The following is a 144,179-nucleotide window of genomic DNA, read 5'->3' on the forward strand; positions in this document are numbered from 1 at the left end:
GTGTGTGTGTGTGTGTGTGTGTGTGTGTGTGTGTGTGTGTGTGTGTGTGTGTGTGTGTGTGTGTGTGTGTGTGCGTGTGTGTGTGTGTGTGTGTGTGTGTGTGTGTGTGTGTGTGTGTGTGTGTGTGTGTGTCTGGGTTTTGAGAGTGCCTAGCCGGGTGCGCGACGAGTTCGCGTCCTCGCCGGACCTCCAATAAAAGTTATTTCACTCACTCACTCAAGGCCATGACGTCTGCCCGACCGTTCAAGTCAACCGTGCTGTGTAGTGGGCTCCAAACTTTGAAGGTTTAAGCGCGGGACTATGTAGGTTCCCGTGTGCGGAGGCTCCAGATTTTAACGCGAAAGCGTTAAGGGCCACGTGTCCCAGAAAATCCGGCGTCGGCATGCGGCGTCGGCGTGCTATGTCGGCGTCCGTGGCGGAGAAAATCATCCCGAACCACCCCAACCGCGCAGGCCCTCCACAAGGTGCAAAGTTTTTGTGAACAAACATTTTATTTGTCACAGTGAAATCCGTCAGAAAAACAGTAAAGTGCGACTTAACGATAACCTATAGACATGGTGGCGTCGGATTGTAATTTGAATGTACGAAAAAACATAAGAAGAAACTCAAACACAAACCCCTTTTCCAGCACTTCTACCATACCTACAGCTGCGCGCTCGGGTAGTTTACTTGCGAAATGATATCCAGATGGCGCTCGCATCCTCGACAGGTCAAATTGGGACTTCACCTGCCTAATGCGTCTTGGACAGGCGCGCGTGTCGGGACAGTAGCAAACAATAAAATAATTTAAAAAGGTGCTCGGGCCTTCATATTTTAATATAACACGAGATATATTGCCCCTTGAACAACGTCTTCCCAGCAATGCATTTCTGTTTAAAGGTGAAGCCAACTTTAAGGGTTATTGGTGTAAGCTTGCTCTTTGTAAGCTGGCTTTCTTCTTCTTCTTCTTTCTGGCGTTTTACGTGCCAAAACCAGTTCTGATTATGAGGCACGCTGTAGTGGAGGGCTCCGGATTAATTTTGACCACCTGGGGTTCTTTAACGCGCACTACAACGTAAGCACACGGGCGTTTTCGCATTTCGCCTTCCATCGAAATGCGGCCGCCGAGGCTGGGATTCGATCCCGCGACCTCGTGCTCAGCAGCGCAATAAGCTGGCTTTCCAATGTTCTGTGTTGCAGTGGGATGCCAGCTTACAACGGGGCCCGATAACGGGGCTCGAACGGCGCCCGATAACGCGACCGCGTTCCACTCTTAAAGGCGAAGCTCCTCCAATTTTTTAATGACACGACCACATCGCACGAACGTGTGCCTGCTTGTAAACAGCTCCTCTATAAAAAAACTGCATGCGGGGTGGAATGACGCGTAGGGACGGGCCGCGTAAGCAATGCATGGCATTGTAAAATTGCGTGACGAAGTCGGGAGAATCATGGCTGCGGTTCGAAGTTGCAATAAAGAACTAGCCCCAGAGACTTAGCGCGCATCCGTGGACAAGTTACACTGAACAGCAAACGTGTCTGCATATATATATATATATATATATATATATATATATATATATATATATATATATACCTGGAGATGCACACCGTGCAGCTAATTACTTGTGGCACTCCAACTCCGCACACGCGTTCGCCGAAAATCGCACACGCTGCACGCTGAACCGAACCTGTCCTGCACGAAGGCCGGTTTCGCTGCTGCCTCACCACCGCGTATCGACGCCACTAGGCTTCGCGTTTCTGGCCGGAATGTTAATCCTACATTGCGTATCGAAGAGGTCGATGCTACGCTTGATGCTTTTTCTAAGCCTGTGGCGTCATCCGCCCTCAGTAGACACATACCCCACGCAAAACAGACTACACCACTACATGCCTGAGCTCTACAACAAGCCTTATTGCACCAACTGTAATACATCCCTTAACGTCTATCATTTACTCTGGCCGTGCTCGCAAGCTCACATAAACTCCGAACCGGACAAGCGCAAGTTTGAAGAAGCAATCCGGAGCGAAGAACTCGCTCCCCAACTCTGGGCCGTCCAGCAGGTCCACGACGCCGCCAGGAAACTCAACCTCCCGGTTCCGTCGTGGGAGACGCCCGAGAGCCCCAAAGCTCTCGTGGCCTGCAGGACCTTTAATAAAGTTGATTTCCTTCCTTCCTTCCTTCCTACACGCTTCGGCCCCACAAAGCAGAGGCCAGGTCGCTCAGCCGACGACGCGACTCATCCGTGAATCTGAGCCGAATTGCATGAAAGTGAACAGAAGCGGCACATGGGGCCTAGAAGTTTGAAAAGCATTACTATACAATCGATTTTGACGGCTTAAGTCGGAACAGATATGGTGGCCGCATCTGGGACATATCCGATGTGAGCATACAGTATGCCTATATGCTGCAATTTCTTACTGGGCGGCTGAACGCCTGGTACAGCATGTGTCACTTTATTGGCGTCAGACGACAGCAGACGCGACGACATGTCACAAAGGTTCACGTGTGTTTTATTGCCGAGAGCTAAACACGGACCAAAATACCACGCATCCCAGACGATAAATACAAATGTGTATACACCGCTACAGTTTCGCTGCTTCGCACATGGGGCGAAACTGCATGTTTCACTGTAAACGCAAGTTATGAAGCGATCATTCTATTCTCTTCTACTTTATGAACGAAACACATACGTGTACAGATTAAGCGAGGTCAGTGCGGACAGTCGGAGCGTGACAAACACTAAATTTAAGTGCGGCGATGTTGATACGAGCAAAAGGGTGCTAGCTGGCTGTGCACAGCGTGCCTGGTCTGACCACACATTCATTTCAATGGGAAAAAGGGAGGTGTCAAGAAAGCTCATTGCGTCGAACCAATTTAGTTGCAAGATTCTACTTCTCTGCGCCCTTGAACAAACTTGACAACAAGATGATGAGCAATTGCGAAGTATATTTACAGAGACGCAGTAAGAAATATCTACAAAAGCACAATAAGAGTTCGTATGCAACAAACATACGCTTAAGAAAGCAAAGCAGACGAATGCGCATAAGCAAAAAAGAATAATACACCGAACATTGGTAGGTCACAAATGGCCCGCGGGCTCCGATCGTCAGACTATAATCGCGCTCGCCTCGCCGCCTTCCAAACGCGCTAAGGCAGCGGTGTTTAGCGCAATCACCATATATACAAGGCCTTTAAGGCCGCGAACTGTTCGGCAAGACGGGCACAGGCCCGTCTCGTTCCCGATGCGTCGTCGCTTCAACCAGCAGGACGTCCATCGTTCGGGCCGTCGAGGGGGCCGAAGCGTGCCGTGGGGCGAGTACCGCGCTGCCTACGCAGGGCAAACGGAGCAAGTTGAACGCTGCTGCCGCTCCGCAGGACGTTGCACGACATTCCAGGAGCCAGTGCCATGTGATCCGGGGGGCTGCAGTTGAACGCCTCGGAAAACTGACGTACGTGCCGCAGCGGCAGGTTGAGACGAAGCTTTGCCGGCACGCCGCCGCCCTCGGCCGTCTGGATCGGCTCGCAGTTGTCCAGGGCCAGGTAGACGAAGAACAACTTCTGCGCCGTCTCGGCGGGCATTTCGGCGAGCCGGTCGTCAGCCTTCCAGATGCGACGCACGTGCAGAAATTCGTCCAACGCCCTCAAGGTCAACAACAACGCAGAGGTCTGGTCCAGTAGCGGCTTCCCCACAGAAGACCAGCTCCTCTGCGCGGGCGGCGGACTCCACAGGCCCCTGAAGTCGCTAGGACTGCGCTGGGCGTCCGCCACAAAGCAGGAGGCCAGGTCGCTCAGCCGACGACGCGACTCGTCCGTGAATCTGAGCGGGACCTCGCGCTCGAACGGGTTTTCGTAGAGCGCTTGGACCAGTCCCCGGTAGAAGCGGACGGCGACGCGGGCAAGCTGGAAGACGAAGAAGGAGCTGTTGGTGGGCACCGAGAGGTTGAACAGGGCTGCGGGAACGTGCAGCCTGTGCAAAGCGTGGTCGAACGTGACCTCGGTGCGCAGCTCGGATCCCGCGTCGACACCACCGCGCCGGCGCAGAACGGTGCTGTTGGTCAGCAGGCCGCGAAGCCTCCTATCCGGTCGGTGCATAGACACGTTGAGGTAGAATCGTAGCGGGTGGTCGGCTGTCGCGTTTAACGGGATCTCCGGTGCGCAGGCGTCTTGAAAGGAGCCGCCGCCGAATTGTGTCACCGGACGTCGCTTGAAGCGGTAGCGGACCAGAATCGCCGAGAAGTTGGTCATCCAGGCGAAGTCCGCCACGTTCGCGAGGAACACGGATTCTAGATGGCTCAGCCATTGCCGTAGCGCTTGTTGATGCCCCTGCTGCTGTAGCCACTTTTGCGAGACCTTGGAGAAGCAGGCAGGAAGCGAGTGGTCCACCAGCCACAGGCATAGTCGCGCCGTGTCTGCGACGTCGGCAACAGCGTGACCGATGACAATATTGGCGAACAGTGTCCTCAGAGCTTGAAGGCGTTCGGGAAGAAACGGCGCCAAGCGCACTAGAACCAGAAGCCCCATGTAGTTCAGTGCGTCCAGAGGAGGAATCGAGAGCAGCGCATTCTGTAGATCGGTGGTGACGTACTTCGGCGATTTTGCGGTCACTTTCGTCAAGCTGCCAATCGCGCCACCTGGCACATTGGCAAGGAGCGTTTCGATGAAGTGCCGGACGCCTTGGCCCAGTTCTCTAATATGAATTACAGCGAAGTCTCCCTCTGCCGCAGATTGAAAGGTGGCCGATCTGAGGACGCCCGACACATTCACTAGGCGGTCTGTGAAGTCGTCGAGGTTTACCGTACTCGTGGTGTTAATAAGCGATGTCATGGCTTCCCGGATGGCGGTCCTATAAATTTCAGCCGCGTGCTCGAATTCTCTGTCATTGTCACTAAACAGCAACCGGAGTGAGTCCAACTCCAGTATCGTCGCTCCCACATCGTTAGGATCGACGCCCACCGTGACCAAAAAGAGAGTCGCAAGGTCTAAGTCACGAGAAAGCTCCGCAGCAAAGCGCCAGACACTAATGTTCGACAGATTTTCGCGGTCAGTACGCGGCCATGAGCGGATTTCCCAACGTTGGAACATGGTCTTCAGGGCCACCTTGTCCTCGGAGGTCAGGTTGTCGCGTCTGCCAACAGCGCAGGATGAGTACAACTTCGCCGCGGTCCGCAAATCTGGCTCAGTCGAGTCCTGCACCAAAGAGAGCAGCTGACGCGCAAGAGAACTCTGCAGGACGGTGTCTCGCGATGGCGGTGACTCGGCACCCGAGAGGCGGTTGTTCTGCTGGCTTAGCCACTTGTCACAGACGTGCTCGTAAAAGTTGACGCACGGTCCCTGGCCCGACCTGACGACCGACTCTAGGTAGCGTGCTTCTTGAGAGCAGAAGGCCGTGTCGCAGTAATGTATTATACGCGTCACCTCCGGGTCTAGCGATGTGTAGCCAGTCTGCCGCGTCGATAACGTGTAAGTCATCGTTTCAGTTTCGCCGTGCTGCAAGGGTTGTGGCGGTGGCGGGCTGTGTGACAATGCGTAGTATAGCACCATAAAGCCAAGAAGCATTAGAAACGTCAAGGAAGCGCCCGCAAAAAGGAAACAGCACAAATATCCTTGCGGCCGCTCAAGGTAAGTTCTCGCGATCTGATCAATGCTCCGAACTTTCACCTCTGGCCGGTCGCGTCCACCTCCGGCGCCTCCTTGACGTGGGGGACTAGCAGCCTGCTCTCGCCTCTCGCCCCTTCGATGCGTGTCCCCACCTTGTCTGCGTTTGGTTTTGAGCCGTCTCTGCCGCCTTTTCCTGGACGACGGACGTCGGCGGCTAGATGAAGTGGCGCGGCTGTCTGACTTAGTGGCAGACATCTTGCTCTCCCGACTCGTGCTCGCTGACATCGTAGCTTCGGACTTGAGCTCGGACGATGTCCCTTTCGACTTGTCGGTTCTGGACGCGCTGCTGGGCTCTGCCACCGTTCCGCCATTGCTCGTGGGCTCTGAAGACCCGGTTTTGGAAGGCTGGCTTGTTGCCACATCTGTATCGCATCGTCCGGTTCCAGAAACGTATCGACTGCTTGCAGATTTCAGTGTCTTAGTTTGCTCGCTTTCCGATGTTTCCCTCGTGTCATTAGTGGTGGAGGGGCTCCCGCTACCTTGCCTTCCGTTGCTTTTGTTGCCTGGCGTTTTGTACTCCGGTGTTTTGATTTCTGGACTTCCGCTTTTCCGGCCATAGTCCCTCACATCCTTAGTTCCCTGGATCTTGCTCGCCTGGTTCCGGCTGCTCTGCGTCTTGTTTCTCCGGCCTTTGCGCGTCCAACTGCCTCTTGCGCGACTTTCATTGACATCGCTGCCGATTTCCAAGCTTTTGTTCCCCGGATTTCTGTTGCCAGGAGCGCTTGCATCAGGAACTAACAAATTGGTGCTTCTAGCTTCGGGGCTTCCCATTTTTATCGCGTTCTTACCAGGGTCCTTTGGTTCAGGACTGGGATTACCTCGCCCATTCTGTTCGGATTGTATGTTTCCAAGCTGCCTTCCTTTCGAACGCTGTTCTTTGCGACTGCTGTATTTCCCGGACTTCTCGTTGTCCTTGTCACGTCCCGACCTATTCCGAGATTTCCCGTCATGTTTTCGTGTCACACCTGCCTTCTCTCGACCCACTTCGGATCGCGAATCTGGAGGCGATCCGCTGGAGTTTTCTTCATTCTTTCCATTTTCATATCCCGTGCTAGGAGGGGAGACTGTTTCATCTAGGTTTGGTTCAGCGGCGGTCGTGGGGACAGATTCCGCAAACAAATTCGTCGTCTCTGCCTCAGTGCTGGACTCGATGGGAGTTGGTTCTTCCAGGCTTCTCGTTTCGGGTTTAGTCGTGGTGAGAAAATCCGCGAAGCAAACCGTCATGTGTGCTACGGCGCTGTCATCGGTGGGAGAACCTGTTTCCTTGACTGGTGACTCAGGTGACACTGAACTGACCGTGAACGTTGTTGAATCCAGAGGCGCCGCAGGTGGACGTGCCTTTTGTTTCAAGAGCGCTCTCTCTATCTCTTTCTTCCCTTCAACGCGGGGTTCATCGCCGCCTTCTTTGCCCAATATATCGACGTTGGACTTGGCCAACCCCGTAGGCAGCGATGCCTTGCGCAGGGGACTGACGTCGGTCTTGGTGCTGGCAACGGTGATTTGCGTTTCGGTGCCGGAACCGAGCAGCTTCGATTCGTCGTCGACACTGGTGGCACGTGTCGCCTTGCTGGTCCACGAAAACACGCGAGACGACAGCTGCTCCGCCTGGGAGCTGGGCAATTCGTTTCGCGCTTTCGCCGTGCTCGAGGTAAGGTGAACTACTGCACTCGGTGTGCCGGTCGGGCGCCACCGAAAGAGAAACGGCACCGAAGACGCGTTCTTGGGCGCGCGCTTGCCTTTCCGCTTTGTCTCGGACTTGCGACCTTTTCTCTTACGCGATCGCTTGTCCTGCTTCTTCTGCGGCGGTTTGTTGGGCGTTTTTTTACTTTCGGTTGTCGCGACAACCTTAGGGCTATCCAGCGCTGGCGCTGCTGACGGACCGGGTGCGTCCAACGGCGGCGCAAGCCTGGCACTCACGTCTCCTTTACTTACGTCGGCAGCGCTGGCCTTGGGAGGAGGAAGACTTTCTCCCCGCGCGTCCTGTCCGAGCGACTCGTTGCGCGCCATGGCGCCGCGCACGACTCTGTCTAGGCCAACGGTGAAGCGAAAGTCGCAGAAGCCCCGGTCTCCGCTCTCCAGCATGGCGACCGGAGTCTCTGGCTCGGAAACAAGGAACGAAGTCTGTGTATCTGCAGTCTTTTTCTCCACTTCCTTCTTTTTCTTGTGCTTCTTTTCTGTGGACTTGCGCTTGCTCTTGTCAGCTTTGCGACGTTTTGTGAGATCACCCTCTTGTGACGACTTCCTCTCCTTGATCTCTTTCATCAACTCCTGCATAGTCATCACATTGCCTGACCCCTTTAGGCTGGAACGCGACCTTTTCAGCACCCCTTTCCTTTTCTTATGCGACCGCTTCCTCTTCGGAGATGACCCGTCGCTCGTCTTTAGAGGGCCCCCCCGCGCGGCCGGAGAGCTGTCGCCTGGCGAGCGCATTCCAGGCGCGTCGCCTTGGTCAGGCGGAACCACCGTGGGTCCGTCACGCACTGGCTCACTCTTTTGTTTCTGTTTCTTCTGTTCCGGGGTCGCATACGATAGCGCGCTAGAGGCTGGACTTGCCAGCCGAGGTGGGCTTGCTCCTTTGGGCGTGCTACCACCAGATTCAGCATCAAAAATGGGCGTGTGCAGCACCGGAGTCTCTTCCGTCTGCGGAACGTCGGTGGACAGCTTGATGCGTGAGAACTTTATCTTTTCGGGGGCAATTCCTTTGGACGCCGAGTCACCGACGGCATACGGACCTTTACGCGCGCGCCTGCGACGACGTGGCATGCGTCCTCGCATGTCCATCGTGCCAATAGGTGGCATCGACCCTACCGGCATGCCACCAGGCGCACTGCCAGGTCCCAAAAACCTCGGCATCGCACTTCCCATTGGAGGCGAAAGGTTGCCCATTTGAAAAGTCTGAGGCACGGGCCCGCCTTTGGTGTCCTGCGACGCAGCAACAGCGCGTGTCGATCCTCCATCAAGCCAGCCCTCTGGGCTTCCCGGGAGGTGGTCCATCCGCGTTCGTTCCGTCGGAGCGACCCTCCTTGGGTTCGCGACGCTCCTCCGTCGGAGCGACGCGGGATCCTTCAGTTCGGGTACCTTAACGGGTGACAGGCCGTGCTTTCCTAACTGCAGCACCGTCGGCTCGCCTTCGGTGACCGGTCTCTGTCCTTTGTTCTTCTTCTGCATAATTCGGTGAACAGCAATGGAGTCCTTCCGCTGCATCATCGCTTGTCGCCACGCCCCATCATCTTCGTCGTCGTCGTCCCGGGGAACTTCAGCGCCCTGCGCCAACACTGCTGCTGCCTCAGCCTTTTCCAGACAAAATTCCAGCACATTCTCCGGGCCAGCTGGTGCCGTACTTTTCCCCAAGTGGTCGGTCGCTATGCCCCCTTCGGCCGTTTGGCCCTTTGCGTTCTTTAGGCCGCCCTTCTTAAGGCCGCCCTTCTTTAGGCCGCCCTTCTTTGTAGCCTTCTTTTCGAGTCCATCGGCTTCTTCGACGCCCTGCGTCAGCGCTGCTACTGCTGCAGCTGCTGTTTTCTCTTCCTTTGCCAGGCTGCCTTTTAGCGGGATCTCCGGGCCGTTAGTAATACTTTTCTCTAAATCTTCTGTATTTTTGTCCCCTTCGGCCGTGTGGTGCTTCGGTTTAGCCTTGCCCCTCTTCTTCGAGGCCTTCTTTTGGGGGCCTCCCTTCGAACTCTTCCTCCTTCCTTTCAGTCGCGAACCTTCGGTTTCCGTGAGTTTTTCACGCTCGGCGGTCTTGCTTGGAGCCGGAAGTTCCGCGGGTATCTTACTCCCTTTCCGCTTGCCCTCCAACGGTACGTCGGACGTGAGAGCCATTTCTGTCGTTTCCCTTTGATCGCCGCTAATGACCGGAGCCCCTTTTTCCTTCTTTTCCTGCGCTGTACGTGCGGTCTCCGCAGCCGCATCCTCCCTCACCTCTTCTCCCTTTGCCTCAAGCTCGCCAGTCGCGTCTTTGTGCTGCTCACCTTGATCGAGAGCTTGTGGCACCCGAAGTGTATCTGCTTCACGAGATGCGGCAGCTGCCCCAGCGTCGCCAGTGTCGACGTCTTCTGGCGACTTCTGCTCCACTTTCACGGATGTAGCCTTGGCATCCTCGTTGCGACCCTGGTGAGCAGTCTCCTCGTCGATGTTCTTGACACCATCGTCCGGGTTTCGAGCGGCTTCCCCGTCATCGCAAAGCCCTTTCTTTTTACCCTCTTTCGCCGGTGTTTCTTCAGCCTTCAGATGACTGTCGGCGCTTTTTGTATCAGCCTGACTCCTCTTGCGGTGGGATGGCTTAGTCTCCTTCGCTTTGCGGGAACCTCCGCGTGTCGTGGTGAACTCGCTCTCCGATCGAGAATGACTGGCGGTCTTCTCAGTCGCAATATCGGTCTTGTCTTCGGGTGCCGACTTCCGCCTTTTCCGGGAGCTCTTGTCGCGTATATTTTTGTGGAGCTTGTCTTTAACACCTTTGTGGACAGATATCTTACTGCCGCCCTCCGTGAAAGCTTTCGTCTTGTCTTCGGGAGGGGAGACCGCTTGCGCCTCTTCGGCAGGTGTTTTCGATGTCCGAGATTTCTCACCGCGTTCCTCTCCTTTGCCGACGCCTGCCTCCTCTGTCTCAACTTTGGTGTCCCCCGCATGAGTCCTTTCTCCGTGTAATGGAGACTCCTTTTCTTCATCCTTGGCAGGTTCCTTTACAGGTCCACCTTTCCCCTCTACGTTGGCACATTCCACAGTTGTTTCTGTCTTTTCCGCGCGAAAAGATGATTTCCTTCTCTTCTTCCTTCGTTCCTTGTCCTGTTTCACTTCGCTTCCTTTCTTTGCAGGTCCACCTTTCACCTCGGTGCTGGTACGTTCCACAGTTGTTTCCGTCTTTTCCACGCGAAAAGATGATTTCCTTCTCTTCTTCATTCGTTCCTTGTCCTGTTTCACTTCGCTTTTCTTTGCAGGTCCACCTTTCACCTCGGTGCTGGTACGTTCCACAGTTGTTTCCGTCTTTTCCACGCGAAAAGATGATTTCCTTCTCTTCTTCCTTCGTTCCGTGTCCTGTTTCACTTCGCTTCCTTTCGTCGACGTTTCAGCTTTAATTTCCGTGGCCACACCCTTTGTCGCGTCCACCTTGTCCGTGAGCGCTTCTTCCGCTGGCTCGGGAGATGTGAGAGATATAGGAACGACACTTCCCTTTCTTAATTCTTTCTGCTTGTCCTCGGTGGTTGCTTTCGTTGATACCTTTTCTGTTGCTTCTGGAGATGTGGGAGATGTAGCAACGACGCTTTCCTTCCTTAATTTTTTCTCTATGTCTTCCGTGGCTTCTTTCGCGCCTTCTTTCGTTAATACTTGTTCTGCTGCTTCTGGTAATGGGGGAGATGTAGGTGCGACGCTTTGCTTCCTTGACATTGTTTTGCCTTTCTTGGCCTTTTTTCTTGATATTTTCGTCGACAGCTCTTCAGCTGCTTCTGAAGAGACGGAAGCTCCGCTTTTTCTCCTGGAAGCTTTTTTTCTGCTCGACACCTTTTCCTCGGCTTCTTTAGGTGGCGATTCTTTCTCCGCTTCTGGTGACGTCGGAGACGCAGGAGATATAGGCGATGTAAGGGCCACACTTTCCTTTCTTAAAGCCTGCTTGTCCTCTTTGGCCTTTTTCTTGGCTTTTTCGGTTGGCACTCCTTCCGCTCCTTCTGGAGGAGATGTAGGTGCGACGCTTTGCTTCCTTGACATTGTTTTGCCTTTCTTGGCCTTTTTTCTTGATATTTTCGTCGACAGCTCTTCAGCTGCTTCTGAAGAGACGGAAGCTCCGCTTTTTCTCCTGGAAGCTTTTTTTCTGCTCGTGACCTTTTCCTCGGCTTCTTTAGGTGGCGATTCTTTCTCCGCTTCTGGTGACGTCGGAGACGCAGGAGATATAGGCGATGTAAGGGCCACACTTTCCTTTCTTAAAGCCTGCTTGTCCTCTTTGGCCTTTTTCTTGGCTTTTTCGGTTGGCACTCCTTCCGCTCCTTCTGGAGGAGATGTAGGTGCGACGCTTTGCTTCCTTGACATTGTTTTGCCTTTCTTGGCCTTTTTTCTTGATATTTTCGTCGACAGCTCTTCAGCTGCTTCTGAAGAGACGGAAGCTCCGCTTTTTCTCCTGGAAGCTTTTTTTCTGCTCGTGACCTTTTCCTCGGCTTCTTTAGGTGGCGATTCTTTCTCCGCTTCTGGTGACGTCGGAGACGCAGGAGATATAGGCGATGTAAGGGCCACACTTTCCTTTCTTAAAGCCTGCTTGTCCTCTTTGGCCTTTTTCTTGGCTTTTTCGGTTGGCACTCCTTCCGCTCCTTCTGGAGGAGATGTAGGTGCGACGCTTTGCTTCCTTGACATTGTTTTGCCTTTCTTGGCCTTTTTTCTTGATATTTTCGTCGACAGCTCTTCAGCTGCTTCTGAAGAGACGGAAGCTCCGCTTTTTCTCCTCGAAGCTTTTTTTCTGCTCGTGACCTTTTTCTCGGCTTCTTCAGGTGGCGATTCTTTCTCCGCTTCTGGTGACGTCGGAGACGCAGGAGATATAGGCGATGTAAGGGCCACACTTTCCTTTCTTAAAGCCTGCTTGTCCTCTTTGGCCTTTTTCTTGGCTTTTTCGGTTGGCACTCCTTCCGCTCCTTCTGGAGGAGACGTGGGAGAGATGCTTCTTCTGCCTATGTCGGCATTTCTCTCCGCATCGCTCTTCAGCATGTCGCTTCCTTTGGAGTACTCGTACAGAACTTTGGCAATATGTTCTATTGAGGACGCCCTTTTCAACGAACTCCTTGGCGGCCCCTTCATCGCACTCGGGTGCGTATCCTTTACGTCCAGTTCGTTGAAGTGCACATCCTCGCGCTTTTGTGTGCCCTTCGCAGTTTCCTTCGATTCGGTCTCGCTCTCCTTCACAGTGACAGATGGAGCTCTTCTCGCTACCCTTTCCTTCGCTCCGCGGAACGCTTCCTCCTCTGGTGGCGACACAGGCGACAGAACTTTTGCCGCTGAAGAACGACGCCTCGCGGCTGCAGCGGTGGCTTCGCGAGATTCTTTCTTCACCGACGTCTTGCGCACCGACGAACGGCGTCGTTGCCCGGGCGTCTCCCACGCCCACGGCGCTTCCGCCAGTTTTTCAACGGGAGCCCACTCCGACGGGCGCCTCATCCCGCGACGTCCCGTCTCGAACATGTCCTCGTCCTTCATTCTCCTCCGAGAGCGTTTGCGAGCGGACTTGACGGTCACGACGTGCGTCAGGGACAAGGTCTTGGAAGCCCTTGACGTAACCTCCCCAGTTTTGGACAAGGCGGCGTCGCTATCCTGCATGGTTGGCGGCGCGGTAGTAGAGGGAACCGAAGCGGCCGATGCCGGCGGTGGACGCACGTTTGGGCGCGCCCTTGGGCTCAGTTCTATATCCACGAATATCTCGCGTGGATTTCGTCCGCGCATGGTGGACCCCGTCTCTCCGGTACCTGTCGACGGTGCTTGGCGGCGGCCCGAGCCCCTTCCGAAAAGCCGGCTCACGATGGTTCCGACTGTCGTCGAGATGCTCCTGAGAACGGACGAGTCCCGTCGGTGTTGAACGCCGCTGCCACCTTCCACCCCAGCACGTGTTGCAGAAGAAAGCTCGTGGACACCTACACACGTTGCGGTCGTCGCTGGAGGCATCCTGGCGGTTGGTACAGGAGGGACAGTCGGCAACGACGCATCTTGAACGGCTCCTTTTCTAACGCTCAGATCATGCACTGGTCTGCCAATGTTCTTCGGTAACTCAATGACAATGTCCAATTCCTTCTTGGGGCCGCCCTTCGAAGGTTGCTTTGATCTAACGGGAATTTGCAGGCCTGCCCGTGATTGACGCCTAGAGGTCCTGTCCATGGTTTCGACGGCGACGTAAGTCGAGTCTCCCATAGCCTTCTGCATGTGGCCTGGAGGGCTAAGATATCCTTTGTTCGTGGACGGGCTGACCGCAGCACCGGAACAAACTCGCTGCCTAGGGACAGGGGAGCTTCCGCTACGTGGACGGTCGTCGGCTTCCAGTTCGGCACACGCTGAACTGTCACGACGACGCGATGAGGCACACGGGTGTTCGGCCACGTCGTCAGACACCGGCGTACCGAAGGGAGCCGTCCGGTTCAGCCAGCGTGGCGCGGCCTGCGGTGTCGCCGCGCTCCGTGTCGGAAGTCGCGGAGGCGGACTCGGTGTCTTCGACCGGAGGCCGGAGCTGAGGCCTAGTTCGGCATCGTACGAATCCATCGGGAGGGCCGTGAGTAAGCGGTACCACGGGAGACGTCAGCGAAACCAGCATAAGAGGTTTCGGCCTTCGATGGCACGCGGAGGGCGTGCGCTCGAACTCTCCGGTTCGTCGTCCACTACTTCTTCTCACTCGTACGTACTGGCAATACACGGGTACGCCCCGCATTTTAGACGGTGAAGAATAATTCATTCAACTTCTTGACATTCAACGGAAATAAGTGAAAAATCTTATTGCTAGCTAGAATTGTGATATCGTTTTAAGCGAAGCTTTATAGGCTCATTTGTGTCGGGGTCGGTGTATGCGGTGTACGCGGTATCATCATCAGCATTGGCTCGAGCGTCATCTTCTTCCGCAGCTGGCTCGTTGGCGCCAAGGAGGCTGGCGCCCCTCGGGTTGCGCTCGTGCTCGGCACGCGCTTGTGCCACTGCTCCCGCATTCGTCGTCGTCGTCGTTCTGCCACAGCTGGCGCCGTTGCCATTCATCATTCCAATGTTAACTTCTCTTCTGTTGTCGTAATGGGGAGGCCGCGTTTATGGGGGTATGAGCCATTGCTTAAGGGCGTGTGAGCCATTCATTGTCTTACGTGACGGACAGATTTAATATTGAAGCAATTTAATTTCGAAGAAACGCATGCGGCAATGGCGGACGAATTCATCTAACCACGCCGCCGAGCAAACTCGAGACATCTAACGCAAGCGACAACCGCGCCGAGCAGAGAATCGTACAACGCAACGGAAGGAAAAGTTGTATGAAAGGGAAGGAAAAGTAGATGCAAAGGGAAGTACAAGTAGTACGAAAGGGGAGGAAAAGTAGTAGGAAAGGGAAGGAAAAGTACTAAGTCAGGTACACACACGACAAGCTTCGCTTACCCCCATTTTCTCGACAGGGGAAGGGCTGGTGATTTTTTTTTTTCATTGCCGAGTAAGAGCTCTAAACTTTATAGTTTCGTTTTCCAAAATGTTGCAATTTTCAACAAATATTACTTAAAACTTGGATTGCCTAAATAAAAAATTGCTTGTTACAGATACTAGATTTGAAGTTTTTCATGCAATAAACCTCGTCCAATTCGGTGTAGCGGTTGTCGAGGAAAGCGATTACTCCGTTACTACGCATTTAAATAGGAGCCCCCGTGCTAAAGCTTCCTCTTAACCATGCGCACGTGTGTTTGGCTACCCGCCGCGGTGGTTCAGTTAGCTAAGGCGTTGCGCTGCTGAGCACGATGTCGCGGCATCGAATCCCGGCCGCAGCGGCCGTATTTTTATGGAGGCGAAATGCAAAAACGCCCGTGTGCTTGCGTTGTAGTGCACGTTAACGAACCTCAGGTGGTGAAAATTAATCCGGAGTCCTCCACTACGGCGTGCCTCATAATCAGAACTGGTTTTGGCACGTAAAACCCCAGAAAGAAGAAGAAAGAAGAAAAGAACGTGTGTTTGGCTACCCTGCACTGGGAGAGAGAGGATACAGAGACGGAAAAAAAGAGGGGGAGAGAAAGAGCACTACTTGCGCGCCCGCGTGAAGATGTGCAGCTAGTCGGTAGACGGTCGCACAGCTTTGCAGACTTGAGGTCTTGCAGGGATGTTCTCGTCGCTTTCTGCGCCAGCGACGCGCACGGCTATGGTTCAAGGATTTTCGTTTACGAAACGCCACGATGACTACTGAAGGCATGCAAGTACTTGATACAGGGCGTCTAATGCTAATTGTAAGGCACTTTACGCTAACGTTGTCCACTGCTTGGTAAAAATCATGCGAACAGCATCGACCAGCGATTGCAGCATTCACGTAAGATGACGGTTATTGTCAGCGGACAACATATAGGAGTGTGCGAATAGTGATTTCTGAGATCGAATCGAATACGAATGGAATGCTGCCAAAAGCGATTCAAATATGATACGTTTCGTCATAAAAAACAACTAATCACCTGCACAAGTTAATTATTGGTAGCAAGCTGTACTAGAAAGAAAAAAATTGCCCGCCAATCCACCCTGTGAAGGTGGTTGGAAAGCGAAGCTTTTTACGCCACCCTCACGGTGACTGCGGCGCACTTGATATTGTTCTTTCCGCCGAGCCTTATATTCACGCTCTTCTTCTGCCGTCTTTACTTTCCGTGGTCTACCCATAGTGGGGTAGTCTAGAAAATGAACCGAAGCAGTTACTAGGCTGGAAGGGTTTCAAATGACGTCAACCCTCTTTCAAGCAGCTGCATAAGCTTTGCAACAGCTGCAATCTAATCTTACGGACCGCGCCGAGCCTGTTTCCGTTGTTTGCCCGCAGCCCTTATCATCCATCATGTTGGCTCATCACTTTGAAGCTTGTTTTTGTGGTTTTTCTTGCGAAAACGAGTGCTTAGTTGTACGCTGAATGCCTGAATTCAAGTAAGCTATACTGCTATACCTGCAATTGTTAGCAGTTCGTCGGGATCGTTTTTTGATTACCACGGACACGACAGAACCCTTGGCTGGTAGCGGTACAAAGCTTCGCTTTAAAAAAATATTTTGCAATTGCTACAGTTTTACATCTATCTATCCAATTGCTACAGAAACGCCCCACGTCACACCTCCCCTCAGACACTGTACGTAGTGCCTTCTCCAAAGCGATTTTCGGTAGCGAGAGATTTACCTCAGAAGTAAAATGAAGGCACTTGAGGTAACCAGAACGTTTAATTTACCTTAAGATTAAGTCTTCTGGTCTATTCCTTGCCATAACTGCCCATAAATGGCAAAAATAAGTCGCGTGCACAAATGTGTACACCGTGACTGAAGGGAATAAAAATCTACCAATGTAATAAAGTTGTTCAATCAAAAAATCAATGTATGAGCATAAGAGGCATGAAATACGTAGCAAAAACCAGTACTTGCACTTGAGCATAAAGAAACAAGTACAAAGCAGCTCTAAAAGTAGCACAGGTAAATCGCATGGGATGTAAAGCTAGTTTGTACCTTATAAATAAATAACTGGAAAAAAAGTACACTGCCACACAACAGTAGCACTGTGTCCACCAGTAGCGCACCCAGGATCTCTGCCAGGGGGGGGGGGGGGGGGGGGGGTTGACAGTTTGCCAATACCGTCTAAACAGCACTAATTTCGATTTCTTCACGGGAAATTGTCAAAAAATGGGCTTTTTGCGAGTGTGCAGACGATTGCACGTCTTACATCTTAGTTGCAGCACTCAAATGCGTAAGGAAAGAAAAAGGGTTGAACAAAAGGGGGAGTTAAGTCGGCCTCAGGGGGGGGGGGGGGGGGGTTACAACCTCCGAATCCCCCCCCCCCCCCCCCCCCCGTCGGTGCGCCACTGGTGTCCACAGTGATCTGTCCGTCATACTTTATATTCCAGCTAAGTGTCAGTCTAAAGAACAAGTCTTACTTAAAATGTATTCTCTAAACAAGACAAATACGTATTTGAGTGAAATATAACGCATCTGATTAACTAGAGAAATATTGTAATTTGAAGATTGTACGTCCAGGTATAAAATAAATTAAAATGCAAACATAAGATATGGCTATGCACAGCTGGCTACTGAGTCCCACGATCATTGTGGCACTAAACTACACCCACATTTAAGACATCACAGCTAACAACTAAACATCACAACAAAAAGGCGGAAAGCAATACAGTCAACGTCCGATTTTTCCGACTCCCTATAGCCCGCGAAATCGTCCGAAAAAACGGGCAGTCCGAAACAATGCATGCATGCCTTTTACTGTCGCTAAAAGCTCAAATCGCCACAGGCACGTACGAAAAAGAAGGCCTGCCAGCACACTTACGAGGCATATCGGTGCTCGTACTGTGACAGGATACGGCGGTTGCAAGCGTGTGTAATTAAGGAATACATACTGTCCCGCGACAATTGCCCCTTCCCACTTTTGTTATGCTTCACCGCAATACTTTGCGTATGCTTCACCGCGTAACACTACTGTATTGAGGCGAAGCTGACTTTTGGAAACCGGCACTATACAACGCGTCGTACTTTCCGAGCTGCGAAGCCAATCGCGAGGATTACAAAGGCAGAGTCGGTGCCATTGCTGACAGCGGCGAATCATTTCAATGAAAAGCCCGGCACCGAACGGCAACAAGCTTAATAGCGAACGTCGAAGCAGCTAGGCTTAGCGTTGCCGCAGAGGTGGCTACGGCTGCCTGCGGATCTGCGTGCGACAGCGCTAGGGTGCCTCGATGCCAGCGCCGCCGTTCGATTAATGCCGTTTCGGACCTGCGGTCAGTGCACTAAGTCCAGAAAATCGGACGGCGAAGTGTTCTTGCGTGCGAAATTTGAGACGTTCTTATTCTCTATGGGATACGTGGTGGTGCCGCGAAGCCGTCCGAATTATCGGGCATGTTGGACATGGAGGCACCGCTTAGGAGCAGTTTCGCGCAATGCGTTCTGGAGCAGGATGGCGCAGGAAGAGCGGATTGGCGCAGCGTGGCGCAAATGGCGCAGCACTGTTTTGAGCCCTCCGCGCACCTAGATTCTGCACTCATGCAGTTCGCATGCAAGATAGGGCCCGCGCGGCCACGCCGTATGCAGCCATTTAGCTCCGGGGTCCGAGCGCACCCCGTCCTCGGAAGAATTGAAACTTTCCGCCTATGCAGTCAACCACGCCTTCCTCGATTATAAATACCTGCTATCGTGTTGTGCTGATATACACAAGGTCTCAGGTTCGACTTCTGGCCACATTTCAATGCGAACGAAATGCAAGGACATTCATGTACTTAGATTTAGGTGCATATTAAATAACGCCAGGTGGACAAAATAGATTTGTAGCCCCTGGATTAATTAATTAAAGCAATCCAGAGTCCCCCCACTACAGCTTGCCTCATAATCGGATTGCGGTTATGGCACGTAAAATTCCAGAATTGAATATTTTTTTACCAACAAATAGGAGGAGAAAGATGTGACCCATAAATGGAGCACATTTCGTGCGAAAGCTTGCACGCTTCGCGCTTTTAGCTTCGTCCGACATACCAATTGGCTCAGTTTTGTACTCGTCCATGTTTCAAGTCAACATTAAACACCTAACTCGAGATCACTGTGCCAATGGAAAGATCGTTACTTGCAATGACAAGAACAAGCACAATTTTCTCCCTTTAATACAGGATTAATTTTTATATTGACACTGAAACTCGCGCAAAAATGACGCAGGGCAACTTTCTACGGTGAAATGTGTCATTAGGCCTTGAAAATTGTGGCCAATTCTAAATAAATGTATAAGCCTCAGTTCGTTTCAATTGCTATATCTATAAATTCACAAATATGTTTATTTCCTAATATTGAAAATGTCTATTTACCTATTTCTTTGCAACATGCAAATAGCTTTATCGAAAAGTGACACTGCCTGCAGGCAAGGATGTGGAGCCATTCATTCATGAAGCATCGCTACAGTGTACTAGAATAGGGGTAGTGGGCTCAGTGGCGCCGGCCGCTTGATGCCGCCGATGTCACCTTCGAAACGGAACCGCGTGGTGGCGCCGCTTGCGAATGCAAGAAGGCCATAGAGAAACGTCAGAAAGCATCCAGGAGCGCTGAGCCGTGCTCCCTCAAGGGCTGCAGAAGATAGCGCCAACCTTTCCTTTTCCAAATGAACCACTTAGTAACACAGATATTCAAAGCGGAGGGGTGAACCAGAAGCTGATGTAGGCAGAAAATGGAATAACTTAAACTGTAGAAGGGAAGCGTCCCATTTGATCAATGAGAAGATTAGAAGAAAGGGGACCCAATGGTTGTCAGAAGTAAACAAAAAGGATAGAAAAGCAGCTGAAGAAATTTTGGAAACATCTCAACTCCTTGAGTAATAAGACTAGCCTAGAGCAGAGGTTTATAGTTACAGCTCAAGGTGTTCGCTAGAAGGAGATGAGGCAATGGAACATATAAGAACAATGATGACAGAAAAACTTAAAGAACTGAAACATAGCATGTGCTCAATCAGGTGAGGATAGACTAGTTAGTGCAGTGGCCCACCGAGTCCCACTTGCACAAAGCGAGTGGGAAAGGGCAGAGAAGAGGGTTCCTAGTAGCACGTCGACAGGTCCTGATGGCATCCCAATTATTTTAATAAAGACATTGGGCCCAAAATCTAAGAAAGCATTAAGAGAGGCAGTGAGCAAAATGATAATGGACGGTAATGCCCCCGACGGGTGGAGACTGAGCAGGATGAGCATGATATATAAGGGAAAGGGGGACAAAGCCGACATAAACAACTACCGTCCCATAACAGTGACGTCAGTGGTTTACAGGGCAGTGATGCAGAATATAAAGGACAGACTGCAGTCATGGGTGGGGAGTGAGGAGGTGCTGGGGGAACTACAAGATGAGTTCCGGAAGCAAAGAAGGTTAGAAGATAATCTGTTCTCATTGACACAGTGTATTGAAATAGCAGAAAAGGAACACAGGCCCCTATGGCTCGCATTTCTGGATATCAAGGGAGCCTATGACAGTGTAATCTACTGGGCACTCTAGATGTGGAAGATGGAGTTAGTAATCTTTTAAAAGATATCTATAAAAGTAACAAGGTGCTCATAAAATGGAAAAACAAGGTATCTGGGCCTATAGAGATACAGCAGGGGCTTAGGCAGGGGTGCCCTCTGTCACCTCTGTTGTTCATGCTGTATTTACAAGGATTAGAGAAAAAATTAGAGAGGAGCGGACTTGGCTTCAACCTTTCCTTTTTCAAGCAAGGAGAATGGATTAAACAGTCATTACCAGGACTGATGTACGCGGATGACATTGTACTTATGGCTGACAGCAAGGAAGACTTGCAGAGATTAATGGACATCTGTGGTAAAGAGGGGGATAGCTTAGGTTTGAAGTTTAGTAAAGAAAAATCGGCAGTCATAATTTTTAATGATAATCTGGGCAGCGAGCATAGGATACAGGAGGTTACGCTGGAGGTGGTGGATAAGTACAAATATCTTGGAGTGTGGATAAACAATGGGGCTGAGTACCTAACGGAACATGAAAACTATGTAACAGCTAAAGGTAGCAGAAATGCAGCTGTGATGAAAAATAGGGCACTGCAGAATTACAATAGGCACGAAGTGGTGAGTGGGATTTGGAAAGGGGTGATGGTCCCTAGTTTGACTTTCGGCAATGCGGTCCTGTGCATGAGATCAGAGGTTCGAGCAAGGTTGGAAGTTAAGCAGCGAGGGGTAGGTAGGTTTGCTCTGGGAGCACACGGAAATACACCAAATCAGGGGGTACAGGGTGACATGGGACGGACGTCATTTGAGGGCAGGGAAGCCAGCAGCAAGATAGAATTTGAGCAATTGAGAGAAATGGCAGAAAAGCGGTGGGCAAGGAGAGTTTTCAGTTACTTGTACATGAGGAATGTTGACACAAAATGGAGGAAGCTTACCAGAAAATTGTAAATCAAATATTTGGACTGCAGGAGGGGTGCAAACCAGGAAACAGCGGTTAAGAAAAAGGTTAAAGAAACAGAGAGGGGTTTGTGGAAAACAGGGATGCAGACGAAATCAGCACTGGGAACATACAGAACTTTCAAGCAAGAAATTGCGAAAGAAAATATCTATGATAATTCTAGGGGAAGCTCTTTGTTGTTTGAAGCCAGGACGGGAGTATTACAGACCAAGATGTACCGAGTCAAGTACCAAGGTATAGACACGTTGTGCGGTGCGTGTGGAGAAGAGGGAACGGCTGAACACCTCATACTTTTCTGTAAAGGGCTTAACCCTACAGTGCAAAGCAATGGGGCTGATTTTTTCAGAGCATTGGGGTTTAGGGACAGTGAAGGCAAAATATACTTTAAGCGGGTAGAAATAACCACATGGAGGTTATCTGATTGGTGGCTAAAATCAAGGCAGGGGTGAAATTTCACCCACCACAAAGTACAAAATATGTTAATAGTCATGGCTAGGTGGCGTATGCCACCGCCCAATGTAAAGGGTTCAGCCTCATCCATCCATCCATCCATGGAACGGGGTAGAACGGGGGAACGGCTGGGTACAACGCTACATTGGTCTCGACGGTCGCTGACGACTGGTGAGCCATAGTGAAAGCACCCGTCGTTGACATTGGCAGCTTCACCTCTCCCGGTTGCCGCTGCGCGCAGTGAGCGCAGTATGCCTACTTTAGTACACTGTAGTATCGCCGCAGTTGCCCCTCCTCCCCCTCTCAGTAATGTAAACAGATCTCGAAGGCAAAGCTTTTGCTCTCTACATGATGCAACAAAATCGCACATGCGGAAACACGTCATGGCTGCCATGTTTTCGAGCACTTTTATTTCACCAGCAGGATGTTTTGCGAAACAGAAAAACATCCATGACATTTATACATTAATAAAAAGTTGTTGCGGCTATTTTTATGGCCGCAATCACAGCGTTTAATAAAGCAGCCATTCTGCCCCCTAACCTGCACATTTCTGTGGCATGCCTTCACCATCGATATCAGTTATCACTGTTGCTGGCACCCATACACAGTAAGCAGAAAATATTTTGCAGATCAAAAAGTTACACCTTAAAAATTTTCAGACATTTCCCGAATGAATTGATGCGAGTGTAAGTACTGCAGATAACATATTTTCCATCACAAAAAAAAATGTAGTAGTACTTGAAAATTGGTTGCCAATTCCTTTAAGTAGAGCTTCAAGTTGGGCTAGTTGGTTGAATTGAATGAATTATGGGGTTTTACGTGCCAAAACCACGATTTGATTATGAGGCACGCCATAGTGGGGGACTGCGGAAATTTGGACCATCTGGGGTTAATTAATGTGCACCTAAATCCAAATACACGGGTGTTTTCGCATTTCTCCCCCATCGAAATGCGGCCTACCGTGTCCGGGATTCGAACCCGCGACCTCATGCTCAGCAGCCCAACACCATAGCCACTGAGCAACCACGGCGGGTAGGCTAGTTGGTTGACATGCATGGTATACTTTAACTGCGCTAACCCACATGGACAAAGACGAGGCAGGCAGGACGTCTTTTAAGCTTGCTTTGAGTTCCTTTAAGCTTGCTTTTTTTGTTGAAAATGTGGGGAGTTTGACTGTTTCAGCAATTCTCATGGAGATTTGCTCCTGAACCGCCAACAGAGCAAGCTTCCATAAAGCCCTGAATGTTAACATAATTTATTTTTTTGCTTTATTTGTAAAGCACTTTTACACAAATGTCTGATGGAAAAACAGCACGGAGGGAAAGAAGTGATGGTTTGCAAAGGTTGGCTACTGTGTCCCATCAGTGGTGACCTGAAAAGTAGCGGTGAGCAAACACTTCGCGGAAGGTTCAGTCGAGCCCCATGTCTTCGTCGATGTTCTCGTCCTTCTTCGGGGACTTCGTGTCCTTTGCACCCTTCGATGCCTGCAGGGCTTTCACGAATTGAGCCATGTCTGAAATGCACACGGAATAAATATTGTACCTGAGCACAGAAACTAGGCTTGCATTTGCACACAATGAAGCTCGTAAGAATAAAGGCGCTTCAGATATTCGCAAAGAAAAGAAAGCAGCGACAGATGCCATAACATCTCCGGTGCTCACATTTTGTCCCGCATCGCTACTTTTAATCAGAGGGCAACTATTTTCAGCACTCACCATAAAAATACAATTCATCAACCATCTTACCTTGTCCACTTGCTGTTCTTTGGGAAATATCAGTTCGCCCGAAACTCTTAGTTCAAATGAAGTGAGCACAGCAGTAGATGATGCATCTGCCCTTCATACCATGCTTTTTTCTAAGAGCGAAACGACAGTAAGTTGTACCTCGACATAACAAACATAGATATAATGAAGTAAATCTAACGAATATCATACATATCTAAGCTATTTGTGTACCGGATGCCAGTTTGTTAAAGTGAAGTCTAACTATACTAAGTGAAGTCTAACTACCGTATTTACTCGAATCTAGGCCGACTCCGATTCTAAGCCTACCCCCCAAAAGTTCGTAGTCCGAAAAAAAAAAAAAAAAACTTACCTCGAATGTAGGCCGAACGACAAAGCGAGGACAGCATTCGCAAAATGAAACAGCATTTATTAAATTTGAACATGCCGAGCTCATTCTATGTCACCATCGCTGCTAGCCTCGTCGCTATCTTCCTTACTGCTGACATCTTCAAACAGTGCGCTATATTCAGTACCATCCAGCGCATTAGAGATGCTGCATTTTTGGAAGGAGCGCACGTTGCGGCGCACGCAAAAACCATCTCCCGTGGCCCCCTCCAACGACAGACCGATGCCGAAGTTCCGCCCAGCTTGAACGTTTGAGGATGCCTCTATATACGGCTAGCACAACTACAGTATTGACTCGATTCTCACGCTTCCTCGATTGTAACGCGCGCCCGTTTTCCGTGAGGAAAAATTTGGAAAAATAGATTTCCTCCCGATGCACTGATGTTGCGATTAATAAAAAAAGTCGCAGTTTCGCCCGAAAGGCGATGCATCGAGTGCGGTAGCAAATTAGTAGACCGCTATTAACAAGCACGGTGTCACACGCGCTCAAGCAAACATGAACACACCTCGCTCGTTGACCGCGGAAACGAACTGTCAAAACGCTGGAGACGAAGCGCGCCTTCGTGCTAGCATGCCTCTCGCTTCAACACGGCGAAAACACGGCGCGCGGCGGACTTTACCAGTCGCAGATTGCTTTCAAGATAGGGCCAAGCCTGATCGTATCGCCGGAGTGGATCGTCGCAGATTACGTCCTGCTTCGGTCCACTGAAACCGTTCCGCATTGCTTTGCTGGCGAAAATCCTCTCCTTCTGTTATCGCCAGTCCCGCTCGCAAATTTCGGATTCTCCGAACGCCCGTGATGCGGCCCGATTTTCGTCCGTCTCCGCACAGATGATCACTTTCCTTTTAAATGCGGCATCATGATGAACTCGGTACTTCATGCTGATAGATAGAGCAGACGCTGAGAACGTGAAGACAGACGGTAGACTATTGCCTAAGCACGTGTACTGCAGCACACGGAGGAAGCTTCCGCATGCTACAGTAGCTAGGCACGACGCGCGTGCGAGGCGGCCTTTTTGAAATGCCGACACAGATTTAGGGTCGTGTTGAAAGTGCGCGTTAGATTCGAGTAAATACAGTATTCGTTTAGAAAGCGGCACTATAGTGGCATCGCCCATTTGGTGCCATTACGATAACGCCACACCGCGCGCCGATGCTGCACCATACCGATACTACCGATACGACGCAGGTCAAAATGGCGACGTCGCTCGTGTACTTCAGCTGGCTACTGGCGCGGCTAGTAGCGGCTGCGATACTGACTTTCTAGATAGCGCTAACTATGCACCATATTTATCAGTTTCAGTTAAAAACTAGCGCGTTTTTTAAAATCCTCGAATCTAAGCCGACCCTAGAGTTTCGTATGTGATTATTTGAAAAAAACTATCGGCCTAGATTCGAATAAATACGGTATACTATAAATGCCCAAAGCAGGCATAGGACCACTGAGAGGAGCACAGAAAGTGTTACAACAACCTCAGGTCACGTGTGACTGTCGGTCCCATTTTTTCTGTACAACCCACTCTCCTCTAAAATGCCCTCAGAGCCAACAGGGTAACTGCAACAAATAAATAATGCAGCCGACCCTTCCAGCAGCTGTTGTACACACTTTCTACACTAGATTACAAAACACAATGGGACACAGAAAAAGGCACTTGAAACGTGCACCACAACGTCACTGCGACTGAAAACACACACTATGGTGGCAAGCTCACCTCCAGAGTTTGCAGCCGCAACAACACTGTCGTCCATGCCAAACTGCTGCATCAGGGGCCCCAGCTGCCCAGACTGCAGCGCTGTGCTGAACATGCTCAGTGCCTGTGTGGAGGTCAAGAAGATTCACACGTTCAGCTTGGCACAGTATTTGACTGGTCATGATGATGAGGCAACAGCACAGAGAGAAAGGCACCTTGCAAATGCCATTTGCTGATGCGCGATAAGACAGCTCATGCCTTTCCGCACAACAGAGAGCTCCCAGTTGCTACAATGAAGCAGAGCTACAACTGGCAACTTTATAAAAAAATTCAGAGCAGGCATTCAACCCTCACCCCACACTTAGATGACACTCGCAGGAAGTTAGGGGCCCTTGCTCAGGTTTACACCGAAGTTAGAAATGGCAGCAAGAAAAATTGCAGGACTTCTAAGCACAGGTAGGAGTTGATGCTTGCACGGATGAAACATACCAGTATCTCAAAACTGTACTGCCTCTGTGAGCTCACCCTAGTGTTGCAAGATGCTTTATGGTGATCTTCATACTAGTTGGGGAAGGTAACTACAGTAGACTTCCGTTAATTCGACTCCGGTTAGTTTGGGCAGTGTGTCTTGGCATTTTTTGTGCATCTTGCTTGTTTATTTCAACCCACAGGCTGATTCTATCGATTTTGTCGGTGCCGTCAGGGTCGAATTAATGGAAGTCAACTGTATAGGCCCAGAGATGATGCAAAGTTGAAGCAGTCGGCTCATTGCTCGGCATAAAGCAAATAAGAATACAGCCCAGGAATGATAAGCCAAGGGCGGTGGTATCTTCTAGAATTACCATGTTCAGCTTTCTGTTGAACTCGCTCAGCTTTCTGTTGTTCGAAATTTCAGACGTAGCAGTTTTTCTACAAGCAATAAACGGCACAGCTGTTACAAAAGCAGCACCTACGCTAAACAAACCCCACAGCACTTTCGAACAAATAAAATATTGCGTGAGGAAATGAGTAAGCACAACACAGATCTGCAGCAAACATTACTTCAAGGCCTGCCATGTGAGCAAGTTGGACAGTTTCCTTGTGTGAATGTTAAAGCCTAAATGATGGTAAACTATCACAAGCTGCTTGTCTTACATTTTAAAAAGTGAAACCAGAGGTAAGGGCAAAGAGAGATCATAAAGGGCAGGAAAGTAAAACCGTTGGCAAATTACAAGAATGAAGTTAAAACAGAGACTGAGATCAGCTTCACAGGCAGAGATAGATGTGAAACGTTCAAATGCTATTGCACAGAGTACCCCCTAGATAAGAAGCAAGGGGCCATGTATTCTTTTTCTACGTGTCAGTCGCTGGTGGTAGATGCCCAGCCACCAGGTTGCTTGTATACCAGTCACCTGGCATACCAGCCAGTATGCCAGCCACAAGTTTACCAGTAGCTACACTCATGAACAACTTTCTGTAGCAATGAAGGGAAAGCTACATAGGCCCCCAAGCTACTGCACATGTACAGCAGAACCTTATTCATACACTGTGAAAAGAAAAAAATTCGAGAAAAAAACATACTAACTGTGAAAACATACAATACAAAGTCACTAAAAAATTTGGCCGACTCAACTGAAGTTGACATCTACGTTATGCGAAGTGTCACCCGAATCGTTGCAGCAGGAGACGCCAATGCTCACCGAGCTGGTGGGACCCGAGCGGCCAGAGACGCGCATTGTCGTTTTTGTGGCTTCAGCAAGCTTAGGTTTGCTCTCCTCAAATTCAGCCTCGGTCAGCAGCTTCTTCGAGCAAGGCATTCCGGCAGGAAGTTTTGACATGCCCACTCGACACGAATTATTGCGGCACGAGACGAGACGCCGATGCGTGTCGAGCTTGTGGGGCCTGAGCGACCGAGACATGTCATTTTTCTATTGTGTTTTCTATGCTCACTTCGTGCCACCTGCAGCAACGAAAGGTGGCGCGTTCGGGGTATCGCCTATTAAAAGCGTGCAGTACACTTCTAACTGCACTATGCCCCACGCTCTGTGAAACAGATAGATGAAGATGCTTATCACAATAGGACTGGTGGCGAGAGCTATGAATGTGGCATGCGACAACCTGGGAGGAGATTTGCTGGTACTGGAATAGGAAACTGAGTGTGCGCTGGCGTTTTTCAGGAGAGACAGGCGGGTGAGTATTGCGAGGAAGCTGCTGTGGTGGGCAGCTACTGCTCCCAACCGTGCGCACCTCGCACCTTTTGTTGTTTACATTAAATCTAGCGGCCAGGAAACGTATCACACCATCGCAGTGTGGTGATGTACTGAACGTTGGTGTTTTTGGGGAATATGTGAACCGGTAAAAAAGAAGCGTAACTGTGTTGGGTCATTTTCTTGTGTTCTCGATCGTAAACACTACCGCCGGGAAATCGTATGTAACGAGATCGTATGGACAAGGTTTCATTTACTGTATTACAGTGGCAAGTAGTGCAGCCGAGTATGAGAGTGCTTTCCATTTCAGTTTTTCAGAGCAGATACTAAAGCAGCCTAACTTGCTACTTGCAATAGTATCGCATTTGCCAAATACAGAATAGCAAAGCAAAAAAAAAAAAAAATTCAAATTTAGCACTAAGTGTTATATTATGTGCCATTTTAATACAAACACTATAGTAGTAGTAAATAAGATATTTCTGTTTCCGGTTCCCTAGCTGTAAACACAAATGAGACTGTAGGACTTTTTTTCAGGAGTGCCATTACACATGCACTTTGCCTCTGTAGCTTACCCTTCCTTGCCAGAGAAAGTCTATCGCAAGTATATAGACTTGACTAGACTGTCCTCGCACTGCTACTAGAATGCGTCTACGTGAGGTGAATGACCTTATAGACAGGATACATCTAGCCGCCACCCACAAGTTAAAAAGTTCCACGCATTCTCACATATGTGAAGGAAATGCGCTGCCGTGTTACAGTAGTTAGGCAGCACATGCTTGTGCAAGATGGTCTGCTTCCTGATCTCAAGGCCAGCAGGGTGGGAAAGTGGGGTGGAAGGAGGCAAAGGGTGGGAATGCAACATTTCTGAAACATTAACTAGGGGGAAATGAAACACTAGTGCCTGCGGTGTTTCATCAGACAGTGGCACTTGATCCAGCATTGTAATCATAGGAAGTACAGGCACCAGTGCCTATAACATCAGTTATCAGTACATTTGTTCCAAGTGCAAACTACTGTGTCATGTATTACAACAGTGTCATTTACAGAGACATCACGCTTGCGTTTTTGTCGCAGAGACCCCACAGCGAATTTTTAGCGCTGTCAGCGTGTATGCTTATAACAAATATTAGATACTACAAAGGTACAATAAAACGCCGTTAATGCAGTTAACTTGAAGGTGAAAAAAACAGGAATAAGTACAGTAGCCGACCGATTTTCCAGACTTCGCGGGGACTGAAAATAGTCCGAAAATCGAGCAGTCCGAAAAACCGAACAGTCCAAAAAACTCGCCCCCCCCTCCCCCCCCCCCCCAAGAGAAAAAAATGATGAGGCTTAGAGCGGCTTAAGAAAAATGTTGCAGTTTCGCCCAAAAGGCGCAGCATCGATTGCGATAGCAAATTAATAGACAGCGATACGAAATAAGGATGTTAGTTTTATCGGCCATATAAAGTTGTAATATGCGCTTAACTAAGCACGGTGTCACGTGCGCACAGGTTACATGAACACATCTCGCTCTATGACCGCGGGCAAATTGACCTTCGCGCTGTCTATTCTCTCGCTTCAATGCGAACGTCGAAAAAAAATGTAATAAAAAAAAACGGCGCATACGAAGCTACTCGCACTCGGCACACGCCTTTTGTACCCATCGCAGATAGCGGGTGCACACTTCGGCCACATAGCAGATCGCTTTCAAGATACGGTGCCTGCACGGCAGCTCCTTCGGCAGTAGCCGCAAGAGCTGAATGCAACTCCCCACCGTCGCCGCTGCCTTCTCCCCGTGCCCCGCGAGCGAACAAAGTCCGCACGCGCCTCCGGCCGCCTTCCTCTCTATCCTCTCTCGCGTGCGTGATATTAAATTGCAGTTGCCGGCTGACCCTCGCAAGCTTTCACCCGCACACAGCATACGGCGCAACCGAAACTTAAAAAAACAAAAACAAAAAAAAAAACGGATTCCGTTTAAGTGACACGACGGTAGTGCCGAGCTGACCGAACAAAAAAAAAAAAAAAAAAGCAAGTGCCGCTTTTTGGAACGTTTTGTCGGCCAAGGAAGAGCGGGCATGGCCTCGGAGACCAAAGAATAGCGTGCGTCTACTGATCTTTAAGGCTATACAGGGGGGCACTGGAAGCCAAGCCCGGCCAAGCCAGCGAAAAATCTAACATGGCGGCCTCCAAGATCGGGAAGTGTAGCTCGGAGCGAGCGATTTAGTCCGGAAAATCGAACATTGGCACCTAGATTCGTCCGAAAAATCGGTCGCGAAAATGCATTAGCTCTATGGGAATCCTGCCGGTACATCTATGAAGTCCGGAATATCCAAGTCCGAAAAATCCGTCGGCTACTGTATAAAGAAAAGTGAAGTTTTGAGATAAGTGAAATTGCAAAAGTGAATGCTTTATTCATCCCAGTTAGTCGGGGAATGGATTCTAGATAACAAGCTATAAAAAAGTAGCCTGTTAGCCATGCATAGACCAAATGGAGCCTCTCCAAAGTGGGGTGAGTAATGTTTTCAGTTGATCACTTTCGCGATTCAGCACAGGACAGGTCAGCATCTAAGAGCCACAATGTTACTAGCACTGTACCAAGACAGCGTGCCTGGCACTGAATCAGATGATTGATCTTAATGCAAGACTTGAAGCCCATCATCCAAGGAGTCCACAACCCGTTCCGAGCATGCAAAAAGATTACACTGCTAATGTCTGTAGCGTAATGAATTCCGGACAATTTAACTTTGAAAACCGAAACAAAACAGCGGAAAAGCACAACTGCCACACCTTTAGCAGACGCCCCCAAGTGACATGTTGTTTACGCATCACCGTCCTTATCAAGCTGCAATCTTGCTGAAACGCTCGCATGCTCGCCTGCTCACCTGGTTTGGGCACAGCGCGTGTAGACTGATTGCACCGGCTCAAAAGTGACAATTGTCTTGCTTACGATTAATATGCTGTAATTACACTGTTGCATTGCTGACAGCATCCCAAATGTGAGTGGTTAAATAAAAGACAACTATGAGTTCACTGCAACAAAGTGGCAGCAAGCAGGCAACCAAGTGCATGCTAGCAATGATAGACAGAAAATTGAGGAAGAGAAAAAAGTGGCGTATGGCTCAGCCAGCACGATCGCTCATCAGTGCCAGGTGAAAGGAAAGTGCAAGTGACACTGCCCTGTCGCCTACAAGGTGGTACAAGATGTGGGGATTGAGGGAGGCGCTGACGCCATTGCGCGGGTTTCACCTGTTCTGCCGTCCCTCGCCATACCCGCCCGCTCCCAACCGGTTCCAGCGGTGGCGCTCCACATGCGGTGGTTTGCGGTTAGGGCGGGGCGCTGACGTCACTACACGGCTGCGCGTTGGCTGCTAGTTACTGAGCGTGGCTCTCTTATCTCCGGGACCGGCGCAGGGTGCGTACATGCTTTCCTCATGTCCGCCGACACCTTTGTGACTAGGACTTTAGCTCGCGCACAATGCCTTTGCCCATGCGGGGAGGGCGTATTTTGTGCTGATCCTGTCCTGACACTAAGCCGACGAGCGGTGCCTAGTGCTCGCGCGAGGTCGTACCACGCCGAGCCGCACTTGACGAAAGCCCAAGCCGAAGGAGATTGCCCAAGCTCTCGCAAGTTGACCCATTGGTTATCGCCAGAGCAAGTAGCATAGCCGCCGGGACTTTTCCTAGCGGTGTGTCCCAGCTTGAGCCTGTGCTCTCGCAACAACGTGCTATAGGTGCCCGTTTCTGTATTTTCGCCCTGGTGCGGGACCCCTTTGGTTCCCCGCCGCGCAGGCGTTTGTGCAGTGCTGGTGCCGACGAATTCAATAAACGGTTTCCGTTAACTCGGGGCATTACTGTGTTTTTGCGTGCGTCCCTCAGTAGGCCCTTGCGGCCTAAGCTCGCGCGCAGCGGTGCTGGGCCCTGTGACGCGGCCCTGTGGCTCGCTAAGCTCGAACCCGCGGTGGTTGGTCTCCTGTGAGACACTAAGAACCCACAAGACAAACCGCCAACAATCGTAACTGCACTGCAAAATTTGGTGCCATTTCCTCCCCTTGTTCATGGAACAAATAAGTGGTGTCCCAAACAAGCAGCCATGATGTACTTTCAGCTTGAGCAATCACTTCCGGTGCATGCCGCCAGCAAGAGATTGGTGTCTGTCACTCAGAAGGAGCCATCACTGGGCATGGATTTGGACACCACGGTTGGGCACTAGTTGCGACTACGACTTTATCTCTGACACGACTTTGATCAGCTTGGAGCTAAATCCTGAGGTGTGCCCAACTTCGAGTGAGAACAGGCAGGTTAGTTGCCCAATAAGCACCAGTCCAAGATGGTATTTTCAGTCGAGATTTCAAGATACAGTTAAACCTGGATATAACGAAATCGACAAATTCCTAAAGAACTTCGTTATAAAGAGGATTTCGCTATATGCAGGTTCGGCACGAAAATTCGAAAAAGAAACGCTTACCGTATTTACTCGATTTTAACACGCCCTCGATTGTAACGCGCACCTGTTTTCCGTGACCAAAAGAGAGGAAAAAAAATCCTTTACAGTACCACGCACCTCATGCTTTCATACAGAAATACAACTATCGCTCAAGATCTACTCCCAATACACTAAAGTTGTGACGAACAAAAAAGTCCCAGTTTCGCCCGAAAGGCGAAGCATCGATTGGGACAGCAAATTAGCAGACAGCTATACGAAATAAGGATAATAGTTTTATCGGCCGCATAAATTTGTAGACGTTCACTGTCCAAGTAAGTTGGTAGACCAATGCCTAAGCACACGTACTACAGCACATGGTCGAAGCTATGGGAGCTAGGCTCGAACTGCGTAGAAGGCGGCCATATTGAAATGCCGATGGCGATATGGTAGCGCAAATTTGAGGTTGTACTTGATTCTAAAGCGCAGGCAATTTTTGGACCCGTTTTATCAGGTCCTAGTGTCAGGTTAGTGAAGTGAAGCGCAGAGACTTGCGCAGTAACCAAAGAGTGGCGCTGCCAGCGCGTTGAAAAAAAAAAGTTTTTTTTTCATTGGCAACATCAACTTGAAAAGGAGAGTTTCGGCTTGGCGGGCTAGGCCAGCTGCAGCAAGCGGCGGGATCAGGTTTGAATGAAGGGTGGGGGAAAGGTCACTCCCGCGGCTGCAAGATCGCCGGGTCGAGGGATGCAGGCCCGCCTTGCGCACGCTCGCACACACGCACACGTGTGCTCACTCTCGCCTCGCAGTCACCGTGAATTCGAGTGCACCAAGTGCAACGCCGTCACTTCGCATTCAGTCGCGGTGGAGAATGTGCTTCCGGTTGCTGCTCGCGCAAAAATGACAAAATTTGGGACGAAATCTCTAGGTTGTCAGCGGGGAAAACTCGTTATTTTGAGGGAGTCTCCCGCTGCCACTTCGTTACGTAGAGGTCTCGAATACATGTGCTTCTATGGAGTAACGGCAATGAATAGAAAAACTTCGCTATATCCAGAAATTCGTTATATGGAGGTTCGTTATAAGCAGGCTTAACTGTATCTGAATTCCAGCACTTTCAAGATAAGGGGTGAAAAATACATGGAGTTGACACCGCCGAGAGAAAAAGTTTCCACTTTATCGATATTTCGAGATATCAGCGTTCGAGATAACGCATATTAACGGTGTTCGCAAGCCGGAAGTGACTTCAATATAACCAGACAAAAAGAGCCAAGAATAGAGGAGCCGAAACACAAGCCTCAATGTAGGTAGCATGGCACCAAGTAACCAAAGCTGGCAATACTGCATATGAAAGTGTGCAAGTCAACAAATGTCTTTGTAAGGCCTGTACTTCCCACGTCCCCTGTGGTAGGTGAACGATGGCTTCACCACGTTTCTTCCTAGTAAGTTTGTATGAGACCTTCCAGCTAAGGATAAGGAAAGATGTGGTGCAGGTGTGTGCTGAACTGAGGTGGTTAGGGCATGTTCTGAAGGTAATCAAACGACACAAAAGACGGGCGGGCAGACAAAGGCCGTCTACAGACAGCAGACCATTGTCTACACTATGTCCGATCTTTGGCGCTGTTCGACAATCGTCAATGATGGGATGGAGAGGGGGATGCTTGGGGAGGGAAAGGGTTATGCGCAGGGGGTACTCTGCTGTAGTACCTGCTGAAACTGTGGGGATTTGATGGTGTCCTGGAGGTGTTCGCTTACGTCGGGTTGCTTGCCGGACTCGGTGGTCGCGGGCAGCAGCTTCTCGACGCGCGACATCAGCTCCTTGTTGTCCAGCAGAGGCTGCAGCACCTCCATGTTGATGGCCGTCGACAGGTCCACTGCAAACACAGCAAATGAACACATAAGCGCCACCGCAGACATCACATCCACATGTGAAACACTCAAGGTTCGAAGAATCAGCTGAGGGCCACACAAAGTCTCTTTTAAGCCCACTGCAAAGAACAAGTACATTCATTGCAAAAAGCGTGAAGGCTGTCGCACTCACCACCAAAGCATGTTAAATCTTATGTGTACAGTTGAATCTCGATAATTCAAACTCGAAGGAGCCCGAAAATTTGTTTGAATTAAAAGAAGTTCTAATTAAAGGAAGGACATATTTTTGAAGTATTCCACCAGCACCATAGCATGAAGCACGAACGGTGCAAACTGTGAAATATCGCGGCGCGCAAGCGCATAAAGAGCGCAACTGCCCACGCCAGCCAACGTCCCGATGACGGCAGAAAACGAATCTTCGGGGCGGGCGCGCGCGGAGACAGTGGAAATTGAGGGAGGAGGGCGGCAGGGAAGCCGATTTGGCCTCAGCAACTCCGCCGCTTCGGTGACTCCCCTCGCTCTCTCTCCCAACTCTCTCGCAGCTCCCTCATCTTTGATAGTCTCCGCGCGCGCGCTGCCGTGCCGGCGCCGACCCAGCGCCAGCATAGCCCGCTCCCTGAAGTTTCGTTTTCTGCCGTTATCGGGAAGCAAGCGTTTGCCGGACTGCGCCTCCGCCGCTGCACTAAGGGGTCTCTCCAAAGCTTTTGCTGTATGGCGTTTGAATGAAGGGAGGGGGAAAGGTCATGCCCGCAGCGGCAAGATTGCCGGGTCGAGGGATGCAGGCCCGCCTCGCACTCACACGCACGCACACATGCGCTCGCTTCGCATTCCGCCGCGGCGGAGAAGGTGCTCCCGGTTGCTGCTTGCGCAAAAATGAAAAAATTTGGGGCGAAATCTCTAGGTTGTCGGAGGGGAAAATTCGTTATATCGAGGGGGTCTCCTGCTGCCACTTCGTTACATAGAGGTCTCAAATACATGTGCTTCTGGAGTAATGACGGGGAATAGAAAAACTTCGTTATATCCAGGAATTCATTATATGGAGGTTCGTTATAAGCAGGTTTAACTGTATTTCAATCCTAAAATTAACGTTCGCCAGATAATTTCACCTGACTTCAATGGTGACCCCGATGGCAGTCCCTTTAGTGGCAGTGTCTCTCTCAGCAGAGGTTAGACTGACAGCAGTTGAAGCGATGCTCGGGTCTGCGGCCGACCAGCCGGCAACTACCGCAAGCACGCGTGCCAATTCTTCTGTGTGCTTGCATGCGGATAGAAAGCTCCGAACTGCACGAATCTGCGTGGCTGAACATTGAACTCGCATATTCAATGTGATCAGCGTGCCTTCCAGTGGCTAATCAAATCAACCTTCGCACATGCTCTCGAGCTTTTCATATGTGCTGCTGTTGTAGTTCCCTCTGTCAGCATCACATTAGTCGTTTCGATCAGTATCGTCGACCTGGATGAACCTTGTACCGATAGAGAGTGTGTGATGTGGGAAGGATACACGCGTCGTCATCAACCATGGCCGGGTCATTCATGAAGGTACCGATGTCTGAAAAATCAAATGTTAGATATTCGATTTGCTAATTGAACTATTCGAACATTCAATATTCAATCTGAAAACAAATATTCGAGTATTCGCACACCCCTATGTAAAGCTGGTGGGGTTCCATTACAACGGCACGGTGGCAGCATTCGAAAAAATGTCACAGCATATCCACGGGGTGAATGATGATGAGTGGGCGAAGCTCCGGAGGGAATCATCGGATCTCCCGCTTAAGGGGACGCTAGCACAAACGCGTTAGAAACGTGCAGTACTCTCTAGTAAGGGGGAGCGGCCACAGCGTCTTACGCAGCCATTTACACATGCCTGAACGTGCACCGCGTTTGCCGACGCCATCACATGATTGCTGAGAGAATATACCCCCCGTATTCATAAACGCTCCTCGACTTGAACTTGACTTGCCACCGCTTTGGGCAGCGCGTTCGAAACGCGTTGAAGGTAAGGCGGAGAGGCCACAGCGTCTTACACCAGCTTCTTACACGGGCCATAACGCGCTAGCACAAACGCGTTAGAAACGCGCTAGAAACGCGGCCTTTCGTTAATGTTGGGTATTTATTGCCATCGTGGTGCGTGTGTCCATGTCCGCTTCGTGGCGTAGTGGGCTAACGCCGCACGCTCGGAAGCGAGGGGTCCCTGGTTCGATTCCGCGCTACGGACACAACTTCGGAATTTTTTTTCTAATTTTTCTCAGACTGGTTACACCCTACTACTACGACGACGGGGACGAACGGGTGCCGCTATAAGGAGTTTCGCCCCTAAAAAGATATTCTGACGCCTGCGACAACTTGCACCGGCCACATTTCATCACTGAATCTTATGCAACCCTTAGCCTTTATCCCTCATATCTCTGAACACTGATATAAACTGTGGCACTCACCATTGACAGATTGTTCCTTGCTGGCCTCTGCTCCAGCTGACTCAGATGGCGGGACTGCAACACAGTGAAGCAAGACGATTAAAAAATATTTTCCATGGGGAAGAAACACTAAACAAATACAAAGCTGCCGATTCACCGCAATTGCAGGATAGCATTGTTGATGTGGCCCCAGACAATACATTAAAATACTGTCAACTGTGGCGCTCTTTCACTTCACCTTTCATTTCTTGCTAATTTACAAGCTGTCCAGTTGAACGAACTTGGAAATTGTCTCATAAGTATCAAAGAAAATGAGCCATTTTTCTTTTCACCCCCTTTTCTTAACAAGTTTTGTATTACACAGAAAATACTCCATATGTCATTCTATATTTGTATTACAAATCTATCACTCTACATGTTTTGTAGTGAAGTGCCCTTTAATCTACGACATCTACAAAAGAGCTTCTTCCTATACAGTGGAATCTCATTGATACGATCTTCACAGGAACCGCAAACTAAAATGATCATTCGAAAATCGTATTATTCGAAATACCGCATTTACTCGCCTAACGAACCCACATTTTTTTTTTCAGAAATGTTGTCAATATGGGGGGGGGGGGGGGTTCATTACGCAGGAAAGAGAAGAAAAGTTACGACAGATTTATAAGAATTAAAATTCCATATCACGATGTAGATAACAAACTCTCTATTAAAACCTTACCTTTTTAGTAAAAGTGCGTACACAATGCATATGTAACCAATTTTTTTTATTCATGTCACTAACCGACCATTTGTTGGTGCTCCAACTCGCTACTACTGTCGTCACTCTCCTCACGAACGTCGCTTGCTGCTTATTCATCGTCATCGGCCTACAATGCATCATCCTCTGTGCCATCCAGGCTGTTTGAAATTCCAGTCATTTTGAAGCTGCGGATGATCATATCGCTGGGAAATTCGCTCCACGCCTCCAGAATCCATCCGCAGAGCATGTCGATGGACAGCCTCCTAATTTTTCCTGCTGGAGTAAGGTCGTGTTCCCTATCAGCCATCTTCTCTGTGTACAGCCACCACACGTTGTCCATGAAAGGTTTATTGATAGACACATCAAGGGGTTTGCAGCACAGACGCCAGGCCACCCGCGATCACGGCAATGTCTGTGCGCATTTCTTTGATTCCGCGCCGGACCCTCTTCTCCAGATGGCCGCGGAAACTGTCGACGACAAGCAGCGATGGCAGAAGAAGAGCCCCCGGACGCCGTCCCCAAACTGTCTTCAACCAGTCCACCATCAGCTCCGCCGACATTCAGCCCTTCTCCTGAGCACGGACATGGATGCCAATGGGAAGAGAGTTCTTGGGAAGAGTTTTTCTCTAGAAAACGACGAACGGCAGCAGCTTCCTGCCATCAGCTGCTATTGCCAACATCACTGTGCACCATTGTTTTTCGGTGCCTGTTGTCTTCACATGCACACTTCTCACACCTTTCAGTTCTACCATGCTGCCTCGCGGCATGTCGAAGTTGATAGTCGTCTGATTGGTGCTCCTAATCTGAGAGAGAAAGAACTCCTTTTCCTGCCGGATCCAAATGACAAACCAATGGAAATCTTGTATTTCGATTTCACAGTACGCCGGCAGCCATTGGCATAATGTTGTGCGCCTTCTAAGACACAGCCCATTTTGACGCACGAATCTCGTTGCCCAACCGCTGCTGGCTTTAAAATCACAAGAAGGAATGACGTGATTTCTGGCTGTGGCCCGCGCGTGGTTCTGAATCAGCTGGTGGGACACTGCACAGCCATCACTGCAGAGCCTCATCACATAGTCCAGAACTTCGTTCTCCACAAGAGGAAACTTACCTTGTTTTGGCCCTCAAAATTCGCGGCAACCTTTTCTTGTAGCGCGAAGCTCGTCCTCTTGTTTTCACCAGTAGCGTACACGCACCGGATCAACGCTGAAATGCCATACAGCCGGGCCGGTTCCAATGCTCCAACGCATGCTTAACGACCTTGAGTTTAAAACCGGCCGTATAGTTAGCGTACCGGCCCATCATAGCTTACGCAGCAGGTGTCCAAGTTCTCCGCGAAACACAAACCATACACAAACAGAAGCAGCGATGGAATGGCAGCGATTTTACGTTGTTTGTTGCTTTGTTTGCACGCTGCGCGCTTGCATGGCGCTACAAGCAAGGAGGTTTCTTTTGCATTCGACAGATGGCACTCCACCACAAAAAGGTGCGACTTCTAAACTGTGACACGCGTCGTTCACGATCACGTCGCGAGCGACTGTTTAGCATGGTTCTTAGACTTTCTTGCATTGTTGCTTGAGATATAATGGCGTGATTTTGCGTTATTGCGATCGTCTATGGCACCGGCAATCGCACCGAAGTAAAGTGAACAGATATTACACACCAACTTTTGAAGTGGGGTGCTCCCCACACACACAGTATTTCCTCAAGGACAAAAGCGGGTGGTGGGTTCATTATGTGAGTGGGTTCATTACGCGAGTAAATAAGATACATTGCTCCTATAAGACACTGGCTGGGAAATGAACAAAAAACGTACTACCCCAAAAAACGTATTACCGTATTTATTCAAATCTAGGCTGACAGTTTTTTTTTTAAATAATCATATACGAAACTTTGGAATCGGCTTAGATTCGAGGATTTTAATAAACGCACCAGTTTTTAACTGAAACTGATAAATATGGTGCATAGTTAGCGCCATCTAGAAAAAGTCAGTATCGCAGCGGCTACTAGCCGCGCCAGTAGCCAACTGAAGTACACGAGCGACGTCGTCATTTTGACCTGTGTCGCATTGGTATGGTGTAGTATCGGCGCGCGGGGTGGCGTTTTCATAATGGCACCTAACAGGCTATGCCACTATAGTCCCGCTTTCTAACGGATAGTTGTGCTAGCCGTAGAGCCATTGTCAAACGTTCAAGCCGAGCGGGACTCCGGTATCGATAAGGAAAATGTCCGTCGTTGGAGGGGGCCACGGGAAACGCTTTTCGCGTTCGCTGAACGAGGATGGCATTTACCCAGGAACATTGATCGTGTGCTCTTTCAAAAAGTGCAGCATCTCTAATGCGCTTGATGGTACTGAATATAGTGCACTGTTTGAAGATGACAGCGATAAGGAAGGTAGCGACGAGGCTAGCAGCGATGGCGACGTAGAATGAGCTCGGCACGTTCATATTTAATAAATGCTGTTTCATTCTGCGCAGGCTGTCCTCACTTTTTTTGTTCGGCCTACATTCGAGGTAAGGTTGTTGTATTTTTTTTCTGGCTTCGGACTGTTAGGGGTCGGCTTAGAATCGGAGTCTGCCTAGATAGAGTAAATCTGGTACGCAGAATCGTATCAACGAAATTCCACCGTATTACAACTTTAGAGATATGGAGCTAATGCTGTGTCAAATCATGCATTGTTCATAAACACTTTTTTGCTTCCAATATGACATGCAGTGGTGGTACACTATGTGGAAAGAGTGTGCTCGTACAAACACGTTACACCACTCCTTCCATGGTGATTAGGTTCAGATATGTGCCATCTTCTATGTGACAACTACTTCTTCGCTGCTATAAATTCTGAAGTCAATGTTACATCATACAGTAAAACTTCCTTAATTCGACCCTCGTTAATTAGGAAAATCTGATAATTTGGACTAGTCCTCTGGTCGCGGCAGGCATAAGCATTATTTAATGCAATCCAACTCTCATTAATTCAGACGTACTTGGCTGCACATCAATTCATTCGGACAACTCTCGGAGCTCTGCCAATGCAGAGTGCCGCAAACCGGTGACGCAAATAAGCAAAAACTGCGCTAGCATCCAACCAAAATGAAGTGGCAGAGCCCAGATCGCCATGTCAGCAGCAGAAATCGTACGTGAATGACAGCAGCGCCGGAACGCTTCATGTCTATTTCTGCCTTCATACCTGTGTTTACTGCTGCGCACAACACCACGTCAGCCGAGTGCCTTCATAACTGCGTAGTCACCATCCATGATCGCGTCGATAGCGACCACGAATTCACCCGCAGTGGTTGCGGCAAATAGTTTCGTTTTCACACATGCAAAGCTGTCAAGGATGAAGAGCACCAGCTACACCGCGATTTCCGGAACCACATTGGATGGACGATCTGGTGGCGACGAGCTCACCGCGAAAAAATAATTGTGATGTGTGCACGGTAGTGAAAAGCGTGTCACCGATGATGACGTGCGCCGTGGCCGTGCTGCAAAAGAAGTCGCGAAGCCTTTGCCACTGAAAACGTTAATCGGTCACGAGATGAGAACTGAAGCTTCCACACTGCCTTTGTGCCAAATAGAAACTTGATTTGTTGATTCCTTCGGTAAATAAAAGTGTGTTGACATCGTACGCATTTGTTTATTGTTTTCTTGATCCCCTCGATAATGCGACATTCAGCTAATTCGGAAATTTTTTTCAATCCCATGAAATCCAAATTATCGAGGTTTTACTGTACAACGTAACACATTCCCATTTCTTGCTTTTGTGCCCATGCATTCCCACACAAACAGAGCAGCTGCACCAGTTTCCCTCCAGATACCATATGCACTCATGTAAGGGCCACACTCATGTAAGAGTTGCACTCCCAATTTTGCAACCTGAACAAAAAACAAGCTGAAAGGAAAGACAGCGATGCTGCAGTGTGCCTGCTCTCTGAGTGCGTAGTGTACAGTGTCTATGGATATTGTCCCGAAAAGTATTAATGTCACAGGCACTTTAAACCATTGATGGCACAGAGGACGACTGTATCCATGAGTGTGCTGCTAAGTCAATCCTTAGCAGCAGTAACTGTGATAGCTGAATTGACTGGACGGGCACCAAGTGCATGATGTGCACGCGTGAACAAATAAATGCATTGTGAAAGTAATAGCATTGGCTCCTTTGTTACAAAGGGATCACATGGATTGCCCATGGCCGGGAAAATTGAATCGAAATGGCCCACTCCTGTGTAAGGTTTGCACCTCATCAAGGTCACAAACAGGATGCAACCCTTACATGACTGTATACAGTGATTATAAGAAACTGTATGCTTGCCACTCACCCTTGATGCCAGAGAGGATGCTTTGGAGGTCACTCAGCTGAATGGCGGGGCCAGACGCGGCGGCACCACCGCTTGAGTTTCCAGCCGTCGTCGCAGGAGTGGAAGCCGCTGCAGCAGTGGTGTCCGTGGTGGCAGTGGCCGTGGCAGTCGAGCTTGCCGCCGTGCTCTGGGAGGGGGCCGTGACTGTGGATGCCGAGGCGGCCTCAACGGAGGCTGCACCCCCACTGGTTGGTGTGCCACTAGAAGAGAGAAGTGAGAAAGACGCAAGTTAATAGCTTCGCAAGTTACCTTAACGGCCAACCTCAGCAAAATTTCAGTTCAGCTAAATTGGCTTACAGATGAGTAGCATATACTACTGAAGCAACCTTTGCAAATCTGCAGTGCTGATAATGGTCTAATTTTCTTATAAATAGCCTTTAAATAGCACCTAAGCAGACGACGCATGCACCTGGTGGTTAGAGGATACGATGCAAGCCCCAGCACGTCCCCTCCAAGATCTTTCAGTGCACAGGTTAGAGTTGTTTCTTTGCAGTGCTGTTTATTTTGGGCTATGTATATTTTTGTTTGCAGCATGCTATCAGCAGTAGGTGACTGCAGCTGGAAGACTTGCAAGCTTGCTTTTCTAAATCAGCATAATGCACTTGGTTTTTCCATACCGGTGACTCTGGCTAAATGGTGCTTGCATGCCTCAGGCATGTCGGTGAGTCCTGAATGCGAGGATACATCTGGCAAAACAGCTGTCGCTCCACAGCACAATTTCCTGAACTGAGTCACCTACAGGAAAGTAGGCTATATGGCTGCAAACTTCAGTGCCGTCTTCATCACGAAGTTCTCCCTTTCTTTGGGCTGCCTTCTCTGACATCACAGTAGACAACTTTCCTTTTGTCATAACAAAGATAAAAATTTAATTATGGGGCTTAGCATCCCGAAATTGCACAGTGGGTTACGAAGGACACTGCAGTGGGGGCGGTTCCAGCCCAATTTCAATCTTTAATGTGCACCCAGAGCAAAGTAAACACGCACTTGCATTCTGACCCCATCAAAATACAGTAGTGGCAGCAGGGAATCGAACACACGGCCTCGCGCAAAGCAGCAAAATGCCTCAGCCCCTAAGCACGCACGGTGAATGCCAAAACAAAGTGGCATGCAGTATCCTACACCACCTGCACACACCTCTGGCTTCCTCCTGATCGCCCTCCACCCAGCAGAGAAGTCAGGTTGGCCACTCCTCCAACACCTCCAATACCACCTGAAGACAAAACACATTGAGAATAAGTGCATGTCGATCCAACGCAGATGTTGCACGTGAAGCAAAGTTTCTTTCCGTGAAGCAGTGAATTAAATGTCACAAAAGTAAATGCAATTCATAAAAGTTTTTATTGTCATCCTAAGCAATGTGTAATGTTACGTAACGTTTATGTTCACGCACCGTAGAAGACAATTTCTATGTCATGCAATGTTTATGTTAATGCTGGTTACAAGATGTGCCGAAATCCAAGCAGCACTTCGTGTGAATGCACACTGTGAGACGTCAACGCAGTGACGTCATGACAAGATGTTTTATGTTTGTCGAGGAAAGAATGGCGAGGAGAGGCGTTTGCTAAGAGAAGTACGATGAGACAGACAGTAGCGAGGTTGACAAGTGTTCTCCCATTTCATTCCTGCGTATGTGGTCTAATGGAAACTGGCGCATGCAAGTATTGTTGTGCGCATGTGCAGTCTCGCACAAGCCACTACGTTGCAAGACGTACATACCAGTCGTCTCAAAAAGCTACTTGGCATTGGCATGTGAAATTATGCGAGTGTAGCCTAATGGTTAGAACATCGGGTTGTTGTGCTGAGAGACCAACATTCGATCCCACCATCAAAAACGGAATTGTTTAATTTTATTTTATGTGTGAGAGTTATTCAGCAAGACAGCAGAGCAGCCACAGTATGCAAAGCCCGGGAAGGTTCGCTAAGAAAGCTTCACTTTGAAAGAAGACAACAATATGGCTGCTCACCATGGCACATGCGAGCGCGTGTGAATTTTGAGAAATAGCATGCTTAGGACTTTGCAAGAGCAACATAAACATGAAGTGTTGAATGCTTTTGCTCGACATCATAGCAGGCCTTCTTTTGTAAGCATGTCATCACTGTATGTGGCGGAAAAAAGAAATCTTACATTTTTTTTACGGTTAGAAGTTAGTTGTTGCATTTCTGCTATGTGCTGCCTTCATGTTTGTTTGTTTTTTTGTTTGTCTGCTTGTTTGTGTGTATGTGTGTGAAGCTTTTTTAAGCCAAATGGCATGAAAAATTAATTAGCAGACTTTCGCTCAATGACGCGCTTCTGTGAAGTAATATTGACTTAAGATTTCACGATGGTCAATGCTGAGACGCATTTGCCCATCGCACAATCCAATGTGCATTGCATGTCGCCATGTACAGATGTCACATGCAGCCTTGACAGTGTGGTGCCGGCAGTTTAGGCTGTTTTGTGCGAATTCATCTCGGAGCTTTCTGCCTACAAGCAAGCTCACCCTATTCCTGTCCAAGTGCACAAATGATCTCCATAGGTGTTCTCGCGGTAGTTGCCCGTGTGTGTGTCTGGCCTGATCACCAATGAGCCACTCGTACGAACATATTAGTCACAATTTTCCCGTGACAGCTTGCTGTCCGTCACTACACCAACCAGTGCCATATTTTCATGGTGGTCACACTGCTCGACACTGTCCAGGCCATTAGGCCTATCCAGCCCTGGCCCGTCAGGTGTCGGCATCCAAAGTTAAATTTAGGTTCCAAGTTGATCCCAATTAATTTATAGCAACCGAACAACATTCGGAAAGCCTAGAAATGAATCACCAATGAAAGCAATTGCACAAACTTTGTTCACAGCCATCTTGGTGACCTCGTGTGTGCATATGTCCAAAAAAAATGTGGTTGATCCCTCTTATATAGGAATCGGTATAGAACACGAAAGTGAAACGTGTCTTCACAGAAGTAGTGTAATGTTTATTGCACATTGATATATAATGTCTATTGATGTTTTGTGGCTAAAGCGCCCTTAGGCGTTGATGCACCCACGCTCACGCCTGGTGGCACGTCTCCTCCATCACGACTACCAACGTCGATGACCATGAGCAACCGTCGTGCATATGGAAGCTGCACTACGCTGCACACGCTAGCACAACGCGAAAGACGAAGCACGTAACTGACACACTAATACAACGCGCAAGACAAAGCACGTAACTGAATCGTCACCGAGTCAAATCAGCGCGTACAGCGCGTCGTAATTGCAGCCTCCGCGATCAACTTCAGAAACATTTTCAGAGCTAATTGCGGAGGCCACGCTCCGCTGTGCTGAGTACGGTGAACGCCACCTAGGTGGCGTTGGTAGTGCTTCTTGATGCCAGCGTCCCTTCGAATGCTGGCATCGAGGCGTCGTAGTGCTGAGACCACCGAAGCGTTCACTGTCGGTGCGCGTTAGTGTCATAATGCAGTACTTCTCTTTTCTGCTCGTAGGCGGCGGCACCGCCCCGAGCAAGAGCGCGGGTACACGGAGGAGTGTTAGATATATAAGGCGCGTCTGTGTAGCTCTCTGCAAATGCGCTTGTGGCGCAATGGGTTAAACGCTCGGCGATCTATCGTCGCGGACCGAGAGGTCGTGGGTTCGATTTCCAAATTTTGCATGTTTGTGGAACTTTTTCTTCTGGTTTCTTTCTTTGTATTATGTTCGTGTGACGTATTTCCGTGACGGAAATACGTCAGTGAAGTCTTGGTGGACCCCGGCATAAAACACTTTCGTGTTAAAAATTTAGCAAGACACCATATGGGTGTCTAAATTTTCAATCACCTCTATATACTGGTTTTATGGAGCATGTGATGGTGCCGCAAGGAAGTCGGAATAACTGGAGAGGATTGAAAAATCAGGCACCCGAAAAATTTACCCACAATTGTAGTTCATAATCAACACCCTGTCCAGTGTCTTGCATTTTCTTGTCCCATTTCTGCAATGTTTGCCCTGAAAAGGTGCACCCACCAGCTCATTCGGCCATATCACTGCTAAGTGTGCAAGTGCAGACAGCATCCAGATGGCACAGCAACATTATGCTGAAACTCCGGTGTTTTTCATGTAATGCACCACAACGCACCAAGGAGCTGGACAAGCTGGGTCTGACTCATGTTGTTCAGCAGGTTCTGCAGGTCGTCATCTCCAATGTTGGGCAGCTCCGAGTGCAGGTGCGAGCCCGAACCGCCAGTACCACTGGATCCAGTCCCACGGCTAGAGCCTGGCACAGGCGGGTTGTTGAGGTACTCATTCACCTTCCGCACCAGCTCGTCATCCTTGTCCTCCTTCGGTTCCTGAAAGTGCATCAAGACACCTTTCACGAATGACATCAAGTTGCTGTTACACCAGTAGTGCCTTTAAACGCACTAGATAGTTGCAAGATTCTTTATTCATGTTACTAGTGCGATAGAAATGAGATACATAGGAGATGTGACTGCAAATCGCTATGTCTCCACATTGTGTCCCATTTCTACTGCGCTATGCAACATGAATCAAGAACCATTACGCAAACAATGCAACATCGACATCATGCGATTGCAATCACCATCTTTATCATCATATCCTCCCAAGACACACAGGCCACGCAAGGGCACAATCACCTTGCAAATCGGTTCTTATAACTGACTGATATGTTATGAATGTGAAAAATCAATTTTTTTGTTGAAATATCCCTGTTGGATGCTAGAAGCGGGTAAAAACTGCTTTTGTTTGCCTAAAAGATGAAGCTGCAAGACTGCGTGGTTCGTTGCCATATTTGCACTGCATCCTGAATTTTCATGCATTTCACGGTATTCGAAACACACTTCTTGGTTGCTCTCCATCGTCTGTGACGACACAGCGACCTATGTCAAGTTATTGTTAACTTTCTCGAATGCTGGCAGCATGAATGACTAAACCCCTTCTATCAGAGAGTAGAACTAACTGGACCCTTCAGTCACGAGCACTCAGACTTAAGGAAACTTTCTAGCATTGGTCGAGGAAATAATACATGCATAGCTGTTCATCACTAATCGCACACCTCATTATGTACATTTTTGAACTATATTACGTTCTATGTATTCTGATTTCGCACTTGCGTCACAATTGTGCTCCCTTCCTTTTTGCCGACTTAGTTTTGTTATACTTTTACTGTGTTCCAAGTACTTTCATCCTTTATATTGTTACAGTTGACTTGATGAGTAATTATTGTAACACTGTATTGCATTGTGTTTTACATACCTGTCTTATGGATCTTTTACACTGTACTCATGTATGTGCCCTCCCTGCTATGATCTCGTGTGAGATCAGCAGTATTGTTAAATAAATAATAAATAAATAATAAATACACTTCCACAGGCATCTGACTTCATATAGAGTATGAATAGGTTATGTGATAGCTCATGGATTATCCTTGAAAAGGATTCAAGGCAATGTGCAAGATAATGTACGAGGGGTTTCAGGAGGATATCCTCCCAAGACCCATCTTACCACGCATGTAAAAAGGTGACAGTTGACAGTTTCAAGGTTCAAAAACACCTATGAGGCATTTCCATATGACACTATGTTAGTGTCACAAAGCCGGACCTGGTATCGTTGACATTTACATGATGTGATGATACGGAGCGACATTTGATGGCGTCATGTAGTTTTTTAAAAAGGCTAGGCATGATGACATTGCTCATAAAAAAATAAAAACAAGAGGAGCTTCGTGTGCTCTCGTGTGGTAATAATAATTCAAAATTATGGGGTATTACAATCCAAAACCACCATCTCATTATGAAGCACACCTTAGTGGGGGACTCTAAATTATTTTGACCACGTGGGGTTCTTTGACGTGCATCTAAATCTAAGTGCACTAGCGTTCATGCATTTTGCAAAATTCAGCCACCGCAGCCGGCATCTAACTCGCGACCTCGAGCGTAGCAGCACTATGTCATAGCCACTCGGCTACTGCGGCAGCTACCACACATGGTAGCATGGCACAAGAACCAGTCAATCTATCATGACCTTATGATCCCCTCTCCTTGGTATTCCAACTAGTTCATAGGAACAAGTATTATATTAAATTATTAAGGACACTCTGATTCTTGCCAGCATTTATTTAGAGTATAAAGGTTTCGACCTTCAGTTAGCATAAGAAAATAAAATTGAAAATATTACATCAGTATTACTTCAAGGGCAATTTAAAGGGCATTACATAACGGGGAATGGAGAACAAGCAATGATAAAAAAGTAGTGGTGTGTGGATATTCAAAAATTTTGAACACCATCGAATATTATATTTTGAAAATCTGTATTCGATTAGAAAACCACGTATTCAAAGTTTTTTCAAATATTCATTAGGATACGATTACTCAAAACAAATTGAATATATTGCTCACCGTGCAGGAGCTGACACAGTTCTCTGCATTTGTTTATATCTAATCTATGAACACGTGTCTGACGTTGTGCTGATTTTGTGTCGCTGGCAGAATTTAGCACAAAGTAAGCCCAGTCCACCGGACAACTAAGCTTTGTGAAAATGCCAACCCCAGTGGCAAGGGTCGCTGGTTTGTGAACAGTGAGGGGAGCTCATCGAAAGGGCATCAGGGCAATCGCACAAAGGAGTCCAGCTGCAATAAGAATGCGCTTTCCGCTAATATAGGTCCAATAAGTTGATCCACAAGAGCTATGCCAGTCCACACGGCTTCACTTTGCAAACATGCCAGCTGCCAAACGACCACACGGGCGTGCGGTGGGAACCTCAGCATAGTTTTATCACACTACTATTATAACATTTAAACAGAGAGTGAAGGGTAATCCACTACTGCAATTTGCACCCAAGCTGGACCAAAGGCCTGAACAGATTTCGCGTGCGATGGGCATTCTGCGATGGCATTATCATAATGCCTGCACGCATTGGGGCATAATAAAAGGTGCTATTCAAAACGAGTGCGGATACATTACACAGGCTTACTTGGGACTATAATCAAAACATCATTTTTTTACGCCCCCTTCACACCCTACATTATATTTGTGGTTGCATTATATTCTTGTAAATGCAGTACTTGGTCAACAGTGAGTCGGTCGGATGTCTCACACTGAAGGAAAACAATAGAAGGGGGCTTGCCACAAAAGCTGTGCTCATGCTTGCATGTGGCACAAAATATGCAGAAAATACAAGACGCTGTGTTCTTGTGGTTGTTTTCTAAGCAACAGCCATAGCAAACAGTACAGCAACCCTTCATTTTGGTTTGGTGCTAGCGCAGCTTTAGCCCTGCTCATGTTTGCAGCACTAGGCACATTTCTGAGCTGATTGGTTGACAATAAATGCACTGAGTCACAATTGGTGCAGGGCCAAAAACCTTATTTTTGGGGGGGCTTTACGTGCCAAAACCAGTTCTGATTATGAGGCACGCCGTAGTGGAGGGCTCTGGAGGGCCAAATACCTCCGAATTGACGAACAAGAAGAAGGGGAACAGAGGGGCCCAATTTTTGCTAGTCACAATTGAAGCCAACAGTCAATGACACTAAGGAAAGCATAGGGTCAATTGTTTTCATTTAAATGCATAAATAATAAATAAACAATAATGTCAATTCAGCTCCCTCAAGTCCAGCAGTCACAGCAGTTCAGAAAGAACTTGTGCGTTCAATTCGTGGCGCATTGAATAAGTGCACTTGGGAAAAGCCACCCTGCCTCACCTGCATCCAATAAAAGCATCTCCGACTGGACGACTTGAACTTCAGGACGTACACTCGGCCTGTAGTGCACTGGGTCACTTTCTTGAATTCAGCATCGTCAGGGAAGATGATCAAGTCCTGCGGAACACATTTCCACATTATGGAAAGTATACACACCCAAACGCAGGCTTGAGCATAGCAAGTGAACCAGCCCAGCATGTAAGGCACCTTCTCGCGACTTAACCAAAAAAACACAGATCCAACGCAATTAGGAACTAAATGATGCGAAGTTTGTTTGAGTTAGCCAGGTAGCAGCAGTACAGCAAATGACACGAGCGAAGACTTGTTGCCTGTAGCCGTTAGCTGCCTGCATCACGAAAACGAAGGTGACGTACGATGACTGTTCAGGGAAGAATGTTTGTGAGAGGTGTGAGGACAGAGAAGTATGATGCATATATAAATACATTTAAGGCTTCATACCCCTTGTGTCACAGTGGCACATCCATTCTGGGGGATTGGCCAATAGACACACACCAAGTGGCACAAATCCAGTTGCACATAAGCAGTGACCCACGTCGTCTGCTAGGCCCAGACCGCAGTCAGCAGCAAGTTGTCACTCGTCACGGCAGCCGTCAGCACATACCGAATAGCCCAAGCTATCCATGTATACGCACAAATACATCTGGCTAAAGAACGAATATGAACGGCAAACCCTGGGGAAGAGGCAAAGATAGTGGCGCTTAAGAAGTTTAATTGAGGGCTTGAATGTCTCGAAACTGCACAGTGAGTAATGAGGGATTGTCGTAGTGGAGCACTCCCGATTAGCTTTGACCACCTGGGGTCCTTTGAGCACGTAAATCAAAGTGCACAAATGTTTTTGTATTTCGCACCCATCAAAATGTGGCCACCGTGGCCCGAAATAAGTTGACTGATGTAGTGTATTCAACGCCTCAAAGCAACATATAGGCTATCAGAGATGGCATAGTAAAGGGCTCTGGCTTAATTTTGACCCCCTGGGGTTTCTTAATATGCACCCAAAGTACGATACACGAGCGTTTTCACATTGCAAGCACACTGGAACATGGCCAGTGCAGCTGGGAATCATATCCGTGACCTTGTGCTGGGCAGCATGCTGTCGTAGCCACCGAGCTATCATAACAGGTGGCATTCTGTTAAGGCTGAGCGCAGTGAATTTCAACATACAATGCAGCAAGGCCCAGAAGGCAATGCTTGCTCTCCAGTAGCAGTGTTGGCCTCAAAGGACAAAATGCAATGCCAAAACCAGAAGTGAACTGCCATCGGCACTCTGCACAGCCTCACATGCAAACAGCTAAAGGTTGAGACATCCACTGTCCCGAAGTACTGATGCTAAGTACTGGCCAGTGGTGTGGCACGTGGCATTTGACAAATGTCTTATTTTTTTCGCAATGTATGAACATCTGAAATACTGACAAAAGATCACAAATAGCCGAACTAACAATCACTGATTAACACTTTCCAATTTTGCTTATGCTCTGGAAATTTCTGGCCTCCTTTTCTAAGCAAAGATCATAAAAAGTACCATCTGTAAGCATCTCAAATGTCAAGGTTACTGCATAAAAAGTTTAAAGCCAAGCTGTCCTCCCCATTTTATTTTACTATATAGGCTCATAGTATACACCATGTATCAAAATCACTTCTTGCACTAAACGCGGTTAATTTGATAAAGAAAATTTTAGTGTCAGTGGGATTTGAGAAGCTTCATTTCAACGTGAATTCCCTTCTTTCTCCGAAATATGGCATCGCACACATGACACATTTCGTGCAGGCAGGAGGCAAGTTTTGCAGATATGCCACCAGCACAGCTCAGGTACGCTGCGCAGATGTTGGGGCCAACGTGCAACACCACGTTAAAGATATCTTTTCAATGATCTTTTTTAAAATACAAGGTTACAGCTGAGAATAATGTCAGAATACATGACTGGCCAAAGTGTAGAGCTTGTTATTCTTAAAAGCTTTCTTCCAGAACAAAAATTTATCCACAGTGGAACTCCTGTTTTTCTCTTCAAAAACACCATCTGACCTCGATAAGTGGGTTGCCCACATCAAAGGTTTGAGCTATGATTGCTCCCTAAGCGATGAGAGAAAAGGGTGTCACACGGGGAATAGATGAGCCATCTCATTCTGAAGCACAGATGCACAAAATATTGGTTTGTGACAGGCAATTTCCATATTTCAAAAAAACTAAGGGAAAGTGGACACCTTTGTACTCGCACTTTGTATTCGTACTCGCATAGTGACCTCCGAGCTTGACCCCCAACTCCTAAATCTTGACCAGACTATATTTTTACTTCGAGCATAAACTATGACATAAAATTGTAAACTATGAGCAAGAGTTTCTAGCTGGAACAAAGCTTTGCAGGGCAGCCAACTTTAGGAACCTGGACAATAGTCCATTGTGTGTACACTTTTCCACAGCCCAAGTTCAGCAGTTGGGCCACAAGATTAGCTGGCCCTCACCACAGCAAAAAATAATAATAATAATAATAATAAATAAATAAAAAGAAGGCCACAGTTTCCTAGTCTTGCTTTTGATTAACTCCTCTATCAGGTTAAAACGCAGCACGATTGGGACAAGTACAAGTGAAAACACAGGACAAGCGCTTGCAACATGTTCCCTTTTTTTTTTCTTAAATCTTGTCTTCATCCCAGTTGTGCTGTGTTTCAACCAAGCATCTCATTTTCACAGGAAGCAGAAGCACTGAATACAATCATTTCCTCACACAGCTGAAACAGGCTGCACTAAAGCCCATTTCACATGGTGCGATGTTGTAATGCATTTTTCGCAGCTACGATTTCCGCAAATGCGAAATTCGCAATCCTGTTTCACATGGATCCACGGCAGCTGCGTTTTTCGCATACTTGTAGCACAGGGTTTTCAAACTTGTATATTGTTCGGTGTATGTTTTACCAACTTTCTTTTGCTAAAATAACGACTCTGCAATCTTTCTAAACTATATATTTAAACTCTTGAAAGCTTTATTAACATAGTTAATGAAACAAAAAAAAAAATAAACAAAGCGAGCCGCCTCCTATTGGTTGTCTGTTTCCACTGCATCTGCGTTTTCGCAGAGAAGTTCAGCCGCCGAACATCGAAAAATCGCACGCACGATACGTCCGGCGGCCTATTTCCCGTAGCTGCGAATTCGCAGACAAAATCGCACCATGTGAAACGGGCTTAATGAAATGCCACTGATCAAATGTGTCACAAAACAGAACCATTTTCTTCTGATATTGTAATAGCTAGACTGCAAAGCAGAGGCACAAAATCTGCATATGGCTTTTTAGCATTTAGCTGCACCAGGGAAAGATAAATCACTGCTAATGAAACAGATCCAATGAGACCGAGAAAGCACAGTGTTTGCACCCCCCCAGTTTCTGCTTCTTACATTTATTTCAACAAGTGGGTATGTAGTAGTGCTCAGTACTTTTCACGAGGCACAGTTAACATGTGAGTGATATCATGAATGCATGCTACACCGGTTTCGCTAAGCAATTCTGTGCTTGCTCCTGTTATTGTGAAACGACTTTGAGACATTGCACATTTGATGTCTGTGCGGGTCAAGGAATTCTGCACTTTCGTAGTCAAAGCAATAAAGCTTTTTGTCTCAATAACCTGAAAACTCAATGTGCCCCTTTTCTGTCTATGTTCAATGCTGCCCCATCATTCCACACTTAAAACTACGCGACGCGGAATCGAATTAATTTCGCCGTGCTACATCTGGTCACACTGTACTTCCGCGTTGTCTGAAATGATCCTGAAACAGCAAAGCAAGCACTTGGATCACATTCCTGACACCAATCCTACAAATTAAAACATCATATGCTACAATTTAGCTCAAGTTGTTATCACCTGCGAGGCGCACTCAAACATACATGTTCTGTCAGCTTCTTCGTACTTCTTCGAGTTATCAGCTTCTTCGTACAGCTTCTTCGAGTTATTTGCAGACATTGCGATCGGGCATGATTTGGCGGAAACGTTCCGCTAAGAGCACGGGGACCAATTTCGGGAGCAACCGCCGAATAAACAACAAATCGCAAGCGTCATGTTGTCGGGCACGGATCTTGCGCCGCGTCGCTCACTCGACTACGCGTTTCACAAATGCAGATTGCTCGCAGCGCGCAGCTTAGGGACAAGTTCGTTTTACACTACTCAGACATCGTGCAGCGGGAAACGCGGCCCAGTATAATTAGGTACGATAATTTAAAAAAAAAGCTCACATCTTCCACAGATCCCGTGGTGCGGTCTTTCCAGCAAAAATGCATCAGCGAGTCCTCGCTCTGGTGTACGTAGACGGTTCCCTTGCGCTTGTCGGGATGGACCATATTGCCCTTGCGCGTCATCCTGCCAGCCCGAAACTCGACAAGGTACTTGCTGTGGTTCTGATTGCCCGAGGTCGAACCGAAGAGGAGTCCCCTAGTCATGTTGGAGTTTGTTCTTGAGCTACAACTTCGAAACCGGCGACCAAAATGACTCAGCGACTGGCTTGTGTACGGCGAGATTTGTGCCCGAGTGTGTTCTCCGATGCGCACGTTTCGTATAAATGTCTGAACCGCGCGGCTTTTAGAGCTGCAACTTATCTGTTCACGTTTAAGTATATAAAAAAACAAAAACTCTGAAAGGTTTTTTGGCATTTCACAAGTGTAAAAATGGCTTCAGGGATAAAGACAGATACGGCAATACGGGTTCTTGTAAGACGCAATCACGACGAGTACGTTGCCATCGTACTCGTATCCGTCCTTTTAGTTTCTGTTTCTCGCAGCGGTAACATAGGCGGTAATCGCTGCGTGTCTTGTTTTCCATGGCGACAAACGAAAAAGCTCTGAAAAGGGTCGAAAATGTAGGCTTTATAGGCGCGGGAAACATGGCCCAATGCATCATAAAAGGCATCAGGAGCGCAGGTAAGCACGTGAATGGACGTCAGTCGTGCCGTAACCGAAAGAATGCAAGCGGCTCGCCCCTATCTCTTCGTTTGTTTTTCACGCAGGTATAGCGTCCAAGAACATTTGGGTTAGTGCTCCATCTATGAAGAACCTGGAGACCCTAAAGGTTGGTTCCTGACATTTCAAATAATGGATGTCAAGTGCGCTAAGTATGGCCGATTTCGTCGCGTCACGCGCGAGCATCTTCCGTGCTCGCGCGACATCCATCACCCGCACCGTGCAGCGTGCGTTCAGGCGGGAGATTCGAACTTTAAAATGCCGTGCATATTCGACGCCGTGTATATTGGGCCTCCATTTGTGGCTGCAACTGCTGTGCATGTTTCACTAAGCTGTACTAGTTCTGCACCGATTTCGTTGCAGGTCTTTCTTCTGTCATACGTCCTTTCATTTCTCGCCGTCAGTAGATTGGCAAAACGGGAATAAAAAAGGGGGCCTCGACTTCTATTATTTTTTCGTTTACATAGCTGGACGTGCTCGCTCTGCGTGCGCTGTACGCATCACGACACTTAAATCGAAAATGGGGCCTAAAAAAATTACTCGCTCCCGCATAATTGTGTATTCGTATCTTAATATTCCTTTTCTTTATGTGTGAATTACATGCACGCACGTCAAATGATTTTTGATTACATAAAGGTGGTTACATGCATTGGTCAGTAGCATTGCATGGCATTATAAAGTGTACCAATTCTTCCCAGGTATTTAAATATCTAAATACCATTTTGCAGTCGCGGGTGCTAGCTGTGAGAAGTATCCCTATAGCCTTCATAGTGTTGTCCGCTAAGTATAGAATGGAGTACAGTTCAACTTTGTTCTAATGAGACTGGTTATAATGAACCAATGGATATCGCGAAGTAATCCTAATTGCCCTTGAAATTTCCATAGGAACCGATGCACTTAAAGTTAAGGAAGCGGAAACTTCCCATAAATGGATAAAAAACATTTCTATAGTTTACATAAAAGATTTGCTCATCATAGCACATTAGCAAGACTGAAATTTGATGGTGTATTGCATTGCTAATAACTTGTTTGATAAAGCAGTTCAAAACACTTCTGTGAGCTGTCGCACACTAAGGAAATGCTGATAAAACCTGTTGCTTCGTTATTTCTGTGCGCAAGGCAGTTGACTGTGACAATAGATTAGCATTGGAAGCTGCATTCGAGAAAGTCTTCTTGCTGACGATGACGCTGCAGAGTATAATCGGTGGGCCTTCAGCAGTGGACCGCGGGCTTTTGCATTGGCCCTGACCTGCCCCGTGGTCACTCATCACAAAGAATCCCCTTCCCCCAACTCCCTCCCCTAGAGGGCAATGATGGCTGTGAGGACAAATAATAGTCATAATGAAGTTATGGATATGAAGAAGTAATTTCACCTCCGCATTCAACTTCATTTATAGCAAGGTGTATATAGATACGTGCCAGTGATGTTGATTGGTACTGCATGCACGTTACTGATGCCACCTGGTTTCTCAGGAGGAAGGATACAACACGACGCAGCGAAATGGAGATGTGATCAAGAAGTGCAGCATAGTGTTCCTGTGCGTGAAGCCACACCTGATGGACGTCGTGGGTGCCGAGGTACAGCCACAGCTGACAACCAACCACCTTGTCATCAGCGTCGCAGCTGCTGTCAAGATTTCTCACCTAGTCGCTGTATGTGCTCACTAGTTAACCTCCATAAACATTTTTGAAATAAGTGCAAGTAGCACTGAATCGGAACATAAGCAAAGGCAAGGAACATACATCATCGCTAACTTTCTCTTAACATTCACTTGAAAACAGCATAGACTGTATACATAGCGTGTGTAAACCCGCACACATTTGCATGTGCGCATTGTGTGCACTCTTTCCTTGTCTTTGTCTGCTTTAGTGCTGCTTGTATTTATTTTGTCATGTACCAGCATGCCCGAATTATTTTAAAGTGAACCTGCTCAGTTGTAAAAAAGCATCTCACAATGCGCACTCGGAAATTATTTCGATTTCTAAACAAAGTTGTGAGAGGGAAGTGAGACGCCAAATTCTACGGCAGCTCATGCCAAGTTCATTTGCACACGAGAAGCATCAGCATGTCATTTTTATTAATATATGTACGTGGTGTCACAGTATCTCCTTTTGTATATGCACATCTACCAGATGCTCTTGCGATAAGTAACTTTAAATACAGCAGGCTTAGAGGTGTATAAGAGGTTGTGAGTGCACACAGTCTTTTTGTCACTTTAATGTAACTATTTCATATCAAAAATTTCAACTAGTTGGTCTAGCTTATTCAGTTGATTTTATGTAGGTTTTAGACGTTTATAAACTGCGCAAAAAAAAACGAAGACACAAGAAAGAAAACACACACGACACCACGAGCGCTCATGGTGTCGTGTGTGTTTTCTTTCTTGTGTCTTCGTTTTTTTTTTTGCTCAGTTTATAAACGTCTAAAAGCTATGAACCAACTAGCCCGCCAGAACGTCCTACTTTATGTAGGTATTTGCCACTGCATTCTTGAGTTGTCACCAACTACACTCCATTTCATACTTATCAGGCAACTATAATGATATGCCGAGAGCATTCGGTTTTTTGTGGCTTGTTAAGGTTCTAACCGCAATTACAAATACTAGGGGGTTTTGTTATCAAGCCTGTTCGTTAAATCTCATTTAATCAATTTCATGCCTGGTATGAATAGCAAATGTTTTTTGTAGAAATCTTGGTCAAACTTCGTCTAAGTTGGCAATTTACAGCGATGTCAAAGAACACCTAAGAGAATTAACATATTTCTTTCATTGCAGGTGCTTCGCGTGCCATGTCGAGTGGTGCGGTGCATGCCCAATACGTGTGTGACAGTGGGTGCAGGTGTGTGCGCCATCAGCCGCGGTCCTGGTGTGGATGCGGATGATATTGCGCTAGTCACCAGTTTGCTGGGCAGCATTGGTCTCTGCGAGGAGGTCTCAGAAAGCATCATGGATGCTGTCTGTGGACTCAGCGGGTCAGGGCCGGCCTATGTGAGTTTTTGGCACATATCTCACACATTCCGTGCTTACAGGGACTGGATTTTATTGCCAGACATGAAATCAATGGTTTGACGGCATCTCGTCTGGTCAAGTAGTAAATTCATGTCAAACGAAAAAGCAGGATGCCGACGAAAAAGTTTTGGTTGACAAGTATTGTATATTCTGACTGCCATAATTGCCAAGGAAAGAAACTGTATCTCACAGCAGTATGTCAAGTCCCTAGCCGTCCAGACCATGAGAAAAACATTGAATTGCTACAATGTCAATATTTTGCCTGCATACGCAAGTTGCCTAGGTTGGGTTTACCTACCTAAGCTCGCTGTTTCGAGCGGTTTAAATTCTGTAAACAAGCCAAAATGTGTGATACTTAATAACCACACCCGTTTAGTTGCCGTCCTTTTCTTTCTTTTGACATTATTTCCTGACGTGTGTGGATGTAATGTTTGCACTAATATCCCCTCCCCCAGTGTAAGGCAGCAAAACGGATGCAACCTGGATACCCTCCCCGATTTTCTTTTTCTTTCTTTTTCTCTCTCTCATGCATATACAGGTCACTGTAGTCCTAAAAATGTTTTGCCCAGCTTTTCTCATGACTAGCTTCTAAATTTTTGTATGGATGAGAATCATCTGCATTCGAAAATCTCCGTCACCAGTCGTCCTTCAGGTGCGGGAACCTCAGTCATTTGCCACATTGATTGCCGGTTTCTTACTTCGTCACTCGCCTTCCTCTGTAATTGCACCCCGTTTTCTAGTTGTGGAGATCCGGGGTTTCTTTAAAAGCTGAGCAGATGGTAGAATGTGATGATGCGGCCAGCCAATTTTTGGCACATTGGTTGTGGAACATAGTAAGCAGCCACTAATCATGGCGGTCCTGAGACTGGTTCGAGTGTAACCAGCGGATGCCCAGTTGTCAACAAGCTTGAGTCCTCCAAACAGAGGTAAATTGAGCGGATAATGTCGTGTCGCTCTTTATCTGCTGCCTACAGGTATGCCTGGCAATCCAGGGAATGGCAGATGGAGCAGTCAAGATGGGTATGCCAAGGCAGCTAGCGCTGAAGTTTGCTGCACAGACCATCATGGTAAGCCCGCCCACTGGCCTCTCCCATTTCCTTCCCAAATTTCAGTAGTCATACCTCATTATAACAAAGTTGCATCTGAGACACACATGCCTTCGTTATGTCTGATTACAGTGGAACCTCACTGATATGATTCTGCGTAATACATTTTTCGAGATGATTCGTCTTTATTCTTTTCCTGATAATACGATTTAGTTGGATAATACGTTGGATGATATGATTTTCGGATGATACACTTTATTTTCCGGTTCCCGTGAAGATCGTATCAACAAGATTCCAATGTACTCATTATAAGCATATATTACATGCTGATACCAGTGAGAAAATTTCTGTATTCATTATGTCCATGTGTCCTGTGCAGTCTTTGATGCGTTTTGTGCAGATTAATGTACTTTTGTTTCGGTTCTCACAGCGAGTCATTCTCTTTTTTTTTTTCTTTTCTTTTTTCACATATAAGGCCTTTAAAAGTCACATTGAGTGTTAATTCCCTGTCCCCTCTTCTCTCTCTCTCTCTTTTTTTAATGCTTTGATAAAACAGAAACCAGTGTGAATGGGCATTATATTGAATGGGAAACCGACAGTACTGCCTCATTTTGTACTTCAAAGCCAAAAATATTGTCTTGGCCAAACTTTGGTTCGCCTGTAGGGGGTAGTACAAGAAAAATCTGAAGGCCAGTCCGTGAACTTGAAAGTTTGGTGCTGAAACTCTTTTCTAACTAATCATAGTATGGCCTGACTATTAAAGGACGTCGTCTCAGGAATCTCGTGCTGCAAAAATTTTTCAAATCCTTCAACTATAAGTAAAGCTGTCACACCGATACCCAGCTTTCTCTCTTTTCGTCTTCGCTAGCACACTGGAAGCTACGCACCGGAGAAGCGAAGAGGGCAAAGCCCTGCTTAAATGTTTAGTGTCGCAGCAGCAAGAGGGCTCATCCCTGAACCTCGTGGCCGTCACAGTAGAATACGCTACACAGCACATCGCCGCTGTCTCGGAGACCACGCACAGATCAGCAGTGCAGAGATGAAATGAATTTTCTGTCTTTTTGACATCGCAGACATATATATGCTTCCTTTATTTAACTAAAAATTAGCAATTATGTATTACCGAGAATGCTCTCGCAATCACGAAATCAGCCAATAGCATTGGTGGGTCCAGCTACTTGCAATGACGCTGCGTGACGACATCGCGGAGACAAGAGCAAGTGATTTTTCGCTGTTTTTGACACTAGATTGTAAATTCCCTGCTGCATACAGTGCAATGATATTTGGCTCACATGTTCACAGGATCTTCAAGTGCACTTAACAAATACCTGCTCCATAAAAACGGCTAAGCCTAAATACTCGCACATAGTTTTTGTTCTAGATTACTTTTCATTTCATGTATTGAAATTTTTTTTTCTCCACTGTAGGTGTCATTGGTATGCATAACTTATTTTTATTATCATGTATTAGCATTCTGTTATATTGAAGTTGCAGTGTATGTAGCACCATGTTGTAGGTTATGTTAATTGTATTATCATTAATTTTTTCCTATTAGGCATTACCCTATACTGATTCACAGTTCATGTTTTGTTTTCCACGTTTATTTTCTTTCTCAGTAGAAACGGATTTATTGTAAAATTTATTGGGACTTACATATTTTAGTTTAGACCCCCTAACTAACCCCCTAAATAATCTAACCGGTCTTGCCTATTTTTATGTATTGTAATCAAGAACGTGTAATAAAAGAAAGAAAGAGCCTCTTCTACAGATGGCAAAATTTTCTTACCTTGTTCAAAAAGTGTTTCAGGGCCTCCTTTAACCATCCTTTTCTTGCTTGAGTCTGTTAGACTGTAGCAATTGCTGTTACCATATCTTCATGAATGTGCTCACCAAGTAATCTGTAACATTGTTTTGTTCTGTGCTATTGATCTGCCCCGAACTACAAATTGCAAGATACCAGAGTGGTGTACCTGCTGTGTCTGTGGAATGGTGATAGTATGTATAGTAATTTGACTGCAACAGTGAAAGCATTAGTAAAGTTGCGATAATGCTGCTTTCCTGCACTTGAGCTAGTCTGTCTCCATTGTTTCAGATTACCTTGCTTGTCAAGCCGATACACCCCCTCATTTTTGTTACGGCAATATCTCCTTTTCAGGTGTTATTTATTTCCATCCAGTGAATATAACTTAACACATTCCCTGTAGCTTCGGTGCAGTAAAAAACGGATTGCGGTGTTTTGATAGTTTTTTTTTTTTTTTTTTCAGTTGCAAGTGAGGATTGGAGGTGTTTCTATGCCAAATGCACCCCACCTTTGTGCCCCCGCCTGCGCTGTCATAAACCACAGAAATATCAGTCTTCCAGCAGGTTTTATTCTTTTATCTCTCTTTCCTATTTAGTGAACGAGAGGAAAAGGAACCGAGGGGCCCGATTTTTATTAATCATATCATAAGGAGCCTACAAACGATGACACCAAGGACAACATAGGGGAAATCACTTGTACTTACTAATTCAATTAAAGAAAATGATAAATTAACAGAAATTAGAGTGGATGAAAAAACAACTGTCCGCAGGTGGGGAACGAACCCACGTCTTCGCATTACGCGTGCGATGCTCTCACCATTGAGCTACCGCGAAGCCGTTTTCCCATCCACTTTCTGGGGTATTTATGTTTCACAACTAGAACTCACCCTGGGAGTGTTAGCTAGTGCCAGTTTGTGAGTGGTGGCGCTGGCTAACGCTCCCAGGGTGAGTTCTACTTGTAGAACACGTATTTCTCTATATAAATGCGACTATAGCTTGATGACTGGCTTGGTAGAGCTCTCGGGATGGTAGTGTTACAGCACGTGCTGGATCGTGCGAGAAAAATAACCCCGTGCCTTCTACAACACTGCAAGATCGATGGCCACGGGCATGTGTTTATGAAGTGCAGTCACTGGTTTAATCCACTGTGGAGCAAAACAAAACACCATGGAACTAACACGCAGGATGTTTGTTTGCAGCGGTATGTCACCGTGGAATACTACTACCGCTGTGATAAAGGAGCTTTAGCGTAGACGTCTGTGAGCAGCCTGATCTGCTTGCAGGGTCCGGCCACCTGGTGGTGCAGAGCTTAACCAGCCAAACACAGAGCCAATAATGCTGTAACTAAGTGTAAAACATTTTAAACATTTAAACAGACATGTTCACGATTACACTCCTGCCAAAAATTTACACCAGCACAAAGTAGAATACACTTGGTTACTGCTATATTAGCTCTGTGCCACCAGGTGGCTGCACCGTACAGGCTGTTCACATTTGCGCTTCTGCTCATCCTGTAAAACACCCAGTCCATTGGTGCTTGCGTTTACACGAATACGGGACACGCTAAACTCTCTATTGTAGTAGTAATAATTCAGTGTGAAGTGACGGCCACCAGGGAACAAACGCGCAGGACATTTGTTTCCAGCGGTGTGTCGCCGCGGAATCCTCTTTTCAAACGAATCGTAGCGCAGGGTCGCCAATGCTCGCTGCAATCTGTTTTCGCTGGATCACGGCTCAGAACAAACACATGCGGCACAAATGGTGCATCGTAAGCTCGCAATAATATTTTCTGCATGATAGACCACCACAAACAGTTTGGGAATTCACTCTGGCGAGAGGCAGACACACAGCTGACACGACTAGGCCCAATTCGAAGCATGGGCGGCAATATCACCAGCTGTCCGGCTCATTACGTCAGTCTAGAGTGTGCACCCGTTGGTGGAGGCTCGTGTGCATCCGCCTTTGAGGGGCAAATGCTGCTGCCTTCTAAAGTTGTACCTGACTATAGGTTACCTTCACATTTGTGGTGACCTTAAGAGCCGCAGCCTTCTGTACAATGACACATGGCTAAGAAGAGGCTGGACCCACAATTCCACAAATGTTGAGGTCGCCGAGAAGGTGACCACAGCCATATTTATTAAAAAGCGCAGAGTGCCGAAAGCTGCGACCAGCCGAGACAAAGATTGAACGACCCCTCACAGTGGCTGTTCATGTTGCTGTCTTCCTCTTCGCCGGGTGCTCAGCTGATGGTGATGCCACTGCAGATAAAATCCTTAGCATCGCTCACTTTCTTTGTTCTCTCGTGGGTGGCAGGGTGCCGGCAAGATGGCTCTGGACAGTGGCTACCACCCGGAGGAGCTCAAGGACAACGTCTGCTCGCCGGGGGGAACCACAGCCTACGGGCTGTCAGCCCTCGAGAGCCGCTGCGTGCGCGCTGCCTTCGCCGAGGCCGTCGAGGCCGCCACACGTCGTGCTCAGGAGCTGGGGCACAAGGTCGAAAGCAAGGGTACTGCCTCAAACTGACTCCATTTTGGTTCGCTTTTGGATGTGGCACACACAAGTTCCTCTTCAAGCAAGGCCAACACCACCGCAAAGATTTCACTACCGTTACAGCCAGTAATACCAAGCCCTCTCCTTTTGCAGTTGTGTAAATACTGGCCATAGCGCAATGTACCTGCTGGACATTTAACCTCCACCTTGATACACTTTGAAACACTCACCGCCTGCACGCACCTCGTTGAACTGGAAAGTTCAAGGTACAAACTAACAAAAGCGTTTACTTCACAATTGAGATTACAGGGTCTGCACAGTGTTCAGTCCTTTTTTTATGTATTCGTTTCGAACTGTATAGTGAAGATGGTGAATAAAGACGTGTAGATTCATTGATGCAGATTGTCATCCAAAAGTGGGGAACCAAGCAATTCAAGCAGTGCACATTCTTTTTTTGCAAACTTATTACGCTTGCTAAAGGACATACTACAAAAAGTTATATGTGTTGCATACCTGCCAAAGCATGAACTTACTGCACAGACCTACCCATGTCTGTTCTTTAGGCTGGTTATCAGCTGTGCAACCCGTAGTTGCCTATACTTCCCAATGTAGGCAGAGTGCAAGACCAGAATCACTGAAACAGCAAATGAGTCTACAGTGTGCGCGCTGCGGTTGTGAACAGTTCCAGAAGAGTTGCTTTAGAGTGTGTACCGCCGCAGTAAAACTTAACCTGGTAATCTCACTTCAAAGTTTCTGCATTGGCCAAAATCGGTCACAGTACAATGCATCTGTTAAGTTCATTTTTCTGTTTTTAGGTTATTAAGCAAGGTCAGAACTAGCGGAGCCCATCTTTCCGAAGCTGCAGGTTAGAGAGAAAGTGTGCCAATGAAAATGTCCACCTGAATTTCACTCTTGACAGCTGTCACGTTAATCAATCACTGTAGTTGTGTTTGTGCTCAAGAAGAGAAGGCACACAATTTTGAGGCACAAAAAAGCATAATTCACCTTTGGTGTTAGTATGTTACTGCAGTTGGCATTTACACAGCACTCAAGTGGATAAGGATGTCTTTAAAATGTTATACACAATGGAACCTCGTTGATACGATTCTGCATAATGTTTTTCTGGATGATAAATTTTTTTCTTCTTTTCCCGATAGTACATTGGATGATAAGATTTTCAGATGATACACTTTATTTTCTGGTTCCTGTGAAGATCGTATCAGCGTGAGCCCACCATTATAGATGCAGTAAATCCGACTGTGTTCATTTGAGCCAAAAAAGCAGATGGTGCATATCATTGGTCAATTCTTATGATGAATTTAGATTTACCAGAGCATGTGCCTCGGTATCCGTCACTAGCTTTAAGGTACTCGTGTACATTTTTCAGAGTGCAACGAATGCATACTATAATCTGCTTTGGTGCAATGCTTAACATTCCATCACAAGATATTCGAAAGGTGTTCTGAAAGTTTAAACTACAGCAGTGAGCGTATACCATGAGCGTTTTTTGATGTACATGGCTGTTTGGCAAAGCATTCTGCAGAGTATACCAGCCTTGTTTCAACAGTGCAATACAACCAATTCGTGCCATTTTGTATGTTGTCTGGTAAAAAATGAAATAAAGTCACAAACATTGCTATCGATTTCTCCTTGTTGTCTACTTAGAAGAGAGCTTTAGCGCAGAGCCAATTCAGATTTTCCTATTCAAGTGCATGTAAAATGCAGAAATGCTTTAATTAGATAACTGATTTGAATGAAATTTGTTGTTGAGAGAAAGGTAGTCTAGTGAATCTAGGGAGCAGAATGTTGAGTTAGGAGCTGGAATTTCTTTCAAAAATTTCTCAAAGCTTCTGAAAACTTGAAGCACAAATCCGTAACTCTGCATCATAAACAGATATTGCAGTTCTGCAAGTTGCATCTTTTAGAGCATTTAAAATGGACATTTGAAGCGGATTGATATGTGAATTTACAGCTTTGTGAGATGTTTACAGTGTTAACCCCCGGGGCACTTGCAAAAGTCCTCTCACATTAGTGGTATACTACTTCTGTGTGGTGTAAATCAATTTTGTTCACTTTAGATGTAGTTAACAGAATTGCGATAAAGCTTTAGAGTGCAGCTCTCAGGCGCCCGTTCCTGCAGCAAGCGTCGGCGTAACCGAGCAAACGAGCACAGCGAAAGATGACAGCAAATGTGGAGCGCAGCGGGGGATGAAAAAAAAAAATGGACACTTTGTAAATTCCAAAGTGTGTTCGGCGAAAGCCTGTGGCCATTCGACTGACTATGCCATGTCATTTCTTTCTGTCGTCGGTGTGACCAACTGTAACGCTAGTGAACTTTGTAGACCACTGACAAATGCATGTCTGTTCGTAGCATCTTGGTTGAAATCCCCGACAACAACCATCGGCCAATGCCTGACGCTTGTTGGTAGGATGCGATTCACAAAGGCAATGGCTGCTGCTTGTCCAAGGTTTGGGGCCAAGTACACACAGACTACAAAGAGCCCAGTCGACAACCTGACTGCACACGCTTCTCCAGGCCACAGCTAGGCACGGACGGACGGTCGGACGCTGCCGCTGTGCCATCACGTGACTGCCGAGAGAGTGTAAGGGGGAGAGGCCACAGCTGTGGCAGCGCAACTGTCGCTATGTGCCACTGTGCCATCACGTGATTGCTGAGAGAAAGTGAGGGGGAGAGGCCACTGGCTGGCACCGTTTCAGGGCAGACAGTCGGACGCCGCGAGTATGAGCTTTCTCCTTAAAAGCGAAGAGAGGGCGAGGAGGAGGGTGCAGCAGAATCATGCGGTGGAAAGCCGAGGAGGGTCTGCTTGCCAGTCACTAGATCTGAACATTTTCTTTTAAATGCAACAAACATCAAATTCAGTGCAGTGGTTGCTGAGAAAAACAATTTCTCCGTCCCATGTATTTAGATAGGAGGTCCCGACATAAAGGTTCCTCTTAACAATGTGTTTTTTCACAGAAGTAGGCACAGGTGCCACTCTCCCGATTTTCTTACCCTGTCATTCTGCAGCGGAGAAGCAAGCTGTACAAAGTTCCAATAGGTTGAGAAATGCGCGACCACATGGCCAACGGTGGCACCATTTTGTAACCACCACTGACAGGATTAGATTTCAAAGTGCACTAAACATTTGCTTTGGTTGAAACTTTTTCATCTTACAATAACCTGTCGCTCCATTATTTTCTGCACGTTCCCTTTATGTCACACTAACAATATGAGCCTCTTCCCCGTGAAAGCAAACATTTACTCTAGCGCGAAAAATGTGATCGATGTTGCACTTTGACAACAGACCACACAAATAAAGCACAACCGGTACAAAAAGTGTGGATGGCATATTCACAATATATTTCTTTATTTCATATAAAAAGAAGAAAACAATATGATTACACTAATCTGCTTTGTTTTCTTTTAGACAATGAATGCAAGGACTTTTTTTTGCTGAAATTGGCAACACAACTATGCTTTTCAACAACAAAAAGAAAGGCGCATGTACATTTGGGAGGCAACGTGCGAGTCTCGGCTGCGGGAAGAGCGTGGGTATCGTAAAGTAACAGTACAAGCACTGTTGCCTCTGTACTAATTTTTTTTTTCTTCAACCCACCTCTCGGGAATAAGCTCGTCCCAACAATCAAACTCGTCACAATCGGAGTTGGCGGCTGAGAGTCGCACGTTGCCGTGACCAAACCCTTCTTGATATCTGGTGAGTGTGTGTGTGCTTTTTATGAATTATTTACACTGGACTGATCCTGCGTTCAATCGCAACGGAGGTGACGAGCACACATATACCGCACCGCCACTTTCTGAAATGTACAACTGACAGCCAATGAACGCTGCCGCGATGAGTAACGAAGAGTGCCTCGTCTGTTTGGAAATGACCCTCTCACATGTATGCCACGACGATGAGACTTCCCTTCTCGCTGCTTCGAGCCTCAACACATCAAGGTCTGCCTGCTCTCGAAAGTTTTGGCGACACGTTAACACAGGAGCATAATGTCATTTTGATTTTAAAAAAAAAAAAGAAAAGCAAGCACACCTCTCCAGAGTACTGAAAATGTTTCACTACGAGCCAAGTGCTCTGCGGAGCGACAAAAACACCCTCCTTCTTAGGCCGCAGGCGTGACCATACCTTCACAGCATCGTACAATGAAATGAACTTAAGAGAGAAACCCTTCTTGGGGAGCAGGCACTACAATACACTCGCAGTGGCACACAACTGAGCTGAAGAACAAAGCACCATGCACATCTTGGGCTACAGCTTAAAACAATGTTATAAAAAACTAAGAACAGATGTTTTCCAACTAGAAACAGTTGCTCATGAGGGAACAATTTTGCATCTTCTCTTCCTGAATGGGTTGCAGGTTTGTCCAACCACATCCCCGCACTTGCACCCATTTTCAATCCGCTCTTGACTGAAATAATCCGCCAACCAACAAACACACATATCCAGTGAAAAACAGTTTGCTGCTACCACAAAGCCATCTTGGTAGCCATCCCTAATATTTTATACCTGTAATCCCTTTGCCGTTAGCTTTTTTCCTTTGCAAATTTTGGCTGCATTAACGTCACACGCGAAAGTTCCATTGTCTGCAGCATGCAACTTATCATTGTTGCATCCTCCAATATAAAGTGGGGTAAATATTTGCATCTAGGCACCCTAGCTTACATGTTCCAATGCATGTGGAAGAGCCTGACATCAAGCATTGTTTGCAACACATATAGCAACAGGAAATTTTTGTACGCTTAGGGATGGAAATTGTAGACATTGCACTGGCAACTTGCGTCAGTCTACAAGTGCATCAACCCCACTGCAATGATCTCCCCTGCTTCCTGTAGAATGTTCACACTCAACATGCTGTCGTTTGAAAACAGGGGCAATCGATCCAGTGTTCAATCTCAGTGCACATCAGCACTACAAGAGAAATGGTTTCAACAGTTTCTTAAAAAAAAACATCTATCAGCAAATCCTAAACCTGATGCTGAATTGACCATGCAATTACAAAAAGAGCACAATTACTTCAGAATAGAGGTTGGAACAGTGACCAACTTGAAAGGATTCCACCAAATTGAGGTACAACGCTCAATGAAAATCCAGACACACACACACATACAACCTTCTTACAACTAGCATCTCAATATTGTACATCACAAGTGTAACCCGTCAGATCTGATCAGCACAGGTCGACCACACAATGGCGCTCGTTCGAAAGACACACACCCGAAAGTAAATCGTGCCAGCAACCGTAAACAACACGAGAGAAGGCTACAATAAAACCAGAGTTACCGTAATGCCCCCACCAGGACAAGTGACGGTGCTACAGTGGCAAGATGCACATGATTACAAAGCGCGCAAGAAACAAAAATCAACAGCCACAAACCAATCTGTCCACTGCGAACAATTACAATGGTGGTGCTTCCCATTTCAGCTGTAATAGTAGCATCTTGGTGATGACATCATTTCAGTCAGCAGCATTCTATTCAATCAAAACCATAGGTACACTGAGCCAATGGTTCAATGTAGCGTGCACTAGTGCTAAGCTCTTAATGGACAAGATGACATTTTGGATACTCAGTATGGTTACTAGGTGCTGCTGGAGATGCCTGCGCAATTGCCCTCATTCATCTCTCATTTAAGAAGAGATTCTGATGTCTCATACCATTTCTTTCACCAACAGAAGTTGTTGCAAGCATCTCCAACACAACTGAAGGTCCTGTATCTCTTCAAGAGAATGATTCGTAAAACAAGGGCAGCCAACCCTCAATCATCACGCACTACACGGTCAACAGTGCCATCGCACAAAGACATGCCCTCTCAAATGCTTTCGAGAATGTACCAGCCTCACTCACTGCATTCATGCCTAAACATTTTATCCTGGCAAGCTCTGCACATGAGGTGTCACGCGAGTTAAGACAATAACATCCTTGCATTATCAACCAGCAAATATACATGCGTAGTAGATGTTTGCAATGTACAAAAGGCAGGGGTGAAAAAGCATGGCCGTAGAAAGTACCCCGACGCAAGATTTAAAGACGATGCAGACCTGTGCAAAGCACAACGAACAGCCCTTCGTGACTTCTCCCAATTTCCGTCTGCCGCACGATTATGAGAATCGTTGCACATTTGCAAGCTCGGGCGAGTCGTGAAATGATGGGGGAGCTCACTCTAGCGGTGCTAAAGTTTCGATGGAAAAGATACGATTTACACTCGGCTTGCATAGTCTCGCGCAAAAGAATTCTCAAAAAACCAAACGCAGGACACAACTCGGCACACTCGACACGGTCCACCATTCATGCTGACTTCTTACACCAAAACATGGAACAAAAATATGTATGCATATAAAGAGATAAACAAGGCATGTGTGCGACTAGACCAAATATAGTTGCTTTGTTAACGGGGATGCCATAGCGAAGCACTTTCATTGCTGGTGCAAAAGCATTTTCATTTTGATTTAAAACAGCTGTTAGTTGCAAAACTCTTCACAAAAACCAAAGTTGGCCTAAACAACGAGAACTTTTCATGATTTCAAGGTCAAATATTATGACCTACTTCTCTGAGGACAAAGTGCCTTAGAAAAATTCGAACGAAAAGGATGGTAAAAATTATACGCTCTGCAAACGTGCACAAGTAAAATGTTGACAGTGGACACACAAAAGAGAATACTGACAGCAGACAAGTTGTAGCTGATGACAGATTAGTTGCACATCAGTGATGGTCCAAAGACTCTAATGCGCTTTGAGGTATAATTCCTCACAAAGAAAACTATGCACCTTGAACACAACAGTTCCACATCTATCAGCTTTTGCGGAGATGCCACGGAAGGATTTGACACTGCTTTCAGGCAGCAAAACGTGAACACAGGATAATAAAAAAATGAAACTAATGTCCAAAAACAGAACTTGCAGCCACAAAAGTTATTTGAAGTTGTGCTTTAACAGGCTGCCAGCGTTCTCGGACAGCAATGCAGAGCTCGCCCATTGGGCCCAGTTCACATACAATAGATGTTCACTAAAGATAAAACATTAAGTGAACCTAGAATGCTAGATAAAACTCCCAAAATTATGAACTCGAAAGAAAGCAAAGATTATAATCTGACAACTTATGAGCACTTTCGTAGTGCTCAAAAAAAGGGCCCAGGCACAAGCCATAGTTGTTCGGCATAGGCAGATGGGAATCCATTGCCCTGGCACATTTGGACCACCACTGAGTGTGAACTGCTTTAACACAGCACTACCGCTTACTGTTACGTCTGCCATCCCAGTCATCAGCCAGCCTGTATAGGTGCTCAAGCTAATCAGTACTGCTGATGCCAGGTTCAACCACGGTGATAATTAACCAGCACACTTTAATGAGGATTGTATTGCTCGGTTTTCCATGTCAAAGTTAAGGTTGCGCTACACAAGCTTTCTTTTTTTCTTGACCCTTTCTTTGTACCTTATTTTTTTTTTTCTTTCCCCCAGTGTAGCATATTGAAACCTACATTGCAAGCGGCTGGGCTGGCAGACATCTGCGGCGTGGTAGCTATGGTAACTGTCAGCGGGCGTGGCATATTAGTGATAAACTGTCAAGCTGAGATGCACAGCGCAGTCTGTACTGCCCGATCACTGAAAGTGGCTTATAAAACCCCAAATGCAGACCGTATAAAATAGGCACAGGACAACAGAGGAGCGCGCACACTGGCCACGTGAGGAGGTTTGAAAATCCAGCCATGAGCCTAGCGGCAGGTCAAAGCCAGGGGAGCACAGTATACAAATTTCGGGAACATGAAGCAGCAACGACGTGCAAAAAAAAACGACACAGAAGTGTGCGACAGCAAGAACCAAGCACAACGAAACAAACAAAAAGGTTGATGCAAATGTCCGACCTTCCGTAGGAAGACCCCACCCTCCCCAACTAAGAATTTGCGAGTCATGTACAGCAAAAAGTGAGGGTATAGTCAAGCAATGATCTGGTGGATAGGCCTGGTGCAGAGAGACGTGGAAGAGGAAACGCTTTGAACGATAAGTGGCCCCACATTCATTTTCGTTTCTTTTATTTTTTCCCTTGAAGCCTGCTATGTGTGCCAGAACACCGCATAAGTCTGACATTATTTCTCAAAGCCTCGGGCAAGCAAAAGCCGTGCGGCATGCAATCGCAGAAAATTTCGCTTTAATTTTTTTTTCTTCAACAACTCGTCTGTCTAAAGATTTTCCAAATGCACACCGGTGTCCACCAGTAAAGGCTGCATTTTTAAACGTCAGCAAGAGAGGTTGCGGGGAACGCCAATTGCCAGATATGAGCACTGCAAAACAAACAGTTGCATTTGTCAGACAATGGCACACTTGCATTGTTGTGAGGTGAAGGAAGATGGAAAGGGCAAACCCAATCTCACTTCTCACACAATTAAGTAACGCCACTGTAGAGAGCCCAAGAACCAGCATAGCATCTCTCAGAAAAAACTGGACTCCAACATCTCCCTCACAGGAGAAAACAGGTGGCAGGCATTTTTTTACGCAAACCACAGGTTTTACAGGTTACAGATCCTCTCTCTCTTTTTTTTATCCCCACTCGCACCATTTAGCAAAACGAGTGCGAAAGTTGCGCAAGAGATAAGAAATTTTACCGGTGGCAAACACAGCGACGAGATGAAAAGAAGGAAGAAAAAGACATGTGCACCAACCAAAAATTTCCCGCCTGGGTGTTTGTTTCTTTCTGCCGGGTTGCATGTCGCGCGTGCTCTCACAGTGCCGACGGCCATTGTCGACCGCGAAGGAGGGCCGAGTCGAGAGCTCTTGGTCCAAACCAAAGCTTACACGCGCGCTCCGGGACACTGCAGCAGACCGTGCGCGAATTCTCGGTGCGTTTTTCCTCCCCGAGGGGGCTGGAGACGGCGGGAGGAGGAGTCCACATCGGGGGTTGCACTTGCGTCGTTTCGCGCACATGACGGTGGTGACTTGTTGTGAGTCGTGAATGACGGCGAATACTTGAGAACCGCGAACGAGGCGAAGGAGGGCGTTTTGCACAAGGCAGCGTCAGTGTGTCCGTGCGTGCTCGTTTACAAACAGGGTGCAACGGTGATAACAGTGGTGTTCATGGGAGAGGGGGAGGTGGTGCTGCCTCAGTGGCTGAGGGGAAGGGAGTGAGAAGAGATGGTCGTCGTGGTGGGCTAGAGCAACGATTGCTCGAACTTGGGTCCTTTCTCGATGTAGAGCTCGGCAAAGGCGCTCTCTTGCCGAAGCTCGACAGCCTGCTGCTTCTTCAGCACAAGGAAGGTATAGAACTTCTGCGCAACCTGCAACAATAATGCAGCTCCAATTCAGCGTCCTGAACATGCGAAAACAACAGGAATGTGCAAAAGCATCCGACAGCCTCACAATCTACAATCCCATTACAGGCTTCAAGCGAGCTCAAACCAAGCAGTTCTTTTTCCACAAGAGGAACTCTCAATTCACCATAAAGAAAAAGAGACAAATCATTCAGTGCGCAAGTACCAAGACAGCAAACAGCTTGTGCCATTACCCAGTCTTACAGTGTCAATAGTTGTACTGTGGATGACAGTCGTTTCATCAGTTGCACTCATGGACACAACTTGCATATAGCTCACACATGGTCAGGAGTACATTTCATTACAAGGCAAGCATAAAATATGCATTTTTAAGTGAACAGAAGATCAACAATTGGCAAAGCAACAAAATTAATAATCACAAATCTCCGTGTATCTGAGTTGCAGTTTTTTCCCACTGACATACAAATTGGTCTGAATAAGGCGATTTGAGGTTAGCAGGGTAAGGCCATGCTTTCAATGCGCCTGCTTTGTTGTACACATCTGGCCAATGTGTGCATGCTGAAAGCAATGTCCCAGGTACGGCCCATGGGATGGCAATGCTTAAGGTGGCGGCCTGCACATACCTGTTTGCGATTGCTTCCTCGTGCGACGTCGCTGAAGCGCACCTGACGGCCCGATTCTAGGGGCGTCCGGATCATGTGCAGCATGTGCACTGTGCGCTTGTTCAGTATCCGCTCTTCAAACTGTTCATACGTCTCGTCAGCCAGCTGTTCCTCGGCCTGCAAAAAAAGGGGCTAGACATGTCAGCCTCGGAATATCTTGACAAGCACAACAAGTGCTTGATGCCAGCAAGATGCCAACAGCCCCGTAATTTAACACTGTGTTTCTTAGTGGAAATTAATCAGATTGCTTAATGCGTAGAATGTGTTGATGCTGTTACTCAACATGGTAGTGGGACTGTATAGCAACAATTATTTTCCTCCAATTCTGCATTTTTTATCAATCAGGCAGAATTGCCAATCTCCAAAATAAGTGCAACATTACAACAGTGCATTACAGCAGTGTCTAGTGTTCAACTTGCAACACTAGACACTGCTACAGCAAACGCCAGAATCAATGAATGTTACTAGATAGAAGCAATTACAAGAGCCGGAAACACGTCATCAACGGCATATTTTTAACACAGCCTTCGAGATATGCGAAGCCAGAAGTGTGTCGGAGCATGCACGTCTCGGATGCCACAACCGGAAATTACAAGTTATCCGGTGTAATTTACATTGAAAATGACGGACTGCAAATTTTATGAATTGATCAAATTTTAGAGCACACCTAGATCGAATTATAAGGTTTTACTGTATTTTTCCGTTCTGTCTATGGATTGCAGGACCAGATGCCTAGCTGGTGAAACAAAAGCAACAAGACTCAAATACACGCGTTGCAAATGCGGCACATTTTGCCACAATTGCAATGAATTGGCAGAAGGAAGAAGTGTCCTCACCAGTACAGTAGAAACAAAGCCGCACAAGGTTGTCCAGGCTGACTGACTAATGCCAAAGCCTACCGTTGCAACAATACCATTGCAACAAGGTGCTCGCCCAGAAACCAGACAGTGGCCATATTCCGGATTGATAGCTCTTGAGGATTACTTTGATTTCTGCATACTGAAGCGTTCCGGGCTATGCTGACGGACCGTGTGCCATCAGTTTCATCGTATCAGCTTCCACCGACTTAACCAATCAATGCACACTGAAAGTCACACAAAAAGTGACTGCACGCAAAAGTGATTTATCACTAATCGTGCCGCAGCACTGTACTCACTGGTCCGACAGACGCGGGAGGCCCATAGTCCTCATCGTCGTCGTCCAGCTGGGCCAACTGGTCCTGCTGCTGCTGCTCTGTCAACCGGTCCTGGTCCTGCTGCTGCTGCTGCTGCTGCTGCTGGTGCTGCTGCTGGTCTTCCGTCGACGCATGTGGCTCCATCTGTGGCTCTGACTGGGGCTCAGGCTCCTCTAAGCGATGCTGCTCGGCTGATGTCGACTCCATGGGTTCCCCATAGCCATGCAGCGCTGGACCCGAGGCCACCAGGGCGTCAAACTCGGATGGTGGCGCCAAGGGTTCCATGCTCGGAGTCTCCTCCTGCTGATGCTGCATCTGGAATAGCGGAAAAAATACAGTAAGAACTTGTTCATTCGTAATTGTGGTTTGGTTCTGACAAGCCATATGCATTATTTAATCATTTACTGGCATCAAAGTCTCGTCATTTCTGTCATATATGGCTACACAAAGGTGAACTGCAACAAAATTTGGGACCACGTAGGAAGCCTAGTTTAGGACAGTGTAGACATAAAGGAGTCTCCATGAAAAATTTCGCTTTTGAAATAGGAGTGGAAGTATCACGAAAAGCTTGCAAAGAAAGCCGTCTATAAATGCCTACATTACCGCTCACCGGAAGTGATGCATGACCTAGAATATCTCGAGATTACGTGTGGCGCCCACGGCTGCCTGCAGCAGGCCAATATATCTCGGAGGCTACATGACAAGACTTGCATCATAGCCGCTAAGCAGACGATGTGTGCATCGCCTGAGAGAGAGAAAAACAACTTTATTTAAATTAAGACCGTGCTTGGTCACTGTGGGTGGAGCCCCCCACTGGCTATTGCGGCGCGCCGGGCCTGGTCGAGGGTCGCCAATTGGCTTCCCAAGTCCAGTTCGGAGAGTCGCGCCTCCCACGACCAATTGCTAAGTGTACCGTCAAGTAGCGGCGAGACGGCGTCTGCCGGACGCTGCGTGCATTGGTAAGTGATGTGTTCTAGTGTCGGGGTGGAGTCGCACCATGGACATCTGTCGCTGTGTTTGTTAGGAAATATTTTGTGCAGTCTATGTAAATGTGGGTAGGTGTTTGTCTGTATTCGGCCCCAGTCCCTCACCTGTCGCCTGTTTAGCTTGGGGTGAGGTGGAGCTTTGGTTCGTCTTCCTGCTTAACGGCTGCTATGATTTCTTCAGTAGAATATGCTATAACCAACTTAGCCAAAGTGGAATTTCCTTCTAGTTGACCTTTCATTTAAACAACCCTCAAAGTCCGTGAAGCACTATAATTACGCAAAGCAAATGAGCAAAAACAGCACTAGTGTCCAAATGAAACAAGGTAGCAGAGTCCGCACTAAAATAGTCATTACTAGGAACTGTAGTGGAACAACACGAGAATGCAATGCGCCTTTTTATTACAGTAGACTGTTCCATTCGTGTCTCTGTGTGCTTCTTTGTAGATTCTGTGCTAAAACACTAATAGGCAGACTTCTGTTATTTCAATTCTGGTTTATTAGATTTCTCAGTTAATTTTATCTCGACTGAAGGTCCTTGCGAGCACTGATGTAGTATTTCTATAGACCCAAACTTTCATTATTTCGATCCTAAAATTGGCATTTGCCAGTCAGTTTCACCAGTCAGCATGCATGCGCCAGATTCCTATGGTGATCCCAATAGCGGTTGTCTCAGCAGAGAATAGGCGACAGTGAATGCACTGAGCACACATTAAAAAAAAAAAAAAAAAAAAATCGCCCCCCATTGAAGACGCCTATTTTCAGACTACTCTAGCAACAGAGTGGCTAGGTGGTGTTGGAGTGGTGACTGGCAGACAGCAGCTGTTTGCAAAACACTACCCTGACAGCAACTTGCCCGGCTGCCAGATCTACAGCAAAGAATGCTGTGCCAAGGTGAAAGCATAAAAGTGACATGCCCAATAGTTGCAAAGTACAGTAGAACCCCACTGTTTCGTTCCCGGGTGCTGCGTTTTATCGGCTGTTACGTTGTTTTCGGCCGGTCCCGCCACAGCTCCTATAGAACCCAATGCATTGGTAACCCCGCTGTTGCGTCGCAACTGTGGGACCATTCCCGCATCATACGTTGCGAACTGCCACCCTGCCCCGGCCCGAGCGGCCATTTTGACTTTTCATGTCGCTTGGCTTGGTGGCATTGGCCGCCCAAAGTGCCGGGAGCGACACCCACAACGTATTTTAGGTTTCCGCAAGAAAAGGTATGGCCCTTGAGATCAGTATTCGCTATCTAAAGATTACGTCTATGACGCATTGTGGCCCTAAAATTGGTTTTGGCTCATAGATGTTCCATATAAAGTCCAAAGGCGATAAAGCCGTCGCCGCGCGCCGTATGCTGTATGTGCGAGTGAAGGCGTGCGAGGGGAGCCGACGACCGCATCTAAATCTCGCGTGCGCTAGAAAGAAAAGCAGGGAGGGAGCACGCCTTCCGTTGCGCTCAAGGCACCGGCAAGGGAGTGAGGGGGGATGGATAGCGAGCAGCGTTGTACTCTAGCATCAATTGCGTACTGCATGGCGGCGCGCAGGCCGCATCTTGAAAGCGATCTGTGTTGGAGACAGAGTCTAGGAAATGTAGGTGCGTCGGCGACTCATAGCTTCGTGCGTGCTGTGTGTTCTCAGCGCTCAGTTTGTGTTGAAGCGATAGACAACAGCGCAAAGGTCACTTTGCTCGCTGTTGCAGCGGCGCTTCGTCACGGCAGCGTGTGACAGCGCGTGCCTGCGCTCATCGAGTGTGATGTGTTCATGTTTGCCTGTGGACGTTGACACCATGTTTGTTAAAGGGACACTAAAGAGAAACCGGAAGTGGAGCTTAAATGGTAGATTATCCTTTCACGATCACAGCCATACCATTCTTACTGCAAACAGATGTTTAGTAAGCGAGAAAATAGCGAAAAACTGAAGGATAGGTGCTGACGGCCCTTCGAAATTTCCGCACTACATGTTCGTGACGTCGGAGATTACAAATGCAGGCCGGTCGCGATTGGTCGAGAGCGATTTATCGCTGTTAATAAAACGCAACATGAAATACACCTTGAACATACATAAACAGCATTTGCCAACTTTTTAAACCATTTCAAGCGAGGAAGTACAAGTTTAGCACAAAATTAAATAAATAAGAAAAAATGGCATGGAGATACATGCGGCCGTGATAGTTTCGTAGTTTCGTTTTTTGTCAATGCATCCTTGCGCGCGCCTGTTCCGCTCTATGGTGTTTGGTTGCGTAATGCGTGGCTCGAAAAACGTTGACTTCGCGGGAAACAGCCAGAAAATGCCTCGTGTGTGCAGTGTTGAGGGCTGTGTAAATGGCCCAAGGCGCTTGCTCAGGGGCAGCGGCAGTGTTGACTCGATTGTGTCCTTTCATGTGGTGTCGCGCGGAGAGCCCCAGCTCCCCGGCGTTCGCAATGGCTCAGTGCTCTGCCGACGATAAAACGGCAAAACAGCCAGAGAAACCGATAGTGTGCTCTCTCCATTTCTCGCCTTCGGATTATGTGTATAATCTTGCCCTCGGAAAGTATCTTGGTGTGCCCCAGAGGCCAGTCCTTTCTCGAGCAGATGTTCCCTCAATGCGGCCTTCATCAAACCCCCTACCGGTGCCCCTGCAGCAGCAAACTGGCGGGTCGGTGAGTGCTGAATGTCATTGAATAAAGCCACGATATAACCATACCGAGTACGTGCGCAACTTTCTACGCTTGTTCTGTCGGGAACATCGTCGCCTGGCGGACCGGACGCTTCGCCTCCGTTGACGAAAACGAAGCTCTGCTTTCCGCCGGCCGCGCCGGCGGCTCACCGCCATCGCACGCGGAAACACCTACCGCTTGAGCACGGAGGATCATTTCGTGCTCCGTTTCACTGAATATCGCTGAAATGCAGTCCTGCTTCCCTGGCGAGCTCTTCGTTGCAAGGTTCAGCGGCAGCAACGGTATCCATCGCGGCGAACGCAAACGCAGCATGACCATGCATGCAGCCATGATGCATCCAGCGCCTCGGCCGTTTACGCAAGCGGTGACGTATCATGGCGCATTCTGATTCGCTGAGAGCAATGAAATCTGTGACGACACTGCTTCAGCACCAAATCTGGGGTGAGAGAAATTGAGGAAGAGATATTTGGTCTTTGTTTACGTATTTCTCCGCTAATAACTCATATTTTTGCACCCAACAAAAACTGCATGCATTCCTGAAGGTCCCTCTTTTATTCCAGCTGAACTTCCTGTTTCTCTTTAGTGTCCCTTTAATATAGTTAATATGCGAATGTTTACAAGTTTATGCGGACGATAAAACTGCTATCCTTACATTGTATAGATGTCAACTAATTTGCTATCGCAATCGATGTTTGGGCTTTCGGGCAAAACTACGACTTTTTTTCACACGTAAGAATTAAAATAATATTGTGCGCAGTTCAACACTACTCTCATTTCTCAATTTTCCTATTTCTCGGCTCTTGCGTTTCCCGGCTCTTACTTTTTTTTTTTTTTACGGTCCCGTGAAAAACATATCAGCGGGGCAGCGGGTAACCCCGTTGTTACGTTCCCAGGTGCTACATTTTCCCGGCTGTTGCGTCATTTTCGGCCAGCCCGGCATAGCTCCCACAGGACCCAATGCATTGGGAACCCCGCTGTTGCTTCGCAACTGTGAGACCGTTCCCGCATCATGCATTGTGAACTGCCGCCCCGTGCCGGTCCGAGCGGCCATGTTGACTTTTCATGTCGCTTGGCTTGGTGGCTTGACGATGGGATTGGCCGCCGAAAGTGCCGGGGGCAACACCTATGACGTATTTTCGGTTTCCAGTAGCAAAAGCATGGTCAATTTTACTTCGTTACAACAGGATTTCAAATGCATGGTTCTCTATGGAGATTTCAAGGGGAATTTCATTTACTTCGTTATATCCATTATTTCGTTATATGCCGTTACGTTATAACGAGGTTTGAGTGTAGTATAACCTATTTCATCCACCTGTGACCATAAGGGGTATTATTCGCGTACAGTAGCGATTTCAGTGCAATCAACACACACTAATGCAACATACCTGTGGCGTGGGTGGGTGCATCATCTGTGGTGTCGGAGGTGGTCCCATCTGGGCTGCGGGGGGCATCATGGCTGCCGGAGGTGACTGGGGTGGTGGCACAGGTGTGGCTGGATGAACTGGGTATTCGGACTGCAGCTGGTCTGGCTGGAGCGTAGGAAACTGCACAGAATAACGCCAACCGTTCCTCACTGAATGTGCCAGTGACTATGAACAAACAGGGCAATAGCAAGACATAACAAAACCAAAACCTTTCATGTACGAAGAGACTTTCAGCTGTTTATTTTTGAGTGCACATAATTCTGCTGTAGCTTTACAATACTGTTTTAAGGGCCCCTCACCAGGTCTGCCCATATTTAGCTGACAAGCGCAGTGCATAGTACAACGCACGCTAACGATCATGTCTACTAAGTGTCACATCCCTACGCGCTGCGGAGAGCTGAAGTTTAAAACTAAACGCCGCTTGCCCTTTTCCTCGCGGGCGCTGCGCTCCAAGATGTGGGAATGACGTATATCGCACAAGTGCGCCTACCTACATGTGCACGCAGTGACATCGCTCATAGTGACACTTCGAGAATTATTCAAGGCAACATCTGTTATTTCTGTAATATGTTACTTCAATAGACGAATTAACCTTTAGAGAAATAATCAAACACACAAACCGAATGTCTGCGTATTTTTGTTTTACTTCGCACAGCAGCAAGAGAGATGTATACTTCCGTTTCGTCTGCTTATTGCCACATCATGCAGTCGCACGCGCTGTGTCATTTTTCACCGTGTTCCAGCCCACGATCATGCTCTGTGATCCGCTTGCGCCTGTCGCAGTGTTTGCGCAGCACTGACTTATACCGCTAGCCAGTTAGACAGCGCGCAAAAGCATGCACTGCGTGAAACAAGACAAACTCAACAGCTCGCGCTCGAGGCCGTTACCGGAGGTGCGCCGCGCAGCAAGAAAGCGAGAAAAAGGCAGAGCCCGTGACATATGCGTCATGCGATTCTCCGGCTCTGGCATGGGAGAACACAGGGAAGGAATTTTGCTTGCGGAGGCTAGACGGAGCAAGTGGAGAGAGTGGCTCTCTGGGCAGTGGCCGCCGCGGCACTCGCCCCCTGAAAGCATGCTTTCGCAGCGCTGAAATATTGCTATCTCGGCTATCAATGAACCAATTTGAAAAATTCTTGCCATAGAACGCTCCCTAGAGGGCACGTAACAACTTCCAGCATATAACCAAAATTTGCTATGTGGCCTGGTGAGGGGCCCTTTAATGGGATACGGACACAAAAGTTGGCGGGTGGTTTTTTTGCGTCGGAACAAAAGTTTAATTGTTGAAAATGACGAATACAACAAGCTGCTTTGAAGAAAAGATGAGAAACATCTTTTTTTTTGCGGTTTTCTGTTGCACCTTGCCTCCAAGCGGCCTCCAGCAGAGGCTGAAATTTGACGTCGTAACACCCACCCTCGCAAGCGCGGCCAAGGTCAGCCACAGCCGTCGCAGTGTTTCCGGGGATGTCGGTCCCTTGCAGGGTTTGTTTAAAAACCCTTTTCGGCGAACTTCGCACGTGGTCCATCTGAACCATTATCCCCATCGGCGCTCCACGCAGGTGGTGGATCTTACATGAGCCTTCCCGCGGTCGTCGCTTGGTATTGACGCGTTCGACGCGGCAGAAGGAAATGCCCAGACATTGCTGTTATAACAGCATCGTCGGTCGTGACACGCCGTCGCACACGTTTCCCAGAGATGAGAAGGTGCGTAAACTTTGGATACCTGCCTGTCAGCTATCACGCCCAGCCTGGATACCTCTAAAGAACGACTTCATTTGCAGTGACCACTTCGTTGACGATGATTATGTGACCAGCCCGGCTGTGCTGAAAAGCTTCAGCATGCCGCTCAAAAGGCAACGCCTAAAGCCCGACGCTGTGCCATCGGTCTTTTCATGAAAACGCAAGGCAGAAATGATCAGCAGCGCGTTTGAAAAGAGGAGGTGAAAAGATGTTGGTACTGTTTTCGTTCACTTGCAGCCTTCTTGAGCAGTGTGAGGGCGAGGCTGGGGTGAGATGCCTGAGGCTCGGCACGAAGGCAGTAATGTCTTTAAAAATGTTGGCAGAGCATAGTAAAACAATACACGGCTAGCGCGCGCGAACGTGACTCACAAGATCAGTCCTACATGGCAGCGGGGCAGACACACACACAGCTCTGCTTCTCCACAGGCTAAATGCGGGAAAAACTGGGGAGAACGCCAGACAGGTGCTGCCATCTGTCGGGCGGCTGGCGAAGTGGACGTGAGAGTCTCGGAGGTACTGATACCTCACAGCAGTTGCTCACACCGACGGCATAAACTACTATCCAGTCATCCACGTAATGCTGAAGTACCCCGCAGCTGCCTCGCCTGCGTGCGCTCTTGTAGAAACAAGTTTACAGAGGAAGTGACAAATAATTTTTGCACAAGTGTCTGGCGTAAAGCGAAATCTTCGCGCTACGGTTCACGAAAACCTGACCGGCATTTCCACGGCCGCCTGCTCTTCGTCTCGGAAGGCTCGTAACCATAAGCGGTGATATTTCTTGCCAAGTTGGAATGGTCCTCGCTTTCAGACGTGTACTCATCGCTGGTAGAGGCACCAGAACTCGAATCCATGCTCGCGATGGCGGCGTCGGCGCGCTTTGAATGACCGCGGCCGGCTGGCTATCATACGAGGATGTCGTGACGTCACGCCTTTCAACTCCCGCGGGTCGGGCAGCGAGGCGCGCGCTCATAAAAACGCCAAAAAGAAAGCCATCGGCTCAAAAATAAGCTAAGTGACTTTTTCTTTTCGATGCAATCACACACTGAGGATTCATCTTCACCATTTTCGAAAAATTTTCAGATTTTGTGTCCGTATCCCTTTAAAGCAAAGCTTTCGTCGCCTGCTTTCCTCGGTTTCGCGTGGCTGCCCGGCTGTTGTTGGGTTAGTCACTTCGTTACTGAAATTACTACATTACATCCGTTACTTCGTTATAGTATAGGCAAAGTTGCGCCATTTCACAACATACTCCAGCCCCAATTTTGGATAGAACGAACTTCAGATGTAACGGACCCTTCTTACTGGGTTATTACAGTACATTGTAACAAGCATCAACTGTACTAGGGCAAGAAAAAGCCACATGGCAAACAGGTCAAACAACTAGAAGGAGCAATCCAACACAAGCACATCGTTCGACCCACTACAGGTGCCGACTTTTATCACAACCAGTATAATAAACAAACTCTGCCAACGGAAAGTTCTGGTGTGCCTGTGTGGCACCTTTGCTCTTATTCCATCCATTCTGTGCTGTCTGCGACAAAATAGGCTAACTTTTACAGTACATAGCCACTTAAGCTTGCATTCCAGAGCACAAGCTGCTGCTAAGGACCAATTTGGATTGGGCTAGTTGGCAGCACTTTATTGCTGCTGAACTATAAATGCACAACTCAAAACCCAACACAAAACACACAAGACAAACACTAGCACAGCTTGACTTACGAGCGCCGCCGCTGCCTGGTGGTGTCCCGGGTGGTGCTGGTGGTGTTCTTCCTCCAGGTGGGGGGCGGGTGTCAGCTGCTGCTGGTGGTGAGGGTGGTGCAGGGGTGTCATCGGATGGTGACCCATCATGGCCGCCTGCTGCTGTTGCTGCTGCTGCTGCATCTGGTATGCCGCTGCATAGTCAGGCACCGGTGTATGCGGTGGAGGCGGCGGCTGGGCGTACGTGTAGTCGGCGGGTGTGGGCCAGCCGTCCTGCAGGGGTGTCTGCGGCTGCGGCTGCTGGTAGTCCTGGTGCGGCGGGACCATGCTTGCCGCAGCAACCGAGGCATAGGGGTCCACGGAAGGTGGGCCCAAGTGGCTAGGAGGGCCACCGTGGGGAAAGTCGGGTGCGCCGAGATCGTAGTGGTGGGCCGGCTGCTCGTTGACCACACTGTGCGGACCCACGAGGTCATCTTCCAAGCGTCGCCGCTTAGTATGGTGCCCTGAATGCCGGAAGAAAAGACCAGAGTCACAAGCCCATTCAGTAGAACAGGAAAGTGGATAACCGGGCCAGTTGGTGTAGATTCATGGTTGATTGGAAACACAAACACACACAACAAAGAGGGAACGAGGCACGACGAGCACTGACTGCAGCAAAATTTTATTGACACACAATAAATATGTGAGAAAAACGTAAAGGGAGGAGGACACAAAAGGGAAGGGAAAAATTAGACTGAAAACACGTGCCGTCCAGAAATGAAATTTCACATGTTAACAGTGATATTGAAGGTGAACTCACAAGTGTCATATTTTTTTTTTCTTATGTAAAAAGCTTCAGCTGTCTCCCTAGTTTGCGAGTCCCGATTGTGATCAGGACTGACTTGACTGACTGATCAGGACTAGCTGGTAGTAAAATACTATATCACAAGCTCTCGAATAAAAAATGGTGGCTGCGCTTGCAGTTTCGAAATGACAGGTGATCGGAACCGGGCACCCCATTTCGTTCTTTAGATGGACGTCTCTAGCGAAAATTTGCTGCTAGGTGCGAGAACACACAGGGAACAAAAATGACACTGAAAATCTAGTTTATGAACCAAAGTGCTGCCGAACTGTAACTGCTGACGCCAGCTTCAGTGCAGTTAATTTTAGGGGTTTTTTTAAGGGCGAGTCCATGTAAAATGAACTACTGATATATAATGACCACTTGTCATAGAACTAGAGTTCGTTATTAACGAGTTCAATTGTTATCATGAAATGCGCCAGCACCGGGAAGCTAATGTTTCATCTGCCTCTCACTTTAACATGGAGACTCGAGATTATGCAACATCTAGTACTAAACACGCGGGAAAACAGCACACAATGCCACAACAACTCGGCACGCCCACTTTTGACACATGCGGCTGATTCTAAAAAAAAAAAAAAAGGTGCGCAGGCTGCATGTGCACTTAGCTGCGCGGACAGCCATGCGTAGCCACGGCAGCGCTAGAAAACGAGACACGCAGTAAACGCAAGAAGTCTCTAAAAGCGCAAATAGGGACGAAGCGTTCCGACGTTGCTGTCATTCACGTACAATTTCTGCTGATGATTAGGGCGATGCGAACTCCGCCGCTACGTTTCGGTTGGACGCTAGCGTCATTTTTGCTCTTTTGTGTCGCCCTTTTGCGGCGCTCCACACTCGCTAAACTCCGAGTGTTGTCCGAATTAACAGATGTGCGGCCAAATACGTCTGAATTAGCGAGAGTTTAATTGCATTAAATAATGCATACGACTGCCGGGACCAGATGACGAATCCCGAGTTATCCGATTTTCCTAAACCACTAGGGTCGAATTACCAAGGTTTCCCTGTACTGTACTCTGAAAACTCCAGCTTTTATCTGACAGCAGACAGCCTGAGAAATGATTGAGCTCGACTGTGGCAAGAAACAAGCATCCTCACCCAGGCTGTTCTCCTGCATGTGCTCCTCGTGCTGTGGCATCTGCTGCGGCTGCTCACTGATGGCGTCCTGCTCATCTTCGAGCTGCTGCAGCAAATGCTCCTCCCCAGCGGCCAGCTCATTTTCGACGGATCGCGTCGTCAGGTGCCGCTGGTAGAGGCGGGATAGGGCCTTGGACAGGATCGGCCGGCCAGGCAATGCGAACAGCTTCTCGACGCCTCCGGTCTCCTTCCAGTGCATAAGGCGCTTCGTGGGTGGCGCCAGGTCCAGCGTGGTCACAATGTCACTCGTGTCCGACAGCTGGGACTTCATCTCCTCCCCCGAGATGTTTTTCACCTCGTCAACGATCAGCTTGCGCTTCCGCTTGGCACGGGCTTTCTCCACGCCTGCAGCAGGATGAACACATTCGGGCTCACAGGGTGGCAGGGGTTCAAGAAATCAAATCAAATTGGGGAGTTTAACATTTGAAAGCAACGCACAGTGAAAGAACAATGTGCGTGCATACATGAATAAAAAGTTAACGCCAACAACATGAAACGTTCCGCACACAAAGCCATTAGTTGACAATGTAGACAGAATACAGTATCTGAAATGTTCACCACTCTACAGCATAGAGTGCTTCTCCAAGACTATGCAATATTATCACCAAGAGCAGCTTTAGAGCACAGATTATGGAATGTTGCCTGCAGAGCTTCACAGAGAATTAAAGAGACCATTTCAGCTTGGGAATTACATGCGTTGACCACCACAAATTTTCTTAGGTCTATTAAAACCTTACATTTATTCAACAGCATCTTCTTAGTCTGTCTTACGATTTCTTTTTTTCAGTTATTTTCAGTTTTCTCCCAGAGACAAACTTCTATGCACGACAGTTCTCCCTACCTTGGACAATAGTGTCTAATGGAGCCAGGGCAAAGCTCTCATCCTCGTTGTTGAGAAGCGTTGTCTGCTCTCCGGGCCCAGGGTCCACGCCACCCATTTGAGCCGAGTCCACAGAGGGCGGCCGCGGAGGTGGGGGCATTGCGGCCTCGTCCTGCTGTTGCTGATCGAGCAGGCCTTCGTCCACACCGGGCATCGCCGAAGAGGACGACGGGCCAGCCACTCCGGCGGCCGCCGATGTCGTCGCACCCCCGTCGAGGTCCCTGGCATCTCCCACAGAGCTCCCAGGACTGGACGGCCCTGACGGAGCACCCATTGAAGGAGGGCCCATATCTGCAGAACAGTGTTAATCAAACTGTGTAATTTTGCACCAATACAACAACCTGATTGTGAGGCACGCTGTAGCAGGGGACTCCGAATTAATTATGATCACCTGGGGTTTTTCACTGTGCACCCAGATCAAGTACAAGAGCGTTTTTGCGATTCCACCCCCATCGGAATGCAGCTGCCACGGCAAGGATCAAACTTACAACCTCGAGCTCAGCAGCGCAATGCCCTAAGCACCGGGCCTGGGATGAGTTTGGACTGGCGGCATCGTCAAGCGGAGGTGCCAAAAATGTAATGGAATGCGACTGCCGGACAAGGCGGAGCAGGCACAGCTGCCAGCTACGTTGACTGATCGTGTTCCATCGTTTCTTCTGTTCTGCATTGCCGCTATACCTCGTGGAACCAAATCCAGACAATCATGTTGCATTTCTCTGTGCATGACCAATTACACAAACATGGCTAAGCTGACGAAGCTGTTTCATCGGTTTTCATCACGGCTTCAGAAGGCCTGGACATGTGTGGCTCATAGGCAAATGTACACGTACATTTGCGACACTGCTTTGCTTTTGACTAGTTGTTCTAACTAAAGGAACTGTGTATTTGCGAGAGCTAGATGCAAATTGTGTGTCTTTGCCTCTGCAGGCGATCTGTTATGCTTATTTTTCACATGGTGAATGACACCTGTGCCATCTTCCAGGTATCTTGGGCCACTGTCACTATGGCTAATAAGCAACCCAAAACAAACATGCTAACTTTCACCAAACAGCGCACCACCTGTTGCCACCTTATGCTAGCAAATGTCTAGAAATAGAATAACAAATCGAACTTGTTAACCCTGCAGTCGTGAACAAGTGAGTCGTATAGTCGTGAACAAGTGAAACTCGAACGAGAAATTACAAAGTAGAGTATAATTCGCAAGTAATAAGTTGACAGTACAATCTCACGCAGCTTTATTCCTTCGGCAGAGATGCTATAGGCCTCACACTAAGCAGATAAGTCAAGATTATGCAAATATTACACATAGTAATGGTGAAAGCCAAAACAAAAGAATGTGTTCTAGTTCGCTCTAGCTTGTTCGTATTTCAACCGTCCGCGATAGTACCTCGTCTGACGCACATGCCATCAAAAAAAAAGGAAAAGGGACAAGGCTCCTCTGTCTATCAAGGCCCAAGACTGAGGTAGTTCGTAACCCGCAGCACCACGTCGCCATGATGCCCTAACAAAGCAAATGCACTTACCATACATGTCATCATCATCGTCACTCTCATCAACGGGCCGGGCGTCGGGAACGGCTGGTGCAGGTCCCGGAGCACCCAAGGGCCCATCCCGGTCTGACCCACTCGTGTCTAAGGGCACGTGTCCTAGTGGCGCATCATCGAAGAGGCCCGCTGGCTCGAACAAGCCACTCGGTTCACCCTCTGCACACACACACAACCAACATTCGACACAAGCTAACACACACTGTTAAATACTAGTACAGTTAAACCTGCTTATAACGAACCTCCATATAACCAATTCCTGGATATAACGAAGTTTTTCCATTCCCCGCCGCGACTCCATAGAAGCACATGTATTTGAGACCTCTACGTAAGGAAGTGGCAGCGAGAGACCCCCGTCGAAATAACGAATTTTCCCCGCCGACAACCTAGAGATGTCACCCCAAATTGTCATTTTTGCACGAGCAGCAACCGGAAGCACCTTCTCCACCGCGACGGAATGCAAAGCAGCGGTGTCGTGCTTGGTGCGCTCGAATTCCCAGCGACTGCGAGGCGACAGCAAGTGCACGTGTGCGTGCATGTGAGAGCCGGGCCTGCATCCCTCGACCCAGCTATCTTGCCGCCGTGGGCGTGACCTTTCCCACTTCATATACTGTCTGCTAATTTGCTGTCGCAATCGATGCTTCTCCTATCGGGCAAAACTGGGACTTTTTTGTTCATCGCAACTTTAGTATATTGGGAATAAATCTTGAGCGATAGTTGTATTTCTGCATGAAAGCATGAGCTGCGCGGTACTGTAAAGGACTTTTTTCCTTCTCTTTTGGTCACGGAAAACGGGTGCACGTTACAATCGAGGGCGCGTTACAATCGATCGAGTAAATACGGTAAGCGTTTCTTTTTCGAATTTTCGCGCCGAACCTGCATATAAGGAAATCCTCTTTATAACGAAGTTTTTCGGGAATTTGTCAAATTCATTACATCCAGGTTTAACTTTATATTTACCAACAAAGGCACAGTTCTAACACCACACCCAATGTATGATATTTGATACGCTGAGCTTGATAGCTGAAAATGCTGATTTACCGTATTTAATAAGGGTGTACGAATACCGAATAGTAGATTTCAAATGGAATATCGAATCGAAACAAGAAAAAGAAAGCCAAATATTTAATCGGATATAAGAAAATTTATTGCAATTTTGGGGCAAGAAAACGCGGTGCTGAACATGCTTGGGAATTTCCTAGAATTGCATTTTAAAAAATGCAGCAAGTTATGAGCAACTCATGTACACAGAAATAAAGATATACAATACAGTGTACTCCTACAAAAAGGAATTCTAAATTAGTACGCCAGCCCTAACTACAGCTCAGTTCTAGCAAACTAAGGTCTGGAAAATATTTTTTCATCACTAAATTGTTTATTGAATAGAATCAAGTGCCTTATTTTTTTTGTTCCTCTGAAGCTAAAGAATTAGTGATGCTATGTTATACTGAATACCAACGAGGCCCTCAGTTTAATAGTGGACCTGTGTTTTACAGCAATGTTTCATTACATAGAAAGTTCTCCTTTCCAGATTTCCTCAGGTACAGAACAGCTTTTCCATGTTTACAGCAGGTGGGTTTTCGCAAGGCCAATCTGCGTGACTGACGAAAGCGTCACTCGATCACCGCTCTGCGCGCAGCCATCATTGGTGCTGTGCGGGTCGACTATGGCTGGCTCTGACGGCAGAGAGCAGGTGCCTTTTCATTGTCAGGTTCGGCATGATTTGCCACCTGTCAAATGTTCCTAAATCGGGAGGGTCAGGGCAAGTTCGCGCAACACCCGCTTCCCCCTCATCTTCGTCGTCCATTCTAAGTTCATGCAAATGTACACAGCTGTACGGTCAGCACACAATCACATGACACTTTCACTCCTGCCATGTAAATCCAAAACTGGTCTTGTGACATGCTGCTCGAAGCTACAGAGACAGACCGACGTATGCATACAACTCCGCCAGGAACAAAAGGCCACTGTACGGTGTGCCGCAAATACGGCCGCCATCCATGAACAACTTTGTTGCCATTCCGTAAGCTCAACACTTTCATTTGCATGGTGGTTTGTCGGCTTCCCGACTGTCGCACGGCTGCTGCGAATAGATCCGAGTCAATTAGGCACCAAACCGTAACTTCAGTTGCCAACGCCCGACAGAGCAGCACCGATTAGGCCTGGTAGCCTAAGCAATACGTTGTGACAAAATTTGCCACTGGCCAATGTGGTAACAAGCCACACGCCATTGCAGAATGCTTGCCGCTAATATGTTCGCACAGATGGCTCATCACTGAATGGTCCCGAAATCATGTGTACGAGTTAGAATGGCAGCTGCTGAAGCGGCATTTATTATTATCGTTCCAATTGGTCCTGTCACCTTGGTCAAACCTTGTACCGAAAGAGGCGGCCCCAGCCGATATGGCGCCATTCTGTGGATTGCACCGTTTGGGTACTGCGTGTTCAATCCCCGCATTGGACCGATGTCAGGAAGCGCATGCAGTGGGGCAAAGGTGATTTGCCCCCCCAGATTTTTTTTTACTGGGTGCGGGCATTACACGAGGCTGCCGTATTGCTACTCACTGAAGCCTCGACGTGCACTCAAACTGCGATGAAAAATAATGCAACCACTGGTGGTTCACCATCAACAACACATTTACAATTGCAGAATAATTTTTCGGACATGGGCAATGTTGAAAAAATTTTCTAACAACCAGGCATTCCGAGGAAAACAAAAATAACTGTGACAATAAAATGGATTTCACTGTTTTTTTAGAGCGCCAGCACGGAAAAAAAAAATAATTTACAGACCTTTGCTCAGTGTAGTGCTCTATTAAAATAAAGTTTAGTTAAACATTCGTAATGGCCAAGGCCGTTTCGCATTCACCCATCGTGCTGCCCGACGTGCGTCACCAATTGCCGCAAATGCGTGCGCACAAACTGTGACTCTGCAACACTGTTTTGAAGTTTTATTGGTTTTATTCCCACACACGAGCTTATGCCATTTCGTTCAGTAAGTGCACAAATAAACTTGGTATGCATCCACAGTAGTTGTCGGCTTATCGCCTGTACATCCAAACTCTGCTTCGAGCCTTGTGGCCATCAGTCCCGACCGTGCATATTACCTCATGCTGGTTGCCGACGCGGTATACTATAGTACAAACATTTTAAGGGCAAACTTCCCGCAACATCTTGCCACTCGGAGCACTTCTTGGCTAGGCTTAACCAAGGCCACCTTATCGGAGTTGGTGACCATAGTTGCGGTTTGGTGCCAAGTGTGGGACATAGTGATAATAGCTATAATAATGCCATCGTCAGCAGGACAACTAGTGCCATGTACTAGTAGCGACTTCCGAAAATTATCCGGCACGTGACGCTTACTGAAACTTATTTTTCCAAATTTTCTCACTCCAATGTGGGCGTACAGGCCTCGCATGAGGGTGGGCCTTACACAAGTAAATAAGGTAAGCATCAGGAACTTAATAGAAAAGCCATAGTACTGCTTTTGGCATTCTTAAGTGAAGTTCAGTTGTGAATGAGTCAGCAAAACAATTGCTACTAACGAGCCCACTGAGAACAATCATAGTCATGTAGGACGCATTCGCTATGGCTGATCGTTCGTACTAAGTAGGCATGCAAAAATAAGCCAATAAAATGGCAAAAACATTATTGTTCCCCAAAGTAATCAGTGCACCTTCTTTGCATCTTCAATGCTGGCCCAATAATCATGGTTTCCAAAATCTTCATAGCAGACTACTGATCACCTAGAGCTTTTCTGCTGAATAGGTGTATCAGCGATGTGATGTACTCGAGCACAGTTGATGCGCTTGCAGGTTGGTGGCATTGGTTCTGTAGTTTCCTTTCTTTGCCTGATTGACAGCTGAAAAAGCCTTTCACGTCACGGACGATGTCCTCCACCGTGTATGACTCCGTGACATCAGCTTTATTGACCGCATTAACGAGTCGTCCCAACCAACGTCTACAGCACTCGACTGCACTTCGACAATGTGCTACCATAAATCAGCAGACGAGTTGTCATTGATTCAGATCTCGACAGTTCCAAACTCCCCACACAAAAATTCAGCCTTTCAAAAAGTTTTTTGAAGTGCGCAGCAACCTCAATCCAAGGAGTACACTAAACAGTGGGCATGCATGGAGGGTGGTGGCTTCTCAGGATTGGTACTTCCATGTTCGCTCTGACGGAGCTCGCAGCTAGTGTTGCCATTTCAGCTATTTTGTCGTTACATATAGCGACTCGTTGATCTGTTTGGCTACAAACGTGACCGGCGACCTTTTTTAGTGACTTCGAAGTTAAGGAAGTTGCTTCGAAAATGACATTCTAGAATGCACTTTATTATTCAAAAGCTGCAAGAAAGGCTGCCGGCTGTACGGCGCGTAGGCTTTGTGGCCATGATGAAGCAATGGTGGTCTGCACTCACTCAGGCCATACACTGCGGTTCATTACGCCGAGACAATCAGGCAGCACATTGTGCTCATAAAATGTACGTCCTTTTTATTATTTATAACACCCATTAGAATGGGTGAAAACAGTGCAGGTGCTGCAATTTCAGTAAGTATGTTCGATTTGTCGACATCCTCAAATGTAGCAGTACGTTAAATCACCAAAACTTATAGCAATAAATTTTATGGAGAGGTTTCGAACACTGCAGGATCGACTTCTGCAAAGCGTACATATCAAAGCGACTGGGCTCGTTTTTGCTAATTTGAAAGCACCCCATACATTTCTTACGGCTTTCAGCCAAATCAATACTGCACTGAGTTTTCAGGTGGATCAAGGGGCGGCATCATAGCAGTTGACTTGTATAAAGGTCGGTTAGTTGTCACTGCCGTCTTAACATTAACAAGATCGTATCACATAATTATTCAGTGCTTTCCCGAGTGCCAAAAACTTGTCAATTTGCATGCATAATGTCGACCAAATGTGTCTTTGTCCTAGGGAAATAAAGTGAACAATGTTCTTTCGAACCGTGCTGGATTTGTGGTCTTTAAATTTAAGTGTAAATGCAAGATTTTAGTGGTGATTATGCATCATAATGTCCTCTATACCCTGCTGGTAAATTTGGTGTTTATTTCTCACCTGCACAGACACTATACGAACCTGAAACATTTTGGTAGATGTGTTACACATGCAAGTCTAGATTATATTGTTTAAGAATTCCTACATTATATAAAATTCAGTCGAGAGTTACAACGACAATTTTAGTGAGACTGGAGCAAAATTTGGAGAAATTTAGCAACTTCTTTGTCTCAGTTTAGCAACATGCTCGAAAAAAGTTGGCAACACCACATGCAGCAGCAACACATTTGTTCTATATCTAGGACATGCTGCCATGGACAACATGAATATTATGACTGTCGCGATATCTTTGGTTTGTAATAACCGAACATTCATGATAACTGGGATCGTTACAAGCAGGCTGGACTATATATTAATTCATTTTTAACTCTAATACCATTCTATTGTTTTTAGTATGAATTTACTCTATCACCACAAAGTTATTTAAATTTTCATTCATTTGGAATAGCGTTTGGACATTCTGGAGTTCTAAGGGAGTTATACTCTCTTTTCCCAATTACAAAAAATGCGAGAGCATTATAACTATAATAAAATGAATACGCTAAATGGCTTGCGGCCCTCCAAATTCACAAGCCCACACCGGCCCATCCTGGAGCACTTTAACAAAGCACACAGTTCTCAAAATTCTTAAGTGACAAGTACACTGCATTGTGAGGATTATTCACTAACAAGTTTCAAAACAAGCAGCCATCACAACGTTACTGAGAACAGCCGCTCGAGATTGGTAAACGCATCAAAGGAAAAAAATAAAGGAAGTGGCAAAAAAAAAAAAAAAAACTATTCCGCACTTACCAAGCAGCGCCCCTTCCCTGGCATCTTCAGCCACTTCAGCCTCGGTCGAAGCAGCCGCTGTTCCGAAAGGGTCAGCTTCCCCTTCCCGAGCATTCCTTCCGGCCTCGATGGACTCACTGGGTACCGGCATCGCCGCCAGAGCCGAGTTCTCGGCAGCAGAAGACGACACGCCGGCCTCGTTGTCGGCGGAGGAAGAGGCACCCCCTCGGGGCTGCTCGGAGGGGCGCCCTAGCATAGAGCCTCCTAGTAGAAGGCTGGCCTGGTCAAATGCCTCGTCTATGTTGGTCGCCTCACGAGCCATCTCGGGGTCGTCAAAGCCCATGTCTCCTGTAAGCAACGGGGACACTCCTGGGTCACTGCTGACACTGTCGGGAACAGCTACTAGTCCTAGCATTTGTATCTTTGCATCGCAGCTTACAATCGAACGAGTACTATAATATTTCGCGAGGTTGTGCACTGAAAGTTTGCCGCAAGAAGCACTGCTTAAAACAAGTCTGCCCACCCACGTCCAAACAATGTCACAAATGCTCCAAAAGAGTCGGAGATTATCACACTGTGGTGGTCATTTTGTACCAAAAGTTACGTCAGACCAGTTCGTAACCACCACCAATGTTGGTACGACAACAGTGCATGCTTGCATTTTTTGGCCAGTAGAACTGCCTATCATTTCCTTTTCTGCACCTACCTATGAATTTCTTTTTGATATGACAATAATTGCTTTGCTCTCGATAACATCAATGTAAGGTTTGTCCTCCTATGTGCTTCTTGCTCTGTTAGGTGGAGTTTTGGTGCTGTGTGTGTTTCAAGCAACATGTATAATTCCCCTGCCATCTTCGCAACTGTTCCCTCACAAGCTACAATGTTACGCACAACAAACTGATAACAAGAAGCTACAGCAACTACACTAGCACTAAGCCAATAAATAGCTATAACCTTGTAGATGTCACACACCGTGTATTTTCTCCGCTTTAACGCAGAAACTTGTCCAGGGAGAACATCAGCATACAAGGCTTTGATAATTGACAAGTACAGCAGCTTAGTTCTTTGCATCCAAGGACGTACAGGTTACTTGCTCACCCACGTACGTCCACATGCAGTGAAAAATTTACTCACCAAAATTATCATCATTAATGAGGCTGAGTGAGCCATAGTCCTCCTTGAGTGTGATGTCTTCCGCGCGGCTTTGGTTCAGCGTCACTGCCGCTTCCATGTCAATGTTGCTGCACGTGCATACGATCAAGAATTCAGTTGGGAATGCCTCACGGTTCCAGGTGCAAAAGCGCTGTTGCTGTTACCGCTAAGCTACTGCAAAAGTTCTGTACTGCAATCTCAACAAAAAACACACTTATTTTTGTATGTGACGAGAGTGTCTTCTCAATGGCAATGGTAGTTCACATCTTTGCCCACTCGTTAAGTTTTACGTGTTTTAATAAGCACATGCTCTAGTTAAGTTGCTTGAGAAATTACCATTAGAATACAAACGGACTAGATACACAGCTTCAGTACTGCTGTGACAATAAATGGACCAGGGATTGGCTTCCATTTATTTGCGAGATTCAAAAGGCCTGTACTTTTTTCAGCAGCATTCTGGGCACAACTGGCTGACAAAAGTTCAGAGGGTAATGATGATACCGCACCTCTGGTCTTACAAGAAAAAGAAAGAATGAGCCATAGAATGCACTGTAACCTGTTTCTATGTAATACGGGTCGTAAAGCTGAAGGCCTAGTAGATCACATGAGGTCCAAGTCGCAGAATCTAAACCAAGTGTTTACGAACTGTTCTGGGCACAGCTGCTCAGCCCAGCCTTCGTCAAAGTTAACATAAACACACGTTAGGTGCCTTTTCGTTTCTCCTGCATATGGCGCTGAAGACTTCTGGCTGGAGTGCCTTGAAATTGCTAGCTAAATGCGCTTTCTTTCCAAAGACTTTGGTGCCAGCTTCTTATGGCTTTCTAGTTAAAGTAACAGCAGCTATACATCACCAGTGAGAGCAACGTGTGTTAATGATGAAGCTGACAACCCTCAGCCATACCCCATGTGCCCACCCCACCCCCCTTCTCACCTGAGGTCGGGCATGGTGGCCTCGAAGTCGTGGAACACCTCAGGCAACGTGATGGTGCTGAGAGCAGCCTGCCTGCCCTCCTCAGGCAGGTCGACTGCTCCCGGCCGGAAGGCCATCTTGATCTTGATGAATGCTTCATTGCAGTCAGCGAGCAGGTACTTGGCCTTGCGCGAGTAGATGCGCACGATGCCCAGCAGCAGATGGCCGGATGTTCGCAGCGCCATCTTCACCTTGGGTTGCAGAATGCCCTCGACACTGCTCTCAATGTTGGTCTCAAAGACGTGCGCCTTCGTCAGCTTCTTGTCCCAGTGGGCTGCCAGCCAGATGCGTGCCAGCGGGCCCTTCTTGGCCAACACAAAGTGTGCGTAGAACATGGCTGCGGCCTCCTCCCGTCAGGGGGAACGCTGCCCCCCGACACTTGCCCTCCACTCACGACGTCCACTCCTGCGAGATCGCATTCCAGGCAGACAGCACTGTCAGCAGATGCACAGACATCAGCTGCTCCAATGTCACATCACAAATAGAAAGAACTTCTTGAACATAAACCCGAATTACTCTGGGTACGACAATCTTGTGTAATATGTAGTCAAAGAATCTGCAAGCGGTACAGAAATGGTGACAAATTGTTTCAACAGCAAAGCTAAGCAAGAAACACCCACAGGTGTCCTTCCTTAATACAATACTTCAACAAGCCTTTTTGTGTGTGTGTGAGTCCCCTCTCTACTCCTAAGCTTCCGACAGCAGCAGCCCTAGTCCTCAGCATCTCACTGCAATAAGAAAACTGCCTAGGTGACACAATATTGCAGCCACCAATTGTAACTTCAGGAGAAAGGCAACTTCTGCAATGCACCTGAGCTGCTAATTATCACGTGAAGTATGTCACAGACCTACGCTAGACCAAATGGACCCACACCACAAAAAATACCATGAAGTCCAGCGCCACAATATGGTCTCATCACCACTGTCACTGTCTAGGAAGCTTGGTCACGTGGGCCCACAAAGCTGTGACGCACGCACTGTGGGATCATTTGCTCTTGCACACACATTCTGTACCAGCGCAAGCAAGCAAAACCACGCTGACAGTTGTCCTGGCTAGCTGTGGCAGCTCCGATTGCGACTCTACGTCTGCATTCAATGCGGCTCACTGCACTCTTAGACTCTCTAGGCTTGCCCGGTGCTGTGGGTCACCGCTCATTGTACGTCACTAAAGCTTTAGTTACGCTTCCAACACAGCGACGTCGGTGTCAATCGCGAGAACGAGCATTTAGGCACTCTTTGGAAGCGAATTAAAATATATTTTAAACGTTTTCTGTGTCCAATACTTAATGTTGAGTGTCCTTGCATACAGAAGAAGCCTACAGCAGGCTTTTTACAGCCTCAAAATTTAGTGTCTTAACCCTTTTAACATAAAGTCAACTTCGAAAGTTCACAGACCGCATTAGCCAAGACAAAAGCAGAGACCTCCGCATCCTCAGACCACACCCTGGTATTCTATTTTCCAGCCTGTACAAACATGTGCATGCAAACAACATAGTGCTGTACATTTTTACTTGCTATGCTAACAAACTGCGCTGAAATTAAATGTTTTCTCAGATAACGCTGTTTGTAAACTTTTCGCTGTTGACACACTCCACGTGTAGTGCTCGTGAAGCATGTCTGCCTCATTATTCGCTACCGGTTTTTGTGACAAAGAACGGCATCTGTTTACAGACTAACTGTATGACTTTTTTCTTCCTTCAATGAATGATGCCAGAGAACAGATGCTCAGTGCCAATAAATTAAGAGCACACAAATGTAAGTACTGAAATTGAGTGCAAATGGAATTTCTTTTGCTGTAAATACCAACATTAGAGCTGCTCAGTTATCAAGGCAGTTGCAGTACTCTCATATAAACTATGTACTTGCTGCGCCTTGTCCTTCACAAGAACATTTTACTGCATATGGTAAACGAAACACTTCATGAGACACCACATACAAAAAGAAAAGGCTTTCAGCATACGCGCTTGCTAAACAAGCATTACAACATCCGGTGCAAGGTTTCTGTTCTTACTTTCTTGCTGCAAGCTACCTGAAGCCGCTAAACTTGAAAATTTGCCTTCAACGTATTTCAATCAAGTACGACATCCTCATTCAGAAAAGCTATAGAGGCAGTCATACAAAGTCGTAAAACCCTCAAAGCATGGTACCTTGCAAGTTGTCAGCTTGAGAGCTTGTGCATAAAACTGAGACAGAGATGTAATTGCTGGTTCAAAAATAGTATTCTGACAATATCAAGCCACTGAGGATTCTAACTGACATGTGACTACATTTGACACGCACCGCTGCACAAAAGTAACATGGCCCATTTGGACATTTACGACAACTGGTATTATCCAGCACCTTGAACATGCTGCCCAATTCTAATGCAGAATAAAAACTGAAGTGCACCTTGGTGAATGTCCTTACAATTGGGGGCAAGACATAACATGTTCCGCATCTGTTCATTTATTGTTGCGGGTGAAACAGAGGGAAGTGTTGCATGCACCCTAAGAAGCACATCTGGCCTGAGCAATAAATCTGCTCTGAAAGGCAAGACTACTACCCACAATTTTTAAACATTAACGTTTTATAGTGGGTGGCAGAATAATGTCGTCATACATTCGAGCTTAACAGTAGTGTTGCTTTCCTGAGCTGCCCTTATACAATTATATACCGTTGTTCTTGCTACATTAAAATACCTTTTTTTTAATCAGCCGTGACAGCTTAATTCAAGCTCTTCAGCTCGATTACTTCAAGAGGCACACATTAATTGCAGGAGAATTCAAAATGCATAATCAACTGATCAGCAAACTTTCACAAATTAAGTTACCTAATTACTTTATGGAACTTATTGCAAATACAGATGTTGCCAGTGAGATTATAAGACATATCCACTTGGAACTAATTCTGACACCAGTTTTGAGAAATGCATTTCCAAAGTGTGCTACAAAATACAGTGATGTTTCAATTATTTTTGCACATCAGTGTATAAAACAGTGTTTCGTTAAAATAGTAAGTGGAACAACAGTGCACTTTTTCCGCAAGTTTAATGACGCATATCTCAAAACAAGAACAACTCTCAGTATTTGTTCCAAGTGCCTTGCAATCTTCCCGGCTACAATTTGTAAACTGAAAGATGTGCTGTTAAGTAATTAGTTACAAGCTTAATCAGCGAGGCTGTGTTAGTCTGTCAATTATGCATTTTATTTTATTGTGCAAGTAACGTCCACCTCTTGAGCAATCCAGTTCAGGGATTACATTTGTGCTATCTGCTGAAGGCAATTTTTTAAACTTCTTTATGGGCATAAAATGGGGTCAGCTAACGCAAGACAGGGTAATTGGAGATCACTGGGGAAAGCCTTTGCAGCGGCGGTACCTGCAATGGGCATTGATAAGATGATGGTGGTGGTAAGCATGATGCTGTTACATTGTCTAGCAGCCCTGTCTTACTCAATTATTTGAGGAAGAAGTAGGCAACCAAACCAAAAACAAAGACGATGGTGGTCTTCCCACTGTGGGAGAATGCTGCTGGCGCAGCAAATGAGTACAGAGCTGATGGAATTGCTGAAGTCTGCAGTTTTTCCCCCTTTTTTTTTTTATGGCACTAAAGAGAAACAATAAGTAAATTTAGGCTGATAAGGCTTTCTTTCAAAACTCCATTTTCATAAATTTCGTTGTAACAGGTTGATTATCAGAATAAAAAATGAAGGTGAAAGTTAAATTTTGCACCGAAACCCCATGCCAGTTGTTTTCAAACAGTTGTGGCTACGTAGAAGTTCTTGACACTTCTTCACTATCTGGATTCTTTATAATACAATGCAGTCAATATTTACCAATAAACAATTGGCTGGGCTCCAGCAGACGCCGTCCAAATCCATGATGTCACAACAAGGTGGTGCGGTTCAACTTCATGGTGGCGTTGATACCCATTATTCGTTTTTTGAGTCGTCTCTGAATTACAAAGCCTTCTATCACTAATAAGATTGGCTTTTTAGGCATTGTAACAGCATGATTTACTAATGCAGCTGAAATAATTTTTCTATTCAGTGTCCCCTTAAAGCTTTGCCGCTGCAACTTTCCTAACCGTAGTTCATAATGTCTAAGCACATTAAAAAACATGCTGGATGCATATAAGCATCTAATCATATTAACTACAGCCCAGGTATTCTACTAACCGTTAAATACCCGTGATCAAAAAATACTACTGCTCAGTAGGATAAATACATGAAATGCTTATCAGGCAGGCTCCTACACGACAAGTATTGCAGGCCAAACTGTCTAATTTTTAAATTTGTCTGCTTATTACAAGTTCTAATGGCAAAGTACGAAACAAGATATAGAAAAGTCTGTAAGAGAAACTAAAACTGACATCTCATGTGCCTAACTGGGGCACATCAGCTTTTATAGAGAGGTCAGCTACTGCACCTGGATACTCAGCTCATGGTCTGTACTAGCACCGTATTGCCCAAATGCACTTTCCCATCGTCTGCCTAGCCTAAAAATGTGTTTAAAAGATATACCGCTTGAAGTGTTACTTGCACGTCAATGGAGCATGAAAGCCTTAAGCATTTCATCAAAATTTTAGCATTAGATTTATGTGGCACAGCTGACGTGTGTGCGCACACAATTTCCGCTTGCATGCCAACGCTGCAAGAAAATCCTTTTATTTTCAATGCAGGAAAAAAAATCTAGAATATGCATGGCACTGCTACGTTGCGCTTCACAAATCAGAATTTTTTAATATCTTTGCCGCTGCAACTTGTGCTAACTATAGCTTTCACTTGACTTAACCTAAATTCCCGCAGACACCTGGGTCGCGGTACTCTGGAGTTCAAGAGTTTAACGAGCTTGTATTTATTTCGATCCGACTGCCAGACACTTAAGTATCTTATCTACTATGGCCTCTAATGAAGGCTGAAATGTATACATCATATCGGCGGTAGGGCAATGGGCTCCTCTGAGCAATGGTAATAGCTGGCGTAATAACGCGTCTGCGATCTATTAAAAAAAGATCCTGCGATTTTTCTTAGTTCTGTACACCCAAGATTGCACTAGCTGACCCTTGATGGTGTGATACCCTGCCACCCGGTACTGCGTGACGGTTCCGTGTACTGTGCTCCGAGGAATTTAAACACGCTCCACTACCGGGACGCAATAGTCCGTGCAGGGTGAACAAACTGCTGTATATTACTGTGGTGCTTTTATTCGTGTCCGATCTACAAGCATCCCAGCGCGCCCCGGTCACTTACGGGCTTCCAACTAGAAAGTGATGCAGGTATCGATAATTTGCTCCACAATTCCCGCAAACGTCTGCAAATAATCGGCATTTTAGCTAGAAATGCCACCTGCGACTGCCGGTGGAAACAGCTTGGTGAAATCGGAAAGATGAAACCAGAAGGATGAAAACGTGCCGAAGCGTTTCGTATGTCAAGCGCCTTCGATGAAGGACGAGGAGTTGCAAAGGTGCAGTTGGAATAAGATTAATCGGACACGCAACATGCCGAGCTTTTAACGGCTCGATGTTTAAAAATACGTTTATTGCAAGCGCGGAGCCAACCGCTGCACATCTCACTACCGACCGGAAGAAAACGATAGCACGCGCGAATCCAAGGCGGATTTCTTTTTCTTCTACGTGGAATTCGCGCGAAATTAAGAGACTACACATTGGTGTTTCGGCAACGCATTACAAAGCGTGCACGAGCACTCCGCAAATCCCAAGACTTTCCATCGGGAAACGTAAACATCTGGCAGGCACTGCCCGAAACGGGCGCGCAATTTCCCGCCTTCTGGGGCTAGGTGACTGCGATTAGCAGTAGTCGTGACTTGACAGTGGCACATCGCTCGTTGAAAACACAATACTGCTCTGGTATTATATGAGATTTCGCGCAGCGAACGGCTGCGATGCGGCGGCCGCTTGTCATACGGAAGAGCAAACACGTAGTCAAAAAATATAAAAAGCAACTGCGCCCGCCCCCGAGGGAACTACGCCAGCCTTCGTTGCACGCAAGGTGGTCGGCGCTTTGCGCCGGTCGCACATTGGAGAATTCATTAACGCGAGACAGTTATGGGCTTGCACTTTTCGGTATCGAAAAGCCCCACGCATCGCCCAAGAGGGGCTGGCCACGCCAGCGCGATCCGAGTGAGCCGCCCGGAGAGCGATAAATCCGCCATTGCAAGTCGCCGGGCGATGCTCGGGGCCGCGTTTTCGACAGCGTCGGCGACGCTGTTACGTCGCCGGTTTAGCTGCTGAACTACGACGAATGCAACAGAGAAAACCACGAGGAATGTTAGGAAAAACCGCGAGCTGAAAATTCCACAGGCCCGGGAGCGATCGGCAACCATTTTTTTCTTATATGCGCCGTCGGGTACCCAATATTGCCCAGCGGGAACAGGCGCTATCGCCGTAGTGCTTCCGTTTCACCCTAGATGTCATGAGGAGCGCGGCGGCTTGGCCGCTCGGGCGACTAGACCCCGAGAAATGAAGCGAATTGGAGGCGCCACGGCGCGCTCACCTCGATTATTCGCGTCCCACGATGATCCCTGGTCACTCCGGTGATCAAAGGTGGTCCGGTAAGCCGGATTTGGGCGACGGATTCATCCGGAAAGCGGTCCTCGGCACCGCTGAGAAAATCGGGCCGCGTACTTTTTCACATCCAAAATGGCGTCCTGGTGTTTTCCCGCCGATTCTGCCGTTTCAAAACAGACGACGCGCACCAGGGCACCTCCGCGAGAGAAAGTAGTCCCCGTCGCGTTTAACGCCGATAGTGAGCTTGATGTAGATATCCTACATCTTCTAAGAATACCGGTTTGTTACTCCAGATCTTAAGTGTTCAATAAATTTTATTTCGGAGGTTTTGAACGATGTTTAATTTTATTCGCATTGAAACGCTGCGACGACGTAGTGTCAGGGTTCTTTAGTAGAGGGCGCAAGACGGCAAACAATGTCACGTGACTGGTCACGTGAGCAAGTGACGCGGCGTGTCCTGCGTGTCTCTCTTTGCGTGTTTGCTTGATTTGCTTCCTTTGTAGGGCGTGGGGGGTGCCGCTTCGCAAAAGGCTCTGCCAGCTGCGTTGCGAAGCCCGGGCGGCTGGGAAACGCGGCGCCGACGACCTTTGGGCCGGCCGGAGCCAGTTTGCGATAGCGTCCGTGTCCTTCGCAGCGTTGTTGCCTCAACCGTAGCGAGCGGCGTGCGGGCGGGCGGGTACGCTCTTTGCCAACCGCCATTACGCGTCACTGTACGCGTCTGGTCTGCCATGTAGGAGCGGTCTTAAAATCGCTGGCTCGAGCACCGCGTTTGCCAGACGAATTGTATTTTCGTAGAGTATTGAAGCAGCGCGGAAGCACCAATCGGGCGCCACTTAGGTTGCTCATGCCGTCCGCGGTATTGCTGTTATTGCAAATGTCTTTCACGCCCGGCTACAAGCCAGCGAAGGGACGAAATTCGATACCGACGCCTACGCGTCAGCGCGGCCAAGTTTCCGGCGGTCGCTACTATTTTAAGCGCGCGGGAGGGGAGGAAGCTTGCATGCTCGCTGCCTGCGGGGGAGCGCTCTGTGCATTCGGTCGTGTTTGTGTCGTTTTTCTTTTTTTTTTTTTTTTTTTTTGCGATTTGAGGTCGTCGGTAGCTAAAGCCCTAGCTACAACGGAGTTGTGACGCACGGCATCTCCTGCCACGTGTCCGTGGACAATATATTTTCGGAACATAGCGCGGGCCTTCCTTTGTCAGTTGTGAAAAGATGAATTACTTCGGCATCCTTTGGGCCACATAAGCTTGACGTAATGCAAGCGCAGATTCACATTGTTCAGGTCTTTTTTTTTTTTTTTTTTTTAATTCGGTCCCTTGTTTCAACGCATAGGATGAATGATATGTGAAGTGAATGTAAATTCCCAACAGCTGAAAGGCCCAACCGCACAAAGAGTATTTTTCTTTTAGTATCAAATCGGTTCTGCTTCGCCCGATAATTGGCTGGAGCTTGGTCTCATTCATATTAAATTATTATAATGGTTGCATTCCCTTACTAAGTTGAATTTGAGGTCCCCTGCCCCATGGAGACGGCCGCCTTACGATCAGTGCTATGATCTAGAAAAATGAAACCAAAGTGTCTGCTGAATCAAAACCTGCGGTCCCGAAAACCGCGTCTGTCATACTTAGCGCGTAATGAAAGATTGAACTACGTGGTTATGAAAAAAGGAAAGGTTGGCGCTATCTTCTGCAGCCCTTGAGGGAGCACGGCTCAGCGCCAAAAGATTCCCCCAATGCTTACTTCCGTCTTTTTCACAAACACGGGGGTGAGTAATTGCAACCAACATGTTTTCACCATTTGTCCTCTCAGATACGGTTATGTACTTACATTTGGTGACGGGATACTCTCACAAAATCGTATGACAGCTCAATTTCAACAGTACTACCAACATTAGTAATGACATAAAGCAGCTAGCTCCTCATGCAGCTGGGATGTAGTGGTCGATCGTAAGGTGCATGCTAGCTCGCTTACATTCATGGTTAATGGAACGGGGCCGGAATCTAGAATAGCCCACACGCTTACAGATTTAAGTGTATACTTAGAAGGATCCCAGGTAGACTAAATTTAATCGGGAGCCGTCCACTTAAGCATATACTGTAATAACCCAGGTGCTGCCTTGGGAGGTTAACGTCCATCGATCAGTCAACATTATCGCTCACCCATAGCAAACAAGGACTATACGATCACGTGTAGCGCCGACCCTGCAGCTGTGGAGACTAAGATCAATCTGCTTCAAGTTTGTTTTCGTGAGGTTCTCCCAGGTTGGTTGACGTCGAACGTAAGAAGCTCGCGCTTTTTCTTTTGTAACGTTGTTCTTATGTTAATGACTCTGACAACGGCTCGGAAAGCCGGGTAAATTGAAACATCAATATTTCAGGCCAACGGGCTCAGCTTCCAACCTCTTTTTCTAACTCAAGTGCAGCTCAGGCGTGAGGGCCGAAGACGGTAGCAGGCTGGGCCGTGAGAAACAGAAATGTGAACAGTGTTTATGTATCGTTTCCTAATTGCTAAACATAATTTCAGGATATGTTCGTCGATAGTGATGTCAAATAAAAACTGGCGTGTGGTCTCATAATGATGTAACCGTAGATTTAATTATTCTAAACATCAGGGAGTGGCCTGCTGCGCGCTGAGTCGCGTACCTCAGGACTTTCATTAAAGTTTTGCATCCACCCATCCATCATGGAGATAGGATTAGAACGTATTTAGCGATTGAAAAGTTGCGTGTGAACTCGAACAGTATATGCACTCCTTTTAAAGGAGCATTCATTCGTATATCTATCATCTTAGACTACTCGCTGTGTCCTAACTTCATCCTGTAGAGATAAAGGAATCGGCAAAAGAAATAATGAAATCTGGGCGCTGCTATCACAGCAGGCCCACGTGCATATCACGGGAACAGTTCAGACACGCAGTTTGAACGCGCGCGTTACACATGTAAAGTTAGCACACAAGTTCACGTGCAGGTCGCACATAGTTCAAGCATGTTCTACATATCGTGCTCGGCATGTGTACGCGAGCTTCCGTCACGTTCACTTGGGAAACAGAGCACACGTCACTAATAGTTTTTGTTTCATTATAGTCGATTCACTTACATAACAATTAGCTTCACGTCGACAAAATTTGCTTAACCCTTTAAGGCGCGGTGTAAACAATTGTGTACGCCAAGAAAGTGCGTCAAGAGTAAAAGCATTGATGAAAGTAATGATATTTAAAATACGTCGCATGCACCGTGAAACTGTACTGGTTGGAATCGGGGTGCAAGTTTTAATAAGGGGCTCAAAATGTTTTAGTGAAACGAGTGTGAAGGTAGGCGGTTGTGTATACTCGGTGCGAGTATGTCGTTGTATGTAGTGGGTTCGCTCATTTCATGGTATTTCGCAGTGTGTAGCACCAGGCATAATTTAAAGTCCCTGGATAGATGCTTTCCAAGCCTGCTAGACATGAAATAGTTGATCTTTTCATATGTAATGTTCCTGTAGTGAGTTTTGGCGTGGGAGTACGTGTTGTCTAAACTTGACAAAACTCACTAAAGGATTGAAAATTCTGGATCTCTTCTGCAGCTGTATGCGTTTTATGATTTTGAATATGCAAGAAATGCGGTGAAAGTAAGTCTTCAGTCAACATAATTCACTGGCACCTGAAAGGGTCAAAGAGATGCGTCAAGCTGTGGTTACTCCAAGCGGAAAACTATAAAAGAAAGTAATAACATTAATAACAATGAGGAGGGCTGAACAACACATTTTGGATCGACTCTACCGTACTGAGTTTGTAATGAAACCGTTATTGCAAAAAAGGTGCGCCAAATATTATGGGTCAGCCTGTATGAGTTCCATATCAATTACTCGCTATATCTATGCAGACGAAGTACTCCTGGCCACGAATATTTTCCGACCGGAAGGTTTGCGCACAAGCCTGGCACATTGCGCACTTGAATGTGGGCTTACGAAATTAACGTCTTAATGCAGCGTCACCCGCTTACGCAGTTCGAGTGTTGCGAAGTTTTCTAGCAGAAGGGGTTCACGGCACATGCTAATCCTGCTAAAGGTTGTTTTTTTTTCAGCATTTTCTCTTGCTTATAAATAACATGTTCCCGCTTCCATTCTTTCAATCGTCAATGCCCATGAATTCAAAAAATCCCGTGTTAACAACTTGTTGTACTACGCTGCTAAAATGTTCATTTTTGTTTGTTTGTTTGTTTGTTTGTTTGTTTGTTTGTTTGTTTGTTTGTTTGTTTGTTTGTTTGTTTGTTTGTTTGTTTGTTTGTTTGTTTGTTTGTTTGTTTGTTTGTTTGTTTGTTTGTTTTGATACCATCCACTCTTCTCTGTAATGCCTCGGCCCTGAGAGAAAATAAATGACATGAAAAGTGCACGGCTACCGCTGACGGCATCGAGAAAGCTTTCAATGTAAAGTTAGCTATGGGTAAATGCAATATGTTGGCGAAACACAATATTGTCCCCGAGAAAATACCATATGAGGTACGTGCTGCAGATAAATGTAGATACGAAGGGAGGAGGGGGGGTGTTAATGTGAGAAAGGACACATTCTGTGAAAGCACCAGCTGCAGGACTTGGCTGACGCTTGGATGCTGTCATAGCATTTCTAGATTATCGTGTAATGTAATGCGGGTCACGATCATCCCCGAAAGTAAAACAATAGACAGAAAACAAATGTGAATCGGCCTGACCACGTGTAGTACTCGAGCGACACCTTTCAAAGGGTGCTTCGAAACAGGGTTTTCAACCACCTTGAAATGAACACCGTGCTGGTTTTTTTGCGCTCCTTCTTTCAGGCGTGCACCCAGGAAGAAAGCCGGGCCGAGATACGTGAGTGTATACCCATTTATGAGGCGTTCCAGGTCCCTGTCATACGCACCTATAATGTGCCCTCAGTATGAGTTCGCAGGATTCTCGTGTATAGTCTTATCTGACTGCGCGACGCGCAGGGCGGAGCTTTTTGAGAACGCGGAGCTAGAAGAATTAGCACAGTTGCCCCCGTCACAGTTGCCGTCAGATTGACGCTTAACCGAGACCTTGCGCCGTGGCTTCGGCTCTGGTTCGGTGGAGCGTCAATTTGTTTAATCTTCTACCTCAACTACATAGAGCTAAAGCCCGCGAGGCAAGTTCAAGTACATACCTTCACGCTAACTTCGCTTCAGGCACCCCACAAACAAACAGTTGCAAGATTTGTCTAATGCCGCACACGCAGTCGGGCATTTTGGAAGTCTGGGATTTTAGAGGCAGCACGGTAGAAGTCACTGCAAATATTATTTTCATTTTAACCAGCAGACGTAAGTGACTTCTCGGGTTGTGAACTCATTTACTTCGACAGCAGTAGGCTCTCACAGCGGACTGCTCTCAAGAACAACTTCTTTGCGATGCACATAATGTCTTCGTTCGCTGCAGTACTGCCTTCTGTGACCTCTTAAATAGGTGCACAGACGCTGCCACTCCTAAGAGTTCGCCTGACTAACACTATTGATGTCGCAGCAGAACAAACCTCCATGGTATGGCCCCCTTTTTTTTTTTTTTTTCAAAAGGAACTGACCATAACACGATCGAATGTTCAATGTGCATCTTGTGCAGAAGTTACTCAAATGCTTCTGTCATGTTTATTTTATTTCGCGCTAGTTTCCAAGCGTCTTATTAATATGATTAAACAAAACTGTACCGGTCTGCTTCATGAAGAGAGTGGAGAAGTGGCTCGTTGAATTCGTTCTCCTTGTGCAACAACACGCCGTTTTTGACCAGGTCCGCTTGTATTGCGATACCTCACTCAATCACTCACTGCACTCGCACATTATCAGACACTCTGTCCCCGGACACAGCAGCGCCAGATACTGAGCATTCGTACCAGATGCGACAGTTCATATAGGGTCTGAGGAGGCTGGACCCTGTGCGGGTCCAAGTGACGAAGGGTGAAACCGTGTACGAACCACTCTCGCTCGAAGCCTACGTATCAAGACTTCCTCGACCACAGAATGCTTACAGGAAAGGGATAATATATACAGGAAGAACTCATAACGTGTGGGCGCCGTCGAAGAGGAGGTCCTTGCTTAAAGAGGTCAGCAGCAAACGACGTAAGCGATGTTTCAAATGAAGAAAAAGAGTAACTGATGCGATTAGTTTATAATTGTAAAGATCCGGACTATGTCTCTGCACATTAGGACTTTGGTGGTAAGTTAGGAAGACCTGTGAAGTATGTGCGTCTCTAAACAGATTCGCGTTGCCTATTGATCACTTGTTCCTTTAGCTGCCTCAGTGAGCTGGAAGAGATTGCGTATGTATAGTTGTGAACCGTGTCAACGTTGTTCAAAGGGCCGATGACCTTAATCGCGTCGTGTGTGGCCTGCAGGTCAGGAAAGTAGGGGGAAGAATAGAAAAATGCAGGAAGGATAACTTGACTTTGTCCAGTTTGTTACCCTACACGTGGGTATGGCGATGGGGGATTGAAAATAACCACTTCATGCCTCAAGCTAGAAATGCCATTATAGTAGAAGTGCGACAAATGTTGATGATGCCGCGGCACGTGGTTTAATTACCACGAAGAAGAGTACAGGACATAGCGTGCATTAGAGTCGCTGCGAGACATTTCTGGTAACTCTACCGGACATACCTGTGTGGCGCCCTCAAAGTATTATACATTTGACAGGATTCTCTTCGATGCATTGGCGACCAACTTCACTTCACTTTAATACCTCAAAGACCCCCTGATGGAGTATTAAGCACATAATGCATATATTTGTAGTTGTATTTATTAGCAGAAAACAGCAACAAAGGCAGAGCTGCAGGTGACCAGGAATAAAGGCTGTTTAGGCAGCTTGAGGAGACCTTGCCACCACAACACGTATGTGCTGCACAATATACAATTGAGCACATGAACGAGAAAGTTCATGAAGTAAGTGTTAACTACATAAAACATAAATACATAGACCTAAATAACACAAACTAGAACTACGCGAGCAGATAAATACGTTAAACATAAGTCACAGTTGTTTCATTGTGAAAAATGCGCAGTAACACTCTCCATAAACACAGTAGGACAGATGGCTATGTAGAACCCACCCGTGTGGGAAGTCTGTACATTTCGAGAAGACCACGTACGAGTAATCATTTTTTACACGATAGAATTATTTCCTTTAACAGGCTCTCAATATACGCTCGGTTCGCGCTATGAGACGACACATATGTCAACACCGTACTGCGTCTCACTGATGAAACTCTCAATTCTCACTAATGCGCGTGTTTCTACTTGGCACGCCACAGTACTCTCAGTCTCTTGACTGGTCTGTGGGTGTACTTCGAACTACTTCAAAGCCTGCAACCAGGAAAGAAGGTGGTTTTTCAAGCAGCTAAGTACTTGTGTCACTGTACCAAGTTGCTACGGGAGAATGAACGAGACCGCGACAGCCTCTTAGTCATTGGTACTTCAACCAACCAGAATATAATCGGCTAGTTCACGAGAAGTTGACAAGGAAATTTGTTTACCCGTAGGCACGCGTACAACTGTTGTATGAACGTAGAGTACAATATAACGTACTGCACATCGTACTTGATATAAACAAAACAAATGCGCAAACAAAATAGTAAATGGTGTCTGCTTGACACTGGCTTTGCCACACATAAAACCACTATGGCAGTGTACCTGCAAAATCATAAATGTCAGCCTCGAATTCATGAATGACACCCGAGGCGCACACAAGTACAGTCTCTGCTCAGGCAAACAAAATTTGGGCATTATTCTGGCTGTAGCAAAGCTTTGCCTCGAGACACGGTTAGGTACCGCGTAGACCAGCGGCGAAGAAACTCGTCTTCACCGAGTTTGAACAGCTGTTCTTCAAGATGACCCCATATTACCACCCGTAGTTTGCGCAGTCTGCTTTCTATTTGGCTGCCGGGATCGTTCTGCAATGTTGCGGAAGCACCACAAAACCTATATCTAACGCTGTATTAGACGAAACTCGCAAACCGATCTCGCCGCCGTGGTGCCCGCACGGTGGATATTCCAAATAATCTTGCAACCAGCTTCCAGAAGGTGCGTGCTACAACGCACTCCTTTACTACATGCGTGTTGGTTTCTGTCTGTGCGCAATGTATGCATTTATCATTCGCTACCATATCCTAGCGTTCAAGCCTGTCGCTTCTAGGTAGCATGCCCCACTGATATTGCCAATATCGCCAAATGGTGACTTTTATCCCGCTTACACGGCTGAACACTTGCAGCCAGTTTATTAAAGGATGTCTAGACCTTCGGCGCTACGCAAACCCCTTCTGTAACTTTTCAACAAATATTTCATTAGAGACCGCGAGAAACCCAACGTCCTTCGCCAGTGTCGAAATATTTCCTCGTGCAGCGTATACCTTCTAGCACGCCTTTTCTAAAGCAGGTAACTAAAAGCAGTAAAATACGTTTTTGTGCTAACTATTATTGAGTTCAGGCAGGCTTTCCTTTTTTTTTTCTTTTTTTCGTTGCGCAGAACTTTTCTTGGCGAACGTACAAACGGCGTCTAATGTTTACTGGGCGCCGGTAATCATCGAGAAAACTGCATTCACGTCATGCTGAAGAATACACCGTATGTCGTCAGACATATCACAGATGTTGAACATTTTGCTGTTTGTTGTTTCGTTTCGTTTTCCTTCGCTTGTCGTCGTTGTTTGGCTAAACGTTTCTAGTAGAGAAAGGCAGGCTGCAGAAGTCTAACGGTACTATGATCTTAGTCAGCAAGTTGGGCGTTATCGATCGTTAGCAAACACAAAGGCAGAGCGAGAAAATATTTTCCACGGTATAAGCAAGAGACCCTTCAAGTGCCAAGTTGCGGTTCACTATCGATGAGCACTCGCATGAGCTGCAGTTTCTCGATCAATAGGCGTGAGAGGGGCACTTTTCTGTACTTCCGTACGGTATATACAGCGCTGATCTTTCAGAAGTCGCACGCACGCCTCTTACCCAGCTCCCTTCTCTTCCTTTTCGTTTCATCTATTTGACCAAAGTCAAGAAGTGATCGTATACCTTAGGTCAGAAATGATAACGTTAGGCAAACAAGCAAGGTCTGGCGCGCTATTTAGTTGGTTTGCACGTAAAATGAACGAGCGAGTGAAAGCAGAACGCAAACATTTACTAGAGTCCGCGAGCAGGCTTCATGCAGCACTCCACACAGAGTGAATTTCCTCGAAAGACAAGGTCGATAATTCGGGGCAAGCTTTCGAATGTTCCTCGGTGATCACACGCCGTCGAGCAGATAAAGAAAGAAAGCTGAGTGTCGTCATGTTCGTCCGCTCTGTTTTTGCTTGCGCTCTGCGTTGCGACGCCCATTTATTTACGAAAAAATGCAGAGTTGTGCCAAACGGGGTCAACCACAGGAAGCTAGTTTTAAGCGTGTAGTCGTCAGGCGTCGCAGTGTCCATTTTAGGCCATTACAATGACTGCACTGTAATCTATAATCCCGTTACATTTAGTGAGTTGATGTGCCATCCATATTTTATTAGAGCTACATCATCATCATCATCATCATCATCATCATCATCATTGTGTTAACGATTATACAGACACTTTACCCACATTCATGGCGTCGGCGTCATGTCTCGGCTTCGCCATAAATCCAAGTACGGAGCAATGAGAGGTACTGCTGGCCAGCGACCGCTGTGGGGGCCACGTTGGTCTCGTGCAGCAAGGACGCAGGGCAGTTGAGGCCGCTGGAGCCCTGGGCAAAGGGCCCCACCCCAACCCAGTGTTCAAGAAGATCCTGACGGACTACCACAAAAGACCCTGTAAATAGAGACCAATAAAGGTGGTGATGATGATGATGATGATGATGATGATGATGATGATGATGATGATGATGATGATGATCGGCTTCGTGGCGGCGAATGAGAACGCAGAACAGGCTTTCCGCGTGTACACCACGTAGACACAACGTTCTTCCGTCGAACACGACGCGGTATGCTGGAGCACTGGCACGTGAACGTAGGATCTACAACGTTAAAAGGAGGGGGGGGGGGGGGGGGGGATGAGCAGCCCTTCCCCTATCGAGAAAATGGAGGTAAGCGAAGCTTGTGGCAAGCCGACGCTGTCGCAGGCGTTCCGCTTCGTTTGCCCTAAACTCAGGGTCGGCGGCTTTTCGCTGACGTTTGGAGTCAATATCGCGCTCCCGCAACTCGGTGTCCGCGGCTCTTCGCTGACGTTTCGCCTGGGCTTCGGAAGCCCTCACGCTAGAATCGGCACGCTTGAATCGGACGACAAGATTCGCTTGCCCCCATTTTCTCGACAGGGGAAGGGCTGGTGATTTTGTCTCTTTGGCTCCCACGTGTGACAAGGGCAGTTCAAGGGCGTGTTACAGGTCCCCGAGCCCACAGGGATATGCGCCATCGAGCTTGGACCTTTCCGCACAATCGCCAGGATCGGCCCTCTCTTTAGCGTGACACCACCGCCGACGCCGACACTTGTGAGGCAATACAAGCTTCGCTTGACAAACATTTTGCATCACGGGCAACGTTTCACGATACGCCGAACCGCAAGTGCAGGGAAAAGAAATACAGTGTGTCTCGCCATATGGTGGTGTGGCTGAAGACTGTACCTGCTGAGACCTCAGGCCGAGTGCACGAAGACACGTCCATGCGTCACAGCACTCACAGGCATCATAGCATTAATCATTTAGAGCTGATCAGTAAGTGTCCCAGCAGCATATATCAGCATCTCACATGCAATGCAGGTCGTAATTGTAGCGCTGCCGAAGGTACGAAGCGTACCAAGGCAATGTCCTTGCGCAGTGGAATGTATAGTTCCGGGCGTAACTGTCCGATTATTGGCAGGATTAGAGAGTTTTGTTTTTGCTTGGTACACGAGACTTTACAGCGGTGCGTGACATGTTAATGACAATTCGATCAGCAGCCGCTGAACAGACGACGCGGCGCGGATAAACACATCTCGAGGGACATTCGGCCTTAAATAGTCCTGCAGCTTCCGCAGTGCTGCAAACGACTTATGATATATATATATATATATATATATATATATATATATATATATATATATATGTGTGTGGGAAGCTATCGCTTGACCTGGTTAAACATATAGGTACACGGGTTTGGTTTTCGCGGTCTCCACAGTTCATCTGGGTCACCTGGATGGTCGTGTATTGATCAAGCTCACAAATTGTGCGATTACGAGGTTGCCGAGCTAACTATGTGGCAACGAAAGTAACATTCTTTTTTTAGCAGAAACCTGAATTTTCGAATTTTCTTTGAAATGGTATGGAGATGCTAGGGTAACAGTCATACGCTTGTGCAATTCGGTATCGTCCAGCGTTAAAAGCTATTTAGTATATCGAACCACAAAAAGTTAGCCGATACGGTGATGAGGTTCTCTGGGGTGGCAGGCACTCGGTGGATTTGCAGTGATGGCGTATATACAATAATGTTTGTCTGTCGCACACGTTTTTTCGTAATGCGAGCAGGGAAAATTTATTTTCCGACAGTGCCGTCCTGAGGAACTTTACAGACACAGCGTTCTTTTTTCTTTTCTTTCAGCTTTTTTTTTTAGCATTTGTGAAATATGTACCATTACGTTTTAGTAAACTATGTCGCTTGCAGCATAGACATGTAGCACAATTTGCAAATGTGCATTTTGCAGTGCTGAATTTGCGTCTATATAGCGTTCGTATAAGATACACCGATAATTGGGGGGGGGGGGGGGGGGGGATTACGCAAAAGGCCGCGTGCCTATAGCAACTGAAAGCGATACTTTCAAATGTGGTCTGCAAGCCCTATTGACATTGTGGTGATGAAGTTAAAATTGATGAGCTGTTAATTATATCTATTAATAACTTAGTCAATAAAAACTGAGAAATACCGGAGGCTTCTTCATATGGTTGCTACAACAAAATACAGTTAGTTTCGTCCCCCAGCAAGTTTTGATTTGGTACTAAAGAGAAACAGTAAACCAGTATACATTAGTAAAATATTCCTTCTAAACTCTATTTCGTTTAATTTGGCGGAAAGATGTTGATTAATAGAGCAGAAAATGAAGGCCGAATTTCGATTATTTTGAATTTCGCTGCGAAACCCCAAGGCCGGTATAGGTCAGTGTGACGTCGCAAATTTCAACGTATTTTCTCTTCACATGGTATCATTATAGTTGTCCAGACTCAATATTTCCCAAATTGCAGTCGTTGACTCATTTGTAATACAATGCCACATCACCTTTAGTGGCTAAAAAATTACGTAGGCTCGACCATACGCTGCCAAAATTCATGACGTCATTGTTATATGACGTCACGGAAACTGCTGAGGTGGCGTTGCCAACCGTACTTCGTTCATGTGTTTTTCTTGGATTGGCAAGCAATTTTCTCACGGAAATAGTCGATTTTTTTATTGTTGTTGCTGCTGCTGTAGCAGAAGCGCAATTTCAAAATGCAGCTCGAATTATTTTTATTATTTTTTGTATTGTCCCTTTAAACGGTGCTCGAGCCGTGTTAGCTGGCACGCTTGTCCATTTGCGCAGGCTCCACGGAAATTGCGAAAACACCCCGCGACATGCTTAGTCGTTTGTGTGGCATCCGCAAGGCAAGGATGTACATATATGGACGGGGCGTGTGCAGCTTCAGTGATTCCCAAGGGTGCCGGGAGTCCCCCTGTCGCGGACGTCATAATTGTTTTCGCTCAAGGCTGACACCTGAACTATGCCAAGGAAGAGTCGGTGTTCCTCGTTTATTTTCCTGTTCACAGGACTGACAGAGTGCAGTGCAGTTCAACGCCCAACGTTCCTTAGTTTTTGCGATTTATCTACAGGACAGCCTCCTGCGTGAAAAACTCCGTCTAAATATGCCAACGTATATTGATATTTAAAAAAAAAATCAGAATATATGGTGAGAACCGGCATAGTCATCGTAAGCATGACAGAGCCGTTGGTCGGGTCTAATTCACTCACAAAAAAAAAAATCACGTTATCTATCTATTTCACTATCAATCACACTTTCTCACTAAAATCACATATCTATCTATCTATCTATCTCACTATCTATCTATCTATCTATCTATCTACTATCTATCTATCTATCTATCTATCTATCTATCTATCTATCTATCTATCTATCTATCTATCTATCTATCTATCTATCTATCTATCTATCTATCTATCTATTCTCTTTCTCTCCACGAAAATCTTGAAGGCTGCTTATTCCCGACAATGAATCCAAAGCACAAATTAAAGTTCTGGCGCGATGAAAGCGCCGCCGACATGCAGCGCAAGCACCGCGGAATCGGGATCCACGGGCCATTTCGCTGTGGAGGCTGTCATTGGCTGCATACGCGCATGCGCGGGGTGACACCGTGCCGGAAGTTGCGTCACAAGAAATTGACAATCGCCAGGAAGTCATAGGTTTCTAACGTTCGGGGCGTCAGGACAAGGTCGAGACAAGCGCCGTGCAGTGCAACCGCATCGTACTTATTGATAAAACCCACGAAATAGAGCTGTTGCTGATGGCAGCGGGAACCGGAAGCCCAGTTCGAACGCGTTGATGTTTCGGCTCGACGCTGTGCGCCGTCATTGCCCAGACTCGTCAGAGGCGAGTTCGCGTGAACGCGGTCACGTCGGGCTCGGTCAGCCCCGATTTCTGACTCGACCCTCTCGTGTCGTGTTCGTGTAGACGTAACCATAGTCCCAGAGGCCGGGTTCAGCGTCAAGTCTATCGAATCATTTGTCACGTGTCTGTCGCTGCTGGGATTTGTGTAGATGTAGAGGCACAAAATGAAGCAATCCTAAATAGAAGCTATTGTATACTGTCAGCAGCCTTTTCTTCGGGATTCGTCTTATCGCGTGCTATCTGCAACGATTCCAGCAAAGAACTACAATGGCTGAGAATTTAGGGCGAGAAAAACACAAAAGAGGATGCATACTCCTTCATTTCTTTCTTTCTTTCTTTCTTTCTTTCTTTCTTTCTTTCTTTCTTTCTTTCTTTCTTTCTTTCTTTCTTTCTTTCTTTCTTTCTTTCTTATTTTTATTATTTTTACGTTGCATTCTTAACACAAGTTACGTAACTATAGGCCAGCAAAAGCGCTGTTGGCCAAACGATTAATTCGATCAACATGTGCTTATAATTTATTCATTGATTATTGATGAATTGATTGATTGATTGATTGATTTGGCGATGACTGACACTGTTAGCAACCAATAGTTCAATCGCCACCAACAGAAACTCAAAGGATACGACTGGTACTTACGCTTCTTTCACAGCGCCCTGGAACAAACTTGAACGCAAACATGAACATGTGCTGCACTAAACTAAGACGGTATTCTTTGTCTACGATACATTCGAGGATGCTTTCATGTTAGCGCCTCGATGGAGCGGCGCGTATCCTTTGAACGCAGCCAGGAACAATGCAACGTGAAAATTACGCCACGGGACACGTGCCGGTGTGTGTGTGTGTGTGTGTGTGTGTGTGTGTGTGTGTGTGTGTGTTTGTGTGTGTGTGTGTTGTTAGCAGCTTACGTACGGCTATTCCCCAAAGAAACACGACTTCTCTCACGTTCGTAGACAAAAGCGTAGACAATAATAAAAAATAAAAAAAACCTGCCTGTGGAGAGACACTGTTCGGTGAGGCCATATGTCCGGTAGAACGCTTGCAGCTTAAACGTTAAGCCTCTGAGTGGCCAAACGAGAGGCCCGCTCTTTTCTTTTTCCTACTCACGAGGTCAGCTGTATATTTTCCTTCGCCCGTTGTGTAGGGACGCGTAATCGGTCGGGCAGTTCGCTAGCCGCGAGTGTCCCTTTGAACATACAATTCCGGTATATAGGCTCAACTGGGGAGCCAGGACAACAGGTCAGTCATGAGAGCGAGGCAGAGAGGTTGGCTGGACGAGTTTTGTCCCTGGTTTGCCTAACAGGGCTGGGGAGATAGAAGAAAGTGATGACAATATAACAAGCATACAGCGACTTATAAGTGGCGTTTACATGAATGCGACAAGAGGCGCATTGATAATGATAAACGGTGATAATGCGCTATAGGAAGCAGATCGAAGAGGGTAGGACAGGAGAAGCGACAGGAGGGGGTAGTTCAAGATAGGCCTCATTAAAAATGAATAAGCAATATGTGTAACTTCTATAGGGGGTTCATGGCACTGAGTTCGGTGGGTCGCAAAAAGCGCAATAATGCTTTCGCGGACTTCTGATGTGACATTGAGTCACGTCTATGTTGGAGGATTATCTCTTCCGACAGTGGTCGGTCGCCGAACTTATCTTAGCGGTGAGTGAGCGTCTTTGTACACAATACTGCGGACACTTAATCTATATATAGCAAAAAAAAAAAAGAAAGAAATGGCAGACTCAATTGTACCGAGCCATGTGTTTCACGTTGTTTGTTTATTCGTTATTCGTTCATTTGATCTTGTGTCTCTATATGCATGTTATCTTTAACGTTCCTTATTTGATTAGAGCGTAGCCCGAACAAGTGTGTCAACAAGTGCCTTCGAACAATACAGCTTTACGGGCTGAAATCGTTCAAGCGCCTGGCATTATTGCGCGGCCCTCGAGCGCGCCAATGATAAAACCACCTTCGTCGAAGAACACCGCGTCTCTCGTCCCCTGGTCACGACCGCCGGCAATGGGGAACCGACCATCTTTGGGAAACGGGGGCTTCCCGAGTCCCCAAATCCGGGGTTCTGAAGAGAGGTACGAAACCTCGAAGGAAAGAAAGAAATCACACAAAAAATGACACCTGCGCGAGTTCCTTTCTTTCTTTCTTTCTTTCTTTCTTTCTTTCTTTCTTTCTTTCTTTCTTTCTTTCTTTCTTTCTTTCTTTCTTTCTTTCTTTCTTTCTTTCTTTGAACTCAACATCCGTTGCAGGGGGAGCGGCGGCTGAACCGTATAGCCGCCTCGTACGATCACATGCGCGCGCCTGTCACGTGGCTATGCAGGACGATAGCGCCGCTATTCGCATGCCTCCTGCTACTTCACAAGTAGTTAGGACGTTTCCCAACAAACCATCAAACAAACACAAAAACAAACAAACTTAATTGTAATCAGCAATCTTTCTTATGGTGGATGTGTAATTGGGTGATATGTTTTACATGTTCTACGAATATTATTAAGATTATTGTATACGCCATTCATGAACCGCGAAATAGTATGGGCACATGGGAGCTCCTGATGTGCCCATAAAATTCCGTGGTTCATGAATGGCGTGCAACGGCGTCCAACCACAATGCCTGGTGATACCACGACACAGTACATCTCGTTGCGATCGCTGCATCCCAGTTGAAACTCCGTAGCAACCCCCCACTATATCCAGTAACCTGGCTGCAACTTCTTCCAATGGCCATCCATCAAGCGGCAGCGCCTTCGACGCGGAGCTGTCTCTTGCGGATGGGGTGCTATTGCTTTAATACATTTAAGGCTATACAAACCTATTGTGTCACATTGGCACATTCATACTGAGGGATGGGCCAAGAATGGGCACATGTGAATGTCACATACGCTGTGCCGAAGTTGTCTTTTCGGGCACATATATCCCAGTGACCCAAGTTGTCTACTAGGCTAGACAGCAGCAGCAGCAAGTTGTCTGGGCACAATGGAGCGGCCTTTGTTGTCTGATCGGCAATACAGCAGCCAACACACACCTAGTGGTCCAAGCTAGTAGACAACTTGAGTCAATGGGTGTGTGAAAAAGGTTAGATATGGACAAATAAACATACCGCAAATTGGCTGAAGTTCCCCAAGAATGCGAATCGCATTGAAAACGCTAAGCTAGAACTTAGCAGAGGTAAATCTCTAAGTACGATAACGTACTCAGATTGTGATGATTGTGCACGCCTCGACAGGATGCACGGGCGACCTCACACACCTTAATTTATCGAAGAGACGCTTCTATACTTCGGATCTCTTTAGTGATTTCGCGCACACTGTGACGCGATCTATAGTATACGCTCAACACACCTCGAGTTTTCGGTTAGATACCTCCAAATTGGGGTAAGTCTGCCTGTATTGCTATATAAAGAACTGGGTGGCCGATGGTGGTATTGAACCTATGCATGTCTTCCAGCACAGCAGCCCGATGGTCTAACCATTGTGCCACTATCGTACGCATGCTTTTCATGTGCCAAAGCTGCTTTTTGAAACGTCTGGCGCGTGCATCTCGTGCCAGTTTCTCGCGTTATCCCTTCGGGACAGCTAGCGCTGCGAGACGCTGTGTTAGACCGCACCGCCTTCTGGGTACGCCCCAGTTATTTCGTCAGATGGATACCTGCAGAGCGGGGGAGGTCCGCCCTTAATGCTATCGCTACAAAAAAAAAAGTGCAGAGCGATGACCGATCGCTAGCAATTGGTCACGCGTGGATCCGCTATACAGGGTGTTCATTTTTAAGATTTACGGAATTTTTAGAAATCGCCTGTGGCAGGTAGCATAATTCTTATCGTTGAGCTGGGTTATTCGAAGAGGCGGACATTAGTAGCACGAGAAATCGAGATACATATGCGAGTAATTAACAAAAATCACTAATTAACTTCTTAGTTAATTACTTTACGACACATATTGCAATTTACCTGGTGAGCTTGTCAGGCGTATCTACTTGGAATAAATTTACAGGATGACACCAATTTGGAGATATGCGCCGTCAAACTCGCCGTAACAATGCACTGTTCCACTTACTTTTTTTTTTTACCAAAATGCTGTTCTATACATTGAAGCACAAAAGTAACTGGAACGCCCATGTATTTCGTCCCGCACTCTGGGAAGTAATATCTCGAAACTGGTGTCATCCTGGAAATTCATTTCAAGTGGATTCGTCTTGCAAGATCACCGGGTACAATTCGTACATTGCAATATGTGTCGTAAAGTAATTAACTAAGAAGTTAATTAGTGATTTTTGTTAATTAGTTGCATATGTGTTTGGATTTCTCGTGCTACTAATTTCCGCCTCTTCGAATAACCCAGCTCAACGATAAGAATTATGCTACTTGCCACAGGCGATTTCTAAAGATTCCGTAAAGCTTAATTTTGAACACCCGGTATATATAGTGTGGTCTTTTTGCGTATACCATACAACTTTAGTAGTTTTCCTACTTATTGTCTCTTCCAAATGTGCGAGGAAAGAACCCGATAGATGACATGACATTGTGTGTGTTTGTTACTCTGCATATACGCGTGTGTGTGGGAACTAAGTGTGGTGTGCTTTCTATATCTATACGCTCGTGTCTGCATATACGACTGTGTGCTGTGGGCTTTTGGCCCTACGAGGTTGTTTCTTTTTATTACTAGACGTATATATATATATATATATATATATATATATATATATATATTGTTTGCTACTGCTACGGCGAAAAGAAGCGGCGGTCAATTAGAGAAGACAGTTTGGCTAGTTGGGGCTTATTCCAAACTTGAGACATCATTAACTAGCGCGAAAAATGGGCACCGGACGACAACGATAAGCATACGGGACACTGCGTTGTGTCCTGTGTGCAACTCGCTGCAGTCCAATGTCCTTTTTGCGCTTGTTAATTATGTCTCAAGTCTGGAGCAGCCGTCACCATTTACAGGGTGACTGCATCTCTTTTTTTAGTTTAAGTACAATAATCAATCAACAATCACTAAATCAATCAACCAATCATCTATTTACCGCGTCCAGGGACAACCATTATGTCTAAATGCTGGCGCACGCATAACATAACAAAAAAGAAAAAAAAAGGCAGGGGTATATAAGCAAAAAAAAAAAAAAAACATCAATAAAAAGAACAATCTTGAGAAGAAGAGTCTACATACAACAAGGCGCAAGGTGAAATAAAAATAAAAAAGGAGGCGAAGGCCGTTGAACAATATGTGAAACTATTACACAACAACGCAAAGCTCGGAAAAGAACTATAACAGGGAGTTATGAAAAATATCAAGATCACGAAAATAAGCGTTATGAAGACTCTGTAATAATAATAATAATAATAATAATAATAATAATAATAATAATAATAATAATAATAATAATAATAATAATAATAATAATAATAGGTAGGAGAAGAAGAGGTACAACAATACAAATCTATTTCATGTTTGACTGCAATATCTCGACGTGGGCATTGCTTATCGCCCCGCATACCTTCGTTCTGCGATTCATCTCGGCCCACACACGTAGGGTCTTGTCCTTATCAATACTGACGACCAGATCCATAACATACGTCTTTAGTTAATATTGGCAATGAGTGCATGTCAATATCCGAGGAATGCTTCTAACGAATAGGACGTTGCGCTGAGTTACTCTGCAACAGCGATTTTCTTTGGTGCTACGTACGGCAGAATCTGTTTATGGCTAGGTCTCCCGCCGACTTCCGCTTCACAATGAAATGGAAACAAAGTCATGGCCCAACATGACGGTGCCAAGCTTGCCCTCTTCAGGCCACACAAGCAACTATTTCTGGCCCTTTCGTCCCCTTCACGGGAAGTAAATAGTGTTGTATAAATCTTCGCCACCATCCATCTCAAAGCAATGTTTGGCCGTTATCTCGCCGGTCTTCCTGAGATTGGTTTTCGATAACGGGCCACGAACCACTAGCTTACGGTAACACACATGCGGCTCGTCGTGCCACTGGCTTGGACTGGCGTGACTTCAGGCAGGATACGATCATTTCAAAGATTTCGTTCGAGCAACGCGACAATAAAATTATGCAGATCGTTTATGCTGCATTCCCTGTATGCATGGTGGAAGGAAATAAAGTGCGAGGAAGCATTATACTGTAACGGATACGTCCCGCAGCCAGCCTTAGCAAACCTCCTAGTGAAGCCATTCTATTGGCTTTATTCCTCGAAAAGTCGGCCTAACACGTGACCTCCGAGTCTCAGCGCATTGGCTAAGAATTAATGTTCGGTTGCCGGTAGTCCTCAGTCGATTCGAGCTTGTTCGGCGACTCTGCCTGCAGATAGCGCGGACGGATCGGGAGCACTAAACCCTACCACGCGCTCTGACGTGACATCACGTGTTGGGCCGACTCATTTGGCTTCAATCATGCTCCCTCCTAGTTTTTTATTCCTTCCTCCGTACCTGCGTGCCTATCAACGCGCGGCAAGATCAACGCGTACGCTATTGTGGTTTTGAGGAAAACTGTGGGGGGCCGCAGAATAAGTGGACGCACGTTCCGCCAGTTTTTCGCCGGGTTCGGAGCGACGACATTGGCAGAAACTTGCGAGCCCGCACCAGTGATACCGCCTGCCTAACCCGCACTCATTATGCCTCAGTGCGAAGCAACTCTTCAGCGTAGATTGTGGCTGGAAGCTACAACAATTGCGAAATCCTACTCGTCCTCTCTTGCGTGCATGACATAACGGTAAGCGGTGTCCGCGGTTGCGATGAGACCATCGATCATGTTTCGTGCCTCCTCGGTTCAACGTGCTGAGGTGATCGTCGAGCGCCTCGTCGAGCTATAGGCCGAATAAATGACTGGCCCCTGTATTTTTAAAAAAAGAAAAAAGAAGAAGAAGAAAATCGAATAACCGCCAGCTTCCCGTTATTCTGCGCACAAGGCTCTTATCAGATCAACATTAACCTGTTCTCGCTTCTTCTTCTTCTTCTTCTTTTTTTTTTTTTTGCTTTCCTGGTGGCTTTTTTCTTCGTCACCACCACGTGTTCCTGCGTGTTGAGCCTTTCCTCTCATTCTCTCACCTTTTTCTCCCATTCTCCTCTCGCAGTGTAAGGAAGCTAACACTGTTAACGTCCTATAACCTCTCCTTCATTTTCTCTCCCTCCGACGTTCCAAACGCTCTTCATTGTTTCGTCATCGATGAGAGAGATCTAAGAGAGGTTGTACAGAGGAAAGAGGCGGTACTTTTGTGCAATCCCTCTCTCTCTCTCTCTTTCTCACTCTCTCTCTCACTGATGAAAGAACAATGAGGCATAGCGCCTTCGATATTGTCCCGCCTCATTGCCCGCAATATCGGGTCGTATACTATGGTGTTGGGCTGCTCAGCACGAGGTCGCGGGTTCAAATCCCGGTCACCGCGGCCGCATTTCGATGGGGGCGACACGCGAAAACACCCGTGTACTTAGATTTAGGTGCACGTTTTACCCAGGTGGTTCAAATTATTCCGGAGTCCCCCATTACGGTGTGCCTCATAATCAGATCGTAGTTTTGTCAGGCAAAACCCCATAATTTAATTAATCAGTAAAAGTCGGGTCGTGTATATATATTGTCACAGTATGTAATGTGGAAAGAAGAGGACATGGTTGGTGCCCTGAGAGACGACAAAGAAGATTCTGGGTTTCGCTTCTCTACGCAGCCATTAAAACCCATCTGTAAATACCAGTACGCTTCTTCCTTCCCGTAAGATTATATATATATATATATATATATATATATATATATATAGACGGCCTGTCAGGGAAGATGGACGATTTCAAAAGGATGCAGTTGAAAAAAAAAGGAAGAAATTCTCTTTCCTACAAGAACAAAAGGCCAGAGGAAATAAGTCGAAGATAGAAAAGCTGATGGGAGTGGCGCTGCAACATAATTTGGCTACATCTTTTGGTAAACCCTGCGCATGCCTATATAGTGTACCACTGTTTCGTTTTGTGCGCACTCATGTATGACGCATGAACCCCGATCGAGGTAAGCGCGATGACGTTTGCCCATTGATGCTTGCAATCATTCAACCTTTGCGAGGTTAAGAGATTGGTGCGGGATGTTCGCACGTGTAACTCGAGTAGGCCAAGGCTCTATATATACTATAATTGCGAGAGGTTGCCTCAGTGACCTGACTGCCCGCGCTTCTAAGCACTAGCCTTGACAAACCACAGCATGACACTTCAGAGGCTCAAATATAATATGCGCAGATTAAAAAAGAATTGCTAACGCGTGCTTGTGATTTACTCCTTCCAAATGAAGAACCGTAGCCTGGGATAGAGCGTCATATTATCTCCGATTTGAGCATCCATTTAGGTCAAAATCTAGTGATATCGAACTACACAGAGGGGGAATGCTTACATCGAATCATGTTTGCCTTCAGTAATTTAGCTCTTTTCGGTGTGTGTGTGTGTGTGTGTGTGTGTGTGTGTGTGTGTGTGTGTGTGTGTGTGTGTGTGTGTGTGTGTGCGTGTGTGTGTGTGTGTGTGTGTGTGTGTGTGTGTGTGTGTGTGTGTGTGTGTGTGTGTGTGTGTGTGTGTGTGTGTGTGTGTGTGTGTGTGTGTGTGTGTGTGTGTGTGTGTGTGTGTGTGTGTGTGTGTGTGTTAGGACACACAGTTAGGACATTGTTGCAGCGCAGATGAGCGCTTTGTGTGTGTGTGTGTGTGTGTGTGTGTGTGTGTGTGTGTGTGTGTGTGTGTGTGTGTGTGTGTGTGTGTGTGTGTGTGTGTGTGTGTGTGTGTGTGTGTGCGTGCGTGTGCGTGTGCGTGTGTGTGTGTGTGTGTGTGTGTGTGTGTGTGTGTGTGTGTGTGTGTGTGTGTGTGTGTGTGTGTGTGTGTGTGTGTGTGTGTGTGTGTGTCGTACGTACGTACGTATGCTCGAGCGGGTATACTACTCCGACATTGTTTTGTAGTTCCGCGATCGATTCTATACATTACGTCAGTCATTTCGTCCACGTGAAAACTTGTCATGTGCAGTGTGCTTGCGCAACAACGAACACCAAGCGTTTAGTTCGTTCTAATACCTGAATATAATCTCACATCCTCTTTGCCTAACCTCTGTGAGCCATGTGGTTGAGGCTGTCCGCGTGTTGGAGTCGTTTCGTACTTAATTGTTATTTGAACAGTTTGGGTTAAGTCATGCTTGTGCTTTTGCGAGATATTTATTGGTGAGTGCTGGAAAGGTACTGAGCAATAGTTAGCCTTGGAAGGTAACCCACCGCGAGAAAAAGGAAAGAGAAAAAAAAAGAGGGTGGAGGGGAGAGGAATAAAGAACACATCACACATTCACACGCAGAGTACCAGCGTTACAGACGACAGTCTAGTCACGTGGTGCATTCAAAGTTCAGCAGATGAGCGCTTTTTTTTTTGTTATTGTTCATTCCGCCCCCAATCACGATGCGATTCCCGCGCCAGGGAGTCGAACCCGAAACCTCGTGCTGCGCAGCAGAATGCCAGCACAATGGCGGAGGATCAAGTGCAGACACACACACAAAAAAAGACAGACGGGCAGACACTTGAAGTGACAGACCCATTAGCCACAATCTGACCATGACACATCAAAAAAATTTATTATTATTGAATAATAAGAGTACCAGCAGTGCCAGCACAAGGAGTGTATATGCCTTCGGATCGGCTTTATAATTCCCTGACCCACTGAGTGTCGAGTGGATGTCCACATTTGCGGCAGCTCGTATATAGAGGCCAAGTAAGCTATAGCCTGCGGCAGGCAGTTATGCGCATAATTCGTTCATTACCATCAGCTCGATGAATAAGTCATCGCGCAGCCGAGGAGTAAAACTTTACTACACGCGCAGCATGCCGACTGAGGGATCGACGTTGCACCCGTCCGCATTTATGGCCAATGGACTCGGCCGGCATACACCAGGAAAACGAGCGCTTCCTGATCAGGTATACGCGTGTCCTGTTTTGACACCGCTGTTTTCGGTCATGTTCGCGCACTCGTTCGTCACCGTTTCGCCAGGTAACCGCGGTCGTGTTGTGCCTCACGTATATACCACACCATCTCCGCAAACCGTACCGATGTCATGTATGTATACCAGAGCCCGCCAAAGTGCGGCTCACTCTAAACATGTTTACACCTAAATGAGTGTGTAAAGGGTGTTCGGTTGTCCTATGGCTAACACCCTCATGTTTAAGGGGTAACATCAAACTGTTGCTGAGAACCATTGCAATTATGGTATCTTGTTTGCCTACCTTTTCTTGCAAGTAAAAATGATGACAACTGTGACAGGCGACATGAAAAGTGCATTAAATAAAGCTTTGAATCTATCGATAGGACAATAACCCATGGGACCAGTAAACACCCTCAATGGTGTAAACAATTTTAGAGTGTATTCCCGGTCATAATTAGGACTCGCGGTAAGCGGGGAGGGGAGGGGGGGGGGGGGGCTGCTTCGTCCGGTAGCCAGTGTCACTACGATATCGTTACCCGCAATAGCCTTTTTGTCGAAGCGAACACTTCTTGCGTGCTTACGGATTATGTGCCTTTCTTGGAAGTTAGGACATTGTTGCTAAGCACGGAGCACCGTGTATAGTCGAAGCCAGGGGCATTGTTCAGGCCTGAAACTCCCCTGTTTTGGTATACGGCTCTTGCACTGAAAGTTCGCACGTTGGCTTTGTTGCTGTGTGATACTAGAGGGCTTAGGCGTGGAACACACACACACACACACACACACACACACACACACACACACACACACACACACACACACACACACACACACACACACACACACACACACACACACACACACACACACACACACACACACACACACACACACACACACACACACACACACACAAACACCACCCCACACACACCACACACACACACACACACACACACAACACCAACCACACCACCACAACTACACACCACTGCCCGCACGACGAGGACATCCTCGCACGCACGTACACGCACCCACACACAAGCACGACTCGCCGACAACACACAACATGGACACACCACACACACAATGTATCATAAGATGAGAACGCATGCAGCCTCCTGTTGGAATTTCTGTCCTTCTGTTCCCTTCTGCAGCACAACTTGATCGCCAATTCCTGTGGCAACGTCTCAGACCTTTGCCTCTCGAATGCTCAAGTTATAGATGTTTCTCGTTCGTAAGTTTTCCTTGTGCGTCCCGATCAGTTTCACCCGTCGCCAAAGATAACTGCCCCTGTGTCATCTCTGACGCAGAGCTCCTCCAGTGGCATAAATGAATCCTCTCACTTTGCTTTCAAGCGCGGTGATTATGTTGCTTTATATTATTTCTTCTGGACCACCGATTGGTCACTCGTCACAGAAAAAAAAAACATGTTGATGACCAAGTAGATCAGTTTACGAAGCTTGCTTTGAGCAGTATGCGCAAATAAATTCCCCAGTACAGTCCTAAACGCGCTAAATATCCCCGCTGGTTCTCATCTGAACTTACAACTACCCTAAAGTATAAAGATCACGCGCACCGTAAATCCAGAAGTCCTGTGCCTAATGAGTGGAGAAAGGAATTCCGCTTTTTTCTGGCTCTCTGTAAACGCCTCTATGAGCGGGATTAAGACTCACATATTGCAATCTTGGAAAAGAGCGCCTCCGACCGGTCGGCGGAATTTCGGAAGTATATATATCCGCAAGCGCTCTAGTAAACGGGGAGTATATTGTTTTCGCCTGCTCAACTCTAGTGGAGTAGAAGTCCAAGCAGTCGCGGATTGTTTTGCTGCCCATTTCTCTTCCTTATATAAACCTTCAGGTTTCAACGCTGGTGTCAGTCAGCGGCACACGACGGTTCCTACATCTAGTCCTGTGCTGTTTGATAAAAAGCTCATCCAAGAATGCCTTAAGCGCTTGAAGCATTCCCCATCCTGCGGCCCTGATGGCATTCCCTCCGCAATTCTAAAAGCTTACGGCAATATAATTGTCCCAGTATTGGCATCTATATTTAATAACTCTCTGCATACTTCCACTTTCCCTCACATGTGAAAAACTGCTCGCCTTTTCCCTGTATTTAATTCTGGCTGTAAAACAGTTGTCTCGAATTATCACCCGATTTTTCTTCTTTTTGCCACGTCTCAAATATTTGAGCTTGCTCTTTACCACATATTGTCTTTTACTGTGAACAACACATTGATTCCGAATCAGCATAGATTTCTCACCAGCTGCTCCACTATCACAAATCTCGCTAATTTCATGACACAGATCTCCACACCGCTACTTCAAAGGGGGCAAGTTGACACCATTTATTGTGACCTCAGCACAGCTTTTTATGCATCAGCCACTCACTGCTCAAGCTTACGAACTTTGGTGTTGTGTCGTCAATTGTAAATCTCTTGCGCAGTTAGCTTCTTGACAGATCATGTTATGTTAACGTCAATTGTCAAACGTCTCCTTTTTACATGGCAACAAGCGGCGCCCCTCAAGGATCAGTATTGGGACCACTCCTTCTTTTATATATATATATATATATATATATATATATATATATATATATATTAATGACGTTCTGTCCGTTATCCGGAATTCTTATTTCCTTTTATATGCCGATGATATCAAGATTGTTAAGGAAATTCATACTGTTGATGACTTCGATCGCATCCTGCAGTCTGGCCTGTTTTATTTTTCTAAATGGTGCGAAGATAATAACCTCACCTTGAATGCTGCTAAGACCAAAGTCATGACTTCCACACGCAGAACAGCAAGCATTTCTTATTCTTATTCGGTTGATTCTGTACCATTGTGTAGGGTCCGTGAGATTAATGATCTCGATGTACTTTTTCATACAACCTTACACTTTTCAGCTCACACGAAACGCATTGCAATGCGGGGTATGCGCTCTCTTGGCTCTGTTTGCACATTATGATTTCAATTCTCTTACAACATTCCGCAAGTTGTACACAACAATCTGTCTTCCTCAACTTGAATATGTGTTGGTCGTCTGGAAGGGCATTTCTAGATCCAACCATTGACATTATAGATCGGGTCCAGAAAAAGTTTCTAAGCATATATAATCACCGCTTTACTAACACGGACACTGCACCTTGTTCTAGCACTGCTGGATTATTTCCATTGCCCTTACTTTGCTGCCGACGTAATCGCGCTAACCTTCTGTTTCTTTTCAAACTCCTTCAAGGTATCCTCACCTGCCCCGAGCTTCTCAATTGAATGATGTTTCGTATTCCGCACAAGATCACCAGAGAACATAGACCTTTCCATGTCTCTGCTTGTCATCACCAACGGTCAACCGTCCACCGACTACAGGGTCTTTATAACGCTTATTTTCATGCTCTTGATATTTTTCATAGCTCACTGTCATTGTTCTTTTCCGCGCTTTACGTTGTTGTGTAATAAATTCATATATTGTTCAACTGCCCTTTTCCTCCTTTTTCTTTTGTATTCACCTTGCGCCTTGCTGTATGTACCCTCTTCTTTTAAAGATTGTTCTTTTTGTTCATTGTTTTTTTTTTTAGTTATATTCTCCTGCTGTTTTTTCTTTCTTTATTTGTTTAATGTATGCGCGCTTCAGCACTGAGACCTCATGGTTGTTCTTGAGCATGCTAATAAATAAATGATTGAATTATTATTATTATTATTATTATTATTATTATTATTATTATTATTATTGTTGTTGTTGTTGTTGTTGTTGTTGTTGTTGTTGTTGTTGTTGTTGTTGTTGTTGTTGTTGTTGTTGTTGTTGTTGTTGTTGTTGTTGTTGTTGTTGTTGTTGTTGTTGTTGTTGTTGTTGTTGTTGTTGTTGTTGTTGTTGTTGTTGTTGTTGTTGTTGTTGCTGCTGTTGTTGTTGTTGTTTGCACAACCCTCACGGCATGATAGAACACATAGTTTATATGCCTAGCCTTTGTGGAATTAAAGATAAAGAACGACGACAACAAAAAAAAAAAAAAAAAAACCACTCAAGCACATTGAGGCGCCTCGCTGTCTCGACGTCTCTTGTGAGCTCCTTGCTTCGTTGCTAAACATATCAGTAACATTGAAAGAAGTCAGCTGAGAGGAAGGAGAAATGCCACATCGCGCTCGTAGTATACGCCGCCGGGCCGCCGCATTCAAAACTCGCGCAGTGAGTGTTCGAATCAATCGACTTTCATTTGGAGAAGTGGTTCTGGTGGGACTCGCCTTGTTGAGCTATAGCACAGGAATCCGAGGAAAAATATATAATAATAGAAGCATAGGTTATCGGTGAAAGAACGCAAACGCCATCCAGGGTTATGCGTCGCATAACGAACAAGGAACCACTCTGATACGGCGCAGAGAGAACGGGAAGCAGGAAGGTATATACGCGGGTGTGATCGGGCAGTCGGGCAGTGATGTTTTCTCGCCTCACGAACGCTGTTAAAAGTACGCGGCTACAGTGAATGTACGCTTCCTCGTTGTTCACCGTCAGCCTCCCCGTTCCCTACCTTTAACCTTTGCTTCTGAGACACGAAATAGAAAGCAAGAAAACAAACAAGGCATAAGAACATATAAGAGAAGGCAATAAGTAATAAGGAGTTTGAGGTGGGGGGGGGGGGGGTATGACCGTGTCGGGGCGAACTGTTCCGCGTTTGTAAGGCAGAGAAGCACGAAATATGTTCTCAGACCCAAAAGTAAACAGAGAAAGGAGAGAGAGAGAGGAGCTGTGATCCAGCACCAACGCGTCCTTCCTTCTCCCCTATATTCCCGAGTGAATAGGAAAAGGCGGGGGAAGCGAGAAACGACTGGCGAAGCTTGGGGAACATATAGACTTGCGGCCTGCTCGCCCGCTGCTCCGGGACTCGTCACACAACTCTCTTTTTAAGCGGGGTGGCGTTTGAGCCGCGCGCACAGAGCGTCTGTAGATTTTCCGCGGTTCGTGCTGCACAACAACAACGCCACTCGTCCTCCCTCCCTTCTCCTTCTCCTCCTTAACCTCCTTTCCGTCTTCTCCGATCCAACACCACCGCGACCAGAGTCTTCTCTCCTTTTGCGTTTACCCAAACACGATCGCACTACTCGTACGGTCGCGGTTACAAATGGCCCGGTCGACGCCACCTCCTTGGGCGACGACTGAGACGCGGCGGGGACGTTCGTCGTCGACGCGGTGTTTGTTGTCCATCGCGAAGGCAAGTAAGAAGTGCGGCACTGCGGGAAGGGGGGGGGGGGGGGGGGTCGTGTGTGGAGGTGTGGAGCTCTCCGAGCATCGGGACCGACTGAGCAGCAGCCGCGCTTTTTTGCGAAACGAAGTGAAACGTGCGCGAAAGAGACGTCCTCGTTCTGGAAGCACGTACACACCCTTTCCTGTCCACCTCCGAATTCACATCCACAGCAGCGGCCGGAATGGAACAAGGCGCGTGCCGATCCGCGGCAATTGGGAGGCTAAAGTGCGTACATATCTGAACCTCAGAAGCGTGTTACACGTGATGGAGGAAGAGGTCAAGGAATCTGGCAATCGAGTACAGGGTAGTAGTGAAAGCGTAAGCAGACAACCCGGAGTCACCAAAAAAAAAGAAAGTGAAAGAAACGGAGACTGTAAATTGTAAGCAAAAGGATGGAAACAAAAACGTCCACGGAGACTTACGAAGACGACAAGTAAGAAATCGGGAAGGAAGATATGTGCGATAACACAAAGGGCGGCGGTGCCTTGCTATTAGAAGTCCGAGATGCCCGACTGAGGTCGGAAAGTCACCGGGGCAAAGATTTCCGACGGGATGAGGCATGTGTCTGCTGCCACGAAAATCCGGAGACGACTCTGTCCATATAATTGCAATGGAATGCCAAGATAATCACTCATCCAAGACCGTAGGAAACGTTCGCCTTCCAGAAGCACTGGAGTTCAACGCTGATGGGAGCGTTAACTGGTCAGTGGTCGAGATAATCAAGTGACGTTTAGAGTATCGGTGGGGAAAAAGCAGGGGAGAGATGAAGCCAGGAGACGTTACAGACATAGGTAACTGTACAATATAGAGCACCGCTGTAAGAGGGATGCCATTACACATCGTCACCTCCATCGTAGTCCTTTGAATATCGATAACTTTGACATTATTGCGTATTCCTCAGATTATGACACTCATAAACGACGCAGTAAAACAATCATGAACACAGCTAACCTCCTGAATCAACTTTTATAGGTACTCATGTCTTCCTAAAATTATTATTGATTGGAATATTCTTGCTAATGTGTTCTAGTGCGAGATACGTTCTCCTTGTTCGAAAGCCTCTTAACTCGGTATTATTTTGTGCTTTGTGTACTGACGTAAGATTTTGTTCCTGCTTTATTTTTGTTCTCTTCCAAAACCCTTTATGTGCCCACCCTGATTTGATCTTGTACAAGATCTTAGTTGCGATAAATGAATAAATGAATAAATGAATAAAGAATAAATGAAGCATTCCTGCGGCACCCATCTTTCACGATGAATGTCCACGTTAATGCGATTAGCATTCAGGCAATGCATAGACGCACCGTATTACCAAGACACCTTCATTTACAATCTGTACAAGGGGAAGTACACGCCAAGAATGCTAATCTCATTAATAAATAATGGACGGGAGAAGCGGATAGACAGCGGCCACTGCACAGCATACCTCGTCGCATGGGCCGGCTCGTTTATCCAATGCCCATGTGTATGTGTGTGCATGTGTGGCGATGAATGAACTAGGAAAGGGCAGGACGGAGGCTCTAGAGAGAGAAAAGAATGAAAGAACGAGACAAGAGCGATGCACCCAGTGATGAGAGCGCGTGTGTGGGCGCGAGAAGCGAGAAAATGTTCGGCCACTATATACGGCCACCGCCACCGAGTTCTTTCTTCTTTTTCTTCTTACGCCGTGGTGGTGGTGGTCGCACGCTGGCGCAAATCGGATCGCCCAAGGAGTGGGCGTCGCTGTACACGTTCCGGATGCGTAGGCCTGGAGAGTCTTCGACTGTTGAGAGCTTGGAACGGGAAGAAGAAGACCCGCAACGGATGGATGTGCTTTGAGTGGCGGCAGTGTCACGCGTAGACCTTTTCTATGTGGAGCGGCGACGATCTATAGCTCTGGACCTGCGCCTCAAGAGACAGGCGTCGAAGGCTGTTTTCGCCGCGTAGGAGGCCCCGAGTAAGGTGTGCTCATTGCTGGGAAACCGAGTCGGAAGCGTTGAATATAGCGCCTGATTCGTGCGCCTACCGCATTTATATACCGGCATTTATCTTGACGTTCGAAGCAAAAGGGAGACATCGAAGACTTTCTGTCGTCGTGCCCGAAATTCCAAGATGAAAGGAACGCTCTCCTGGAGAATCTGCAAAAAAAAAAAAAAAAAAAAAAGTGCCTTCCGCATGCATGCCTGCAACACCTTGTACTTCCCGGGGGATCAATTAAGCCCGCAAAGAAACTTCACTTCTCCTTATCGAATTCTTATGATAGACTGGTTTGATGGACATATGGTGAAACCCTGCGCGGTGATATTGTAAGAGACGCTCGGGCAGAGCAAATGCAGGCCTTGATCGCCAGGCTAAAGCCGCCTGTTGCTACAATCCAGCTTGATGGAGGAGTAATCAGCGCTATTCGGGTAGGCCTATACTGCAGGCGTGACATTTTCCGGAAGACAAGATTAGGTGGCAGGGCTAAGTTCTAAACTTTCCTGCAAGAGAGAGAGAGAGAGAGAGAGAAGTGATAAGGAAAAAGCAGGGAAGTTAATCGTGTTGAACCCGGTTGGCTACCCTGCCCTAGGGAAGGAAAACAAAGGAGGCAGATTTGAGTAAGCTTCAAGCCACAGTTAGTAAATGAAGAGTGGAGAGTCGGCACATACGCCGGCGAGCTCACTCATGAGTCGACTCAGTCAGAATCGGAGGCAATCGCGAGTCCAAGTCCGCGTGAGCTCCACTGAGTCCAAGCAGGGGTGATTACGAAGCCCGATGGAGTCGAGGCGAGTCCTCGTAAGTGTGGGTCTTGGAGTGAGTCCTCGAAATGTGATTCACTGGGAGTGAGTACTAGTGAATCAGAGCTCATGTAAGTCAAAGTGAGCTGCGGCAAGTCGGGGTTAGCTGTAGCCCTCTACTTAGGACGTCGCGGCCTTCTACTATACAGCGTCCCAGTTACCGTCCACTGTGCAGTTTAGGAACGTAAAGGAATTCTTAATGAGAAACATTAAATCAATTTATAGCCTGATGAAATATTCTTTGAAAACTCTATTTTCAATAATTTTGCGCTAATCGATTGAATATCGAAAGAGAACATGAAGTTCAAGATTCAACTATACTTGTTTTAGTTTTGCGCCATAACCACAGCGCATTTTGTCGTATCTAGGCCCATGTGGGTTTAGTGAAAGTCCTTGAAACTTTCCTAAGTTCGGTCATTGATTTTTAGAATGCGACGCGGTCTCATCTCTACCGATAACACATTTAATTCCGCCCGAGAACACGCCGTCAAAATTCATGACGTTACTTCAAAACCAATGACGTCACTTCGAAACCCATGACGCGAAAACTTCAAGGGGGCGTCACCACTCTTCTCTCGTTCCTGCATATTTTTCTGGTTTACCAAGTCTCGGTCCTCTCGTGGTAGGAGCGGCTGTTCTTGGTGTTGTAGAATGCAATTCACTAATAAATCTGAAATAATTTCTCTTCAGTGTTCCTCTAACGCGATATTTTCTTTAGTATATGTATCAGGGGCGTGGCCAGGGGGAGGGAGAAAAGGGTACACACCAGGCACATGCCTCCTCCCCCACCACAAAAAAAATTTAAATTAAAAAAATACATTCCTGGCAACGCCACGGATAGGTGCACAAACAAAAAATTGGCCGCCATCCCGCCCTGCGAACGTGAAGGTCCAGCGAAGCGGTATCAAACACCACACATGGTCGAGCATTGTATGCACGCTGTTCTTCTGGTGTCTAATTTCCGTTGTATGGTCATGGCAGTCGTAGAATGAACTGAATGAGTGGCTAGATGTGTTTCCATTTTGTAGTGTGAAATCGTGGTGACGCGTCACTAAGTATATATATCTGCCTGATTGCAAAGAAAGATATGCAATTTGCCTTAATCAATTGTTAACCTGGCGTTTCGCGTTTACGCCACGAAATTTTCCGACCAACGAGAGGTGTACAGCTTCTCTGGATGTAAAAGAAAGAGTCAGAAGAAAAGGATAGAAACTGCCTATAAGGCGCGGAGTACTGCGGCCACCGATTGAAGTGAATTTGATAGCGAGAGCGGCAGGTGGCTTCTCTCTGCCCATGCAGCTGCGCGCTATTGCGACGTCACATCGCCTTGTGTTTATACAAACACGCGGAATGCCCCCGTCTCCGTGACAGCGCTTCGAGCTCGTGCAAGGACGCCTTCCTGCGGCCTTGCTTTTTTTTTTTTTTTTTGCCCTCGGAAAGCCCGTCGCACGACGAGTCCGCGCAGTATAGAATCAGTAAAATTTTGCACACAAGTTCCCATGCGGGCTTGCGCTGACCCGCGGTTAGTCAACTAAGTCCGCACGCGGTCTAACGCGCGCGGACTCGCTGTGAGAGTGCACCCGTGCTTTAAGTTGTTTAAATTGCATGCGAGTGCGATATCCGAATGAGGAGTCGGCATTAACGACGAAACTGATAGAGTTTTTTTTTTTTTTTTTTTTTTTCACTCGAGAGAAAGTTGCAATCGTCGGTCGAACCAAACCTCTAACAACGCGCACCACTGAGCCATAGTTGGTTCACGTTTTGGGAGGAGGAGGAGGCGGAGGAGGAGGAGGCGGGAGAAACGCGCAATCGCGAGAACTAGCACTTGTCGTTTCCTGCAACAATGTGGCGAATCGGGCTAAGTTGGCCAATAATCATGTTGAAGATTTCTGAAACGTCCTCCCCTCAACCCTAGTTCACGTTTTAGTATTTAATCCTCACTTTCCAGCCTGGTTACCTAATATTTATGTTCAAATAATCAAAAAGAAAGCGGGGGGGGGGGGGGGGGATGAAACGTAAAATGCGAAAGGTGGAACATAAGAAGGAATGCCAGTTGCTTTGAACCATGGTTGGCACCCGCCGCGGTGGCTCAGTCAGCTAAGGCGTTGCGCCTGCTGAGCACGAGATCGCGGGATCGAATCCCGGCCGCGGCGGCCGCATTTCGATGGAAGCGAAATGCAAAAACGCCCGTGTGCTGGCGTTGTAGTGCATGTTAAAGAACCCCAGGTGGTCAAAATTGAGCCGGAGCCCTCCACTACGGCGTGCCTCATAATCAGAACTGGTTTTGGCACGTAAAACCCCAGAAAGAAGAACCATTGTTGGCTTTCCTTCTACCGAATACTAATACTATCAGCATCCTCTGAGGTATAGTCGTGGCATGAAATCCGTCCATTTAGAGGTCGTGCCCAACTATATAGAGAAGATCGGCCCCATATCGTTGTAAACCGCATCGTAAACCTAGGAGCAAACGAGCTACTCGTTAAGTTTAATGGGGCCTCTCGCGAACTGCTCGGCACATCTCGGAAGTCAAGGACAGAGTCATGAGCAACGTTTGTACACTGCCCGCATATATGCATACTACAGCGACCGTCAAGGCCGCGCTCGATCTCGCAGCGAACGAGTGCGTCTCAACCGTGAGAACGACGAGCCTGCGACCAGCCGTATAATAGCTACCTAATGTATAAGAACAACACACGGCCACCGTGTAGGGATTGTTTTCTTTCTGTAACGCGCACGACAATCTTCGCGAGAGTGGGAGAGACGAAGTAAACAGACCCAGAGCGTTGTGCAAGCAGATATACCCGAGCATAGAGCGATGGGGTCGAGGGCAAAATTACTGCTCCCGCGAGTCCCATATCCGTTCGAACCGGAACGCGCTCTTACCTCTTGGATACCCACCACTATACCATATATATGTATATACAGACTCCGTAGCCTGCAGGTCGAGGTGAGGTCGGGCTGCTTGGACCCTGCATTGCGATACCGTTATTATATGTCACCGAAGGGTGTTTAACAAAAATGTTAAAAGAAAGGGAAAAGAGACGCGGTCACAGACGGATTAGTTTGCAAAAAGAGGCGTCGATTGCAGTCTTTAGCCCTTACAGAGATGCTATGAACTTCTTTAGACCACTGTGCCTTCTTATAACTTTATTTTTAGGCTGTATATTGTCTATACACCATACTGTAGACAGCAAAACTTGCTATGATTTTTTTTTGTATATTGCGGTGCGATAGAAAGTGTAACATCTGAAGGAAGTCGTGCCTATTCTGCCAGTGCAAGGGGGGTTGGGGGAGGGGGTCGTGTGGAAGCCGAAATATAACTATGCATGGAAGGAGGCACACAAAATAAATCAGTCATTGTGGGGATCAAAATATTGTGGAAATTTATTTACGCATTGTTGGTTCATTTATACAAAAAGTATATCCTCGTAGCATTCAATAACAACACATAACCACCACAGAAAAAAGCTAGCAGATAAAGATAAGGAATGTAAGAGGGCTCTTAAGATTTTTAAACAGGTTCTTTGAAAGCTCACAAGGACTAAGACCTGCTGATGGCTATATGTAGGTTATTTAATAGTGACATACCCAGGAACGGCCGTGAACCCTACTATGTGATAAAATTACAGCAGTATAGCCAACTACATGTCCAGAACAAAATCGAGCCGCTAATAGGGGCTGCCTAAGGGTGGTGACCCGGGGATCACAGTCACCCCCCTCCTCCCAACCGCCGCCGTGAATGACGCTTATGAGCAGCGACATGGCAACCATCGAATAAGTTGAAGTGAGTTACAAGAAACATCTTATCGTTGAAGCGCTGGCCCTGCCACTTGTGCCCATTCTTTGGATTAGCTGCGACGATCGATCTTCTGTTATACCGAAACTTTCTCTTTCCCCACACTTCCGGGTTTTTGGCGTCGCTGCTGCTGGGTATAGGTCGGTATCTGGAATACCGGTCAATTCAACTTACGGTTATCCACCCCAAAGCATGCAACAATCTCTTCATGACATGGGAGTTGGATCCCACTCCTGTTCCGAACGCAGGCCATTCGTAAAAGAGCAAGGTCGTCGAAAGAAAACTAAACCGTCGGCAAGTCTAACACTGCCGAGCGATGTTCAGGTGTCAGCCGCGCCCTATATAGACAGTTAGGGTGCACGGTCAGCGGGGCTTTCTTCGTCTGTCTCTTTCTCTCTCGTACTGTGCAAAATACAAGAAGGGTGGAAAGAAAGATACAGACAGAGCGAACTTCTTTCAACCCTTCTTTATGTTGTTCGGTGCGTTACTTAATCATTAAATATATTTAAACCGACTATAGCCCGCAGCGGAGTATACTGCTGTAAATTCTGGGGTTATGAGTACACGAGTGCTCTTGCATTCCACGCCCATCGAAAATGCGAGCGCCACGGCCAGGTTCGAACCCGGGACCTCGAGCTCAGCGGTGCGACGCTGCAGCCAGTGGGCTACCGCGGTTGGTCGTCGAAAGAAGCCGTAGCTTGTCGGTCCGTGAGCGACTCAGCCGAAGTGTTGTGTTTGTACAGACGCTTTCATCCGCTAACGTTGCCTTCCCGCGAGCGATAAATGGTCGTGCCTCGCAGAATAAAGCTCTCGCACACAATGAAGTGCGATGCCTTATACACTCAGCTAAACCGTAACCGTAAAAAAAAAAGAAAAAAAAAAGAAAAAAAAATCCTGGTGACGCCACTGCAACGTACATTATAATATACGAGAGGTACGCACGAGGAAATATGGTTGGGAACAGGCAAAGTGGACGTATACTCCCTTGGAGAGCGCGGGAACTCTCGAAAATTGAATCAGGTAAGGAGTTTGACAGCACTGTATTCTGTTTTTATAAAGTGTAACGACTCCTGTAAACATGGAAACCTACACGTCTGCATCAAGGTCGGCGATATCTCAATACGTAATATGTTTTTTTTTTCCTTTGTGAGGTTTTGGAAGCCCCGTAGAGAAACAAAATTATACCGAACGAGCATGCAAGCACGAAGTGGACATGACGGTATACGTCCATCCATTAAGCACCCGCTTGTGCGTCAGTACACACACGATAAAGAAAACTTAGGGCAGACCGTTTGCGGATGTTCGGACAAAATTTTCTTTAATTTCTTTGTTTTGTCTGTATTCTCTCTCTCACTTTTTTAATTTATTTTGTTAAATCGCCAAGCCGAGGCGTTGCGGAGCAGGACGGCGTAATAAAATGTCTTCTCGAGAGTCGTTTTCAGCGTCAATGCATGCGAAAATGGGGTCTCGCCAAAACAGATCGCACTCAGCGGGCTGCCGCGTGCTTCAGGGGTTGAAATCAAAAATATTTTCAATTGTAAGGAGTGTCTGTAATGTAGGGCCAGTGCACTCGACGTAAATCACGATTGGCCACGGTAGTCGTTTCTGTATCCGAGTCAAGTGATTGTGAGAATGGCTTTGTGAATCCGAATACAGATTTATAAGGCACGTTTCTTCCATCATTACGCTATCTGCAGAAGCGCAAATTGATATCATTATTTTTAAACGAATTTTTACCGGTTCATTTCCGAAACAACAACTAAAGATGAATATGCTAAGCTACAATGATGCCAATAATAACGTTTCTGAAAAAAAAAAAAGCATAACGGGCACCGTTAATGTCTTAGCGTCGGAAACACTTCCAAAAGCCTTCAAGCTTAGTCTGCTTTCACTGAACGCGGTGCAATAATTCCTTATTTATAAAGCTCTATAATTAGATTCGAATAGACGCTGTCAAAACAGATGACGTCATGGGCAATTCAAACTAGCGACACCACTCTGCCAATGTTTCAGTTGTTTTCGTCCCCGCCGATAGCTTGCCAAACCACTTCATTCTTTGATACTCCAGGCGTGTAATCGATCATACAACGCTGACCTAATATTCCCCTCTCTCACTCTATCTCGCTCTATCTATCTGTCTTTTAAGGGAACAATATCGCTGTGCACTTATAGCAGCACCTTTTGCACCCTCCAGTGCACCCTCCTCAATAATACTGTCCGCTGGTAAGTCTGTGGGGAAGGGGTGAAGAGTATGGGGGAGGGGGGGAAGGGAATGGGGATGGAGGAGGGGGTGGAGGGCACCAGAGATCCACACCCTTTGGATTACATTGGTTCTCCAATATAACAAGAAAAGAAAACAAACAAATGCTGCAACAGCTAACGCTCTTGCTGTGAATTTTTGCGGTGTTTACCCATAAAACATAACTGTACACTTACCGCGGCCCAAATAAATACTATCTTGAGGTCAGCGTCATCATAATCATCATCGTCATAATCATCATCGCCTTCGTTGTAGTCATTATCATTAAAAGCGGCGTTTTGCTGCGCCTCACGTTTTGTATCCGCAACCTTGGGGCGTACTCTGAAACGATCCACATCGCGGATACTATCGCCTTGGCCGAAGGCGCGCGCTGGTTGGCTGTTTTAGCAAAATTTGATGAACTGATTGGGCTGGTTGAGCACGACGTCATCCAATTTTGCTCAACCGGCCAATTCAGCGCGCGCCTGACGGCGATATTGTCGCCGAGGCGATACTATCGCCGAAGTGGATCGTCTCAGAATACGGCCCCTTATACCAAACCGTTAAATAAAGCAACTGATCTTAATCGATCAGTTGCTTTATCCGACGTCGGTTAAGGTTTGAAACTACTAATCCTACGCCAAGCCACGTAACCGTCACTCATCCACGCACACTCTCCCAGCCACCACCTCCACAGCGTCAACCCCCCCCCCCCCCCCCTTTGCGACGGTGTCGTCCCACGCAGACGCCTTTTCGTGCACCTGCTTGCGAGGACGTTCTCATGCGCTTGCGTAATGCGCAGAAACTATGGAGGATGAATGTGGAGGAGGCCGAGTCCGTCGCTGTGAGTATATCTGTCAGCGGTTATATTGAGAAACGGTAAAAAATGTTTCGCAACATCGCCCACGTACGAAGAGCGATCGAACTCCGCCACCGTATTACAAAGAAAGAAACAAAACACATATGGCACTCCATGAATCTCCATGAAAGGGGCCTGCGCAGTTCTATTTAGCTCCAATATTACGTTATGCCACGTGGCAACCCAAGCGCAAAAAAAGAAAAAAAAAAAACAATAAAGAGAAAGAAAGTAGATTACGGAAATAATATCACGCGGCCCCTTGTGCCTGTCGATAAAAGAAATATAGTTGGGCTGGTATAAATGCACACTCATTTTTGTTTGATCGTAATCAGTTGCTATCCATCCACCGCTGACGACCGGCAGAGTCTGGTGAATACGGAACAACGTTCTTGCGGATTCATATCTTTAACGTGCTTACCAATTCTGATAACACCTAGTTTGCATCTCATGCCAATTTATTTCACGTTTATGTCACTTCAGCTGTCGAAAAAAAAAATGACGTCCTCTTTTTCTGCCCTAAGATTGTGGAACAGAAACCCACATGCGTTTATATCATCATCATCTCATTTGAATATCATCTCAAAGATCTTTCCTCTTTAATAAACTTCTCACATTTCAAGACGTTCTGTTTCATACCTTCTGTGTATGTATGCTTGATCATTGTATATTATTCACAAAACTGTATTTTGGTGTGAGTAATTATTTATGTGGCGTTGGCCTAATACTATAGTATTCCTATTGGTTATTTGTACTAATCCTATTCTTTACAGTTAGCTGTTCTCTTTTCTTTCTTTTTTGTGCTCTTTTTGTTATCACACAGAGTTATCACAACAACCAAGGGTTATCAAGGGTTGCAGTCCCTTACTTTAAGACATCTTGTATGTATATCAGCTGTATCTAACAGTTTTCATCTTGAATGAATAATCATAAACGGAGCATCGCTTGAACCACAGACGATGAGCGAAACGGAAAAAGAATTGAAATGGATTCGTTACATCATCGCCCTGTCTCGGTTTTCTTTCCAATTCGGGCGTTATTCTATCATTACAGTGCGCTACCACTATTTTTATTTTTATAACAATGCTCCATAAAAAAAAAAAAAACTCTAAACTGGGCAACCTCGCAATTCCCTTCCATCCAACTCTGACTTTCCTTGTCGTTCCAGACGCCCATTTGAACGCCCACATTTCGACACTCTCAGTCTTCTAAACTTCGTCATGGCAAACACAAATGTTTATTTTATCATAGCTGGTCGTGTACACATAGTGGAACCTCGTTGATTCAATCTTCACGGGTACCGGAAAATAAAGCGTATCACACAAAATCGTATTATCCAACCAAATCGTAGTTATCAGGAAAAGGAAAAGAAACGTATTATCCCCAAAAAGAATTGTATCAAAGAGATTCCACTGTATGGCGCCTGTGAATTCGGTATTGGTGGACGTTGCCTTCCGTGCCTTATAGCATCCAAAAGCAGCGTCCAGGTAGAGAGGACGGGCATGACAATAAATACACTGCAAAATTACAGCATATGCCCGACTAAGACAGAACCTGTAATTTTGCCCCCCGACGCATAATTTTACGTACGCTTCACAGCGGCCTCCTCTACTGGGCATCGTTTGATGCGGACACTGCGGTACCATGGGGTCGCAGGATGAGTCTTGGAAGACAGGCTATTTGCCTACTCCCCTTGTGCTCATCGCAGAGAACATCGCAGCTTGTTTCTTTCTTTCTTTCTTTCTTTCTTTCTTTCTTTCTTTCTTTCTTTCTTTCTTTCTTTCTTTCTTTCTTTCTTTCTTTCTTTCTTTCTTTCTTGGTCGATGCTCTTTCTTGCCAGCTTGTTCTGCGTACCCTGTAACGAAGAACGCCGGCGAGTAATTATACGTTTTACCGGAGTCCTTCAACAGATATACCTTTGCGTTTGAACAACTTGTGCCGTGACCAGCACGAACCTTTTGTTGCCTTATTTTGTTTTCTTTAATTATTACTGTGCTACCTTTTAATAGATGCGTGCTCACATCGGCGTGGCAACATCGGCTGCCCTGATCTAGAAAGCAGCCAATCGCTTGGAAATAAAGAACCTCTCTCTCACACACACACAACGTTTAATCAAAAAAAGAAAAAGAAAAGAAAGAGAGAGAGAATGGTTAGCGTAAAATATATATGTATAGCCAGTGACAGCTTAAGAATGCAGTGACAAATACACCGCTGTCAAACGTTGTGCACATGCGCCAACCAATGACGTCCGTTCATTTCCGTGACGTCATGGTGAAGGTGAACTGCTTTCAGTATAGGCGTCTCTGCGGAACTATGTTTTCGAGCGCGGAAGCGGACAGGGGAGCTGCGGTTCGGTTTGGCTTAGGTTGTCGCCGAATACGTTCTCATGTGCTGTGCGGCGCCATAATTAAGCAAGGCTAAGCGCCAACGTATAACTCCTTCTTGTTCTTCATTGAGAGAGATAGAGAGAGATGGAGAGTTTACAAAAAACTGATGTCAATCCTGCCATATGCAAAGAGATTCTTCGAACAGGCTGATATTTCTCTGCTGACAGTTAAATACTGTTCTGATGGAGAATGATTATTTATGAGAAATTTAAATGCGTCTGCTAATTTCCCGGTCAGAATAATGTGAGATAAGGAAGCCGTATACGTTTTGATCGATGCAGGAACGAGGTTGTCATCGATCCTCAAATACTTGTTTCTGAAAATTCAATAACAGAACAACGATGACGCCAGAATACACATCGAAAGCGTATACGCTAATGCTAACATGAGGCGTATATGAGCTTTAAAGCAAACAAGAAACATTCGTGCACCTGAAGTCTGATACGACGTTGCAGCATACACCTCCTCATGAAATAAAAAAAAGAGAAAAATTCTCATCCTTCCTAATCTAGCATGAGACTATAAAGGAAACCCGTTCGGGTTTCTTAAAGAGGAAGCTTCGCAGCTGATGAAAAGTTCGCCCTGTTCCGGAACTTTTTCTCAAATGTAAACCCCCTTTTTTTTTCTCGAAGAAACCCGTGTGGGTTGCCTTTGTAGTATCGTGCGAACATTTGGGTGGATGTCAATTTTTCCTTTTTAATGAACCTTCCTCCATGCACCTTGCGGGATTCAGCAGAACTGATTTGCCACACACATTTTCCTTTACTCGAGGCAGCTAGCGCCAGTATATCCAGAACTAATTTAATGATAATAAAATAGAGCACCGGAAAGCTATATACTCGGCGACAACCTAAAGATTCCGTTTAAGTGGTGACCTCCTACATGAAATAGAGCACGCTGAATCTCTGTCGTGTGCTTGCGGTGAACCAGATAAGGAAATATCACATGTGATATTAACTTTTACGCCTTATAAGTTATAACCAGCGGAGGATAGAACTGTGTTTCAAGTTTAGAACAATAGGGAGTCCAGCGGTCTCTTTAGGAACTATTCTTTGGCTGTTGTAACCTTTTCCAGACATTGCAAGGAGTGCATTAAGTGCTCTTCGCTTTCTGTTCTTTTCTTTAGTGCAACCTTGTTTCAAAGTACGATAATGTATAATGCGTCTAAACTTCCTTTCCTCGTTTTTTTTTTTTTTTGTTTGTTTTTGTTTTTGTTTTTCAACCTCGCACTTAAGTGTGACATCGCGTCATCCACCACTCGATCCTTCTTCATTTTTCTGTGTTAATTAACGTTTCATTTTTTTTTTTCGAGTCATCTTTATCATTCATAGCGCCTTAGCCCATATATAAGTTAAATGGATTCACAGAAAGTGCGTGCTTCCAACCTCTCCAACTGATCCCCCAGCTAAAATGTAATCTAGCTGTCCGAGCACGAAACTGCACTATAATACAACCGCCTTGTGCGCCTCCGGGGTCCCAAACATATACAGTTACCCTGGGACGCCGCTATTGAAATTAGTTTGCCTCTGCGCCGAACATTTGCCATAAAACAAAGGGAACAGCTTTCAGGACATTGTGTAGAGTTTAACTGCGCTTGGAGCAAGCTATTCACCAACATCGTGAAAGGTGGCTCCTTTCGGAACTTCCAAGAAATAACGCTTTTCAGAAACGTGCGTCATCTTATGAAGCGGTGCTTGATACGCTGGAGGACCGTGAAGTAAGTATCGCGATATATAACTACGTCGAGGCGTTAATAAATTATGAACCTCAGCCGAGCGATCTTCACTGTCAGAGGCTGTAACACCTCTAAGCTCACCAGTTCTCCACCGAAACGTTCCCTGTGTCATTCCGAAAATTCTGCACGCCTTCCGTATAATTCTTACGGACTATACATGGATTTCCACAGGGATGTCCATATGATTCGTACGGAAAGCACGTGGAATTGCTGAAAGCGCATACGGAACGCTTTCAGCTCGTTATATAACCCCGTTTGGTGTCTTTCGGCCGCTTTTTACATAGACACAGAGCGAGCAGAACAGAATTGAATAGACGCAGAGCGGAAGGCGCTTTGCGCGCAGCAAGACATCACCGCCGCGTCGTTTCTTTTATTCGTAATGTTCCCATGTATCACGCAATATTTACGAGTTAACGGTGTGCGTCTCTCGCGCGTAGCAGAGGGGCTTTATATATAAAGATTCGTCGTTTTCTGAACTGTCATGGCGAGATTAGATGCATGCGCGCAGTGGATGGAATGTTTACTTAACGAGCCCTTGCAAACGCACAAACGTAAATCCCGTTGGCACATCACCAAGATGGTACAAACGCTTCTCCGATCGAAAGCATGAAAGTTGAACCCAAGTGTCCGCACGTATACCAATGAGGCGGCGCAATAAATTCGTCGTGTGTGTCTTGCATATTCTGGATAAGTGGAATACACGAACACGTGGACAAGAGCGCGCCGCCGGCTGCCACGAACACACGTTATATACAGGATGT

At 46.8% G+C, this 144,179-nt stretch overlaps 4 protein-coding genes across 6 annotated transcripts; 1 reads left to right on the plus strand and 3 right to left on the minus strand.

Annotated features, from left to right (window-relative positions):
- Positions 1–2,644: 2,644 nt before the first annotated feature.
- LOC119448775 (uncharacterized) lies at positions 2,645–8,076 on the minus strand. Its single transcript, XM_037711995.2, has one exon. It carries the CDS (start codon positions 8,066–8,068, stop codon positions 3,236–3,238), a length of 4,833 nt encoding a protein of 1,610 aa, XP_037567923.2. The 5' UTR covers positions 8,069–8,076; the 3' UTR covers positions 2,645–3,235.
- Positions 8,077–22,912: 14,836 nt separating this feature from the next.
- On the minus strand, positions 22,913–53,673 carry LOC119450406 (proteasomal ubiquitin receptor ADRM1-B). Of its 2 annotated transcripts, none has more exons than XM_037713842.2 (9): positions 53,370–53,673; positions 49,131–49,247; positions 45,553–45,763; positions 42,596–42,671; positions 41,423–41,661; positions 36,386–36,439; positions 33,834–33,952; positions 25,518–25,620; positions 22,913–23,189 (listed from the first exon to the last, which is right to left on the minus strand). In XM_037713842.2, the coding sequence occupies exons 1-9, from the start codon at positions 53,571–53,573 to the stop codon at positions 23,086–23,088; spliced, it is 1,227 nt and encodes a 408-aa protein (XP_037569770.1). In that variant the 5' UTR covers positions 53,574–53,673; the 3' UTR covers positions 22,913–23,085. The 2 variants fall into 2 exon arrangements, with proteins under 2 accessions (XP_037569770.1, XP_037569771.1); XM_037713843.2 differs by having other exon boundaries at positions 33,786–33,952.
- A 172-nt stretch (positions 53,674–53,845) lies between these two features.
- On the plus strand, positions 53,846–62,829 carry LOC119450407 (pyrroline-5-carboxylate reductase 3). The gene is made up of 6 exons (XM_037713844.2): positions 53,846–54,050; positions 54,137–54,198; positions 55,563–55,742; positions 56,864–57,076; positions 58,072–58,164; positions 62,257–62,829. The coding sequence occupies exons 1-6, from the start codon at positions 53,951–53,953 to the stop codon at positions 62,464–62,466; spliced, it is 858 nt and encodes a 285-aa protein (XP_037569772.1). The 5' UTR covers positions 53,846–53,950; the 3' UTR covers positions 62,467–62,829.
- Positions 62,830–65,771: 2,942 nt separating this feature from the next.
- LOC119450408 (double-strand-break repair protein rad21 homolog) lies at positions 65,772–101,059 on the minus strand. Of its 2 annotated transcripts, none has more exons than XM_037713847.2 (12): positions 100,900–101,059; positions 94,370–94,813; positions 93,421–93,527; positions 92,308–92,631; positions 86,415–86,594; positions 84,853–85,182; positions 83,973–84,356; positions 82,058–82,539; positions 78,565–78,723; positions 73,528–73,860; positions 72,333–72,488; positions 65,772–71,715 (listed from the first exon to the last, which is right to left on the minus strand). In XM_037713847.2, the coding sequence occupies exons 2-12, from the start codon at positions 94,741–94,743 to the stop codon at positions 71,590–71,592; spliced, it is 2,955 nt and encodes a 984-aa protein (XP_037569775.1). In that variant the 5' UTR covers positions 94,744–94,813; positions 100,900–101,059; the 3' UTR covers positions 65,772–71,589. The 2 variants fall into 2 exon arrangements, with proteins under 2 accessions (XP_037569775.1, XP_037569774.1); XM_037713846.2 differs by having other exon boundaries at positions 92,308–92,634.
- Between the last annotated feature and the right edge of the window lie 43,120 nt (positions 101,060–144,179).

The sequence above is a fragment of the Dermacentor silvarum genome, chromosome 4 (assembly GCF_013339745.2).
Source record: "Dermacentor silvarum isolate Dsil-2018 chromosome 4, BIME_Dsil_1.4, whole genome shotgun sequence".
NCBI classification, from domain to species: domain Eukaryota; kingdom Metazoa; phylum Arthropoda; class Arachnida; order Ixodida; family Ixodidae; genus Dermacentor; species Dermacentor silvarum.

Excerpts from the sequence above, each read along its gene's own strand:
- LOC119448775 (XM_037711995.2), bottom strand. The coding sequence starts at position 8,068 with ATGCGCTCGCCAGGCGACAGCTCTCCGGCCGCGCGGGGGGGCCCTCTA.
- LOC119450406 (XM_037713843.2), bottom strand. The coding sequence starts at position 53,573 with ATGACTAGGGGACTCCTCTTCGGTTCGACCTCGGGCAATCAGAACCAC. Across the intron at positions 42,672-45,552 it reads CCAGCTTGTCCAGCTCCTTG|GTGGTATTGGAGGTGTTGGA; the intron begins GTGCGTTGTGGT and ends TTTTGTCTTCAG. Across the intron at positions 36,440-41,422 it reads CATCCTCTCTGGCATCAAGG|TCCCGCCATCTGAGTCAGCT; the intron begins GTGAGTGGCAAG and ends ACTGTGTTGCAG.
- LOC119450407 (XM_037713844.2), top strand. The coding sequence starts at position 53,951 with ATGGCGACAAACGAAAAAGCTCTGAAAAGGGTCGAAAATGTAGGCTTT. Across the intron at positions 54,199-55,562 it reads AGAACCTGGAGACCCTAAAG|GAGGAAGGATACAACACGAC; the intron begins GTTGGTTCCTGA and ends CTGGTTTCTCAG. Across the intron at positions 58,165-62,256 it reads TTGCTGCACAGACCATCATG|GGTGCCGGCAAGATGGCTCT; the intron begins GTAAGCCCGCCC and ends CGTGGGTGGCAG.
- LOC119450408 (XM_037713846.2), bottom strand. The coding sequence starts at position 94,743 with ATGTTCTACGCACACTTTGTGTTGGCCAAGAAGGGCCCGCTGGCACGC. Across the intron at positions 86,595-92,307 it reads CAGGGAAGGGGCGCTGCTTG|AGGGTGAACCGAGTGGCTTG; the intron begins GTAAGTGCGGAA and ends GTGTGTGTGCAG. Across the intron at positions 84,357-84,852 it reads ATTAGACACTATTGTCCAAG|GCGTGGAGAAAGCCCGTGCC; the intron begins GTAGGGAGAACT and ends ATCCTGCTGCAG.